The sequence below is a fragment of the Myxocyprinus asiaticus genome, chromosome 29, assembly GCF_019703515.2.
Source record: "Myxocyprinus asiaticus isolate MX2 ecotype Aquarium Trade chromosome 29, UBuf_Myxa_2, whole genome shotgun sequence".
In the NCBI taxonomy this organism is placed as follows: domain Eukaryota; kingdom Metazoa; phylum Chordata; class Actinopteri; order Cypriniformes; family Catostomidae; genus Myxocyprinus; species Myxocyprinus asiaticus.
The window spans coordinates 19,945,904-20,067,799 of NC_059372.1; the positions used below are offsets into that span (position 1 = coordinate 19,945,904).

Below are 121,896 nucleotides of genomic sequence, written 5' to 3' on the forward strand. Positions count from 1 at the left end.
GTCTTTGGTTATGTGGAATCAAGGATAACTCCTCTCGTTTTTCACTGATCTGGCACTTTGGATGTGAATAGGAGTGCAGTGTTGGCTATTTTTGATTGAACTATTGACTTTTGAGGTATGTTATATCAATGTCAAAGAGACAAAAGACTTTCGTATGCACGCTCTCTCCCTCACTCTCACGGACACACGAACGCACGCACACACACACACACACACACCTTCCCGTACATTTCCAACTTTCATGTGTAATACAAACAGACTTACCTGCAATTATTTTTAGAAACTGGTGTCTGCAACACTAGTGAACTAGTGTTGGTTTTACTGTAATTCAATAAGGTAAAAGTTAGTTAATGGTGCCCTCTGGTGAACATATAGAAACAATGCAACCGTTGCATTTGCTATGGTAGGGTTGGTAGTAATAAATAATTTATTTTTGATGGATTAGTTAAATAGAGGACCATACATGATTTAATTAGCCTATTATTGTTTGTTTTATATATATATATATATATATATATATATATATATATATATATATATATATATATATATATATATATATATATATAGTGCCTTGCAAAAGTATTCAGACCCCTGACCAATTCTCTCATATTACCAAATTACAAATGGTACACTGAAATTTCATTCTGACTGATATTTTATTTTGAAACACTGAAACTCAAAATCAATTATTGAAAGGTGACGTTGTTTTTTTTGTTTTTTTTTGTTTTTTTTGTGGGATGCATTTTTATGAAACATTTAAAACTTAAATATCTTGCTTGCATAAGTATTCAACCCCCACACATTATATTTGGTTGAGCCACCTTTTGCTCCAATAACTGCTTTAAGTCTTTTGGAGTACATATCTACCAACTTTGCACACAGTGATGAAGTGATTTTGGCCCATTCTTCTTGGCAGATTTTCTCCAGGTTGTTCAGGTTGGATGGGTGATGCTTGTGGCCTGACATTTTCAAATAGTGCCACAGATTCTCAATAGGATTGAGATCAGTACTTTGACTGGGCCACTGTAGGACATTCATCTTTTTGTTCTTGAGCCACTCCAGTGTTGCTTTGGCCTTGTGCTTGGGATCATTGTCCTGCTGAAAGGTGAATTTCCTCCCAAGCTTCAGTTTTTTAGCGGACTGAAGCAGGTTCTCTTGCAGTATTTCCCTATCTTTTGCTCCATCCATTCTTCCTTCAATTCTAACAAGATGCCCAGTACCCGCTGATGAGAAGCATCCCCACAGCATGATGCTGCCACCACCATAATTCACTGTAGGGATGGTGTATCTTGAGACATAGGAAGTGTTAGGTTTGCGCCACACATAGCGCTTTAAGTTTTGGCCAAAAAGCTCTATCTTGGTCTCATCTGACCACAAAACCTTCTCCCACATTGCAGCTGGGTCACACATGCTTTCTGGCAAACTACAGAAGTGCTTTCAGATGGTACTTTTTGAGTAACGGCTTCTTTCTTGCCACCCTCCCATACAGGCCAGCGTTATGTAGTGCTCTTGATATTACTCCACTCCCAGCCACCGAACTCTGTAGCTCCTTCAAAGTTATTGTTGGCCTCTCTGTGGCTTCTCTCACAAGTCTCCTTTTTGTTAGAGCACTGAGTTTTGAGGGACGGCCTTTTCTTGGCAGTGCCTGGGTGGTGTGGTGCAGTTTCCACTTCCTGATTATTGAAACAACTGTGCTCACTGGGATATCCAAACATTTGGATATTATTTTGTACCCTTTCCCTAATCTATGCATTTTTATTACTTTATCTCTAACCTCTGTGGAATGCTCTTTGGTCTTCATTTTCCTTCAGATTCACAGCCTGACCAACCATCAACAATGTATTTTTTTTTTTTTTTTTAGGATTACGGTGACGCCATGCGAAGGGCAGATGTGTGAGAGACAGCTCTGTGCACTTTGCTAATTTTTTTTAATTACTTTCATGATATAATCTGGTGAAATTCGATACATCCAGTTACACATTCACTGTTTGAGGTAAACATGGCAAAGAAGTCAAAATCCTCGGGCTCTGGAGACATTAAAAGACACTTACGGGTTCAAGATGAAAGCCCAGACAGGCCTGTGGACCGGGGACTTGATTTGGAAGGAATCCAGCATCAACTGTCCAACATGTCAGTGATGTTGACGAAGGTACTTGCGGACTTGGAGGATCTCGCTGTAATACGTCCATCGATTATGGCGATGGAAAAAAAATTCTCTGAGCTAGTCACAAGAGTGACAGATGTTGAAAAACGAATCGATTTTTTGGAGTCATCAGAGAGGGAATTAGCCGCTAATCTGCCCGCGACCAAAGTTGATTTGGAACGTGTTCTTGAAAATATTGAAGATCTTGAGAATAGAAGCTGCAGGAATAACATTTGAATTGTTGGAATTCCTGAGCATGAGGAGGGCAGAGATATGGTGAAATTCCTAGAGAAGCTTTTCCCGAGTCTGCACGACATAACAGGCCACAAGCTGGAAATCGAGCGAGCGCACAGAGTCCCGGCTCGCAGATCTGCTGAGGGAGACAGACCTCGATCGATTCTGGCCAAATTTTTGAAATCATCCAATAAAGATCTTGTGTTGCGCCAGGCGAGGAGCAAAGGAAAGCTTTCTTGGAAGAATTACAATATTTTCTTGTTCCCGGACTTTGCGAACTCGACAAGAGAGAAACGCGATAATTTAAGGAATGCAAGAAACTCTTACATCAGCGGAAGATCACTCTGATGTTTCCAGCCACACTAAAAATAAACACCAAGGACGGCAGCAAAGTATTTACATGTCCCAATCAGGAAATGTCTTTTATTGAAACAATGGGTGAGTAACCACTGGGTGTTTTTCTTGTGAGTGGACTGACTCACTGTACGTACTCAGGCTTTCGGAGGAAGCTGGGCACCATTTTTGTTTCCTTTTGCATTGGCTCCGCCGAGTGCGCGGGGTTAATGCGCATGTTTTTCTTTTTTCTGTTTGTTTTGTTTGGGGGGAAGTTCGGGGTTTTATTGTTGCATTAATGTTGAAATGTGGTCTTCATAATTGTATTTTTGGCACCTCCCTGGTTTCTTATTGAACAAGAAGTTCTTGCCCCTATTTCGCCATTGCAAAGCCTTTCGATCAAACTAACCGGAGAAGTTAAGTCACACCCCGTTATTTTGCATTTGCTTGTGGTTTGGACTAAAGTGTCCAGAGTGTTTAACTCAGACATTTATTTAAATGTTGCCTCAAGCATATGGCTGAACCCTAAATTACATATTAATAAGTCCCCTTTCTGCTTGTCAGAGTGGATTGGGAGGGGGGTTACTACACTCGGTGACCTATATGAGAGTGGAGTGCTGAGATCTTTTGATAATTTGGTTCAACATTTTAAGATACCTAGATCCTAGTTCTTTAGGTTTTTACAGCTGCGCAACCTGCTCTGTACTGTTTTTGGGAGTGGTGTACACCCCCTAAAGTGGCAGATACTTTGGAAATGGTGATTACTGCGTATGGGAAAGGTCATGAAGCTTTTGTGTATTACTCCCTGTCAGAGTCTGGGGGATGGAGCTTCATCTTCTCTCAAGAGATTATGGGAGAAAGATTTAAACTTGGTATTGGAGGAGGGAGTGTGTGCTAGGATCCTAAAAAGCATCAGGTCTGCATCTAGAGATGCAAGGATCCGTCTGATGCAATGTAAGATTTTGCATCGGTTCTACTGGACCCCCTCTAGATTGTATAGGCTTGGTCTTAAAGACTCACCCACCTGCTGGCGATGCCAGTCAGAAGACGGGGACACAACCCCTGTTTTTTGGGGCTGAATTAAGATTCAGGAATTTTGGTTGAGGATCCAGTGTTTTGTGTGTGACGTACTGGACACTCAGTTTTCATTTTGCCCCAGACTTTGTATTTTGGGTGATGGAGGGGTCCTGAATATAGGAGATAAATATATGAAAAGCTGGGTCCTAACCAGCGTGATGATTGGCAAACAGCTAATCCTTTGGGGTTGGAAGTCAACTGATGCACCCTCATTTCGTGAGTGGTGCACCAAGTTGGGTAAAGTGGCAGCTTTCGAGGAGATGACTTACAGATGGCTGGGGAACCTGTCGAATTATGGCAGAAATTGGGGCAGTCATTTGTCTCATTTGGAGAGGTCCTAGTGTGGGGCAGTGGAGGGAGACAATTTGTTTTCTTTTTTTTTTTCTATATGTTGAACTTTGTCTTTTTTTATGTACTTATGTATTTCTATTTGTGTGTCTGTTTATATGGGGGGTTATAAAGAGTTATAAGTTGATTCCTAATGCATAATTTTGTGGATGAATTTTATTTTGGAATAAAAAATATTTGTAATAAAAGATAAATTAATTTTTTTTTAAAAAATATTGGTTTTTTATCCACAAAATGTGATTGCAACTTTAATGATTCACAGGTGGATGCCAATGGTAAAGTAATTGTGTCCTTGTTAGGGCAATTTCTTTCATCGGTGTAACCTGGCAGCTTCCGCAGCACAGGGGTTGAATACTTCTGCAAGATATTTCAGTTTACACACACATATATATATATATATATATTTCCCAACATAAAAACCAATGTCACCTTACAATAATGGATTTTGAGTTCCAGTGTTTTAAAATAAAATATCAAACAGAATGAAATTTCAATGCACCATTTGTAATTCAGTAATATGAAATAATTGGTCAGGGGTCTGAATACATTTGCAAGGCACTGTATATATATATATATATATATATATATATATATATATATATATATATATATACACATACATATGTTTTTTCCTCACTAGCGTCAATAACCAGGGCTGTAATGAAGGCCAAAACAAAACTCTGTTCTCTACATTGCTTGTGCTTTTCAAAGACAGGCTTCATGAAACTTGTGTGTGAAGAACGAAACAAAGGCCTATCACAATTTTATTGTTCATGAAACCTGTATTCAAAGAGGAAGTTGTAAAGAGTTCATGCTGATCACATATTTATTGATTACAAAGAATTTTTACATGTCTGAATCATCTCATTATTTACTACAGTAAATCTAAGTAAGGATGAAGCAATTGTAAAATGTACAACGTGTACTGTTTTTTTATTTATTTTTTGCCTGAATGTAACAAACCCTAGATGGCAGTAATAGGCAACAAAAGGCTTTGTCTGTTTCAATTTATAAATATTAAAACAAGAAGTTCAAATAAAACATACTGCAAAAAAATCATGATAATTGTACTTCTTCAGTTGGTAAAAAAAAAAAAAAAAAAATTATGCCATCTGAGTGTAACGATGCTGGAAACAGGCAGACGAAGAGATGGTGAAGTGATGAACCCAAGTGCAGTTTATTTCCAAACGTGAGATCCAAAAACCCTGACTACTAACGTGAACAAAACAAAAATGAACGACTAGACTAAAGACTTGACATAAACAAAACATGACTTGACTTAAACTTAACTTGGCTTGACTTCAAGATACAACAAAGTTACATACAAAATACCTGACACTAGACAACGGCAAACATAAGGGCTTAAATACAAGCACATGGGTAACAGGTAAACAAGACAAACAATCACAAGACTAAACTATAAACAAGATAACAAGACTAAATTAACTTAAACCAATGAAAAGACAAGACTAATAACAAAGTAATCAAACAATGAACCAAAGAAAACAAAGACATATGAACGGGAAACACATGACAAGATCACATGAGGGAACAGGAAATCACATGACAGGAACTAAACTTGAAAATAAGACATGAAAACAAGAACAAAACACCTAAACATGACATATCCCCCCCTCTAGAGGTGGCTCCTGACACCCCAAAACATAATAAAGTTAATTAGGGAGCTGGGGGGGGGGGGGGGGGGTGCTTGAGACGTGAGCGAGTGGCCTGGTGAGACAGGGCGTGGGGCATGGGAACAGGACAAAGCCAATGGAAAGTGGGGCCCTGAGAGGCTTGAGGGGTGGAGCCGATGGGGATGAGGACCAAGGCGGAGCTGCAGGGATAGAGGTCCCTGGTGGAGCAGAGGTGGGTCTGGGCTGTGGAGCAGAGGCGGGCCTGGGCCTTGGAGCAGAGGCTTGGCTCTGGCGTGGCCTGGAGCTGACTCTGCCGCGGCCTGGAGCCGACTCTGCCGCGGCTGTGGCCTGGCCTGGAGCCGACTCTGCCGCGGCTGTGGCCTGGCCTGGAGCCGACTCTGCCGCGGCTGTGGCATGGCGTGGAACTCGGGCTTGGCGGCCATGATCTGGAGCAAAGTCGTGGAAGGTGGAGCCATGGGAGGCTCAAGGGACAAATCCGTGGCAGGCAGAGCTGTGGTAGGCTCGAGACTAAGATTCCTGGATGACTGGGAAAAGACCTCAGTGGTCGTGAACATGAGCCGAGTCTTGGGAGCGACCTCAGTGTTAATAGGCATAGACAGCGACTTGGAAACGACCTCCGTGGTCGTGTACATGGGCAGAGACTCGGAAACGACCTCCATGGTCGTGTACATGGGTAGAGACTCGGAAACAACCTCCGTGGTCGTGAACACGGGTAGAGACTCGGAAACAGAAGCCCTTCTCCTCCTCCTCCGGGAGGCCGAGGCTGTCAACGCAGGCTCTGGGACGGACGAGGCTTCCAGGTTGTTGGCCGTGGCAGGTGTGGGTGTTGGCTCGTTGGCCGTCTCCCCTACGGTGACTGGTGAAACACCCATCAGTAGGGCAAGGTCGATATACCGAGCAAGGCCGTCGGCACAACGATCGTCAGGCATCAAAGAGGAAATCAGCTCATTAAGCCCAAAACGGAAACAGTCGTTGAGGGCCACCTCATTAAAATCCACCCTGCAGGCCAGAGCGCAGAATTCCTCCACATACTCCTCCAGGGGATGACTCCCCTGGCGTAGACGAAGGAGCTGAAATACTGGGTTCATTATGGGCGGTCAGGTATTCTGTAACGATGCTGGAAACAGGCAGACGAAGAGACGATGGTGAAGTGATGAACCCAAGTGCAGTTTATTTCCAAACGTGAGATCCAAAAATCCTGACTACTAACGTGAATAAAACATGAACGACACGACACGACACGACACGACACGACACGACACGACACGACACGACACGACTTGACTTGACTTGACTTGACTTGACTTGACTTGAAGATACAACAAAGTTACATACACAATACCGGACACTAGACAATGGCAAACATAAGGGCTTAAATACAAGGACATGGGTAACAGGTAAACAAGACAAACAATCACAAGACTAAACTATAAACAAGATAACAAGACTAAATTAACTTAAACCAATGAAAAGACAAGATTAATAACAAAGTAATCAAACATTGAACCAATGAAAACAAGACACATGAACAGGGGAAACACATGACAAGCTCACATGAGAGAACAGGAAATCACATGACATGACAGGAACAGGAACTAAACTTGAAAATAAAAGACATGAAGACAAGAACAAAACACATAAACATGACACTGAGCTTCTTTCAGAAATAGTTTTCTGTTGTTGTTGTTACCCTCAGAGAATCATTGTACTTATTTCATTGGTTCTTATTTGCACCTAATCTTATCTTATTAGTGTTTAAAAAAACAGACTGCACTTTCAGGAATTCAGGTCACCTCATCTAATTGTGCTCATTATTGTTTAGCACTCATAACTACTGTAGACAATTGCCTTTCATGTGGTGCATTTTTCAGAAGGAAGATTAATGATGAGTGTGTTGGAGGATGTCATCACAGCATAACATACTGTATAAAAATTATTAGAAAAGAGGAATCATCTGTTAAAGACAAATGGGTGAGGAGGTACAGAAGGAGACAGGATGTGTAGTGTTTGTCGGGCAAATCCATTAAATGCCTATTTGACTAGCAACATTAGGGCAAAAGAGGCAAAAGAATGAGAAAAAAGAAAAGATTTGGATAGATTGTTATGAGGCCAGTGAAGATATTGGTTTGCCATGGGTGGAACCTGTTGGAAGACAAGTGTAGTTTTGCTTCTGACCCCCCATTCCATGCTTTGCTTGGGGTTGTTGAAGGTTTAGGACAGGAAATTAAAGCTCTTCAGACCACAGTGCAGAGTCGTCAGTCTGCAGTCTGCACAGAAGGTTACAGAAGGTAATCTCCTGCAGGGAGGAGTAAGGGGACGGTGGGGGCTAGTTTAGTAGGGCACAGTAAAATGTTGTGTGCTGAGAATGTAGACACTAGAAACTACTAGAAAATAGACACTTAAAAAGATACTTTTATGTGAAACTATAGGGGTTGTGAAGGCCATATCCCAGCCCATGTAACTCAAAGTTCAGATCTTAAAATGGCTCCCTCTTATAGAAAAAGTGGGATAGGGGTTTATTTGAATGTTAAAGTATGTGTAAGTGGCAGTTATGGATTTGGGTGGGAGTGTATTTAGTGTGTTTATTTAAAGTGACACTCAAAACATGGTGGGGAATACTGTTGGGAATGTTTTGTGTTTTGATGATTTATTATTTTACATATTGTGGACTTTTAGACACTTTGGATTTATACACTGTCTATGTCTATTTTATTTACACTCACTGAGCAGTCTATTAGGAACACTTGCACACCTACTTATTCATGCAATTATCTAATCAGCCAGTCATGTGGCAACAGTTACAGTAAACGTTCACATCAACAATCAGAATGTGGGAAAAATGTGATCTCAGTGATTTGGACCGTGGCATGATTGTTGGTGCCAGACGGGCTGGTTTGAGTATTTCTGTAACTGCTGATCTCCTGGGATTTCCACGCACATCAGTCTCTCAAGTTTACTCAGAATGGTGCTAAAAACACAAAACATCCAGTGAGCAGCGGTTCTATGGACAGAAACAACTTGTTAATGAGAGAGGTCAACAGAGAATGCCCAGACTGGTTTGAGCTGATAGAAAGGCTACGGTAAATCAGATAATCGCGCTGTACAACTGCAGTGAGCAGAATAGCATCTCATAATGCACAACACAACGAACGTTGAGGCAGGAGGGATACAACAGCAGGAGACCACATCAGACACATTATTAAGACCATAGTGTTCCTAATAAAGTGCTCAATTAGTTTTTTTTATCAATGAGTTTATTTTGTACAGTGTTGTTCCTATTCATAGGAATTGCACAGAAGGTTTTTTTATATCTCCAACTTGTGTGTGTTTATGGTAACCATACCCTCTTACAAAGGTGGTTGCCGTTGACATTGTGAAACTCAGTTTTTTTAATGTCTCTCACAGGGTAGTGTTCAGGGTTTTTATCACAGTGTTTTTCAACACCTCTTAAATTAGAAAGTTTCGGTCAGCCCACAGTTTGCTTCAAAGCATGAAGGTCATTCAATCTGTGCAATTTTCTGTTCAACCAGGAAAAAGATGGGCTTAAGTTTGCCCATAGTCTGTTTACTGTAAGAGCCTGTTTCAAATAAATCAATTTATGTTTGTAAAATTAAACAATTGTTAACTTGAAAGTAGGATGATCTGTGAAATCTGGCTATAGGGAAAACAGACACAAACCACAGAGAAAACTAGTCAAAGCTCTGACAAACTGCTCTCAAAGGTTATGTGTTCTGTTGTAAGCAGAACAAATAAAGCTGTATTTGCATATAGTGGGTCCACCACACACACACACACACACACACGCAGTATTGGGCAAGCTACTCAAAAAATGTAGCTAGCTAAGCTACCAACTACTCAACAGAAAAATTTGTTAAGCTAAGCTAAAAGCTCCACTTCAGAGAAAGTAGCAAGTTACACTACAAGCTATATGCCAAAAGTAGCTTGCTACATTTAAGCTAAAAATTCTACATTTTTTTCCAAACGCAGATGCACAGAGAATACTGTCATAGACAAAGCATCTAAAAGATGTATTTGCATGACGTTTATCAAAGCCATGGTACAGTATATTACAGTTTAGTGCAATACAGTATACAAGTATACAATAGGTGCGATATGTATGTGCATGTAAAAGAAAAAATACAAAAAAACATGTAAATTCATATTTAGACATGCTATCTATAAAACCCATGTGTTCAACATGAAAAATCACTTTTTACATTTTATTTTTCATATTTATACTACTACCTCTACAAACACGTGTTCAATATGAAAATTCACTATTTTACATTTTATTTTTTATATTTATACTACTACCTCTACAAACTCATACCCATTTAAACATAATTTCATTTGCACATTTCTGTATAAAATCTCTGCATACATACAATATACTATTCATCTTATTCTGTAATTCTGTGTCTAGCTGTTGTATCTCTGTATGTACTGGAAGCTTTTGATAAGAGACCAAATTCCATGTGTGTACGTGTGTGTGCGTGTGTGTTGTGTGTGAGTGTGTGTGTGTGTCTGTGTGTGTGTGTGTGTGTGTGTGTCTGTGTGTGTGTGTGTGTGTGTGTGTGTGTGAGAGAGAGAGAGAGAGAGAGAGAGAGAGAGAGAGAGAGAGAAGAGAGAGAGAGAACACACATCTGGGCAATAACAATGTGATGGGATCAGATGGTAATATCATAGTACTTTGATATTCAATTACCATATTTATGTAACATTCTGTAGTTGCAAGGTGCTTCAAAGTACTTCAAAGAATACCATGTTACTACCATGGTCATTTGATATATGATTACTATATTCATATACTATTGTATATACATGGTGCTTCAAGGTAATAAAAAAAAATACCATGGTACTTCGCTATATTACCACATTCATATACCATTGTATTAACATGGTGCTCCCAGGTAATGGGACAAAACATGTCCAAAAAACATGGTAATGTCATGGTACTTTTTTAAGTGTTTTCCTGTAGGCTAATTAGTGTTTTGATACTGTTTTGGTTGGAACATTTCTATACCTGCAGAAGTCGTTTACAAGCTGCACACGTATTGAAATTATTAAAGACTTTCTTCATCACTGGCAAACGATAGGATGTATTTGCAGGTTTGGTTTCCATTGATTGACTGTAGATCCACTGCAACCAGCATTATCTGTATTTGCCATGTTAAAAATATTTCATGAGCTTGTTGACAAGTGAGAGTGCACGCAAAATGATTCAGCAGCGCAAGCGCAAACGCAAGCTTTCTGAGTCATTCAGATTGAATCGCGAACCGATTCAGACTGCTTTCCTATCACGTGTGACCAATTCATTGTAAAGAACCAACTCAAATGAGCGATTCATTTGTGATCGGACATCTTTAGTTTCTGATGCAAATCTGCCATTAGTAAACACCGGGTACAAGGCGTGATGTAGCGGTGTAGCTTTTGCCAGCTCTACTCCGCTACCTTGTTAAAAAATATAGCTTCGCCACTAAAACGCTACTTGATTTAAAAACTAAATAAGCAACTGTCTCGCTACTCAGAAATGTAGTTAAGCTAATTCGCCATCACTACACACACACACACACACACACACACACACACACACACACACACATTGTTTTTGGTAAGCCTCACAATGTAACTCCAAAAACCAAAACAAGACGAAAACATTGTCCAGATCTAAAACCACTTTAAAAGGTAGTGAAGCCACAAACCTGTTAGTAATGTGCTGTCATGTAATTATTCTAATGAAAAACACGTTTACACAACACAGAACTATTTAAAGCTCTTTAATATTGGAGGGGCCAATATTCTCTGCATTTTACATGCCGTTCCCTTCAACGTATACATACACAAACACACGTTTATTTCACGGTTAGTGAGGACATCTGGTTTTCATACAGAGGTAATCTGTATATGGTATCTGCTGTATTCTAACCCTACCCCTTAACACACCCAGAATTGTTCATGTCAGTAGATTTATGAACTTTTAACTAGTGGGGTTCAGTGTTGGGTGTAATCTGATTACAAAGTATTTAGTTACTGTAATCTAATTGCTTTTACGAAAATGATTGAGGAAATGTAGAAATATAAATATTTTTCATTTGCTGAGTAAATAAACAAAAACTTTTCTGTGAAAATTATTTTAGGAAATAATTTAAAAGAAAAGTAATAAGGACTGTGATAACCTTTTCAAATAAGTAATCAGTAAAGTAATCTGATTACAATTTCAGAGAAGTAATTTGCAGTCTATTTTTGCTTTTGGTAAATTACCCAACACTGCTGAAAAACACTTCAAATGTCCTCACTAGAAAATGTGTTTCACTCTCTAATTGTCATGAAGCCTGTAATGAAAATTTCCTGGTCCTATTTTAATCCAAATCAAAAGAAACAAATGAGATATTATATTTTGCATGCAGAAAAAAGCCTATTTTTAGGGTCATTAAGAAAGTTTTTACATTGTGACATTATTTTCATGATAATTACGCACATTTTACATCCCAATTCTCATTACCGCAATGTGAAAAAAATTATATATTATTTACATTGTAAAAAATAATTTATACATCATAGTATTACATCCTTGGTAGGCTACTGACTTTTATTTTAGCTGATTTTTACTATAAAATTACTGTACAACAGCATACTATTACATATATTACTGTAATAGTAAAAAGTGAGTATGTTACGGTAGTGAGAATCATTATTGAAAAAATGGGAATAGTAAAAGTAAAACGTCTGGACGCATTACGAAATAAGAATCATTGTTGAAAACAATGGAAAAAGTAAAACCCGGACATTTTAGTTTAACTTTTCTCATCGTTTTCAACAATGATTCTTATTTTGTAATGCGTCCAGATGTTTTACTTTACACATTACGATAATTATAATAATCAATGAAAACAATGGAAATCATAAAAGTAAAACATCCGGAGGTGTTACGGTAATGAAAATCATTACTGAAAATAATGTTAATAGTAAAAGTAAAATTTCCGGATGCTTTAGGTTAATGAGAATCATAATTGGAAACAATGGGAATTGTAAAAGTAAAACATGCGTAAGTGTCCTGAAAATAATGTCACATTTCAAAAAGCCCTAAATGTAAGTTTTGTGCAAAATCTAATTTCATATTTTTGTATGAAATTTTGTATGCCGTTTTCAAAAAATTGGCCCTCACTAGGTATAGCCAAACCCGTGTACACACACACACACACACACACACACACACACCGGTTCCACCTCTAGGGGGACTCCCCACTTCAGTGAGTTGTAGCAGCGTGTGAAGGGAGCATGAAGACGAACGTGTCTGTATCGCCAAGCGTGTGCAAGAATGTAACCATCGCCCAGTCACTTGCTGTACACACGCGCTGCCGGACAAGGGACAGTTTCACTCCGCGCTTTTGCCAATAAGACACGAAGCGCATTTCGCTGCTGATTCATGGGGGGTTTTGGTGAGTGCTGGTTGCCCTATGGATGTGCTTTCGCTTACTCTTGAAACGTGTGCTTGCTGTTTTACAGTGTGTTGAAGGGCTTGTTAGCAACAGCAGCAGCATATACGAATCTCAGCCAACATGTTAGAGTTGCATCGGTCATTCAGTCTTTAAAATTACGCTGATGAAGACAAAAAGCTGTAGAACAAGCACTTGAACATAGAAAATGTAGCTGCATTTGGTCTCTCAGGATGAATCGCTTCTCGATCAGGTATGAGCTTGTATTCAGCAACTGTAACCCCACTGCAAGTGGCTCTAAAGTGTAATGCAATAGAAACTAGCCAGGTTTGGATTTATGGTGTTTACTTGTTTAACAACAATGCAACATTGAGATTTGACCTCTCTAAAACTCTCTAAAATGTCATTGCACTGGACAGGTCTTTGGGTGTTATGCCAGTGGACCCTTAAATGTTCTCACTCAGGTTGTTGTCTTTGACACAGGAAACTTAGGTTACTATTTTCACAATACTGGTGTCCTATGTGTTATTCTGTGCATTTTTCGTGGATGCCATTTGAAGTGTCTAACTTATAGGATCTTTGCATTAGATGTCCTGTCATGTAGGTATTGCTTCTCATTTTAATAGCATTACTGCAACAAAGTTAAAGGTTTAACGTTCATATAATCTATTATGTTCCCTTACATTTTTCAATCACAAACAAGCTGTGATGACACTTACCCAGAAAAAAAAAACCTCAGTAAAGTTCTCACTCTCTGCATGAGAAGTGATTTTCAAAAAATAAATAAAATAAAATAATAATATATATATATTTTTTTTGGATGTACAGTATTTTACTTCTGCTGCCTAAAGTTTGATACCTTTGAATTGAAACTTATTTTATCGCCGTGTATATACATTGTAAGTGCAATGTATGACTGAATTTAAAGATTGAAAATCTATATAAAGTGTTATGAATATTATTTCCTTTAAGTATTTAGTTGGAAATTGAGTTTTTTTTTTTTTTTTAACTAATATAATTATTATTATTATTATTATTCAATTAATTATAGGTACGACTTAGGGTACCACTTATACATTTGCTTAACAAACACATTATTTCTGACAGCTAAAAGAATTAATTTACCATCTAAAGGTGAAAACATATTTTTATTACTTTTATGTGCTCTTATTAGAAGTACAGTGGGTTAGTATCATTTTTTTCAAGTTTTTCCCAACCCTGTGATGGTGACTTCTTGTGTTAAATTTAATATTATGCTCAAGTCTTTTTTACTGTAAACATTTTAATGGTGCTTTTACTGTTGGTACATTTGTTTGTTTCTTATTCCAAAAACATTGCAGGTAGATTTGTTGTACTCTGTGAGTTATGGAGAAATTTACAATGGCCCCTGGTCTCCCATACTGAATGAATGGTTCAATCTTCCTGCCAAGTTAAATTAGTGCTTGCAATATAATGTAAAGCCACAATGTCATTAGAGTGGGATTCATGGAGAAAAAATACCCAAGTGTCCCACAGACCACTATTACTTTATTTAGGTAGCTGTGCTTGATTTTGATCAGTAATGCACATGTTGTTGTCAACTGTTGTCATTGTGGTAAAATCAGTGATTTATAGCCGAATTGGAGTTGGTTACATCTTATTTCATTTCCAGACAGTAAGTCATTAAAAAAATCGTTTGAAGTTGCTAATGCCCCTGACATAAGGAAAAGTGGTGACTCATCTGAGTAAATGTGGGGAAGCATGCACAATTTAATCTGAATTACGGACTGTTGATTTATGATGGCACACAGGCATTAAGTCCTTTGTTGTCAGACAGCAAGCTAAAAACTGGCTTGTGTTTACATTTTGGGGAAAATCTCCATCTTTAAAAGCACTGTTTTTGTGGTTAGCTCTTTGCAAGTCAGATCCGAGTCAGTTGGACAGAGACGGTTTAACCCGATTCTCTTCAAACGTTTGTATTCGTGCTGTTTTTCTCTCACACATATGTCAAGAGCACACTTTCTTCTGGCAAATCTAATCATAGCAGAGTATTCCTGCTCTTATTTCATTTTCAGCTCTTTTCTTTCTTTAACAAGAATTGACAGTTTTTAAAGGTGAAATGTAATTTTTGTCTAACTAGCATCACCAAACAACATGGCAAAAATTATGACTGTTTTCAAACAGCTTTCCCAACACTCCTCCCATCTGTGACTGGTCAGAAAATAATGGTCCCGCCCCAAATTCACTTCCTTGGTTGAGCCAGTGTTGCTATGTCATGTTGGTCAGAATGCTCAAACTTTTCAAAGCACCACACTGTTTTCACTTTTTGGGGAAATCAACCTGTGAATGGCAAACGTATTAAGCTGTGAGAGGAGGACATATTTTAATATTGAAAAATTACACGCACTCCAAGTAGATCTAAGATTTTAGGCACAAAATGAACAGAAAAAAGGGAAGGGCAAAGTACAAAAACTAGCAGAATAGCTGGTTCATTATTGCTTTAATTCAGGTTAATATTTAATATTGACTTACTTAAATTTGTTACTTACCTAATGTAAAATATACTGTACATGAATAAACACTTCATAGAAGTTCAGCAACAGCTGTTAGTGAAAGTTATTTGCAGTAATCAGACACTGATAATCTCAGCGAGGTTTGTCATGTGGTTTTTTTCTTCTTCATTTTCACGCTCCACTCATGCTCCATGTGCTTTATTTGTTTTGTACAAACAGACTCGGGTGGTTGGGAGATGCAGAGGTCTTGACGCTGTACAAGAATTTTCTATTGACCCTGTGCTTTAAGTGGGTGTCCCGGAACTCAGAGACAAACCCTGTGAATGTGTTCAGAAGAAAGCTGGTAATATTATCTCTCTATATTAGAGTAAATGCAGTGCCTTGCTAAAGAGAGCAGTGTCGCCACACAAAGGGGAAGCCACACAGGTAAGCTGACCTCACCAAACAGCTTGGCAACAATTACTCTATAAATATGTTAGTCGCTTGGATTATACAATTACATCCGCTCCTGGAATGTTGTGTTATGAGGAAAATACCTAGTTTTGATTTTATTTCTATTGTATTTTCAATATGTCTTTTCAATTTAGTTGTTAAGTCGTTTGTTTTCATTTTAGGATTGTTACTTTCAGTTTAGATTTAGTTTTTTTAGTGTTTTCTAGTTTCAGTTTAGTTGTAGTTTTTTAGTGTAGTTAGTTTTTATTTTACTTTTACAATTTTGGGCTGTTGATTTCAGTGTTATAATTGATACCATGTGAATAGGTGCAATGCTGTTAAATTTTGCAGGGCCGTCTAGTGTTAGCCTATTGTTATCTAATTTTAGAATATACTTTAAGTTATATACTAGTTAACAAGTTAGTCTATTTCATTTTTGGTCATTTTTATTTTATTTTAGTAAGGTTTGGAGTCATGGAAATATATTGTTTAGTGTCTGTTTTATTTTTCCAATTTTGTTAGATTGTATTTCAGTTAGTTTGTTCATTATAACTAGATAGGTAAAGTTTGCCAAGACAAATTTTGATGTTGGCTTGAACATCAAAGCCTTGTCTGAAAGTTTAAACTTGCTTTAAAAGATTGACAGTTTTACAAGTCCTACAGTCAGAAAGACAGACAGAAAGAACGTCTGATACATCGATAGATAGACAGAAAGGTAGTTAGATTGAAAGAAAGAGAAAGAGAGAGTAGCACTTAAAGCAAATTAACGGCCTTTTGTGTGTTTGTTTGCAATTAAATTTTTTGACAGTTGAATTGTCTTGGCTCGTTTGAACATTCCCTTAGTCTAAGACTATGGGATTTTTCAGCGTTTTGATTGTCCGCTGTGTGAAAACCTTATCTCCGACCAGTTAGAAAGGATATAGCACACTAGATCTGAACAGTCTGAAGGTCTGTGCCAAGTTTGGTGGATGTAGCTTGAACTCTCTATGAGCTACAGTTGATTATTTTCGTCTTTGTTTAGGGATTTAAAAAAAGACCTGAACCATATCTGTAGAATAACATTATGTTGGCTAATAATACTGAACTGTATTGTGTCCTTTTTTACTCTAGGATGTCTTGGGTCAACGGCTTTAAATCTGCAAGAGTGGAACACCAGAAGACAGCATGGGGTGAACGCAATGGCAGGAAGTCGAGGCGCAAGAGGGACTCGTCACTGTGCAACCCACGCTACATGAGCTGTCTTCGGGACACAGAGGCCATAGAGTCTCCATCACAACACTACTCTCGTGCAGCAGGGGGCGCCACTAGCAGCAACTTCAGCACACGCTGTGTCTGGCAGGAAGACCACTATGGCAGAAAGGGCGATGTGGGGCTGAGAGCTGTGGACCTGGCCTTTGAAGATGTTGAATTGAAGCAAACAAAAGATGGAGAGGACCAGGATGATGGTGGAGAAGAGAGGAAGGGTCCCAGTATGAATTTTTTGGCTTGCTTGATACGTTTGGCTCACATCTTTGAGTCTAAGAAGTTCCAATCGGCCAAGCTTGAGCGATTATATCAGCGATACTTCTTCAGGCTAAACCAGAGCTCTCTTACAATGCTGATGGGAGTGCTGGTTGTGGTTTGTGGGGTCATGATGGCTTTCCACTGCATCCAAGGTCCACCTGACATTGCATACGCCTCTGTGCTCTCTGTAGCCATGGGCCTGTTCTTGGCCTTGATGGTGTTGTGTAACAGAAATGGCTTCCACCAGGAATATATGTGGATAGTGAGCTACCTGGTAATGGGGGTGTTAGTGGTGGTGCAGGTGTTTGGAGTGTTGATGGTGGCTCCCCGCAGTGCATCTGAAGGGATCTGGTGGACAGTATTCTTTATCTACATCATCTACACATTGTTGCCTGTGCGTATGAGAGCGGCTGTGATTACCGGGGCTGTGCTCTCCACAATTCATATTATTACAGCATGGAGACTTAACCTTGATGACAGCTTCCTCTGGAAACAGGTATGTATGTACACATCATTTTCAACATTTTAAAGCTTGAGTGTGTAATTTTATTATGATAAAACACTTTATTCTATACAGCTTAATATGCTGAGACAACTGTAAGTAAACCATTCATAGGTTGATTCCCTCTAAAATAGAAATCACTGTGACTCTGTGGTGCTATCAAAATATTGCTATGTTTGACAAAGCAACATTGGCTCAACAAATAGTGTGAATCTGTGGTGGGGCTAACTTTTTGGCCAACCAATGGCAGATGGGGGAAATGTTTGGGAAAACCTAATTATTTTTGCAATTCCAAATAGTGGCACAGAAATTGCACACTTCAGCTTTAAACAATTAATCTATACTGGAAAACGCACAGAATTTGCAAATAATTTTTTGGTTCTATTAGCACTAACTCTTTTGAAATGAAAGAAACTTAAAGAGGCCCTATTATGCTTTTGGGGATTTTACCTTTCCTTTAGTGTGTAACAGCTCTTTGTGCATGTAAAAGGTCGGCAGAGTTATAAAGCACAAAGTCCATATAAAAGGGAGTTATTCCCTCCCACAGACAACACTGCTCAAGAACTACAAGAAACGGGCTGTTTGTAGTCCAGCCATTTCTTTCGTAAAGTATCTACATCACTATGTAACACATTTGCATAATGCCCGCCTAAGGGCTACTTTGGCCCACCCTCAAACAAACGTAGTTATAGCTGAGGCCAGGACGAGTTGGGTTAGTGTTGTCGCCATGTCGAGAAGATGCTGTTTTCTTCACTGCAAAAGCAAAACCTCTTTGTTTGGACTTCCAAAAGCAGACGTATTAAAGAATCAGTTGTTAAACTTTATTTTAATTATTTAGCAGTACAACCACAACCAATGCTGGATTTTCAAGTCAGTTACCCCTGAAAGATGGTGCAGGTCCCAATTTGTTGGGACAATCTGGCGCTTCAGGATCACAACCTGTAAGTAGGCTTGATTATTTGTGGATTTATCTGCTACAGAGAGTTCAAATGCGGAGTTTTGTGTTGTAGCTATGGTGTACACCCAGTGCACAGCTGTAGGCCTCTGCTAACCTGATAGCTGATGTTACTGTGTTGAAATAGTTTTGCTAATCAGCTGCGGGCCCACTTTTACCTACAGTTGTGTAGAATTATGCAGTTTTTGTGTCATTCTTACTATCATGAATAGTGATCAAATGTGGAAATTGATTTATATTTACAAATGGTAATTTTACGTCTGCATTCCACGATAGTGCTCGGCTAACTTGCTTTGTAACGTTATTGTTTTGGTAAGGATTTACTATTCAGTTGTGGGCCGGCTTTTACCTAAAACTGTGTAACAAAGTGGTCGATCACAAGAGTCTTATATAATTTTATAATTACAAGCTATAATGTTACGGCCGCATTCGGTAGTCCACGGCTATCTTGCTCACTAACTGGGAGTAAGCTTCTGTTCTCCATTCATATCTCAGGCGAAAAAGGTTTGGCTACACCCATTCCAGCAAAAGATGACTAACTTAGATGCACTACATGTCTTACTTGAAGCTTTTATAGGTTCATAATTATCAACAGTGTACTTGTAAGAAAGCTGCAAAATTAAAACTTACCACTGTGAAACATCCTGCTCAAGTCATGCTTGCGAAGGTGATTCAGGTCGATCAGCTTTTTCTTCCAAACTTTCATTAATTCTTTCATTATCGGACTCGGGCTCGAACTGGTACGGCAAAAACCGACGGCACTGTTACCATAGAAACAATAGTGTTTACAGCTGCTCAGGAAGACTCGGGAGTTGAAACTCAGTTATGGTAAGGGGGCGTTACATTTCCGACACACGCTCTACGTGGTTGACCAATCACAACAGACTAGGCCAGCTGACCAATCAGAGCAGACTGGGCTTTTGGGAAAGTGGGGGCTTTAAAGAGACAGGAGGTGAATCAGAGCATTTCGGCCAGAGTATGAAGAACGGGGAAAAGAAATGTACAATTAATGTTTTTTGAACATTAAAGCATTTAAACCTATTCTAGTAGACCCCAAAATAAAATTATGAACCTGTAAATTAGCATATTATGGGCTCTTTAAAACATTGCACACTGTTATTTATACCACAAGGTCACAGTTGTATCTTATCACAGTGATGAATGAATACATGCCAAGGAATTGATCAGTTGAAGCCAGAATCTGTTTTGGAGTCTGAGAGTTCTGTAAATAATTATTTTTTTTTAAAAGCTTTGATTATTTCAGTACCTTTAAAGGCCTGCCAGGCAAGACAGTTTCAGTTAGGCCTTTTGGATCATGGTTTCCAAAATTCTCTCGCCTTGTAAATTTTGAACGTGTTTTGTCCTTCATGGCCTTGAACTTGCTTTACTGTTCGGAAACGAATGCAAAATTTAACATGCAATCTTTCCATGCCTTCATCTTCTATAAAATATCTCTTGTGAGTCAGCCTCATCCTAAATGTGAACTAATCTGACATTGTCCAGGTTATTGCTGGTTGAATGAGCTTGTGCTTTCATGTTGTTTGCTCCTTGGACAGCTGGGCTGTGGGCTCTCCACTTGGCACTCAGCATGATAGAAATGGATTGGAGTAATGGCTGCTTATTGACTGAGGCCATGCCCTGGAGCATGTACTTGTAGATTCTCGTCATAGACATTTGGGATTGGTTCCAGCCCTGTGGGCAATCAATGCAGGACAAAACTCCATTGGTTGTGTGGCTGATTATTGCCTTATATAAATGCTCTCTGGAAAGCACGGGGCAAGCAATGTATGCTGCCCATATTTGTTTCACGATCTTTCAAACTCTAATTCTAAACTGTATTGATGAGAAAAGTTATGGTTCAGGGTGGAACTCTGAATGATTTGAAGTTTGAGGTCACTGGATTGCAAACAGTGGCGTAACTACAGGCAGTACAATGTGTTCAGTTGCACTGGTGCCTGAAAAAAAAAAACTACCAAACAACCAACCAAAAGTGAAAGTTGGAAACAACTGTGGGCCAGACGGGTGATGAAAACGACAGAGGGGGACCCCACCCCCCAGAAGACAAACATGCCCTAGGGGGACATTGGGTTTAGTTTGCATTGGCTTTAACATTTCTGCTTGATATTGGACCAGTAGCTCTCTTGTACATCATTAACTTGTAAACGTCACTGGCTAAAAATATTTAAAAAAATCTAAATCTGTTAATATAGCTAAACTCGAATATACAACAAGACTTAATATTAGTAAACAGCTGGACAGCAGTAAATGGTTCAGTCCTACCTTGGCTGAAAGCTGTCAAATTTTTAAATTTTTTTCGACAGAAGCAAAACCACATTGTCCGGTTTTAGAGAGGATTTCATTGGGGTGATGATGTTTCCAGCCACACTGAACAAAAGTTCAGTCAATGAAATTACTGACAAAATATACAAGGTGTTTTTTTTATTCCGATAACAAAGACTAATAAACGTATTTAGCATTAACAATCGGCAACACAGTAACTAAGGATCCAATACTTGACTATACTCATATACTATTATTTCTATTTATTTCAGACTTTCGCAAGGTCTTATAAGATAATACATACATTTACATGCATATCACCACCGGTGGCACTCCACCACTGGGGTAGGGCAGTTGTCACAGTGATTCTAGCAACCCTAAATGCATATAAAATATAAATATAAAAGTCCATATCAATGAAAATCCTTAGATCTCACTTTCACTTGTGTTCATTTAGTGAAAAAAGTCTTCATTACTTTTAACTAGATTTTTATTCAATGCTTTAAAAATATTGAATCTACTTGGCTACAGTGGCCGTTTTGGATAGAATGATGGTTCCTCTGATTAAAAAAAAAAGAACAAACTTTTGAGCCATTTCAGAGCAAAAAAAATAATTATCGAGATATATATTGAATATCGTCAATATGCTGAAAAATATCGAGAGAGAATTTTTGTAGCCGTATTGCCCAGCCCTACATGAAATATAATTTTTTTTGTTCAAACATACCATCAGATGGTAACTGTTGCAGAAATCTACCTCTGTTCAGTCTTTTTTTGTATACACATTAATCTTGGGATCGATGCCTTTATCACGCATTAATAATTGGAAGATTTTCCCGATGATAAGCGATATATACTAATATCGATTCTTTTTTTCAGATATAAATAGGACTGCTCATTGCACAATAGTCTTATTCTCTTCAGACATATTTCTCAACACAACTTTGGTAAACTGTGAGTGGCAGGGTAAATTAAAGGGGGTTGCACACCAGACGCGTCTGGCAGACGACATGGCGCATTCTAAAATTCGAAACAATTATTTATTTTCTACAAAGGTACACATACACTGCCAACGTTCAGCATCAACATTCTGAAGTGGTGCGTTAAGTCGCATAGTTTTCCATTAAATTCGACCCAAATCAATATCAAAGGACAACGATTATTTACTCTAGTATAACTGAATGATATATTGTGTATATGTATCTTTCATAGAGCCTACACAATGTATTTTCAGTAACAAGTATGTCTTTTTGTGGTTTGACAGCTTGAATGAAAGACCTATTCAATGCTACATACAGAGAAATTGAATAATAAACATCACACAGTTACACCAGTTTCACTAACCTCATCAACGTCACTTTAAATGCTTCTAATTTAAATGTCGGCTAATTTTAATATATCGATGCCTCAAAAATATACCGATAAAATAACGTGCCGATCAATAAATGATATGTTGATATTTTATGACATCCCTAATGCACATACAGTATATAGTGTAACGTGTCATCCAACTGAATTGCCAAACCCAGCACCTACAAGTTATTTTGTTTTCTTTCCTTAGAAAATAAACTGAATGTGTTAACATGTTAACTACAAAAAGCATGAGATTAATCATGAACCATTTACATTTAATAATTGAATCTATTGAGTATTGACATTCTAGTTTGATTACATCAGTTGCCCGCAGCTGTAATTTTGTTGCCTGAGGTATTGATTTAGTAATATCAATGTCATATTTCGGTATCTATCCAACCTTTGTCGACACATAGAGAACATGAGGGTCAGGTGCCTAAGCTAGCATTCTATAGCCTGATCCATAATTTGGTGAATATAAAGCCCTATTCACATGGTCAGTGATTTTGTCACTGGATGCGACAGGAGACCATTCATTTTCAATGAGAGCTAGCGACTTCCGGCGACACGAGCGTCAGCGATCAAGAGACGTGACAAAGTTGAGAAAAGTTTAACTTTATGCAAATTCAGAGCGATATAACGCATGATTGCTAATGAGAGAAGAAAGTGGAGCACACGTCATCTGTCTCTTATGAGATAATGGAGCTGAGTGCAGGAAAGACAGAGTTGTTGTTTTCATCGATTTCACTGTTCTACAGTTGAAGTCAGAAGTTTACATACACCTTAGCCAAATACATTTAAACTCAGTTTTTCACAATTCCCGACATTTAATCATAGAAAGCATTCCCTGTCTTAGGTTAGTTAGGGTCACTACTTTATTTTAAGAATGTGAAATGTCAGAATAATAATAGAAAGAATTATCTATTTAAGCTTTTCTTTCTTTCATCACATTCCCAGTGGGTCAGAAGTTTACATACACTTTGTTAGTATTTGGTAGCATTGCCTTTAAATTTTTTAGCTTGGGTCAAACGTTTTGGGTAGCGTTCCACAAGCTTCTTACAATAAGTTGCTGGAATTTTGGCCCATTCCTCCAGACAGAACTGGTGTAACTGAGTCAGGTTTGAAGGTCTCCTTGCTAGCACACGCTTTTTCAGTTTTGCCCAGAACTTTTATATCGGATTGAGGTCAGGGCTTTGTGATGGCCACTCCAATACCTTGACTTTGTTGTCCTTAAGCAATTTTGCCACAACATTGGAGGCATGCTTGTGGTCATTATCCATTTGCGACCGAGCTTTAACTTCATGGCTGATGTCTTGAGATGTTGCTTCAATATATCCACATCATTTTCCTTTCACATGATGCCATCTATTTTGTGAAGTGCACCAGTCCCTCCTGCAGCAAAGCACACCCACAACATGATGCTGCCACTCCCATGCTTCAACGTTGGGATTGTGTTCTTCGGCTTCCAAGCCTCACCCTTTTTCTTCCAAACATAACGATGGTCATTATGGACAAACAGTAACATTTTTGTTTCATCAGTCCTGAGGACATTTCTCCAAAAAGTAAGATCTTTGTCCCCATGTGCACTTACAAACTGTAGTCTGGCTTCTTTATGGATGTTTTGGAGCAGTGGCTTCTTCCTTGCTGAGCAGCCTTTCAGGTTATGTCGATATAGGAATCGTTTTACTGTGGATATAGATACTTGTCTACCTGTTTCCTCCAGCATCTACACAAGGGCTTTTGCTGTTGTTCTGGGATTGATTTGCACTTTTCGCACCAAACTACATTCATCTCTAGGAGACAGAATGCGTCTACTTCCTGAGTGGTATGATGGCTGTGTGGTCCCATGGTGTTTATACTTGCGTACTGTTGTTTGTACAGATGAACGTGGTACCTTCAGGCATTTGGAAATTGCTCCCAAGGATGAACCTGACTTATGGAGGTCCAAAATTTTTTTTCTGAGGTCAAGCAAAGAGGCACTGAGTTTGAAGGTAAGCCTTAAAATACATCCACAGGTACACCTATAATTGATTCCAATTAGCCTACCAGAAGCTAATAGTCAAATTGCCTAAAGGCTTGACATCATTTTCTGGAATTTTCCAAGCTGCTTAAAGGCACAGTTAACTTGGTGTATGTAAAATTCTGACCCAGTGGAATTGTGGTATAGTCAATTAAAAGTGAAACAATCTGTCTGTAAACAATTATTGGAAAAATTACTTGTGTCATGCCAAACTTGCCAAAAATATGAAATCTGTGGAGTGGTTAAATTTTTTTTTTAATGACTTAAAAAATCACATTCATGGATGTAATAAAAAAATGATGTGTGGAAAAGCATGTCAGAAATTGATGGCATTCTGAGTGAGTTTGACTGATACATTGAAAGATTGTTTATTGATATGACTGAGCACTTTCCCCTCCAGAATGCTAATTCCAAGGGGCAAGTAAACTGATTAGAGTGACAGCAGTAGGCACACCCACTACCGACACAGAGTACAGAGACTAGTGATATCTAGCGACAAAATCGCTGTCAGTATAAACAGGGTTTGAGTCGAGAAGGATATAGGTGCAGGCATTGCTCCATAAAGGGGTGGGAGCTCCAAACCGCCATTAAAGATATAGGGACCCCTTACCTAACTCTTTCCCTACCTTTAACCCCACCTTTTTTTGGAGATTCCGCCCCATTTGGAATTCTTCGGCCTGCAGCTATACCTACTTGCTTAAGTCTGCGTTAATCCCTGAAAAGAAAGTCTTTGAAATAGTCCATATTTGTGTGTACAAACACAGGCGCAACCATTATGTGGCCAGTAGGGTTGTACAACTACTGATTATTGAGAGTCGAATAGTCAAGTCTAATTCAACTAGTCGTGACATCATCCTTTTTCACTATAAATATTGATATCTGCAGTCTCCTTGGCAATCATGATTTCAAGCTCGATTACACGTCCTATAGTGTCATCTAGCCCTCTGCGCATGTGTCAAGCACTAGGAAGTGTAATCGAGCTTCAAATCATGATTGTGCCTAGAGACTGCAATGGCACAAAGTACAGTAAAAAATGTGTTACATTTTGGTCTGTTGTCACCCAAAATCGATTGCTTCAGAAGACATGGATGGAAGTGTTGGACCCCATTCACATGCATTGTATGGACCTATTCTTAAAATCTTGGTTTGTGTTCTGCAAAAGAAAGAAAGTCATACTCATCTGGGATGGCATGAGGGTGAGTAAATGAGAGCCTTTTAATTTTCTGATGAACTATTCCTTTAAAAAAAAAAATAGCAACAGAGTTATATGTCATCAAGCATTAGATAGCCAGCCAGTTAAGCTGTGCCTGAGGTCCTACAGGTTGCCAAGGAAAAGCACTTATGGAGGTTGACACCTGATGGGAAAATGATCTGCGATGGTCTGAGTGTTGTTTTGTATGTGAATGGAATGTTTTGGATAGGATAAACAAACCATTGTTATCTCCTCGTAAACACCATTTTATTAGAAATGAGCAACAATAGGTAGGCATTTGTCGAGCTTTAACTTAGCTAAAAGTTAACATAAGTGTCTGAACATATTTTAGTGTAGCCTGGACTACCTGTAGCTGCTGGCGGTTCCAACTCTTACAGCCACAGGTACAGATGATTACGGGCAGAGATGGGATCTAGTGTGCAAGATGGGTATACATTCCGGCATCGTTCTCCAACTTGAAGTGCTTTTATTGAACGAGCGAACAGCAACCAGGTCAGATGTCCAAACACAAAGTTGTACTGATCACGTTAAAAATCACTAACGAGCGCTAGTCGTGGTTGCCTTTTTTAAATTTTAATTCATAGCACTAGTATTTCTGTTATATTTGAAAGCCACTTTGCATATATTGGAAGTTACTGTAGCATCTTGTCATCTTTAACAAAGTACATTTGAGCCACTTTTCTCTTTGAGTGCAGAACCATTGACTTTTACACCCGCTGGAGAGTTTCCGAAACGTAGGCTGGCAGGGGTCATATATATTCATGAGTAAAGCCATAACTGATTGAAGAGTTCAATAATATTTATCAGGAAAGAGCTACCTGAATGATCCGAGAAACTAGAATTCAACCCCTAAACGTAACCCTAACAAATCAGGTAGAGCTTTCCTCATTAATATGAATTAGTCTTTCCTTGCCATCCTACGTTTCAGAAATCCGCCACCCGCTGTATTTCCTACAGACATGTTTTGTAAAACACGTGAAAAGTGACCTGTTTATTTCAGACTAACACTGTTGACTATTAGGGATGCACCAATACCACTTTTTCTCTTCCGATTCCGATATTGGAAATCTTAGTATCGGCCGATTCCCAAGCCGATACCAATGTTGTTTTTTTGCATAATCAGTTTAGAATATCTTTATTGTGTGGAACTAATTGGGAGTACTCTTTAATATGAAAAGAAACACAAACCTCTAACTACACATTATTTCAATATAAATGTATAGCTTGTTAAGAAACACTTTATTATTCAATAGGATACTGGGTAATGTAGCAGCAAAATGAACAGTAATTCCAGTGTAAGTCATCAGTAGAAAAGAAACCAGTGTTTTATTTTTGCCTTTTTTCTTTTTTTTTTTTTTTTTTTCCAAAAATGTTTCAACTTGCATCTGGACTTTAAAGGATTCAGATCTGTTTTTTGTTTAATTTAGTTGTAAGACATCAGTCCACTTTTCATTCACAGTTATTTTTTGGAACCCATTCAACTTAAATATTGTTAAAATTGTAAAAATTGTAATAATAATAATAATAATAATAATAATAATAAATTATTAATATTATTATTATTATTGACTTTTAATTTTAATTTTAAATACAACAGTAATATATTTAAATCGTGCACTTTTTAAACCCTCACACTTTTATTTTTACATTCTGAACTCTCCAGGAATTCCTGTATGTATCTGTTTGTAGGCAAGTTCACAGAAGTTTAATTCGCTTCTTATTCAAATTCTAGTAAAATGCACCTCCGGTGCCGTTCTAAATGCATATTATAAGTGAACCGAACTATTGAGCATCTACATCTGAGATGCTGTTCTTGAGTAGCGCTCAAATATTGCGCACCGCTGTGAAGGCTAAAATTAGCCGCGAGTGCATCACCAGCCTGTGCGTGATTTGTGTCAACAGAGCAGCACCATTCACTAATGCGCTGGCACTGCGCATACTATATATTTACTTATTAAACACAGCCTTTTGTGATTCACAGAGCTATCGCACGTCTTCAAGTGGCTTTGAGTAAAATGCACGAGTCATATGAACTGCTTTAATGGTGTTTTTATGGTTCTTTTGTGTCATTGTTGGAGCTTGACATTAACGAATGTGACTAACACACCGTATCGGATTTGGATTGGGCTCGTTGGACCGATACCTAATCCGTCTAAAAGCTTCAGTATCGGAGCCGATACCGATCCAGGTATCGGATCGGTGCATCCCTATTGACTATATTAGTTATAGTCAACTAGTCTATGCAACCCCTAGTGGCCAGACTGCCTAATCTAAGAAATGCAGGTATACCTTAGCAAACTCATCTACTGCTTTCTTGTTCCCTTTATCTTTCTCTTTCCTTCCCCCACCATCCTGCTCTCACACCCCTGCAGTGCTTCTCACTGTGCTGTTTGTATTTCCCTCTGAGATGGCCAACAGTGCAGGGCAGATAGAGCAGGTCAGTGGGCGATCACCAGAGGGACAATAGCTGTCTTTGTGAATATACACACTGATGGGGTGGTGTGGGGTGGAATGTGTTGACAGGAATGACCAGGGATCGACAGTATGACATAGTGCCAGAGTGATGTGCAGGGCTGAAAAAAGACAGCCAGCCTTTTCTTTTGCATGTTCTCTTTTTCTCTCTGTATCTCTATCTCTCTGTCATAGTCACAAATTCCCCTTCCACAACAGGGCCAAAGAGATGGCCCATGGTTTTGAGACTGGTGAGAATTCCCTGCAACCCGTGAAGGCTTTATGTTCACTGCTGTGTGGTTGCAAATCTCCATGTTGCTGCTCTCTTAAAGCTCAGGGTTGGTGGCAGGGAGGGAATCTAATTTATTGATTTATTTGTGTAGACCTGCAGCCGTGTATGGTTAAAAATGCAAACCCTTACCCCTAACAGGCTTGTCTTTTAACAGGAAATAAAGCAGTAAAATAGATCAGTGTTGTAGAGAAACATTGAAAGGGATAGTTCACCTAAATCTGAAAATTAATTAATAAATTACTCACCTTTATGCTGTTCCAAACACATATGACTTTCTTTCTAATGCGGAACACTAAATATGAATATTTTGTTTCCCCTATGTGTGTGTATGGACACTTTGTGTGAAAGATGAATTTTCATTGACAAGCATTTCAATGCTTCTTTACTGTCCCACGAGGTAAAGGTTGTATGTTTTTATATGGCAAGGTGGCAGACACTATGATTTCACTGGCACTTTCTGACTCATGTCAGAAATTGCAATCAGTATATGATCGCACCTGTTCTGTGGCTTTTGTTCCAACATTGTCTCATGGGGTTAAACTTGGCTCATGAAGAGACCAGCAAATTAGAAACATAAGTGTAACACCTATTTCAGAGAAACCATGACGAAAACGTTATTTTTAGCTGAAGACCTGGTTACACGCTTGTGTATAGTAGCTAAATTAGCCGGTGCAAGGCTAAATACACTGAATATATCAAACATCAATTAATGAAGTTCCAAGGAGTCTCTAAATTTCCTTTCCAGCAAAGGTCCAAATGCATTTCAGCAATGTGCATTTCAGGAATATTCAGTGCTTTTATGAGCGAATTCTTTCACTGATTAAAGGGAATACAGTAGCCTATACATGGGCTGAGATGAAAGACAGGGTCTGAGACCCCCTTAAGTAGAGTCTAGAATTGTACATGATTCACTGTAAATTTTTAGGTTGGCAGCCAGAATGTAAAAGTTATAAATCCTCTATCCTAAATGGATAAAATAGTCTTTCAAATACGGCTGCTTTATCCAGTAAAGAATGTGTACAGCATATAAAGAATGCTAAACTGACATTAGATTTGAGCAGAAGTTAGATATTTTATGTGATTCTTTGCTAATTAAATGCTACATCAAAGCTTAACCCCTTTAACAAACAAAAAAAAAAAAAAGGTGGTGCGAAAAAAGTTTATGCTTAAATGTTAAAGTCTCCGTATACATAAGTCAGGCAAACGAGGTATCGTTTGAAAGATTAGAATCTGAAATTTTCACTTCTACATTTGTTACTAAAAATAACAAAATAAAAAATTAGCGCTCCCCCAGATGTAATGGGGTAGAAATATGTATATAAAAATAAAAGTCCTTCACATATCACATAAATGGACAAGTCATATATCAAATGAAAGCTCTCACCCTAAGGAATGTGACTGTATAGTAATTTTGTTGCCATGTACAACAGTTTGAAAGATTTTCAAAAGAATCACAAAGTGAAATATGATTTCTGTAAGTAATCAAATACAAATATCTCAGTTATGCTCCAATAACTGCTGCTGTAAGCCCCAAATAACTAAAATGGTTATACCTGCTTTTACCTTAGGAAGTTCTCTAAAACATGAGCCATTGTTTACTTGTCTGTGAGCTTGCTTGGCTGAAGCAAGCTCACAATGTCCAGAACAAAATATGCCATCCAGAAGGAAAAGCATGCAAAACAAATCATCAGGAAATATGTTTTCTACTATTGATGATAAAATGTTTTATTTCATCACAAAGGGTAGGATCTCGGTAAAGACACATAGATTTAGCTTCTAGTCCACTCGGTGTCTAAGATTTACAATGAAACAACAAGGGTGGTGCTTGAACTGAATATTAGACTGAATGTCTAGGGACGAGCACATCTGTGAGGGCTAAAATGCGTTAAAGCGCCACCTACATTTCAGATCTGTATATTTTGATGGGATGTGATAGAGAGAAAAAATATTTTTTCTACTGCTTTTTGCCACCTAGTGGAATAAAATGAGACTTTTCAAAGTGAGGTTGATTGAACAGAACCAGAATTACATGTTTACAGATTTAGGACAACAAGTAAGATTATAAATACATACAATATTATTTATGAATAATTGGAGTCTTTTTTTATTCATTTGGGGGGGTTTATCTGAAAAATTTGACCAATTTTTTGCTATTTCTTCAAAGTATGTGTGAATGAAAAATTCATTAAAATATGAGAGTGAAAAACTGCGAGCGGTATCCCAAAAATGCACCAGAGTTTACTAGCCATTGTCATGACAGATCATAGGGGTGTGCTTTTTCTGTCAGCTGTGCACAAGAATCAATTAGCGGCAGACACGTTGACCTAAATTGTTTGCTGTGATTGGTGTACATATATATACATTTTTATACATTAAGAAGTGTGGCAACGGAGCTTGTTATGGTATACATGTAGCTTCTGATGCAGATTTACGTGCAGTGTAAAAGAGAGCTGTTCCATGTGGTGATAAAAAACTTATGTTTATAATTAATATAAACTGCGATATGATTCACAGTTTAAATGGAACTAATCCGGGGTCCAGATATGAGCTGCGGATCACTAATTGTTGGCCAATTATACAGACAGACAGACTGTATTGATCCCTGAAATTGATTTAAGGGAAATTCCAGGGAAATTTGTAGTGGTAAGAGCACACATTGTTTTTATAACCGAGGATTTGTTCTGAACATTTTACTGAAGCAGAAATCAACTTCAGTCAGCAGAAGTCAGACTCCCATTTTTTGTTAAACTGTAGTCTTCAGACACCTATGATTGACATTTTAGCCAGATGCCTGTACTCTAGCTAGCTCAGGGAGAAAAACCAGTTTCTGCAGCACTGTGGGTTGATTTGAATCTGCTAGCAGAGATGTACTGACAGTCATTCCTCTGCAGCAAAGAATGAGATAACTGCACGAGTTTGAGCTGTACATCAAACACTTGGAACACTGTGCTGCTTTCATGTATTAGCTCAGCATAGGTGTCATGCTTGTTCATAGGGGTATTTTGCCATGAGAAGGTAAAATGTAGTAGGTACACGTTCTGTCGAAATTGACTTTGATCTATCCTTTGACAGATAGGTTTAGCTCAACTATGCTCAGATTCAGAGAAAACTGAGTGTTAAAAATGCAGTAACTATAAAATCTACTAGTGTCTTTTTTACTTTTTTCTCAGTTGCAGTGTTCATGTAGTTACTGTGTTTTGCCTTTGTTGGGTAATGTAGTAAATGGTAAAAACAAAGTACCACTTTTAAGAGTCCAGTTAATTGTCAGTATTTGTAAATTAGAGTGGTTTAGATTCACCACTTTTTACTATTCCAGTGTTTGTAGGGTGTAGCGATTTGGGCCCTTTCCCTCTGCTAAACCCCATTTTAGGTACTTTTCTCTGGGACTAGTACTTTTCATTGCTTTCGAACCTAAGGAACTATAGTTCCTCTGAACCATTTTAGGGGGATTTTTAGCTCCTACTCTGGAGTAGGTACTTTGCGGGCATGTAGGTACTGTGGTTTACCGTGGGAGGTGCTGCAGCCTGTGATTGGTTAAAAACCTATGACACACAAAGTATTGAGAAATGAGAGGAGTCCACAGCCGCCATTTGTAAACAAATAGCCGCTAGCCAGCTACTCGGAGGAATTTGCTAATTTTACAGTTCCCTTTTCAGAAATAACGTAAAACCAACAAAGTATCCAAAGAGGATCACACATGTGTGTGTGTTTGTATCTTTATTGAGGGACATGCTTTGAGTTTTCATTGCATCTGTACTGTTTGACTATACAGAAAATAGTGATTTCTGGACTACTACATCTTATTTTTCCTGGTATCACAGATAAAAATAATCAGTTGTTTATCGAGAGTGGGTAATTGAACTCTATTATACACTAAACTGTCATGAAATCTAGTTTACATGAGGGAAGTATTGTGTGCCTGTTACTGTGTGGTAAATTGTATCAAGACATATTTAAGTCAATGAGTGAGAGTTTCAGTACAGTAATTTATGTTGAGTCATAAAAGCCTTTATTGTAAAAGATTGTGTTGATAAATAGGTTTATAGTGCATTTTCAACCTGTTGCCAATGTCCACTAAATTCAGGGCATGCTGCGTGGTAGTCTGACTGCCTTCCCTCTCCTCTCACTCCGGCTGCTGCAGCACGGAGCTCCACACGTACAGCTCTCACACCCAGTTTGAACTGTAACCTGAAGACTCAGTACTGCATCTGAAAATGGGAAAATGCTGCCTTCGGGGGCTGTAAAAGGAGGTAGGATGAAATAAGATACTGTTTAAATGGTTCAGAGACCAGTTTCCTTTAGAGTTCCATTCATCCAAAAACGCTGTCTTAAAAACCATTTACTGATTAGGCAGCTGCCTACATTTTCGGATGCAGCCAAAGCTTGTGTAAAACAGCCCTAACAAAAGTGTAATTCCAATCGCGGCGTCCTCCATCTGTGTTGTTGATTTCAGTGATGTTGTTGCTATTGAATCGCGCATACCAACCATGGAGCTCTAAAATACCGGTTCCAACCATGTCAGCAGAAAAATGGTCGATACTAGATGACGTCACTACGGTGGTAACTTTTGGGAATGCAAATGCAACAGTAAAACTCCTTGGGTGTTCCATGCCTCGTAAGAGTTCTCGTCTAGAAAGTTACTAAAGGAAAAGTACCAGGACTGTAGGTGGGAAAAGACCTAATCATTCTAACCCTAACCAGATGGGACTTGTGATAGAAATGAAGTATTTTTCAGCCTATGACCCCATTTACATCTGGTATTACGATGCGTCTCGGGTGATCAAGTCACACGTGGTCAGGTGAGACAAATCGCTGTTTACACTTGGTCGCTTAAATGCGTCTCCTGTGACCACTTATGTTCTGATTTGAAGGGGAGGGTCTTTGTTTCACGACGACATACATAAATCACTATGCCAGTATGCTGCATGATAATAAAGTGCAACAAAGTCAGAAAGACAAAAAGCGCGAAAAAACAGCGTGCTGTTTCTCCCAGATGCGGCACAAATGCAACATGTCAAGCAGAATTGTATGTTATTTTAGTGGATTACTGCAAAGTTTAAACTCTTGTTTTAGCACAGTGGTTGATTGACAGGTGAGGGGTGGCGCTTCAATGCTGCCAGGACACATACAGGACGGATTAGTGTTTACCCCTCAAATCTGATGTTGTCACGTGAGTTTTTGAAGTAATTTGTATGTGGTTTTTGTGATCTGCTCACAAAAAATTTAGACCCTGTTTAGACCTGTATTTAGGGCTGAGCACCTGTGATCGGATCACCCAAAATGCATCTTAATACTAGTTGGAAATGGGGTCTATGTAAGGCGCATTTTAATTACCACAGAAGCACGTCAAGTCTTAACTATCACCAACACGCAGAATAAGATGTTTTAGTTTGCAAGAGTTTTTCATGTGGAGTTCAAAGCGGTGCTTAAAGCTGGCATTGACGCGAATCATGAACGCAGTAAAGCGTATGGCCACAGTCTGCCACCTGATTAATTTTGTGGAGGATGAGATTTTAAAAGATTTAATGCCCACTGCAATGAAAATGTAACCTATGGGGCGACTAGTTCTTTCAATTAGTCAACCTCCTAATTATACTTTGGGAAAAGTTTAATGTTACTTGAATTGAGTTTGTAGTTATTTACATGATCTGCTTCCATATTATTTGAACTTTAATAAAACTATAATGCTTTGAATATAACTGCATTAAAGATGTAACGCCAGGGTGTTTCCTTTAAAGAAGCTCGACACGCAAGTTTTGCTTCAGCGGAGCGGCAATGAGAGTGCTTCTGTATTTACTTATTTTGTATTTTTGCATTATAATCCCCTCATACTTCGTGATCTACATCACCTGAATCTGTTTGGAAAGTTTAGAGTGCATCCGGACTGTGAGCTGTGTAATTCTTCCTCTCCTCAGTCAGGCGTGAGCTGCAGTGCTGCTCTTGTGCGTCATCATTAGAGTTTAATGTGATCTCATGTTACGTTAAATGAGATCAAACAACTATTCCACAATGAAAATTTTTGTCGACAATTTTTGTCGACGTTGTCAATAACGTCAACTAATCGTTTCAGCCCTTATTACCACACAGTAGAAGGCTAACAAACATTGTCCTAAAATTGTAATGCAGATGTAATTGTTTTGCATGCTGGGCCATCGATCAACAAATTGTTTTGACCTCAGTTCAGCCTCAAGATTAGCGCTTACTTTGCCAGAAGCGGTGTGACCACCGTTACTTGACTAATCAGCACAGGAGGTGTCGTAAATTAATAATGATAAGTGGAATATTGCACTCAACATGAGCGATATTCACAGTAACAATGCATCGTCCCTGTCAAATTAAAAACTAAAATGCAAATTATTTTTTGACATTGCATTTTCACTACAGTCTTGAGGCAGGATATTAATATGAAAATATAGTGACAGAATTAAAATTAAAATGCAAAGTTCAGATTTTATTGTATTTTTCATTTTATCTTTTATTTTTTAGTTTTCATTTTCAAAGCCAACCTGTAAATTCTGTGTTAATGAGTGAGTGGTGCTCATGAGAGGATACTTTAATACAGAGTTCGCACACTAGGGGGCGCAGAGAGGTTGACATGGAGAAATATATGTATATTAGGGTTGTTATTGATTAATCAATCAAGTATTTGCCGTTATTAATTTAATCGATCAATAATAGTAATGTAACAAAAGAAATGTGGAAGATCTATAGCATTTACCATCCTAAGGATCTTATTTCAGTGAGAGGAACACAACATGTGTTCCAAGGAGTTTACTAGACCATAACAAAAATAGTTTACTTGTTTCAGCTGAGCTTTCATGCTGGAGATGCTAATGCTTGAAATAGTTTCACTGTTGCCTCACCATATCGCGGTATCCGCGAAGACACTGGACTGTCTACCCCATTTTGAATCGAATCATTACAACAGACACATGACTTTGACTCAAAAATATCCCTCAATATAATACCAAATCAGCCTAATATTGTGTAGGTCCCCCTTGTGCTGCCAAAACAGCACCAACCAGCATCTTTGTCAGTTTGAACCAGTCTGGCCATTCTCTGTTGACCTCTCTCATCAACAAGGCATTTCCATCCACAGAACTGCCACTCACTGGATGTTTTTTGTTTTTGGCACCATTCTGATGAGAGAGGCCAACAGAGAATGGCCAGACTGGTTCAAACTGACAAAGTCTACGGTAACTCAGATAACCACTCTGTACAATTGTGGTGAGAAGAATATTATCTCAGAATGCTATTCTGAGATGCGGTTTGGTGCTGTTTTGGCGGCTATACAATATTAGGCTGGTGGTTTTAATGTTGTGACTGATCAGTGTACACTTAACTATTCTCTCATTACTTTTCACATATCTGTCTGTATATGGCTATCCTGCATAAGTTATCCAGTTTGTTTCCTATTTTTATAAATGGTAAATGGTCTGCACTTATATAGCGCCTTTTTTAACCTTAGTGTTTCTACAAAGCGCTTTACACTGTGTCTCATTCACCCATTCACACACACACACACACACACCAATGACAGCCTGTTTTAAAGTTTGGGGTCACTTGCCTGAAATGTTTCTCGTGATCTTAAAAACCTTTTGATCTGAAGGCGTATGCTTAAATGTTTGAAATTAGGTTTGTAGACAAAAATATAATTGTGCCAACATAATAATAAATAAATATATATATATATATATAAATTTTTTTTTTTTTTTTTTTTTTTTTCATTTTTCACCCAATTTGGAATGCCCAATTCCCAGTACGCTTTTAAGTCCTCGTGGTCGCGTAGTGATTCACCTCAATCCGGGTGGCGGAGGACGAATCCCAGTTGCCTCCACGTCTGAGACCATCAGCCCGCACATCTTATCACGTGGCTTGTTGAGCACGCTGCCACGGAGACATAGCACGTGTGGAGGCTTCACGCCATCCACCACGGCATCTGCGCTCAACTCACAACGCGCCCCACCGAGAACGAACCACATTATAGCGACGACAAGGAGGTTACCCCATGTGAATCTACCCTATCCCTAGCAACAGGACTAATTTGGTTGCTTAGGAGACGTGGCTGGAGTCACTCAGCATGCCCTGGGATTCGAACTAGCGAACTCCAGGGGTGGTAGCCAGCGTCTTTTACCACTGAGCTACCCAGGCCCCCAAAACTAAAATCTTATTAAATATTTATTTTTTTTTAATGGATGACCGAATAATTAAGAAAAGCAGCCACTAAATGCCCAGCATGTAGATGGGAACTCCTTCAATACTGTTTAAATGCATCCCAGGGTGATACCTCAAGAAGTTGGTCGAGAAAATGCCAAGAGTACATTTCTGCAGAATCTAGGCAGTGTGGCCACTTTGAAGATGCTAAAATATAACACAGTTTTGATTTATTTTGGATTTTTTTTTTAGTCACAACATAATTCCCATATTTCCATTTCTATTATTCCATAGTTGTGATGACTTTACTATTATTCTAAAATGTGAAAAAAATAAAGAATGAGTAAGTGACCCTAAACTTTTGAACAGTAGTGTGTGTGTGTGTGTGTGTGTGTGTGTGTGTGTGTGTGTGTGTGTGTGATATATATATATATATATATATATATATATATATATATATATATATATATATATATATATATATATATATATATATATATATGAGTCACTCAGCACACCCTGAATTCGAACTTGCGACTCCAGGGGTGGTAGTCAGCGTCTTTACTCGCTGAGCTACCCAGGCCCCCAACAAATTTGTTTTTAATGTTTTTCACATGTTCAACTGCCAGAAGTCTACTTGGGTAATCGCACTTGAGTCTGCTGCTGCATTTTGAACCAATTGAAGTTTATTTATTGAACTTGCAGGACATCCTCCCAGTAATGCATTACAATAATCTAGTCTTGAGGTCATCAATGCATTAATTAGATTTTCGGCATCAGCAACAGAGAGCATGTGTCATAAATTAGCAATATTTCTGAGGTGGAGGAATGCAGTTCTACAGACATTGGAAATTTATTTTTCAAAGGACAGATTGGTATCAAATATAACACCTAAGTTCTTCACTGTAGAAGACGATGTAACTACATCCATCGAGAGTCAAATTATATTTTAGCTGCTTATTTTTTTAGAGATTTTTGGTCCAATAATTAGTACCTCTGTTTTGTCAGAATTGAGTAGAAGGAAATTTCTGGCTATCCAATCTTTAATTTCATTGATACACTCTGCTAATTTGAAGAATTGTGAAATTTTGTCGGTTTTCGAAGAAATATAAAGTTGGGTATTGTCGGCATAACAGTGGAAACTTATTCCATGATTCCTGATAATATCTCCCAGGGGAAGCATATATAAGGAGAAAAGCAGAGGCCCTAAAACTGATCCCTGTGGCACTCCATACTTAACTTTTGTTTGATTTTACAATTCCTCATTTACACAGACAAAGTGATAGTAGTCTGCTAAATAGGACCTAATTCATGCTAATGCAAGTCCACAAATGCCAACATAATTCTCAGGCCTATTCAAGAGAATGTCATGATCTATGGTGTCGAAGGCAGCACTAAGCACTAGAAGTGAAATGCAGCCACGATCAGATGATAAGAGCAAGTAATTTGTAACTCTGTAAAGTGCAGTCTCTGTATAGTGATGGGACCTAAATCCTGACTGAAATTGTTCATATATACTATTTCTCTGTAGAAATGAACATAGTTGGGAGGACACTACCTTTTCTTGTATTTTCGACATAAATGGGAGATTTGAAATCAGTCTATAATTAGCCAGTTCTCCAGGCTTCTTAATAAGTGGTTTGATAACTGCCATTTTAAAGTTTCTTGTGACATGTCCTAAGGATAGCGAGGAGTTAATAATATTAAGAAGAGGTTCTGAGATTACAGGGAATATCTCTTTTAAGAGCTTAGTTGGTATTGGATCTAACATACATGTTGTGGCTTTTGATGTTTCGATAAGTTTTGTTAACTCTTCATGACCTATGACAGTGAAGGATTGAAGCTGCACGTGAGGAAAATTATGAGATACTGTTTTCTGTGGTACTGTGACAGACGATTGTATAATTCCAGTTTTATTTCTGATTATTTCAATTTGATCAGTAAATAAATTCATGAAGTCATAACTATTGTGCTGCGACGGAATATCTGGTTCATTCGATGCTTTATTCCTAACAATTTAGCCACAGTACTGAATAAACACCTAGGATTGTTGTGGTTATTTTTATGAGTTTGCTAAAATATGCTGACCTGGCAGCTTTTATTGCCTGTCTGTAGCTACAGACACTATCCTTCCATGCAACACAAAATACCTCTAATCTTGTATTCTTCCATTTGCGCTCCATTTTCTGAGCTGCTCTCTTGAGAGCATGAGTGTGATCATTGTACCATGGTGCGGGGCTTTTTTCTTTAATTTTCTTTCATCGAATGGCAGCGACACTTTCAAGAGTGCTAGAGAAGACAGTATTTATATTTTCTAATAATACTTCAAGTTCTTCTAGACTTTTGGCTTACTGAGTATATGAAATAAATCTGGAAGTTTATTAGTGAAACTGTTTTTAGTGGTCGAAAGAATAGTTCTACCTGAACGATAGCGTGGTGTAGATTGAGTAACATTAGCTGATTGCAGCATACAAGAAACGAGGTAATGTTCTGAGATGTCACCGCTCTGCGACAGAATTTCTATAGTATCAATATCAACTCCATATGACAGAATTAAATCTAGCGTATGATTATGGCGATGAGTTGGTCCTGTCACATTTTGTCTGACTCCAAGAGAGTTTAGAATATCGGTAAATGCTAATCCCAATGTGTCATTTTCATTATCTATGTGAATGTTGAAGTCACCAACAATTAAAGCTCTATCCACAGTAACTACTAGATCTGATAGAAAATTTGCAAATTCACCAAGGAAATCAGAATACGACCCGGGCAAGGGCATACTGTAGCAAGGGCAAAAGATGACAGAGATTTTTTTAATTGTATCTGACGGTGTCACATTAAGCATTATTAGTTCAAAAGACTTAAACTTCCATCCTGTCCTCTGAGTAACACCAAAAATTTCACTCAACCCTTCAGGCGAAGCTCATGTTTATAACAATAACCTGGGGGAGTTGATTAATTTAAACTAATATATTCATCCGGTTTAAGCCAGGTTTCAGTCAAACAGAGCACATCCAAACTATGATAATTTCATATTACAGAACATATTACAGTGTCTGACATCATTTTTGCAAGTTCACTCACCTCTTTAACATTATCCCTAGTGATCTACGACTGGCGAATCCGGACATTGTTACTGCCGACATGAATAACAATTTCTTAACAAAACAAAAGATACATAAAACATAAAAGTCTCAGGCTCTCCACATGCGGCATTTCAATGTTTCAATTTAAATTTATGAGTTTTTCATTTTACTTTGTTTTTATGGTATGTGATCTGGTTTATAGCTATAGGGTAACTGGCTCCCCCAACTGAGCCTGGTTTTCCCAAAGGTTATTTTTCTCCATAAACTAAAATCTTTTGGAGTTTTGTGTTTTTGTGTTTGCTCACTGGGGAGCTAAATACAATAATTTTTTAATGCATGATTTTCAGTCATGTTATTATTTTAAACCACACATTGAGGACTTTAAAACATTTCAGCACAATTTTATTTTTTTTTTAATTTTTTTTACAGCATCATTTTCTGTAAAGCTGAAACGATGTGTGTTGTGAAATACAAATAAAAATGAATTGATTTGTTCACTGACTTTTTTTTTTCATTATATCTAGATTTTATCATCTAAGATTATTCAAGTATTGATATACCTTTGTAGTGCTCCTCATTGTTTTTTTTTTTGTCTGAGGAGACTATTGATCCTCACTGTTCTTCGTCTCCTGCACCTTTGTACCTCCAGGTCTCTCTCTCTCAGCGCACTGTATGTTTCATTGCACAGGGATCAATTGATGTTCTGTGTCGATTTGAGACCATTTTTTTTATTCAGGCCATTGTGGAGACCAGACCTGTGTGCTTTTTGCTGCGCATTGAAGAATGGAGGACTTTTAAAGATTTAAGTGGATGGCAGAGTAACATGGCATTGCATTGGCTACAATAATAAAACATGTGTAATAATAATAATAATACATTATCTTAAATGGTACATGACAAGCATTTTCATAACACTTAAGAATGAATTACTCTCACTTAAGTATGAATGGCTATTGCATAAAAAGTAAAAAACAGCACAATAATATATTAAGTTTATTTACTCACAAACAGATGTTTCTGTTTAACATACATTGCCATAATGCAGTTGTTGGGTGCTATTCTTCAGAGACCCACAATTTAGCAATTAGCATTTATTGGTAGACCCGATATTAAACCTGCACTACGTAATTTTGTGCTCTATAAGGACATCTGGGGCTGAAACTTAAAATTGCAAGCAATTTCCAAAAGAAAACTTTGCGTCATTCGTGTTTCAGCACTGTTCTTCTGGCGGATGAATCTCATGATTTGAGCTTACCTGTACAGTGCCTGTGTTTGATCATGACTGGGAGATAAAAAAAAATCACTCCTGTTTACATATTTTATAATTATTAATTTTACAATATGCTTTTCTGACACTACACTCAAAGCGCTTTTACATAGACATCAAGGGACTCAATCACCTCAATTACTACCAGTATATTTTAATATGATTATTCAAGTGGTTTTTATCTACGATTAATGTTTGTATTGTACTACACTTATCAATTTAAGATGTGAAACTCGTAATATGGCTGATTAGAGTTTAATGGAGGACTTTTATTATTATTATTATTATTATTATTATTATGTTGTATAGCCTCAGTTAATAATGCAAGTGAACCGTAATACTACAGTCCATGCAATACACACAATAACACTGTACTGTAACTAAAACATAAAACAAGGATTCAGTAATGTTGGGGATAAAATATATTTTATTAAACATGAAAATTATATGCTTAAATATGCAATATAACAGTTACAAGAAGTCAATTTCAGAAGTCTTAAATATTAGTAAACATGTCACAGTAGCTTCCCCCAACAACATAGCCGCCTTCGCCAGTATTGCCATGGCAATACTAGTTTTATTTTGAGTATTGCCCGGCAACACTACTTTTCTCCGTTTATACAGCTCCATTAACTTGCATTTTTAGCTCTGGTAAAGCAGTGCCTACCGCTTCTCTCTCTCTCTCGTGCATTATTACGCAGCTCATTGGATGCTTGTCAAGGTAAGTGTGAGTGCACAGTGAGCAAAGGAAATTGCACATTTGCAAAATACGATGTGATAAAACAATCACTCCTATTTATACAGTGCAAGCACAGGATTTTGGCAATCTAGTTTTGCCTCATCACATCACGGCGCTCCCTTATAAAACAGCACCTTTGACAAGAAAGGCAGAAACAACAAAAAATGCTTTGTGTGTAATGCTACCAGAACTACTCATAGTGAAGAGAAACGCTTAAAACAGAATTCCTCACCCTTCTAAACACCTGTTACATTGCTCATCTCCATCATCTGACGTAGGCTAAACAGGTAATCTCTCTGCCTTGTGAATTAGTTAAGTTTAATAATATACACTGCGTGCCCAATTATTAGGCATGTGAGTATTCTGATCTTATCATTATTTCCATGCACATTTTCCAACTCCAAACCATATAAACTTGAATGCTTATTGGATGCAATCATTTTCAGGTGATATGTATTTGTGTAATGAGGGAGGGTGTGCTGAAAGTGACTAACACCTTATATCAAGGTGTGCATAATTATTAGGCAGCTTCATTACCTCAGGTAAAATGGGCCAAAAAAGAGATTTAACTGACACTGAAAAGTCAAATATTGTAAAATGCCTCTCAGATGGATGCAACACTCTTGAAATAGCTAAACTATTGAGGCGTGACCACCGGACAATCAAACGTTTTGTTGCGAATAGTCAACTGGGGCGCAAAAAAACGCATGGAGAAGAAAAGGCGCAAATTAACAGCAAAAGGCTTGAGAAGAATTAAACGTGAAGCTACCAGGAACACATTATCCTCCAATGCTAACATATTCCAGAACTGCAACCTACATGGAGTGTCCAGAAGTACAAGGTGTCAAGTGCTCAGAGACATGGCCAAGATCAAGAAGGCTGAAACACGACCACCACTGAATAAGATTCACAAGTTTAAGCATCGAGATGGGGCAAAGAAGTACCTGAAGATAGATTTTTCAAAGGTTTTATGGACAGATGAAATGAGAGTGACTCTTGATGGACCAGATGGATGGGCCCATGGCTGGATCACTAATGGACACAGGGCACCACTTCGAGTCAGGTGCCAGCAAGGTGGAGGTGGGGTACTGGTATGGGCTACTATCATTATGGATGAGGTAGTTGGACCTTTTCAGGTTGAAGATGGACTGAAACTCAACTCTCAAACCTACTGCCAGTTTCTGGAAAGTACTTTCTTCAAGCAGTGGTACAGGAAGAAGTCCTCAGCATTCAAGAAGGCCATGATCTTTATGCAGGACAATGCTCCATCACTTGCATCCAAGTACTCCACTGCTTGGCTAGCCAGCATGGGCCTCAAAAATGCCCAAATAATGACTTCAGCGAAAGTTGTTCGTGAACAGATCAAGAAACTGACAGACTCCATGGATGGAAGTCTCATTCCAGTTATTGAAAAGAAGGGTGGCTATATTGGTCACTGAATATTTTTGAAAGGCCAAAAATGTTATTTAATTGTCATTTTGTGTTACTTATTTGTTGCACCTACTGTAAAAATTGAGAATAAATAGAGTTGGGAGAAATTCTTTTTGTAATTTAGTTGCCTAATAATTGTGCACACTTATATTCCCCTGAGAAAGATAAAACTCACCTTTTCTTTGTTAAACAGTCAGGTTTGAGGTTCAATAACATTTTGGATTGACTGAGAGCATTGTGTTTGTTCAACAGTAAAATTAATCCTGAGGAATACAATTTGCCTAATAATTGGGCACGCAATGTAAGTAGGCCATATGTACCGGTAATAGTATACATAATAATAATATAAATACTATAATATTAATACTTGTAATATACAGTTAATATACAATATAGTTTTTATCTTTCAGTAAACTTCATAACTGATTTAGCAACAAGGTCCCCTCCTTTAGGATTTCATCTGTTAACAGTGTGTTTTGTCTACTTTAAACTTGTGAGCATTGACTGTTAAATTCTGTCATCCCTTCACATTTTCCTTTTTTGCAAACCCATGACTTTTGTTCTTCATTGAAACTCAAAAGGAGATGTTAGGCAGAATGTTATTCTCAGTATTCACTTTCACTGTATGAAAAAAAAAAAAGATGCAGTGAAAGTGAATGGTGACTTAGACTGACATTCTGCCTAACATCTTTTGCACTACACAGAAGAGATACATTTTTGTGGGGAACCACACAAGTTTGAGTAACAATGACAGAAATGATATTTTTGGGTGAACTATCTTTTTAATGACCTGTTTAAGTTTTTGTTAAAGGTATCTGCCAAGAACAACAATATAAATGTAAGTCAGCACATGGTGGCAATACGTCTTGCTGGGAATTAAGAAGGGCCAAAATGTAGGCTATATACTTCAAAAATAATTCCATCTAAATAAAGCTAGAGGTAAGAATTGAGAAAAATAGCCCCCTGTGAGATTTAGGTGAGATTGTTTCTCATGCAGTAAAACAGTTTCTGGATAATTTAGAACACAGAGAACAAACAGAGCACTGGATAAAGTGGATATTTATCTAAAATCATTTGAGAGGTAACTTCAGCTAGTGGTGTGTCACATGAACAAGTATTTTAGAAATGCTTTGTAGCTACAATAGTTACATAAATGTAAGGTACTGAAGAAAATATAAAGATGCTTCTCTCAAAGTCACCAGAATTGAATGCTTTGGTGTTGTTTTTGAAAAGAAAATTCTCCCGAGAGTTCATGTCCCTGTGTCCCCCTAAACAAAAAGGGTACACTTCTTTACTTGGTCAGGTTCCTGTGTACCCTGAGATGAAACCCTGCAGGTGCCCTTGATAACATGTATATGCAAAGTAAGAGATCTAAGTAACACAGTAAATTCATAAAAATATCCTTATGATAATATGCTTACGTACAGTGAATCAAAACAAAATTGAAAAACATGCTTTTATAGCAGGTAGCAATTCCATGTATTTTAGCATTATATGCCTTGGTGTGAAAATTTGGCTATACTACATTGACACATGTGATAGCACCCTTGCCCGACAATGTAGATGCATCGTAATTAACACACGAGTAATGTTCAGTTCATACAAACATGACAAGCAATATTAGCTTCAACAACCCTACTTATCCAAGCATTATAGCAGGTAAACAACTTTGCCAAACGGATAATAGATAAACATCCATCCAGACTGCAGTGATGCTGTCCTGAACTGTGTGAGTGTTACTGACTGAACTGAACATAGTCTCACCAGTCAGAACAAGAGACAACCGGTTCTTCTTTCCTGCATTTACGGAAGTGACATAATGACGCAAGGATGTAGGCTACGTCAAAGCCAGCAATTTTACGCCAAATCCGACCCGACAGCTCAAAATACAAATCATTTTTATAGGCTTACCGTAGTGAATCTGGGTATGATAAAGACATAGTTTATGTACTCAATCAATAATGCAATTTGTAAATATGTAACCAAAAAATTGTATGTCGTGCAGCTTTAAAGGACCAATAAATGATTAAATAGAAAAGTGTTTATCTGTAAAAAATGTTGGTCAAACTTATTATCATATATCTCTAAGTGGGATTGTTATGTCTTCTGTATTGTTTTTGTTTTTGTGTCATTTTACACATGGAGCGCAGCTGTGTTTGCTGTTGCTGAATGTGTTTAACACTGCCCAGTGTCATTTCACCCTTTTCAAGTTCATCATAATGATAAAAAATTCCTGACAGGGATTCTCTAAGGAACATGGCAGATCCCTGTGAGAACTCCAGCTTAAGCCTGTTTCTCTGTGTATTTATGTAAACAATACATTATGTCCAGGAGGAGGAGGAGGTGGTCACGTGACTGTCACATGTGTCACTGTGCTTGACTGACCTTGTGTGCTTGTGACAGGCTCGGTTTAGTCCTGTAGCACATTAATATAGTGCTCAGAATAGAAATGAGTGGAACACATTTGCTTTATGGAAGTGATGGAACTTTATTAATTAATATACTTATCTCTTTTGATCTGTATTTTCATCATCACTCCATGTGCAACCAGATGTAAAATGCTAAAACAACCACCTTTTTTTCTTCAGTGTACTGTAAATCATGCGTTTTTGTCCAAACCAACCGTGAAAGTGATGAACAAAATCTTTTTTTGTTTGATCGCTTGGATTCTACCAGAGACAGGAAAAGATGGGCAAGTCTTGAAATAATTATTGGGAGAAGTTGCAAAGCTCAATTTGGCGGCTGTAGGAATGGAAGTCCTGCCTTTCATTTACTGTAAAAGAGGCAATTGTCTTTTTGGTAGAGTTTGTTTACTCTAGAACGCACATGCACATTAGCTAGACCAGCCTGAAAAAGTTATTTTTAAGCATCATTTGAGCTAAAAAAAAGATAATGACAAAATCTTGACACACAGTTTTGAACATTTTGGTCTTTCCCTATTTAAGTAGATATAGAGGCTGCACTTGTATGCATGGAGCTGGGGCTTGGTAAAAATATTGATTTTTACGATGCATTGCAATCTTTTAAATGATCTCAATATTGATTCTTAAATTTTGCGCTATGTGGCAAAAAATGTCTGTGATTAGTAGGCTTGGGATCGATGCATTTTTTGCACATCGATAATCAGAAAATTTTCCATATGATTATCGATATATATCGCATTTTTTCAGATATAATTAGTGCTGCTTGTTGAACAGTAGTATTTTTCTCTTTTATACATATTTCTCAACACAACTTTGGTAAAGAATGAGCTCAAATTTCTGCAGCGCCACAGAGTGGAACTCACATAGATTTAATTGGACCCAAATCATTATCAAAGGACTTAGATTATTAACTCTAGCCATCATTGGATGATGTATTGTGTATCTTTCATATAGCCTTCACAATGTATTTTCAGTTGTTTGAAAGCTTGAATGAATCCTATTTATAGCTACAGTTTAAGTCAGAAGTTTACATACACTTAGGTTGAAGTCATTAAAACTCTCATTTTTTAACCACTCCACAGATTTCATATTAGCAAACTATAGTTTTGGCAAGTTGTTTAGGACATCTACTTTGTGCATGACACGAGTAATTTTTTCAAAAATTGTTTACAGATGGATTGTTTCACTTTTAATTGACTATATCACAATTCCAGTGGGTCAGAAGTTTACAGACACTAAGTTAACTGTGCCTTTAAGCAGCTTGGAAAATTCCAGAAAATGATGTCAAGCCTTTAGACAATTAGCCAATTAGCTTCTGATAGGAGGTGTACTGAACTTGCGGTGTGCCTGTGGATGTATTTTAAGGCCTACCTTCAAACTCAGTGCCTCTTTGCTTGACATCATGGGAAAATGAAAAGAAATCAGTCAAGAGCTCAGAAAAAAAAATTGTGGACCTCCACTAGTCTGGTTCATCCTTGGGAATAATTTCAAAACGCCTGAATGTACCACGTTCATCTGTACAAACAATAGTACCCAAGTATAAACACCATGGGACCACGCAGCCATCATACCACACAGTAAGGAGTCAGAGATGAACGTAGTTTGGTGCGAAAAGTGCAAATCAATCCCAGAACAACAGCAAAGGACCTTGTGAAGATGCTGGAGGAAACAAGTAGACAAGTATCTATATCCACAGTAAAATGAGTACTATATCGACATAACCTGAAAGGTTTTTTCACTGATAAGTACTGTATATCAATAAATTTACATTTACATAGCAATTAATCTTAAGGAGACTGTGGTACGAAACGTGCTGCATTACAAAGTTTCGCTAGCATCAGAATAGTAGTATCCAAGACAGATTAGAGTGCAACAAGAATAAATATAATATTTATTTTTAAGTGCACATGAATGTTGAAATGTAAATGCATAAGAGCTGCTAAAGATAATGAGTTATTACATTTGAAATAGATTAAATATGTGTAGTGTGGTTAATTATATTTTAGCGCTGTTATTTATTTATTTAAATTGATAATACAACTGCTTCATTCTGTTCTGAGTGACTTTAAAGCATGGTCAGAGTAAGATAACAGCTTATTTATAAAATATATGATTTATTGATTTAATCAACTGACAGCCCTAAAAAAATAATAATCTGCCTTCCAATGATTAAATCCCTACACGTAGGTGCACTGAACACTGTAACCGGAAACGCCTGAGCCGCACTACTTAGAACGTGGAAGCAGTTGTGCAAGTAGTCCATACACAGTGCGCGTTATATTTTTATTATTTTAAACCGATTTTTTTCCCACACCCATATTCCGGCAACTCCCGCAATTGATTTATTTAGACGTCAAATGATTGGACGAAAGTTGTCTGTATGTCACCAGCTTGACGACACCTTCTGATTGGATGGTTATCGATTCAATAACTTATGACACTTTGTTGTTCCGACAGTAGAAAACTATTTGTGTTTTTCTTTTTATTAAAAGTAAATGGCTGAATAAATGTACTGGAAATAAAGTAGTTAGTTATATGTGACATATCACTTTGTCCTGAACAATAATGAATGATATGAATCCGATTTATTATTATTTTTTTGACAAACTGATTTTGCCTGGTTCCCACATCTATCGTTTTATTGTATGCCAAATATAAGAATGTAAAATATCAAGGTAACCGCCATTTCCCATGAGAGAATATGTATATTTTGTAATGAATTATTTCAGACTTTTCTGAGAATGCTGTGGAAAAGAAATACATTATTGCATAGAGATGGAATGTGAAGAAATTCAGTTTTAGATAGAAGACCGTATGGAAATTTTTATTTTTATACTGAATTTTTTTTTTTTTTTAAATCAGGTCAAGTGCCTATAACTACAGACAAATTGTGTCACTAAAAAATTTGCTGCATTTCGCCTGGTGAGGAACAGGTGTTAGATGAACAAATAAAAAAACAACTTCAATCTTCAGTCTCACACAGCGGAGTGTATGGTGTCAAAGCTAATTTGCATTTTTGTTTGCATCCCTAGTTCTTTTTTCTTTTGTTTCATTTGTGGTCATTTGGACACAGTTCTCATGTGACCTGAACCCAATGTAAGCGAGCCTCAAAGGACTATTGCAGAATATGTCTAATTCACAGCTGTTTGTTTTGATACCCTAGATAATTATTCTGCTATAAAAGAGCAATGTATTATTTTGCCCTGCTGAGGGCACTTTCATAGTCTAGAATCAGATGACTGACTCAGTAGCCTATTTGTAAATTTGCTCTTTTCTTCAAGCTGACATGGATATTTATCAGGGGCCTGGGGCCTAAAACTGTTGTGAATGATAAAGAAATAAACCTTCCCATGGTAGAAAATAGGAAGTGAGAGCTGGAGATGAATGCACACTACTATGATTCTAAATGACCTGGAAAGTGAGCTTCATGTTCTTGCCCATAATTTCTCTCAAAGAGGAGCAAACTTTGGCCTCAATTAAAGTCAATGATCTCTGTTTGTGTTCCACAAAAGAAAGTCATACAGGTTTTGAATGATATAAGGGTGATTAAATGAGTACAGAATTTTTGTTTTTGGATAAACTATACCTTTAAACTCATCACCCCTCTACATCAAATGGTTTTTCCCATGTTTATGAGTGGACTTTTAATCTTCATAAACTAAAATGTATTTGCCATAAATCATAGATAAAATTGCATGGCATTGAGCAAGATGTTTCAGATGCTTGCTTTTAACTCTAGTCAGTGGTGTAGGGATGCGACCTCAGTTGATGTGGCAAGTTCATTTGATGTCATAAATGTTTTAATGGGTTTATTCTTCTAGGAATTCATCTTTGTATGGCAGCTCATGGACCACCCTTAAAACTTAAAAGGTTTCTCATTCATGAGGAGGACACTCCAGCTGTATCTGGCATTCCCTTTGACTAAATATCATGATTAAGTGCTGGCTATAGTCCTCAGTGGACTCTTAAATAAATCCAATTGTAAGGCCCTATATGACTATATGACTATATAATGTTACGTTTCTGGGCAGGGCTCCAATGCGATCTTGGGCTTTGGTTCCCTTATGTAACAGCCCTATGAAACCAGAGCTTTCATTCAACTGCGACTTCCTAGAAACTGACTGTTTTGCCTGCTTATCTATTCATTTTGATGATCAGTCTCCTCTCTTTTTTTCGTATTCACTCATTCTCCACCACTCCTCTTGCTCTAATTCTCTCTGATCTTGTTTGTTTGCTCAGTGCAGTGGCTCCAGAGGCTTGTTTGAAAGATAAAAGACTGAAAGTCTGGGCTTGATTTGGATTTTGACCCTTCTTTTATGAAATAGTTTGAATCTTGATTTTGAAGTTATTCTGTAAGTTCATTTTTAAAGGGATTCATCCAAAAATATAAGTACTGTCATCATTTACTTAAACCTCATGTTGTTTCAAACCCGTGTGACTTTCTTCCATGGAACACCAAGGATGCGTTCTTTCATGCACCATGTTCAGCACTGTGGCACATGAGCAAGGGAAAAATGTACAGATTTCCGTCCTTTTTTTAAAATGACAGCTCAGTTGTGATCTCTTGGCATCTTGCAGACTCTTGCATAATTACTAACGCAACTGATGTAGATATCCTGGATATTGACTACACTGTCCAAAAATTAGATCTGATTTCATCACATGCAAAATAACAGTGCGGACAGTCAGTCCTAAGTATCGGAAAATCCAAATCGGATTTGTGTGCAGTGTGAACAAGTCTTTGACCCAACTCTGAATGAGGAAAGTCGAGAAGAAGACGGCAACATATAAACCCCATGCAAAACAGACAGCTTGTGACCCCATGTGGGAAACTTCTATGAGTTGTGGCATTTCAGTTTTAAGTGTAACCAAGGCATTTATTGCACTGCTACTGATAAGTAGCTGCAATTAGTGTTTCTGTCTCTGAGAAGATGTTAGGGGGCTGTTAGCCTGTTGAGGGGTTGTAGTCCTTGTAGCTTGAGGGGTTTCAGAATGCCGTAGCTCAGAGCAATGAAAGTAAACAAAACATGTTCTTCCATTAGGATGCTCTGTGTTAGTGTGCCAGGACTGAGATGATGTATGGGTGGGGTTCCTGGGGAAAAATACGTAATCACCCCATGATTGTTTTCCAGATTATCCTAATAAAGGAGATGGTTGATGAATGGGGCTGTTAGCGTCAAGCTTTATTTTGAAAATCCCCCTTTTCTGGGAGGTTTACCACATATTTTGAAATCGGCAATACATAATTCTTTTTTTTTGTATCTTTTACATGGCTTTAGTCCAGATCTGCTGAGCCCATGGTGTTTGGTGCCATTTTTCTCAAAGATCACTCTATAGCAGGGGTCGGCATCCTTTTTGAAATGAAGTGGCATTTTTTTATTTTCCTGGATTCGAACTCATGACGCCAGGGGTGGTAGTCAACGTTAATACTCGCTGAGCTACCCAAGCCCCCCGTATTTTACGTATTTTAATTAAGAAATGTCGCACAACCAATAGTGCTGTTGCACTGAATAATAGCATGGTTGTGAAATGACATTAACATGACATTCATTTTCCCCCTCTAAAATCAGTATCGGTATCGGTCTCAAAAATCCCATATCGGTCAGGCTCTATTCAAGACTTTCTGCCCTGTCACTATACAAGAACTGTAATACTGTGATTTTCTGCATATTTCATTTTATTCTGGAAAGGAGCCGTTCATTTAGGAACAAGGGAACCGTCTGAACACGTTTAACCACCGATCAAACTTCACTTGTTTTTAAGGTAGGCAATGTTTTAACTGTCAAATATTAACACGATGTAGTTTGGCATACTGTAAATGTGGGGATATCTTGTTTACTTGCTACTATATGTCTAAAACAAACTTTTTAAATTTTAAATTTTTAGAACACAAAGACATTTTTGTTCTTGAAAGAAACTGATGCTTCCTTTTACCAAGGATGCATTCAATTGATCAAAATTACTGCCAAAATCATTAATTGCTAATTATTATTACAGTTTGAAATAATTGTTCTAAGTGGTATTTATTCCATTTTTTCTTTACCCGTGATGGCAAACATATACTGTCACCTATTCCTTACAAAAGCATTCTAAAGTGCCAATTTGGTAGTTTCACACCTGCATTCCAATCTACATCTTGATGTAATCCTTCCTCATGATCACACAGCGTGTTTTCATCAGCTGAATGGGAGGCTAAACACTATTAAAGTGTGATGAGACTCGCACTGCGCGTGCGAGCCATTCACGCATCACAAGCCAATCAACTATTTAGCCCTTTTTGGTGAATCGCACCTGCAAAATCTAAAAACCATATTTCCAGGTATAATTTATATTTTGAATAGACTTGAAAAGATGTTTGAGCCCCATGATGTAGGTTTATGTTTTCTCATTTCATCGTTTAATGTAATTTTGAGTGTGACCATGGTTTCAGGACAGTGTACCTGTATGCTGGATTGGAAATCTCAAGGATTAATAGTGGTGTTTTTCTTATTACATGACGTGTTGTTCTGGAAGCAAAAAGAAATAAATGAAACATGGAATGTAGGCTGTCATCCGCACAGCCTGACCGAAGCAAAGCGGTTGCGTTTATTCGCCCGATTAACCGAAAGTGAAGCGCTGCCGGCTCGTGATGTGTGAATGGCTTGCATGCGCTGTACGAGTCTGTTGGGTATACTGCAGTCTCGTCACATTTTAACTTTTTGTTTAGCCTTCCATTCAGCTCGAGAAAACACGCTGCGTGATCACAAGGAAGGATTATGCAGGTACGGAATTTATATAAATAAAATAGTCTACTCTCTCACTGTTGCTGGTGTGCCAGTGATTACCCGTGCCATAGGTTGCTGACCCCTGCTCTATATATCCTTACTGCTCAGCTGAGACAAATTTTGGTTTGGCCCAAACCATGACTTTGTTTGCTGAAAATAAAGCCAAAATCCAGGTTTGTCTTTCTTTCTTTCTTTCTTTTGCTTTTTCTTTCACTTTCAATCTTGCTCTCTTTCGCTTTTCCTTTCATTTGGTCTTTTACTCTTTCTTTTGCTCTCTTTCACTTTTTCTTAGGCTGTCATTCACTCTTTTGCTTTCTTTCACTTTTCCTTTCACACTCTTTCTTTCTTTTACTCTTCGTTATTTTTCTTTCTTATTTGCTCTCTTTTGTTCATTCGTTCTTTATTCCGATATTGCTTTGTTTCTTTGCTCTCTCTGGCTCTTTTTCTCACTTCTCTTCAGGGCCAGATTAAGACTCCTTAGTGCCCCTGAGCATGCACTGTTGATGTGCAGCCCTAAACGACACTGTAGTTACTAATAAAGTACTAATAGTTACAAAAAATGGTCCCACTTTATATTAGGCGTCTTTAACTAGTATGTACTGATACAGTGTACTTATTATGTACATACGTGTTGTTGCATTGTACTTGCGTTTAAAGTACCTGCGTTTAATTAAATTTGTAGTTACACTGTTAACCTTACCCCTAATCCTAAACCTAACCCTAACCTAAACACTAACCCTACCCCCTAAACCTACCCGTACCTCAACCTCAGTAGCAGCAAATTGAATCTTGTGAGAATTTTGCAGAACAACATGTAGATACACAGTAAATACATTGTATTATATGTATTTTATTGTTAGTACATACTTAAAGACACCTAATATAAAGTTTGACACAAAAAATATCCTATAACAGTATAACCATCTTTTTACAGGGTGAGATATAAACAAAGTGCACAATAAAATATGAACTAGGATTGTTCATGCAAAATTATTTATTCACCTTCATTCCAAACTCCATATGACTCATGTGATATATTCCATGGTTTTAAAACTCGTACGATAGTTTTATGTGAGGAACAGACCGAAATTGCAAATGTTGTCAGCCATTGACTGTGACTAAAAACGGACCTAAGAAGATTTTAAAAATGCTGTAGCATAGAGGTCGACCGATAGTGGATTTTACTGATAAGTTGGGCAGTACCTGCCGATAACCGATTAATCAACAGATAGTTTTTAAAATTGACACTGAATGAAAAAATTACATTTAAAGTAAAATAGTGCTGAATTTTATTACAGAAATAAACAGTACTGACTGAACCTGAAAATGTGTTGTAATTTTTTAAATGAAATAAATATCTAAATATTAATATATATTAACTAATATTTGAATTTTAAAGTCAGCTGATTTTTAAATTGACATTGTTTTCTTAGTCCACAAGAGGGCGCAATAAATACATAAACCATTCAGCATTGTTATATTATTGCATAGAACATTTCTATCTTGGCTGTTAAAAAAGAGCATTTCATTTCAACTAATGTGCATAAAATAAATAAATAACTTTTTGTCGGTCCATATTCTCATATGTTAAGTCAAAAGTAAAATGAGGAGGGAAAATGCTTCAATAGACAGTTCACATGGTGTTACACTTGCACTAATTTCTACTACTCCAGACTCAAGCTTCATAATAACAGCGAAATACCACATTGTTTTTTATTCACTACAGCTGTATATAGAGTAGCAATATTCACAGATAGCAGTGGTATTCGGCTGAACTCTGTGGTGAAGCGGCTCAGATTATGAGCCCAGGCCAGGGGCTGTTCAAACAGACGGAACACAACAGACTGGAACTGAACATGAGGATCTCGAGAGACACATTTCCAAGTTGAACATCTTTCCTGACAAAGCATTTAAACAACTCATTGCTTAATCTGAGAAGTGCTTATAAAAGAGCAAGACGCTATGGTCAAAGACCTCCACCAACAGTAAGGGGCTGTTCACACCAAAGGCTTTTGCAACCATCCATTTGTTTTTCTATGTAAACACGTGCTTGATGAACGTCTTTGTTTCCCTTTGTTTTTGTTTATTCAGCATCTCGTGCAGAGGCACTGTTTTTTAGATGATGTGTCTAATTAAAAAGAACTTTAAAAGTATATTGAGACACCTGCTTTCTGTTAAACTGTATTTGTTGCGCTGTGTCTAGTCTTTTTTAGCGCAAGAATGGGATCGATCTGAAGTGAGGATAAAATGTTTTAATTGAAACCAGATGCATTTCTGATTTGTTTATACGTTTCTCTTGGCTGCATGAAGATATTAATTTGCTTTCTCACGTCACTAGCTTTAAATATGCAACTTAGCTGGCTAACGAATGCATAAACGTGACCAGCTGGATATAAACTATTGCAAACAGATGGTAATAGATAGTTACAATCGTGACATTTAAACTTTTGGGTAGGACTTGCGTGTATTTTTGTCACATTGTTCTAACCGCTTGAGGTTAGCTTTAATGTTAGCGTCCTCTCAGCCTTGTCGGCAAACATACTGCTGTTCTCTACTAATGCAGCATCTAGTCAACAAATTAATTACTTTATAATGATATGACAACGTGTACTGTATACATACCTTTTCGTTGTTGATGTTTGAATCCGCATCTGAAGTTTTCCGCTCCATGCAGAGTGTAGTCTCACGTGTCAGAACAAACACATCAATGAAGTTTTTATTTCGCCTCTAGAGACTCTACTTGATATTCATTTGAGAGGCTATAAAGTGATATATCAACATAATTCAGAGGAGCTGAAAAATGTTGAGACCTGGTTTTGATAAAACACACGTGCGACTGAATTTTCTTTCTCTTTCTCAGCCTTTCTTGTCTCTCCCTCACATTAGCTACTTTTGTGGCGTAGCTGCATTTTACTACAACCAAATAAAGCTTCAGTTAAGCCAATATTTACACTCTTTTTAAAGAAGGGCCCTGTAAAAGTGGAAGGCACGAAGTCTTTCTCTGAATAAAATGTCATGATCCTACTCTCTTCACTCTTCTCACACCAGCCCTGCTCCATGCAATGCATGTCAGCAACATTACGAGTGAAAAATGGTGGAAAAATGCAGAAATGGTTTGTACCGTATACAGAATACTGTTTCTCACAAGCAGAGAAGTTTTCACTTGGAAGTACAGTACAGAAGCAGTGAAGTATCCCAGTACTGTTTTAATAAATATTAGCACTCTTGGAACACTGCTTGTCCAGTCAGATTAAAGGACCGGAACTAACTGCTATATAATCAGGTGTTTAAAACGAATGAGTGATACCAATACAGTACTGCTTTGCAAGCAATGTAATAAAATAACAGTGCCTTTATGCGCTGACATTTGTAAAAACTAAGGCTGTCGATTTAATGCGCTCAGTGTGACTAATTATCTAAAAAATAATGTGTTACAAATATGAATGCAGTTAATCATGTTGCACGCCTCAGCTCAGCTGTACAGGCAACAAACCTCACTTACCGAGAGCAAGCAGCACAAAAGCAGTAGCATCAGCAGGATTTGTTCTTGAGTTCAAAGATAGCTGGATGGAGGAAAACTCTGAATGCAGTGGTCTCGAGGCCTGGTTTTCAAAGTTTCAAACTGCTTTTAAATTGTTTTTGTTTGTTTGGATTTTCTCCTCATTTTGGCATGCCCAATTCCTAATGCTCAATAGAGTCCTTGTGGTAGCGCAGTTTCTCACCTCAATCCGGGTAGCGGAGCACAAATCTCAGTTGCCTCTGCTTCTGAGACAGTCATCTTATCACGTGGCTTGCTGGGCGTTTTACCTTGGAGACTTGGAGCGTGTTGAGGCTCACACTGTTCCCCGCGATCTCTGTGCACAACTTACCGTGGATCGGACTTGTTGGACCAGCTCATCTCACAAATGCTCAGTCAGATTGAGATCTGGGGAATTTGGAGGCCAGGGCAACACCTTGAACTCTTCATCATGTTCCTCAAACCATTCCTGAACAATGTGTGCAAAGTGGCAGTGCACATATCCTGCACAAAGAGGCCACTGCCGTCAGGGAATACCATTGCCATGATGGGGTGTGCCTGCTCTGCGACCATGTTTAGGTACACTAGGTGACACGTACACATGAATGTCCAGACCCAGGGTTTCCCAGCAGATCATTGCCCAGAGCATCACACTCCCTCCACTGGCTTGTTGTCTTCCCACAGTGCACCCTGGTGCCATCACTTCCCCAGGTAAACGGCACACACATACATGGCTGTCCATGTGATGTAAAAGAAAACGGGACTCATCGTACCAGGTGACCTTCTTCCACTGCTCCAAGGTCCATTTGGTCCACACGGTGGACAGGGGTCATCTTGGGCATCTGACCGGTCTGTGGCTATGCAGCCCCACACTGTGTATTGTGACACATTCCTCCATAGCAATCATTAAAATTTTCTGTGACTTGTGCCACAGTGGACCTTCTGTCAGTTCGGACCAGACGGGATAGCCTTCGTTGCCCTCGTGCATCGATGAGCCTTGGGCACCCAACACCCTGTCGCCGGTTTGTGGTTTATCCCTCCTTGGACCACTGTCGGTAGGTACTCACGACTGCTGACTGGGAGCACCCCACAATCCTTGCAGTTTCAGAGATGCTCTGACCCAGTTGTCTGGCCATAACAATTTGGTTCTTGTCAGAGTGGCTCAGGTTTCTACTCCTGCCCATTTCTCCTGCATTCAATATGTTGACTATGAGAACTGATTGTTCACTTACCATCTAATCTACCCAGACCGTGGCATGTGGCCTTGTTAGGAGATGATTCACCTGTGAGTGGTCATAATGTTTTGGCTCATTATTGTATGTATTAATATGATTATTTTATAATTGGGCTGTCAGTTGATTAAAATGTTTAATCAAATTAATTACATGATGTGCTGATTAATTAATCACTATAAACACAATTAACCACATACCAATATTTACTCAGAGAAGCCCCGAAATATAGGTTATTTAGATTATATTATATAATATATAGGCCTAATAAATATTATAAATCAGATTATTTAAAAACATTACATCATATTGCATAATTAAGCATTTAGACAATACAAAAAGTGGTCTCAAAAGTGAAAATATTGTTTGTTTTATTTCCATATCACTGAACATAACACTATCATTGGCCTACTTCTCTCTGCTCTTGTTGGTCTATGTACATGTACATCAGATGGACGCTTTTGAAGCATCTCACTTTGGTTGTGTCGTATCTCACTTGTTTGTAGCATCTCTAGTCATAAGTGCTGTGTTTTTAGGACACTGTGATAAGTTAAACATCGTTTGAAAAGTTGAAAAACTGGTCTCGAGATACCTGCATTCTGTTGTGCGATTTTAGCCGTTCTGGAACTTCCACGAGACTAAGCCGTTGAATTAGACAGGCCCCCTCTTTCCAAAACAATACCCACCAAAGATAGCATTGAGACCGTCACCTTCTCATGGTTGTCAGACACAAAAGTAGCAAAATAGCGCCCTCAGCTGACAACTGATATGAATCTGAAGATGGCATTAAACCTGAATGATCAGCTTTATGCTACACTATGAAAAAGTGCAAAATGATTGACAGGCAGAAAGCACATTAAATTCTTCTTACTGGCTCAAAGAATGTGTCCGTTGCCAGTGGCCAATTTTTTGTTTGCCTTTTACACAGTCTAGTACTGTCACAGAGACTGGTGCGTTATCTCAGGACACTTATTTCAGTGATCTCTTTCAGGTAGAAAGAACATTTTCTGCATACGATTCTATAAAAATTTGTAAAAAATCACTTACAGCACCTTTAATGTGTTAATTCGCTAGCTCTAGTATTGAATTATACTTATTTAGGGGCCTTTCACAGCAAATATTGATATATGTGATTAATTGCGATTATTTCATTTATTAATTGACATGTTCTGAGGCAGGTTTTTGTTCTGAGGTAAAAGCATGTGACATTTGCACTGTTAGATCAGTCATCTCAAACGTCAACAACTTTTTAAAGTTTCACTGATATTATACACTCTCATTTAATGTGATACAGATGAACTGATGGGGCCTGCTCTACATTTAGGTTAAATGAATACAGGTGCATTCATCAGCAGTTTTACTGATTTCGATTGCAGGTCGCTGTACTGTTGGTCGCTAGTTGGCGTTCCTTCCGCTAGATGCTATAACATTATTGTAGGGAGGCACAACTGACCATAGTTTTTGAAAATCTGATCACAAATGAGATGCATTGGTGGTAAAAATAAGCAGGGTTGGAGGGTTACTTTAAAAATGCAATCCATTACAAATGCTTATTATTTAGTAAAAATGTAATCAATAACATAATACCATGTGGGTCTTGGAAATTTACAGCATCTTCACAGCTGGAAGACATAAATTGCACGGAACTTTAATGTTTTTCCCTTTTCTCCTTTAAAATGACAATAATGGTGAGATTTCCACTAAAATAATGCATTTTCTTCCATGGCCATCACAATGAAACAGCCCTTGACCTTGTTTGCCTTGTGAGTAGAGTGGTGATGTAAGACAGGTGTTATTTGCTCATGCAACTGAGTCACAAGAGAGATCTAGAAGAGATGTCGAGCGCGCATGTGATCATATGTGCCACTCTAAAGCAAGCAGCAGTCTATATCACTTTATTTCAGGAGATCTTTTTATAAAATTAAAATTGTAATCCTGCTAGTAATCCCAATTTTTACTAAATGTATCTGTAATCATATTACATAGATTTTTTTATATATAACTATTGGACAACACATTTTTTGTATTCTGATTACGTAACATCGTTACAAGTATTCCGTTACTCCCTATGCTTGAAAATAAGTCATTCTTTTTTTATTTTTTGAGGAATTCATTTTCTTACTGCAAAAATTTACATTCTGGAGAAAAGAGTTTGCTTATGAATTGCAGCAGAGCATAATGCATCTTATCATGAACAAGATGAACATTATCAATGGATGAATCAAACACCCAGTTTTCCACGCATAATTTTTTTCTCACAGTAATTTAAATGAAACACCATGAAGTCATGGCGTTTGGTCACAAGATGCATTGAGAAACAGTGAGGTATGTGTTATCGACATAGCTGTCATATTTGATTTGAGTACTTGATTAATGATTTGATTAGATTTGAGACTGAATAATGACTTGAATTTAATTTGCACAAAGGGATAGGATCTATTACTTTTGCGGTGGTTTTATTAGGAGTGGGTAAAGTATTGATTTTCCGTTGCATCGCAATCTTTTTTTGAACGATCTCGATATCAATTCTTAAATCCCAAGATTGATTGTTTTACTCTATGCGCAACCCTCTTCTACAATGAGAGGAAATCACTCGCAACCAAATTTCGCACTATGCAACTAAAATTTATATATTTGGCAACAGGCTGGTAAGTGTTTACATTTAACTCACCAGTGATTGTGTAATATAATGGTGGAGTATTCAGCAGCGAGTTCCTTTCACTTTGTGTTGAGAGTAAAAGTGAAAAGTTGTTCCGTATAATGTGTGTCCAAAGACGAGATCCACGCAACCCATTTGTCATTGAATACTGCCTCTTTTAATACCCTTTCTGTTCTTTACAGTCAGTTATTGATCAAAAACAAAAAAAAACAAAAATTTAATTCTAATCATGCATGGCACAGATGTGAAAAAGCCATTTGAGTCTCTTTCGTTAACATGCGCTCATTTACAGATGGTCATTACAGAAATGCCTTTTGTTAGAGACAGTACCGGTTTTAGCACATGTTCAACAAATCAGTGTAAATACTTGTAAACACTATGAAATTAAACAAACATGTAACAAAAAATAATATAGAAATATAATATCTTATTTATTGATTGAAAACATGGATTTGTTAATTTAAAAAAAAAAGCCAAAATGTGACCAAAACAAAATAAAATTAGTAAAATTAATATTTTCCTAATGTAGCTAGTTAGAAGGTCCCCTGTGTAATTTGCAGCATTAGCTGGGAGAGATTTTATTTCATATGTAAGCAAAAGGGACATTATAACTGAAAAATACCCATGTGAATCGATATTGAATCGAACCGAGAGCTTGTGAATCAGAATCAAATTAAATAGGGAAATCTGTATCAATACCCAGCCCTAGGTTTTATGATGTTTCCTTGTCTTTTTTCGAGCTTGACAGACCAGAGTCACTATTCACTTACAGTATGGTAAATAAACCCTATGAAGTCTTTTTAAAAAGTTACCTTTTGTGTTCCAGAAAGGTAAGAAAGTCATACAGGTTTGAAGCAACATTAGGGTGAGTAAATAATGACAGAATTTGCATTTTTGGTAAAGTATCTATCCGTTCAACTTCTCTACTGTCTTGACTACAGTATCTTACTGGACTCATGACAGATCTGTTGGACTGGGTTTTACTTTTTACAGCATGTTGCAGTGTTTTTTTCTTTGTTTTGTTTTGTTTGTTTTTTAGCCACAAATCAAGAATCGTCAGTCTGTGGTTTCCACATCCACATAATTTTCCCATGTTTCATCAGGTTTTTTGTCTATTGGCTTTAGTGAGGGTCCCTGGAATAGAACTACTTTTTTGGTTCTGGAAAAGTTCTGCAAGTTGACCACACAACCCACCTTATAGCTAAAATAATTCAAAGCAATAACGTCATCTGAGCAAATGGATGCCTGATGCTCTTGGCTCTTCTTCCTGGACTCTGAAATCTGAAGATATTTGTACACTCACTCTAGGGGACACTTGAAAGTGGGAGTGGAGCTGTTTTTCTGAAGCCATGCTGTGTCATTTCTTGTCAAGCAGATACCGTAAATTAAGACTGTTCCTCTTCAACAACAAAAAACAAAACACTTGTTGCTGTGAAATGAAACCAGAATGTGTGCATTTCACCTTTGGGCCACAGAAAATTCTGGCAGATTGGTGGTTTCTGACTTTCTGGAATGGTTTATCAATATTATAACCCGAAAGGAATCGTTCTCCCAAAATTGAAAATTCTGCAATCATTTACTCTTCCTCAGATTTTTGGTTAAACTATTCATTTTACCCAGAACTTTCCTTTAAGATTGTGTCTGCATAATATATTTTTGTTTTGGTATTTATATCTGTCTGACAGCCTGTGTGTCATCACATAAATCATATTTAATTTACTCTGCAAGCTTGCACATCTCTTAAAAACTATTTTCACAAAGACAGTATGACTGCAAAACCATCATGTTATGTTCTCTTTAGCACACTGGTTTGGCTGCATACCATTTGAACCTCGGGTACTATTACTGATGTTGAGATAAAAGAAGACCTGAAACTGGATGCTTTTCATTTTGCTTAGTAGGACTAACTTTTTACACCTTGAAAGGAATAGGCCATCAGGTGTTTTATGCTTTTTCTCACTATAATGACCTCATACTGCAACTGTGCTTTCTGCTCCTTTGTTATTGCCTTTAAACTGTGTGCATAGTTTGTGTGAACTGCTAAGAGGAGAACATTAAAATGCTGAATAATAAATGGCAGAGCAGATACAGAATGGAAATAACCAGCTTAAGAGAAGCCTGTGATTGCCTCATGAGAATCAATATTTCTTTATGTGGCATGGTAAGCAACAGTAAACTGATTGCAGTTGGAGAATGAGGTTGCTGGTATTTCTGGTTAAAAAGAAAATAGTTTTTATTTAGTAGTCAAAATTTTAATCACACACTAAGAGATATGGACTGTCCCAGCAGATCAAGGTTTGGCTGGTTAGCATTGGCATTGGGCTGGTGTCTGCCATCCCTGCTGGTATAAGGCATAAATAAGCAGTTTTGCATGTAAAAAAGATAATCTTTCATTATATTAATTTTGGTCCCACTTTATATTAGGTGTCTTTAACTACTATGTACTAACATGTAATACATACAGTACAATACAGATGTACTTACTGTCTAACTACATGTTGTTCTGCAAAATTCTTACAAGTTCCAGATTTGCAGCTACTGAAGTTGGGTTTAGGAGTAGGCATAATGGTAGGGTTTAGGGTAAGGGTTGGTTTAGCATTAGGGGTAAGGTTAAAAGTGTAACTACAGATGTAATTAAATGCAAGTACAATGCAACAACAAATATGTACATAATAAGTACATTGTATCACATTTTTAAGTACTTAGTACACTTAATATATAGTGGGTCCTTCATTTTTTTATCTGTGCTTGAAATTTCTTTGAAGGGCTTATAAAAACATCAAATGGACTTATATAAAGGTGTGTGTATATATAATAAAAAATATATACGTATATAACATAATTAAGATGAATAGGAATGCTAATGGTTAGCTTTCTCCATGTAGTATAGACTTCCTTTGACTATCCTAGAATCTATGTTCAGTTTTTGGAAGCAGCTTGATTCATGCTGTATGACTTTTTGATCCAAACTCTCGCCACACTCCATTGGAGTTCCCATTTCCTCACTCTAAAGTCTTACATGATTGATTTCAGCCAAATGATGTAATACAGGCAGTAAGTCATAAAGTGAGACAGTCTGAGAGACCCCACCCTACCTTTGCAGAGTTTATGGCTGTTACATTAAGTTGTTCTGCTCTTTGTGTTCTGTTTTCTTTATTGATGATATGATGATCTGAGGAAATGGTAGCTGCTCTTCTCAGGAGATCATGAGTTTTCTCAGGTGGGACTGAGGGTGAGAATGAGTAGCTAACATTTAGGGCTGTATATAAGGGGCATATGTTTGCAATAAGTTAAAAATATATATATCATGATATGTAGCTGGAAAAGGTTGCATCAGAAGGACTATCTATCTTTCTCAGTCTCCCTGTAGATTTTTATTTTGCGGACTGGAAAAGATTGATTAGCCCTTTTGGCTGGCTGACTGTTTATATTACATTTAAAATCAGACGTGAGGGGAGTGAGTTTTGAGCAGCAATCTTTTTGAATCACTCTGTTAGGTCCTGTTTACACATAGTATTAATAAACCCTTTCAGCCCTGGTATTAAATGTGTTGCCTATGACCACAATGTGATCAGATTAAGAGGGAAGGAGGCCTAATTTTCAGACGAATTACATCACTCACTATGTCATTGAACACGTTTACATGCAGTCTTACATTGATTATGCCTAATAAGCCATCAAAATGTTTAGTCATGTAAATGCCTTGAACAGCTTTTCTTTATTAGGGTAAGGTCCTAAATGGTTTAAGTAAAATCTAATTGGCACATGTAGATTTTTGGTCATTACACTGATTTTGCTCTCCATGTAAATACCTTTACCATTACCGGCTTATCCAAAGTGTGCAAGTGTTGTGCACATGCCTATTTACATTTTGACAGCAAAAGCAGAAAATAATCTGATGATTTCAAGCATTATGTAAATGCAGTTTTCTTGTAAGAGTTTTGAATAAGCAGATTTGTGACAATTATTAGTGTAATAATGTGCATTTAAGCACACTCAGTGTGATTATTGTGAGGCCACCTCCACACTCTTCCATTAAGTCTGAAAACTCAGTTTTCTGTTGCCTAAAGTCATCTTTTTCCAAAGTATGCAGTAATAGCGAGTGTTTTAGAAAAACACAGCATTCTAGTGTGGAAAATAGGTATAAACGCAGCGAAATCGATGTGTTTTCAAACAAAATCATTAGTGCTTATGTGACCTTAAGTCTAACACCATGTCCTAGAAGGGCTGGGTATTGGAGAATGGGTATTGTTTTAATGTTACGGATTGGGCCCATTTACTTCCATTGTAAATGCCTCACATTTTTTTATTTTTAAAGGAAAGGAGGGACATGTCAAAATAAATTTTTGTGGTAATCAGTATTATGCCGAAGATATTCTGTTAAGTATGCATGTAGGTCCTTGATGTGTGGGCTTTTCGAAAGTGTTTGATCGGATGGTTATTTTCGTTTAACCCTTAAAACCTCAATTTAATGCAATGTGATATTCAAATGAAATTTCATATAAACCTTGATAAAAAAAAATATATATATATATATATATCTTCATCACACTTGTTTAGCTGTAGTTAATGTATATTTTGAAATGTTAAAGAATATCAAAACATTTTGTAACAAAAAAACTGACATCGTACATAGCATTTATATTTTTCAGTTAACATGCCAAAAATATAGATGTCTTTACATGTATGAACAGCTAAGAAGTTAACAATTAGCTGCAATATGGTTTTTGATTAAAGAAAATGGATTATGGATGTTTTATAAGCTTAAAACTCCACCGGGTCAAAACTGACCCGCAAATGCAAAAGGTGTATGCAGATTTTGAATGCAATAGGAGGGCTAAAGCCACAAGTAACGGCAAAGTTTAAAACCCTTGTTTTAGTGCTGTGGTTGATTGACAGGTGAGTGGGCGATCCTTTGTTGTACAGGACACATCAGGACAGATTAGTGTTTACACTACAAATATGATGTGGTCACAAGCATTTTTGACTACTTCCAAATGTGGATAGGATCACAAAATGGTTCGGATCCCATTTACACCTGTATTTACTTGTGGTCGGATTGCCCCAAACAGATGTTAGCACCAGGTGTAAATAGGGATCTTGCAGACAGCAAGCAGTCAGACCGTTTAAGTTTCTCTTGAATTTCATGAATTTCATTCCTCTTCTCTCTCTCTGTGCAGTTATGTGCCAATGCACTGATATTCCTGTGCACCAACATCATTGGCATCTGCACACACTACCCAGCTGAAGTATCTCAGAGACAGGCCTTCAAAGAGACTAGAGGATACATCCAGGCCAGAATTCACCTTCAGAGAGAGAACCAGCAGCAGGTTGGCCAACACTTGAGCACACAAACACACCTACCATTTGCTTACCTTTTATAAATGTGCACGAAGCACCTCATAAACTCAGGTCATGTTTCATTGTTGTGCATTATGTTGCATGTTGTGGTTTCACCATTCTGGCTTGATTTAAACCAGTTCTTCTTGAGATCAGTAACCACCTGTTTACTAAAAAGGAGTTTCTGTTATTTTTCTTGCTGTTTGAGACAATTTTTGGTATAACTTTGTAGTCACCATTACCCACTACGTACATGCATCCATTACCAGTCAAAAATGTGAACACGCCGATTTATACATTATTATTATTATTGTTATCCACCTTTTATAATTACTGCCATCCACCTTTTTTATAATACTGTATTCATCAAAACTATGAAATACAAAGTAATTGAAAAATGGGAATTATAAAGTGACCAGAAAACATTTTAATTCAAAACTGTTATATTTTAGTTTCTTGACCCGTTGCCACTTTTGAACTACAGAAAGCAATAAAAATAAAAAAAATAAACTGGCAGCCAAAAGTTTGGAATAATGTACAGATTTTGCTGTTTCGGAAGGAAATTGGTACTTTAATTCACCAAAGTGGCATTCAACTGATCACAAAGTATAGTCAGGACATTACTGATGTAAAAAACAGCACCATCACTATTTGAAAAAAGTCATTTTTGATCAAATCTAGACAGGCCCCATTTCCAGCAGCCATCACTCCAACACCTTATCCTTGTGTAATCATGCTAAATTGCTAATTTGGTACTAGAAAATCACTTGCCATTATATCAAACACAGCTGAAAGTTATTTGGTTCATTAAATGAAGCTTAACATTGTCTGTGTGTTTGTTTTTGAGTTGCCACAGTATCCAATAGACTGGCATGTATTGCTTGAAATTGCCAAAAAAACTGAAGATTTCATACAAATGTGTACACTACAGTCTTCAAAGACAAAGGACAACTGGCTCTAACAAGGACAGAAAGAGATGTTGAAGGCCAGATGTACAACTAAACAAGTACAAAAGAGCCTCTAGTTTGAGAAATAGACACCTCACATGTCCTCCGCTGACAGATTCATTGAATTCTACCCGCTCAACACCAGTTTCATTTATAACGGTTAAGAGAAGACTCAGGGGTGAAGGCCTTATGGGAAGAATTGCAAGAAAAAGCCCCTTTTGAAACAGAAAAACAAAAAGAAAAGTTTAGAGTGGGCAAATAACATGGACAACAGATAATTGGAAAAGAGTGTTATGGATCTTCACCCCATTGAGCTTTTGTGGGATTAGCTAGGTGCGTGAGAAGTGCCCGACAAGACAGCCACATCTATGGCAAGTGCTACAGGAAGCGAGGGGTGAACAGTCACCTGAGTATCTGGACAAACTGACAGCTAGAATGCCAATGATCTGCAAAGCTGTCATAGCTGCACGTGGAGGATTTTTTGATGAGAACTCTTTGAAGTAGATTAAGAAGTTCTGAAATTCTTTTTTTATTATTTATTTTTTATTTTTTTCAATTGTAATAGTAATTTTTCACGTTATTAATGTCCTGACTATACATTGTGATCAGCTGAATGCCACTTTGGTGAATAAAAGAACCAATTTCTTTCCATAAGAGCAAAATCTGTACATTATTCCAAACTTTTGGCCGCCAGTGGATCTTAACCCCATTACCCCCATATACTACCGGTCAAAAGTTTTGAAACACTTACTCATTCTTTATTATAATTTTTTTTTTTTTTTTTTTTTTTCACATTTTAGAATAATAGTAAAGTCATTAAAACTATGGAATAACATAAATGGAATTATGTTGTGACTAAACAAAATCCAAAATAAATCAAAACTGTGTTATATTTTAGCATCTTCAAAGTAGTCTCCCTTTGCCTAGATTTTGCAGACATTTACTCTTGACATTTTCTCAACCAACTTCTTGAGGTATCACCCTGGGATGATTTTTAAACAGTATTGAAGGAGTTCCCATTTATGTTGGGCACTTATTGGCTGCTTTTCTTTATTATTTGGTCCAAGTCATCAATTTCAAAAACATTTTTATTTATTTTTTTATTAAAGTTTAGTTTTATAATGAAATAAATTAATATGGTGGCACAATTATATTTTTGTCTACAAAACTAATTTCAAACATTTACGCATACGCCTTCAGATCAAAAGATTTTTAAGATCATGAGAAACATTTCAATCAAGTGTTTCAAAACTTTTGACCGGTAGTGTATATATATATATACAGTTGTGCTCTAAAGTTTGCATACCCTTGGAGAATTGGTAAAATATGTACCATTTTTAAAGAAAACATGAGTGAGCAGGCAAAACCAACCATATGTCTTATGGGATTCATATTCAACTGTAGGTTATAACAGAATGGCACAATCATAAAACAAAATATGGCAACAAAGAAAAAAATGAAATGACTCCTGTTCAAAAGTCTGCATACCCTTAGTTCTTAATACTGTGTATTGCCCCCTTTAGCATCAATGACAGCGTGCAGTCTTTTGTAATAGTTGTCTATGAGGCCCCAAATTCTTGCAGGTGGTATAGCTGCCCATTCGTCTTGGCAAAATGCCTCCAGGTAATGTAAAGTCTTTGGTCGTCTTGCATGAATTGCACGTTTGAGATCTCCCCAGAGTGGCTCGATGATATTAAGGTCAGGAGACTGTGATGGCCACTCCAGAACCTTCACCTTTTTCTGCTGTAACCACTGGAGGGTCAACTTGGCCTTGTGCTTAGGGTCATTGTCGTGCTGGAAAGTCCAAGAGCGTCCCATGCGCAGCTTTCGTGCAGAAGAATGCAAATTGTCTGCCAGTATTTTCTGATAACATGCTGCATTCATCTTGCCATCAATTTTCACAAGATTCCCCGTGCCTTTTAGAGCTCACACACCCCCAAAACATCAGTGAGCTACCACCATGCTTCACAGTGGGGATGGTATTCTTTTCACTTGTTGACCCCTCTCCAAACATAGCGCTTATGGTTGTGACCATAAAGCTCTATTTTGGTCTCTTCACTCCAAATTACAGTGTGCCAGAAGCTGTGAGGCGTGTTATGGTGTTGTTGGGCTTTTTTGTGGCATTGGCGCAGTAAAGGCTTCTTTCTGGCAACTCGACCATGCAGCTCATTTTTGTTCAAGTATCGTTGTATTGTGCTCCTTGAAACAACCACAGCCTTTTTCCAGAGCAGCCTGTATTTCTCCTGAGGTTACCTGTGGGTTTTTCTTTGTATCCTGAACAATTCTTCTGGCAGTTGTGGCTGAAATCTTTCTTGGTCTACCTGACCTTGGCTTGGTCTCGAGATCCCTGAATTTTCCACTTCTTAATAAGTGATTGAACAATAATGACTGGCATTTTCAAGGCTTTGTATATATTTTTATGTCCTTTTCCATCTTTATAAAGTTCCATTACCTTGTTACGCAGGTCTTTTGACAGTTCTTTTCTGCTCCCCATGGCTCAGTATCTAGCCTGCTTAGTGCATCCACGTGAGAGCTAACAAACTCATTGACAATTTATACACAGACACTAACTTCAATTTAAAATAACAAGGCCAAACATTCAGAGGGTATGTAAACTTTTGATCAGGGCCATTTGGGAGATTTCTGTTATCATTATGATTTAAAAAGGAGCCAAACAACTATGTGATAATAAATGGCTTCATATGATCACTATCCTTAAATAAAAGACACTTTTTTTTTTTGCATGATCAGTCATATTTTCACAATCAATGCCAAAATTTCATAATTTCTGCCAGGGTATGCAAACTTTTGAGCACAACTGTATATATATATATATATATATATATATATATATATATATATATATATATATATATATATATATATAATTTTTTTTAATGGGGAACAGTGAGTTACAGCACCTAAAATATACACAAATACATTCCATATAGTAAATAGTAGTGTATAGTATTCACTTATGCAGTCCATGAAGTATATATAAATGTTTATCTAAATTCTTAATGTTAAAACAAAAAGCTCATGTAATTTTTTTAACTACATGTGTACACCTCACTGTTGTCATGTCATAAACCCAATCCAGGAGCGCCTGCTGCTCTCAGTGTTGCCAAGGCATGTTGCCATGGAGATGAAGGCAGACATCAATGTCAAGAAAGAGGATACGATGTTCCACAAGATCTACATCCAGAAACATGACAACGTCAGGTACACAAATGCCAAGAACAACACATGGTGTTGTACTGGTATGATTGCCAGTGTTGACATAACACCTCCTGAATGAGAAACAACACCATTATAACTATGTGGTTAAAACATATTAGACACTGATGCTGCTTAAGGTAATTTTTTTCCAAGGATGAATCTATGTTGAATGTTTTAACATAGATTAGTTTATTCGTAGTCCTTGAAATGTGAAAGTTTCTTATTGGAGTGAAGGTCAAGTTGGTATACGACCACTGGTTATGATATACTAAAAGTTACACAGCCAAATAACAGAGAGCTGTGTGAAATAACAGTAAGCCATTTTGTTAACGTAGCTTCAGGTCCCAAGTGCTGCCCGTTCAAGAACCAGCAGATTGCACATTCCATAAATATGGTACAATTTTGTGTTCCAGTAGTTTTTAAATCATTTGAGGTCTTTAGAAGTCTGATATCTAGTGAGGTATGTTAGATAAACTATGATCTAAAACAAAATAAACCTATGATGAAAAATAGCTATTAAAATACAACGTCATGTCATCTGATTAATTGATATTCAATACAATGTTGTAAAAAAACATTTTAAATGAAGTAATAGTAATTTAATTAACTATTTCTAATTAAATCATTTGAATGACCAAATACAAGATATTTTTCTGTGTCCCACATTTTGCACACAACCTTGTTACTGCATGATTTTCCACACCTATTGCAAAAAATGTAGCTTTCCTGAAAATTGTGACACTCAAGAAGAAACATAATTTGGACCCTTTCTACAGTATGGTGGGAATACAAGTATTTTATCTCATTTCATTTTCTCTATTTATACACATTTTTGACTGCATTCATCAGGCTCAACCATTCCAATCCTGTTACCAAAGTTACCAGAATGATCAAATGATCTTTAATTTATGGGAAATGTATCAATAACTACAAACCAACATTTGGCCCTAAACTAGTAAACACCTACTGAGTGATAGCTTAAAGGAATATCTTGGGTTCAATACAAGTTAAGCTCAGTTAACAGCATTTTTTGGCATAATGTAATGTTCGACCCGCCCCTTCTTTAAAAAAAAAAAAAAGCAGCTACAAATGTTGAGGTTACAGTGAGGCACATACAATGGAAGTGAATGGGGCCAATTTTTGGAGAGTTTAAAGGCAGAAATGTGAAAATTATAATTTTATTATAGCACTTACATTAAATCTTCTGTTAAAATTTGTGTATCATTTGAGCTGTAAAGTTGCTTAAATCACCGGTTTTACTATCTTTTTAGGGTTTTATGGTTTAAGGTGTTGTTAAGGCAACGAAGTTGTAAAATTGTATATATTACGCAGACAATGTTAGTAAGCGATTTTATCACACTAAAATCATGTTACTGCATATAATGTTTACGTTTTGTGGCTATACATTTGAAACAGTAAGTATTTTAATGTTTACAGATTGGCCCCATTGCTTTTATAAAAAGAAAAATGGGTCGAAAGTAATTTTTGTGTTAATCAACATTATGCCACAAATGCTGTCGATTGATCTTAACTTGTATTAATGCCGAAATATTGCTTAAATTTAGTTTGCAACCCTGTTGGTGGTCCTGCTGTTTTTAACATTAATAATATATATATATATATATATATATATATCTTTTATTTTATCAAAAAATTTACATTTTATAAATTTTACAAATTTAATTTTGATGAAGACAGTCAACATTTTCTGTAGGTTAAGCACCTCCTTCCACTGACCATTTGTTGAAAAAGAAAAGAAAAACTTACTTTCACTGTTTTAGGCCAATTCATGGAGAATGTAAGTTATTTTAACATAAACCAAGCCAGCTTGAAGCAGCTGTGCCACATTTGTTAGGTAAATTTGGATGTGTGAAAATGCTAAGTATAACTGACTGGGTAGAGATCTGGCTTTCCAAAAGTTTTAAATTTGCCATCGTCAGGCATTTATGAAGGAAACAGTGCCATCTGTTGTCAGATAGTAATGTGTCCTCACTGTGTCCATTCTGTCATGTCTTAGATTGTAGTTGATGACCATCCATCCTCCTTGTGGCTATGAGGACTTTAAGGACACCAGCCGGGTCCTGGTTTTTCTAATTGAATGATAGATTGAAGTACTGAGTGTGGCCACCCACCATTCAGAAAGTGAACAATGTTTTTCTCCATTTGCCCATGAAACCAACTGCAGTGACCCAGACTAGAGGCCTCAGTGATTATTGATCTAATTTTCTCTGTCTGTCTTGCTGTCTGTCTCTTTTTGTCTTCTATCTGTCCTCTCAACAGTATCCTGTTTGCAGACATAGAGGGCTTCACCAGTTTGGCATCGCAATGCACAGCCCAGGAGCTGGTGATGACACTTAATGAGCTTTTTGCTCGCTTTGATAAATTGGCTTGGGTACGAAAGCAAACATTAACTCAGTTGTAGACTTATGATGACTATTATTGACTACTATTAGGGTGAATTGCACAAATAAATGTACAGGTCATATTTTACTCCAAAAAAAACATCTTTTCACATAATTGTTTACAAATTAAGCCTATTTTTAGGACCATTAATATTTGTTGCCGGGTGACATATTCATGACTATTAATTAACTTTTTCCCCATTACATTTTGTTTCTGTAATTATAGATTTTGGTGATACTCTGCGAATAATACTTAATGTGTGTGTGTGGTGTGTTACGTTTGTATTCTCAGGAAAACCACTGTCTACGAATCAAGATTCTGGGGGACTGTTATTACTGTGTGTCTGGGCTTCCGGAAGCGAGGGCAGATCATGCTCACTGCTGTGTGGAGATGGGGGTGGACATGATCGAGGCCATCTCGTATGCTTTACATTTATCAGTCTCCCTTTCCATATAATTTGACCAGTATCACATTTTTCATTTAATGTTTTATGCATGTCGTTACATGTGGCTGCTTGCAGATTGGTGCGTGAGGTCACAGGAGTGAATGTGAACATGCGTGTGGGCATACACAGTGGCCGTGTGCACTGCGGGGTGCTCGGGCTGCGCAAATGGCAGTTTGATGTCTGGTCCAACGATGTCACACTGGCCAATCAGATGGAGGCTGGAGGCCAAGCAGGGTAAGAGTGAACACCAAACATCAGCAGCAAACACATTGGTGATAATGTGATGTGTTGATCTATTTAAATTTGACTGAAAAAGATTTTGGTTAATAAAGCAATGACTATACACAAGGTTCCAATGGGCATACAGGTCTTGAAAAACCTGAAAATATCAAATATGTTTTTAATTGTTTTTTCCAGACCTGGAAAAGTCATGAAAATTGCTATAATGAATATACATTTTTGTAGTTTTGCTCTGCTCTAATATATTTCATCAGCTATATATTGCTCTTGTGTAGAGTAAACTTGCTTGCAGACTTTAGTGATCTCCGATTTGTGAGCAAATCATTCTTAGGCATAGGTTATTTTCGAACTGGTTCACAAATTGGTCTAAATGATTCATTAGTGAATCAGTCTGAATTTGAATGATTTTTAAAAATGCTTATCCAGTAATCACAAACAAATGGAATGGTCATTTAAAAGTCATGGTTCATTGGTCAAAAAATGTGGGAACACTGGTCATAGGAATGCTGGAAATCAGGGAGTTTCCAGGCCTAGAAAAGTCAATTAAAATTAAAAGATCATGGAAAGGTCATTGGGAAAATATTTTTTGAAACACTTACCCAGTCATTCTGAATGGCTCAAAAGGTGTGGGAACTCATTATATGTAACTGTACTAAAACTGTCACACTATGAATGTTATCAGGCGGATCCACATCACTAAAGCCACGCTGCAGTATTTAAATGGAGACTATGAGGTGGAACCAGGTTTTGGAGGAGACAGAAACACATACCTGAAAGACAACAACATCGAGACTTTTTTTGTGCTTGGCTGTACTCAGAAAAGGGTAAGTTACATGAAGATAAATGGATGTTACTTATTGCAGTACACACAGATGCTAAATGGCTTGGGAGTCTTGAGAAACCATGCTGTGGGCAAAATCATTACACCTTAATTGGGGAATCTTGATTGTATAATGTTTTGGTGGTGGTGGACTGCAATTGTATTCCCTTTTTGTGGATCAAAAAAGTATCTACAGTACTGTATCTTTCTGAGTTTGCTGGAATATGGTCTAATATCCTGTGTTTGTGTGCCAAATTCACCCTGCAGAAAGAAGAAAAAGCCATGATGGCTAAGATGCAGCGTGCCAGAGCCAACTCTTCAGAGGCGCTGATAGCGCGCTGGGTTCCTGACAGATCTTTCTCCAGAACGAAAGATTCCAAAGTCTTCAGACAGATGGTGAGCTCGGCTCTGTCCACTAACACTCTGCCTCTGACAGCTTGCGGCATCTGATCTCCCCTGCACTTCCTTATGAGTGTAGCAACAAGTCATAATTGAAGCAATTTTCTCTAGAGCTTGGCAGTGCCTATGTGTGAATTGCATTTTCCCCTTTTCAGGCAATTTTTCTAGTTTCAATCAGTGTCAAAATAAAAAGCAGAGACAGTAAAAGTGTGGCGCATAAATATTGTCTCGGAGAGTATTAATGGAGAGTGGAAAACAAATGTAAACAAAGGACAACAATTCAGAATGATGGTTTAGCTTATTTTTTTAATAACATTTCCGAATAAATAAATTGTAATTAATACATATATGTATGAATTAAAGTAATAGGTCACCCAAAAATAAAAATTCTTTCATCATTTACTCACCCCTCATGTCATCCCATATGTGTATGACTTACTTTCTTCTGCAGAACATAAACAAAGATTTTTAGAAGAATATTTAAGCTCTGTAGGTCCATTCATTGCAAGTGAATGTTGGCCAGAACTTTGAAGCTCCAAAATGCACATAAATGCAGCATAAAAGTAATCCATATGCAAGTGAATGGTTGTCAGAACTTTGAAGGTTCGAAAAGCATATAAAGGCAGAGGTTAAATCCATATCTTCAGACGTGATATAAAAGATCAATATTTAAGTCCTTTTTTACTATAAATTCTCATCCCTGCCCAGTAGATGGCGATATGCACGAAGAATGCAAATCGCCAAAAACAAAGAATCTGAAAGTGGAGATTTATAGTAAAAAAGGACTTAAATATTTATCTGTTTCTCACCCACACCTATCATTTCGCTTCTGAAGATATGGATTTATCCACTGCCTTTATATGCTTTTTGAACCTTCAAAGTTCTGACAACCATTCACTTGCATTGTATGGACCTAAAGATCTGAGATATTCTTCTAAAAATCTTGGTTTGTGTTCAGCAAAAAAAAAGAAAGAAAAGAAAATCATACACATCTGGGATGGCATGAGGGTGAGTTGATGATGAGAGAATTTTCATTTTTGGGTGAACTAGCCCTATCAGCTTCACAATCGTTGAATGACAAGTAAAACATAAGATGAGGGTAAAACATTTTAAAAGTGATGTGTGTAATTTCTGCACCAATAGCATCACCAAACTGAATTGCAAAAATATTGACTCTTTTCAAACAGGTTTCCTGAACACTCCACCTTTCTGGTCGAAAAACAATACTCCCATCCCAAACTTATGCCATAGGTTCAGCCAGTGTTGTGTTTCAGGCTGCTCAAACAAACAAAGTAATGTTTTTAGAGCGCCACAATTTAACACTTTTCAGGGGAATTAACCTAGAAATGACTGACTTATAGTTGTCTCTGCATATTAAATTGTGATGTAAGAAAATCACCCACTTTTTTACCTTTAAGTTTGATTGCTTGACTCCAATTCTTTGGCTCTGTTTCTGTCAAGTATTCTCTCTCGCTCTTTCTCTGGGTGTAATTTGAAGTCTCTTGAGTGTTAATTAAAGTGGCAGTGGCTCTGTGGGCTTGGCTTTGGAGCTGGCTAAAATGAGATATGTTTTTCTTTTTCACTGTGTCTACTGCCCACTGTAACAAATCTACCTGTCTGTTTTCAGGGCATAGATGAAGCCTCCACCAAAGATAAGTGAGTTCCATTTTTATTAAGGCACAAATCTATTCTCTCTGGCTCTGTAGGGCTTATGGCTTACATTTCACAGGCTGTTTGTTTCTCTAGGAAAGAGAAAATCTAAAATGATTATTCTAGAACAGCCCTGCAAAAAAAAAAAAAAGACCAGCTTAAACCAGAATAAACTTGGTCTCCCAGCATGGCCAAGTTGATCTCAATTGGTATTCAGCTGGTTTAGCTGGTCGACCAGCTGGTCTCCCAGCTTGATCAGTGGACAAAAGCTCAAAACCCCTCTATAACCGGGGGCCTGGGTAGCTCAGCGAGTAAAGATGCTGACTACCACCCCTGGAGTCACGAGTTCGAATCCAGGGCGTGCTGAGTGACTCCAGCCGGGTCTCCTAAGCAACCAAATTGGCCTGGTTTCTAGGGAGGGTAGAGTCACATGGGGTAACCTCCTCATGGTTGCTATAATGTGGTTCGCTCTCGGTGGGGCACGTGGTGAGTTGTGCGTAGATGCAGCGGAGAATTGCGTGAAGCCTCCAAACGCGCTATGTCTCTGCGGTAACGCACTCAAGAGGCGGAGGCAAATGAGATTCGTCCTCTGCCACCCGGATTGAGGCGAGTCACTACGCCACCACGAGGACTTAGAGGGCATTGGGAATTGGGCATTCCGAATTGGAGAGAAAAAGAAAAAAGAAAAATCTAAAACCAGTGAACCAGACCAGTGAAGACCAGCAAACCCTTTTAGCCTGGTTCAAGATGGTCTTTTCAGATATTGTGGTGGGTCAAAAATAATGCGTTTTGAGGATAGAGATGGTGAAGTTTTTATGCTTCTCATGCATTCATGTAAAAATGTTTGCCCTCATTTGGTTGTTCTCCTCCAGCCGATGTGCACAAGAGACTCTGAATCCAGAAGATGAGGTCGATGAGTTTTTAGGTCGTGCCATTGATGCTCGCAGCATCGACCAGCTGCGAAAAGACCACGTCAAGAAATTCCTGCTCACATTCCAAACACCTATTCTGGAGAAAAAGGTTCATAGACAGCCTGTAAAATACACTGTCCTTCACTGAGACAACATATTTACCAACGCTGACTTCTGAGTAAATTTTCCAACACGTAATACAACACCAATTGTTGTACTTTCAGTACTCCAAAAAGGTGGATGATCGTTTTGGCAGTTATGTGGCTTGTACCCTCCTCGTCTTTTGCTTCATTGTTTTTATTCAAATCATCGTCTTACCACAGTAAGTAACATTGTAACAATAGCAAGTATTATTTATAATAATGGATGTGGATTTGTGGTGAGACCTGAATTTATGGTATATTTGCTTGCAGTACACCCTTAATGCTGGGCATGTTCATCAGCATATTTGTTATCCTCGCCCACGTCCTCTTTATATGTGCCATTTACTCCTGCATTAAGGTCAGTCACTATTACTTCACTCAAGCTTACGGATTTATAAATGTGATATCTGTATATGTGATTTACAATAAATTACTACTCAACTTTGGCTGAACCTACTATCTAAAACCAACTATCATACTATCAAAGAGCATCATTATGGTCATACATGGTATGAAAAATTGCTTATGTCTTTTTGTAAGTTAATTTATGTCTCTCTTCTAAATTTTATGTCTTGCAGCTTTTTCCAGTTACCTTACAGACAGTGTCAAAGAGGATAGTTCAATCCCATATTAATAGCACGCTAGTTGGAGTCTTTACCATTCTGCTTCTCTTCATCTCTGCCTTTGTTAATATGGTGAGAATGTGTTCTGCCTCAGTGATTTCACTTCAGTGGGTAATGCAGAGAATATTGTCAGTTTTTCGACTTTGTTAGGTTCTGTTTACCACAAGTGAATATTTGTATTCGTTAAATGCCGGTTGAAACAAAGGTAGAAAACCTGATTATATTTAGCACAAAGTTGAGCATAAAAAAGAAATAATTGGAATTAAAGACCCATTAAATCAAAATGAAAGTTTGTGCCTTTTAGTCCATCTGTATTTGCATACTCCTAAACACTGAATAAATTTACTTCGAGCAGATATACACATTTAAAATGAACACATGCTTTTTCTTCTGAGAAAGATTACTCATCTTGCACCACACAGATTTTTGTCCAATCAAATGCCCTCCAGAACGAGAATACCCCACCCCTTAATTCTGTAACTAAATTAATATCATACATAAATAAATCCTATTGGCTCTGCCTAAACATCTGAATCAATAGAAAGAAAATTGAAATTTTTGTCCCTAATTTACTAGAAATACTAGCCATTTTTAACTAGAACAAACAATGTACGTTTTAGAGGTACACCAATAAATAAGTTCTACTGATTAGTCGGTGTCAATAGTTACTTTTTGGAACTATGCCGATAGTTGCCAATAGTTTTTTTTTTTTTTTTTTAATTCCACTGTTTCTCTGTGGCCGGCGTTGGAGGATTATACAGTTTGAATGGCTTGTTTGCATGTTTATTATAATAGTGGCCTCTAGAAGTGAAATAAACAATCTTTGACACCTTGTGGGGATTTGCTATATCTAAATCTGTCATTATTGACAAAGTTCATCCATCTTTTTATCCTTACTTGAATGAATATTTTGTTATTTTGATTAGATAATCAAGTGTTCAAAATTGAAGCAAGGGCATACAAAGAAAAATGTGTCTGTATAGACAAATGCCCTTTCAGCAAATAAAGTGTTTCCAACTTTATATCTTGTGAATAATAATAAACCTTATGACTCATTAAACCAAATTAAATCTGGTTTTATATATATATATACACAGTGCATCCGGAAAGTATTCACAGCGCTTCACTTTTTCCACATTTTGTTATGTTACAGCCTTATTCCAAAATGGATTAAATTCATTCTTTTCCTCAATTCTACAAACAATACCCCATAATGACAACGTGAAAGAAGTTTGTTTGAAATCTTTGCAAATTTATTAAAAATAAAAACAGAAAAAAAAAATCACATGTACATAAGTATTCACAGCCTTTGCTCAATACTTTGTTGAAGCACCTTTGGCACCAATTACAGCCTCAAGTCTTTTTGAGTATGATGCTACAAGCTTGGCACACCTATTTTTGGGCAGTTTCTCCCATTCTTCTTTGCAGGACCTCTCAAGCTCCATCCGGTTGGATGGGGAGCGTCGGTGCACAGCCATTTTCAGATCTCTCCAGAGATGTTCAATCGGGTTCAAGTCTGGGCTCTGGCTGGGCCACTCAAGGACATTCACAGAGTTGTCCCGTAGCCACTCCTTTGTTATCTTGGCTGTGTGCTTAGGGTCATTGTCCTGTTGGAAGATGAACCTTCGCCCCAGTCTGAGGTCCAGAGCGCTCTGGAGCATGTTTTCATCAAGGATGTCTCTGTACATTGCTGCATTCATCTTTCCCTCGATCCTGACTAGTCTCCCAGTTCCTGCCACTGAAATATATCCCCACAGCATGATGCTGCCACCACCATGCTTCACTGTAGGGATGGTATTGGCTAGTTGATGAGCGGTGCCTGGTTTCCTCCAGACATGACGCTTGCCATTCAGGCCAAAGAGTTCAATCTTTGTTTCTCATGGTCTGAGAGTCCATCAGGTCCCTTTTGGCAATTTCCAGGCGGGCTGTCATGTGCCTTTTACTGAGGAGTGGCTTCCATCTGGCCACTCTACCATACAGGCCTGATTGGTGGAGTGCTGCAGAGATGGTTGTTCTTCTGGAAGGTTCACCTCTCTCCACAGAGAAATGCTGGAGCTCTGTCAGAGTGACCATCAGGTTCTTGGTCACCTCCCTGACTAAGGCCCTTCTCCCCTGATCGCTCAGTTTGGCCAGGCGGCCAGCTCTAGGAAGAGTCCTGGTGGTTCCAAACTTCTTCCATTTACGGATGATGGAGGCCACTGTGCTCATTGGGACCTTCAATGCTGCAGACATTTTTCTGTACCCTTCCCCAGATCTGTGCCTCGAATACAATCCTGTCTCGGAGGTCTACAGACAATTCCTTGCACTTCATGGCTTGGTTTGTGCTCTGACATGCACTGTTAACTGTGGGACCTTATATAGACAGGTGTGTGCCTTTCCAAATCATGTCCAATCAACTGAATTTACCACAAGTGGACCCCAATCAAGTTGTAGAAACATCTCAAGGATGATCAGTGGAAACAGGATGCACCTGAGCTCAATTTTGAATGTCATGGCAAAGACTGTGAATACTTATGTTCATGTGATTTTTTTCTTTTTTTCTTTTTAATAAATTTGCAAAGATTTCAAACAAACTTCTTTCACATTGTCATCATGGGGTATTGTTTGTAGAATTTTGAGGAAAATAATTAATTTAATCCATTTTGGAATAAGGCTGTAACATAACAAAATGTGGAAAAAGTGAAGCGCTGTGAATACTTTCCGGATGCACTGTATATACACATATATATATATACACACACACACACACTCAATCACCGGCCACTTTATTAGGTACACCTGTACATCTACTTACTTAAGCGATTATCTAATCAGCCAATCGTGTGACAGCAGTATAATGTATAAAGTCATGCAGATATGGGTCAAGAGCTTCAGTTAATGTTCACATCAACCATCAGAATGGGGAAAAAATGTGATCTCAGTGATTTCGACCATGGCATGATTGTTGGTGCCAGACGGGCTGGTTTGAGTATTTCTGTAACTGCTGACCTCCTGGGATTTTCATGCACAAATACCATAGTATTTTCAACATTCCATAAATCGATTTTAAAAACTATCGGCCGATTAATAGGTTATTGCCCTTTTCCACCACTAATGTTATCAGTATCTGCAAAATCCAATATCGGACAACCTCTAGTACATTTTACTTATACGAATATATTTGGAACATTTTAACAGATTTTTTTCCCTCTTTTTATTTTTATTTTATTTTGTTTTTGTTTTGTTTTGTTTTTGTTTCAGTTTACCTGTGACCAAGACAAACTGCTAGAATGTGTGGCCAAACATCTTAATATTTCTGCTTCAGTTACTGTGTGTCTGCTGCATAATTTGACTCAGACAGCAGAGGACCCCCTCAGCATGTGTCCTGACCAGACTTCACCATGTCCTTTTCCTGAGGTCAGTGTGTGTGATGATCCGTACATGCATGCTTTGTGTACACTTTGCATATATGCTCTCACGTATATCTACAGTATGCATATAACTTCTGTTTTCTGACAATTTTTTTGTTGATATTTGTTTATAAATGCTCCAGAGCATATGCAAAAAGGAAATACTTTTTAGGGTTTTGCCTTTTTGCTATGATGATTTTGTCATGGTAGCAGTATTAAGTGCAACACTAGTGTTCCATTTTCATCATAGAGAAAATTGTATTTTTAACGATACCGTAGAATCTATTCAAGACAGAGACCTACCATGAGCTACAAGGTTGTTAATCTTTGGTACTGTATATGCTTCTGGTATATATTTTCATGCTTATAAACAATTATAAATCAAAAGTTTTATATTGTACCAGCATTTTTTTATTCCATTATGTTTTCATGAAATCAGTTTATTCACTCATAAAAGACAGACAGTTAAGTAAACAGTCTTGTATAAGGGTCTTTAGAGACCCAGCACTTATATATATCACAAATGGATATACAAAATGCCAAGATAGTGTCAAATTTTCTAAATATTTTCAAGACAATTAGAACATAATAGAATAAAATATATTTTGATGTTTTTTTTTTCATATGTCAGAGAAATGAAACAAATCAGGAGAAATCTAAAACAGGATTCATTACTTTCACTGAAATTTCATGAGATGCAACTCACTGTCAAAAACCTATTGAGCTACACAAAACATAAGATACACATAAGCTACACATATTTTTCTCATGCACTTATTGAGTGTAAATAAATGCACAACATAATTTCAGTAGTAGACCCAAATGACAATAGTCATATCATATTGTTCATTTGTTGTACTTGCTATATTTTACTTCCAAGTTGTTTCTTCATCAAGCAATGTCAAATGTAACTGAAGTCAATCTTTTTTTTTTCGATTAACACTTTTTATTGACTCCAAAATATGAAACAGAAAAACAAAACATATATGTACAGAATCAACTTTTAACCCCCATTATTCCCTTTCCCCCTCCCAATCACCAATCCCACCCTGACCTCCAACAAACATCCCTGTAGTCAAAGCTAAAATACACACACACACAAAAAAAAAAAAAATATTATATATATATATATATATTTGTTTTTTTTTTTTTGTTTCTTTGTGTGTGTATTTTAGCTTTGACTACAGGGATGTTTGTACACTGTATATATGTATATATACACTGCGTGCACAATAAATAGGTAAATTGTATTTCTCAGGATTATTTTTATTGTTGAACAAACACAATGCTCTCAGTCAATCTAAAATGTTATTGAACCTCAAACCTGAATGTTTAACAAAGGAAAAGTGAGTTTTGTCTTTCTCAGGGGAATATATAAGTGTGCACAATTATTAGGCAACTAAATTACAAAAATAATTTCTCCCAACTCAATTGTGTATTGTTAAGTGCAACAAATAAGTAACACAAAATGACAATTAACATTTTTGGCCTTTCAAAAATATTCGGTGACCAATATAGCCACCCTTCTTTTCAATAACTGGAATGAGACTTCCATCCATGGAGTCTGTCAGTTTCTTGATCTGTTCATGATCAACTTTCGCTGAAGCAGCAACCACAGACTTCCAAATGCTGTTCAAAGAGGTGTATTGTCTTCCCTCACTGTAAATCTCATGTTTGAGAAGGGCCCACAAGTTCTCAGTAGGATTTAAGTCAGGTGAGGAAGGGGGCCAAGTCATTATTTGGGCATCTTTGAGGCCCATGCTGGCTAGCCAAGCAGTGGAGTACTTGGATGCATGTGATTGAGCATTGTCCTGCATAAAGATCATGGCCTTCTTGAATGCTGAGGACTTCTTCCTGTACCACTGCTTGAAGAAAGTATTTTCCAGAAACTGGCAGTAGGTTTGAACTACCTCATCCTTGATGATAGCAGCCCATACCAGTACGCCGCCTCCACCTTGCTGGCACCTGACTCGAAGTGGTGCCCTGTGTCCATTAGTGATCCAGCCACGGGCCCATCCATCTGGTCCATCAAGAGTCACTCTCATTTCATCTGTCCATAAAACCTTTGAAAAATCTGTCTTCAGGTATTTCTTTGTCCAATCTTGATGCTTAAAAATGTGAATCTTATTCAGTGGTGGTCGTGTTTCAGCCTTCTTGATCTTGGCCATGTCTCTGAGCACTTGGCACCTTGTACTTCTGGACACTCCATGTAGGTTGCAGTTCTGGAATATGTTAGCATTGGAGGATAATGGGTTCCTGGTAGCTTCACGTTTAATTCTTCTCAAGCCTTTTGCTGTTAATTTGCGCCTTTTCTTCTCCATGCGTTTTTTTTTGCGCCCCAGTTGACTATTCGCAACAAAACGTTTGATTGTCCGGTGGTCACACCTCAATAGTTTAGCTATTTCAGGAGTGTTGCGTCTGTCTGAGAGGCATTTTAAAATGTTTGACTTTTCATTGTCGGTTAAATCTCTTTTTTGGCCCATTTTATGGTAATGAAGCTGCCTAATAATTATGTATACATTGATATAAGGTGTTAGTCACTTTCGCCACACCCTCCCTCATTACACAAATACATGCCACCAGAAAATGATTGCATCTAATATGCATTCAAGTTTATATGGTTTAGAGTTGGAAAATGTGCATGGAAATAATGATAAGATCAGAATACTCACTTGCCTAATAATTGTGCACGCAGTGTGTGTGTGTGTGTGTGTGTGTATATATATATATAATAAAAAATAATATACTATATATCCCTCTCCACTGCCCCTCCCCGAGAGCCTTCCAAAAAGGTCAAATACTCAAGTCAATCATTGAAAGCAACAGTGCCACCTTGAATAAGAAATAACATGTATAATATGTATGTGTACACTCATATGGAATAATGATAATTCACCATTGTTGATAATTCATTGTTGTACAGAAAATCAACGTTAGATAGTAATTATTTGTATGAATATAGTACTAATTTCTCTTGTAATAAACAAAGAAATAGATATCCTGTGATAGTAAACTTGTATACACCGATCAGCCACAACATTAAAACCACCTGCCTAATATTGTGTAGATCCCCCTCATGCCGCCAAAACAGCACCAACCCCCACCTCAGAATAGCAGTCTGAGATGCTATTTTTCTCACCACAATTGTACAGAGCGGTTATCGGAGTTACCGTAGACTTTGTCAGTTTGAACCAGTCTGGCCATTTTCTGTTGACCTCTCTCATCAACAAGGCATTTCCATCCACAGAACTGCCCCTCACTGGATGTTTTTTGTTTTTGGCACCATTCGGAGTAAATTCTAGAGACTGTTGTGTGTGAATATCCCAGGTGATCAGCAGTTACAGAAATACTCAAACCAGCCCGTCAGGCACAAACAATCATCCATGCAATTATCTAATCAGCCAATCATGTGGCAAGAGTGCAGTGCATAAAATCATGCAGACACGGGTCAGGAGCTTCAGTTATTGTTCACATCAACTATCAGAATGGGGAAAAATGTTATCTCAGTGATTTGGACCATGGCATGATTGTTGGTGCCAGATGGGCTGGTTTGAGTATTTCTGTAACTGCTGATCTCCTGGGATTTTCACGCACAACAGTCTAGAATTTACTCCGAATGGTGCCAAAAACAAAAAACATCCAGTGAGGGGCAGTTCTGTGGATGGAAACGCCTTGTTGATGAGTGAGGTCAACAGAGAATGGCCAGACTGATTCGAATTGACAAAGTCTACGGTAACTCCAATATCCGCTCGTACAATTGTGGTGAGAAGAATACTATTCTGAGATGCAGGTTGGTGCTGATTTGGCGGCACGAGGGGGAGCTACACAATATTAGGCAGGTGGTTTTAATGTTGTGGCTGATTGGTGTAGATATGAAATAATCATAAAAATATAATTTATGGAAGTGGGAAAAAAAATGACACTTCCAAAAACATTTTTTTTTTAATTTTTTTAATTATTATTATTTTTTTTATCCCATTTTCTGCCCAATTTGGAATGCCCAATTCCCAGTGTGCTCTAAGTCCTCGTGGTGGCATAGTGACTCGCCTCAATCCGGGTGGCGGAGGACAAATCTCAGTTGCCTCCGCATCTGAGACCGTCAATCCGCACATCTTATCACGTGGCTTGTTGAGCGCATTACCACTGAGACGTAGCGCGTGTGGAGGCTTCACACTATTCTCTGCGGTATCCACATATAACTCACCAGTCAGCATCTTTACTTGCTGAGCTTCCCAGGCCCCCTATACATTTTTTATTTTTTTTTTTGTGTTACACTATTTATAAAAGAGAGATTGAAGAATACCAAAGAGGTGTGGGTACAACTAAAAAAAGGTATGAGGTACAGGGGGTGAAATGAGGTCCTGGGTCACTGAAGACCCGTTGGTATGCGTTTAAGGGTGAAAAAATGCCCCAAAATTCAAGAATAAAATACTTCTGTAACTAATGCTGCTGAAAAAGTGGGTCACTGTTGTGCTTAATTGTGGCTGGTTGTATTTCTGTTGTAAGATGATCTTGACGGGTTGCGTTGCCTGTGCTCTCAGTACTTCACTTACAGTGTGCTGCTGACTCTGCTGTGCTGCTCAGTGTTCCTGCATATCAGCAGTATAGGCAAACTGATCCTCACAATCTTCATCCAGATCTGCTTCCTTCTGCTGGTGGAGTGGCCCCTGGTCAGTCTGTTAGACAACGCCGACCTGTTTGTCACCGCCAATGCACTGTGAGTTTCAATTAGGACGTGTTCCTGGATGAACATCCATGTTGACCCAGGATCAACATACTTGTTGGTCCTGCAACAACATTCCTGTCAACCAGTCAGATTTTAGGGTTAGATTTGGGGCTGGGGTTGAGGCTTTAGCACCAATCTTATCAACCTATCATTTCCCTCTAATTTTGAGGGATTGTTAATGGTTAGGGTTAGATATAGGAATAAAGTTAGGAGTATGTTTGTTTGACAGTTATGTTGTTCCAGGACCAACAAAAGATGTTAATCCAGGAACATGACGTACTTGGCAAAATTATAATAACCATTACCAAACATGCAATTGGTAAGCCATGTTTTGAGGAAGATCACAATGTGGTTCTCCAAGTAGGTATAGAAGTACAGAAATTGAAAGGGCAAGTTTTCCCAAAAATGCAAATTCTCATAATTTACTCACCCTCATGCCATCCCAGATGTGAATGACTTTTTTCTGTTGAACACAATAGTTTAGGTTAGGGATAGTTCACAGAAAATTGAAACTTCTCTCATCATACACTCACCCTCATGCCATCCCAGATGTGTATGACTTTCATTCTTCTGCTGAACACAAATGAAGATTTTTAAAAGAATATCTCAGCTCTGTAGGTCCATAAAAGGCAAGTGAATGATTACCAAAATTTTTAAGCTCCAAAAAGCACATAAAGGCAGCATATAAGTAATCCATAAGACTCCGGTGGTTAAATCCATGTCTTAAGAAGTGATGTGATAGGTGTTGTTGAGAAACAAATCAGTATTTATGTCCTTTTTTAATATCAATTCTCCTCCCTGCGATATGCATAAAGAATGTGAATCGCCACATTCATGAAAATGAAAGTGGAGATTTATGGTACAAAAATGACATAAATATTGATCTGTTTCTCAACCACACTTATCATATCACTTCTTAAGACATGGATTTAACCACCGGAGTCTTATGGATTACTTATATGCTGCCTTTATGTGCTTTTTGGAGCTTCAATATTTTGGTAATCATTCACTTGCCTTTTATGGACCTACAGAGCTGAGATATTCTTTTAAAAATCTTCATTTGTGTTCAGCAGAAGAATGAAAGTCATACACATGGGATGGCATGAGGGTGAGTGTATGATGAGAGAATTTTCAATTTTCTGTGAACTATCCCTAACCTAAACTATGGACCCTAAACATTTCGCAGAATTATACTACAGCCAGGATAATCTTCTATAGCATTGAATTGGAGACCATAGCAAATATTATTTTTGCTTTCCCATTTGCTCCAACAGCAAAAGAAAAAAATGCTTTACATTTTTTTTTAATTTTTTTTTTATGACTTTCCAAGAGAGAAAAAGAGAGAGCTGTACATTACGGCAGTCAGAAGAGAGAAAGATACCAAATTTACTGTCACTCCCTCAGCAGCTGTAATTGAAACGCTATCGCACCAATGTTTTTTTAATGCCAGGGTAATATAACACAAAGAATGAAGTTATACAAAATAATAAAAAAAAAAGTAAATTAATGTAAGAAAGATTGCTAGATTTACGCTGCTAAATAATGTGGAAACACTTCATCACATCTGAGAAGTGTAAAAATAGTTTTTATGCTGATTTGTCCTTTCTCTTCAACAGTTCTTTTTTCCTGAAAGGCTTTCGAATGACTGCATTGCAGTGTTGAGCTTTGCATTTAATAGAATGTGTGTATATGTTTAGTGGGTCATGTTGGTCGCTAATGGGAAAATGTCTATTTTTATGCAGGTCTACTTTCAATGGAACCGAGCCTTGGTGAGTTAATGGCATGCTTTATTGTTTAATGATTGTAAGAGAGATGGTTCGAAGATAGAACTTCAGAACTATGAAATAAGAGAAGAAATTAGGTTGAGCTCTTTGCAATTTGCATGTATTTATATTCTTTTTTCAATTCTTTTTGTCTGAGATGTTTTATATGACAGTTCATACCACAACAACAAATCCTGTAATAAATGTGTAGACTGTTGTAGTTTGAGCTACAACAGTCCAAATCCTGGAAATTACATCAAATTTTTTAAGTGTGGTTTCCAGGCCAGGAAAAGTCATGGAAATAATAAAAAATTTAAAAGTCATATAAATGTATATTGAATATGATGCTCAAGTCTAAAATATTTGATTGGCTAGATATTGGTCATTGTGAATGTATAGAGCAAAACTTGTGTGCAAGCCAGCGTTAAACATCAGTTTGTCTAATGAGGATCTTGTTGGATACATTTGTACACTAATAATTTTAATAATTTAAAATACAATATTTCATTTATTATTATTATCTAGTAAATTATTTTGTAGTAATCACAAACGACGGTTTGTTTGTCATGTTATGATTGCATCATGCAGCTCAGTTTTGCTTTCTGAGAATCTGTTGTCTATGTGACTTTGTTCTTCTTTCCACTTAGCCCGGAAAGGGTGACTAAAGTGTCTCTGAGGGTGATGATTCCAGTCATCCTCACTGTGTTTGTACTAGCTCTCTACCTGCACGCACAGCAGGTCGAGTCCACTGCTCGCCTTGACTTCCTGTGGAAGCTACAAGTGGGTCTCTACTGACTTTTCTCTTAAGTTATCATCTGGTCAAGTTGATGTTAGCCAGTGTTATTAAAAGTCACTGCCTAAAACATGATACAGAAAACTGACAATTTTCCAATGTGTCATTCCTCACCAGGCCACTGAGGAGAAAGAAGAGATGGAGGAGCTTCAGGCCTACAATCGTCGTCTCCTTCACAACATCCTGCCCAAAGATGTGGCTGCCCACTTCCTTGCGAGAGAGCGTCGAAACGATGAGCTTTACTACCAGTCATGTGAATGTGTGGCCGTTATGTTTGCCTCCATCAGCAACTTCTCTGAGTTCTATACTGAGCTGGAAGCCAACAATGAGGGTGTAGAATGTCTGAGACTACTCAATGAGATCATTGCTGACTTTGATGATGTAAGAAGGTCATAGCGGAAATATAAGAAGATAAACTGAATGTATGCCACTTGCATCTGAAACTGCAGTGGCATTTTGTAATGAGATTTTAGGTGAAACAAGTAATTTTTTTCTATGTTTTGCTGTTCAATATGACTTTATAGATCTTGGAATTTATACTGACTCCTATTGGTGTGGATACAGCATTGAGTAAAAATAAAAGTTTTTTTGCTGTAGAAATACCCTACTCTCAGGTATATTTGTCACTACCAAGATAAATCAAGTAGTGTTCTGCTGGTCATTTGATTTCAACATGGTTGCCACCACAAGAGGGGACCACCATTATCTCGAATAAAATAGCTTTGAGCCACTCATATATGACATGTTTGTCAAAAGCATCAGTTTCTTTTGGTGGAAAACTTTGATTGGAAAAATTACTTACTGCACATTTAAAGGGATAGTTCACCCAAAAATGAAAATTCTCTCATCATTTACTTACCATACATCCCAGATGTTGACTTACTTTCTTCTGCTGAACACAAACAAAGATTTTTAGAAGAATATCTCAGCTCTGTAGGTCCATACAATGTAAGTGATTTGTGATCAGGCCTTTGAAGCTCCAAAAAGGAGATAAAGTCAGCATAAAAGTAACCCATAAGACTCCAGTGGTTAAATCAGTGTTTTCTGAAGCGATCCAGTTTGTTTTGGGTGAGAACAGACCAAAATATAACTCCTTTTTCCACTGTACATCTTGGCATTGTAGTCTCTAGGCATGATCATGATTTCAAGCTCGATTAGATTTCCTAGTGCTTGACTTGTGCGCAGAACGCTATAAGAAGTGTAAACCAGCTTGAAATCTTGATCACCAATTAGACTGCTTTCAAGATGTATTGTGAGAGAGGAGTTATATGTATTTTTATTTTATTTATTAATTTTTTTGTGCTTTTATATGCTTTTTGGACCTTCAAAGTTCTGGCCACCATTCACTTGTATTGTATGGACCTACAGAGCTGAGATATTCTTCTAAAAATCTTCTTTTGTGTTCAGCAGAAGAAAGAAAGTCAAACACATCGGGGATGGTATGAGGATGAGTAAATGATGAGAGAATTTTCACTTTTGGTTGAACTAACCCTTTAACGCTGATCGAAAGTAAACATAAGTAATAATAAACTGTCTCCAAGTATTTATTTGATATTTTTCTAACTTTTGTTATTATTCTGTTGAGTCATTGACTGCATCATTATAATATTATAAATACCTGTTATTTTTACTGTTCATAGATAATTTCTGAGGAGAAATATAAACAATTAGAGAAGATCAAAACTATCGGTAGTACGTACATGGCAGCATCTGGACTGAACGACTCGACGTACGACAAAGAAGGCCGCACACATATTCTAGCCTTGGCTGACTATGCCATGAGACTACGTGAACAGATGAAGTACATCAATGAGCACTCCTTCAACAACTTTCAGATGAAGATCGGTAAGATGGGTCTTTGCCATTGACTCCTGAAGACACCATACAGTCGAAGTCAGAAGTTTACATACACTTAGATTGAAGTCATTAAAACAAATTTTTTTAAGCACTCAACAGATTTCATATTAGCACACTATAGTTTTGGCAAGTCGTTTAGGATATCTACTCTGTGCATGACATGAGTAATTTTTCCAACAATCTTTTACAGACAGGTTGTTTCACTTTAAATTGACTATATCACAAGTTTACATACACTAAGTTAACTGTGCCTTTAAGCAGCTTGGAAAATTCCAAAAAATGATGTCAAGCCTAATTTAGCTTCTGATTGGCTAATTAGAGTCAATTTTACCTTCAAACTCGGTGCCTCTTTGCTTGACATAATGAGAAAATCAAAAGAAACCAGCCAAGACCTCAGAAAAAAAAATTGAGGACCTCCACAAGTCTGGTTCATCCTTGGGAGCAATTTCCAAATGCCTGAAGGTACCATGTTCATCTGTACAAACAATAGTATGCAAGTAGAAACACTATGGGACCACGCAGCCATCCTACCGCTCAGGAAGGAGACGCATTTTGTCTCCTAGAGATGAATGTAGTTTGGTGTGAAAAGTGCAAATCAATCCCAAAACAACAGCAAAGTACCTTGTGAAAATGCTTGAGGAAACAGGTAAACAAGTATCTATATCCACAGTAAAACAAGTCTTATACCGATATAACCTGAAAGGCTGCTCAGCAAGGAAGAAGCCACTGCTCCAAAACATCCATAAAGAAGACAGACTACAGTTTGCAAGTGCACATGGGGACAAAGATCTTACTTTTTGGAGAAATGTCCTCTGGTCTGATGAAACAAAAATTGAACTGTTTGGCCATAATGACCATTGTTATGTTTGATGGAAAAAGGGTGAGGCTTGAAGCCGAAGAACACCATCCCAACCTGAAGCATGGGGTTGGCAGCATCATATTGTGGGGGTGCTTTGCTGCAGGAGGCACTGGTGCACTTCACAAAATAGATGGCATCATGAGGAAGGAAAATTATGTGCATATATTAAAGCAACATCTCAAAACGTCAGCCAGGAATTTAAAGCTTGGTCGCAAATGGCTTCCAAATGGACAATGACCCCAAGCATTCCTCCAAAGTTGTGGCAAAATGGCTTAAGGACAATAAAGTCAAGGTATTGGAGTGGCCATCACAAAGCCCTGACCTCAATACGATAGAAAATTTGTGGGCAGAACTGAAAAAGCATGTGTGAGCAAGGAGGCCTACAAACTTGACTAAGTTACACCAGTTCTGTCTGGAGGAATGGGCCAAAATTCCAGCAACTTATTGTGAGAAGCTTGTGGAAGGCTACCCAAAACATTTGTCCCAAGTTAAACAATTTAAAGGCAATGCTACCAAATACTAACAAAGTGTTTGCAAACTTCTGACCCACTGGGAATGTGATAAAAGGAATAAAAGCTGAAATAAATCATTCTCTCTACTATTATTCTGATATTTCACATTCTTAAAATAGTGATCCTAACTGACCTAAAACAGGGAATGTTTTCTACGATTAAATATCAGGAATTGTATAAAACTGAGTTTAAATGTATTTGGCTAAGGTGTATGTAAACTTCTGACTTCAACTGTATATGTTTTCTTGAGGTTGATGTTGTTGAAGTAAGTGTACACATTTATTGTTATCACAGGTCTGAACATTGGGCCAGTGGTTGCTGGTGTGATTGGAGCCAGAAAGCCTCAGTATGACATATGGGGAAACACAGTGAATGTATCCAGTCGCATGGACAGCACAGGTGTACCCGATCGTATCCAGGTAACCACAAGATAAAAAAAAAAAAAACTTTGCCTATGTCATGCTTATACAAGACTAGTTTTGGCAAAACACAGTGCAGAAATTCCCATTCCATCAGTAAAGGTCAAGTCATTTTTATTTGTATAGCACTTTTCACCACACATAGTTTCAAAGCAGCTTTACAGAAAATCATGCATTAAAAAAAAAAAAAAAAAAATGAAACTAGTATTTATGAAGTCGTAGTGTGATCATTATGTAGTTTGATTAAATATGATTGTAAATTGTGTATAAAAATTAAATAATAATTGTGAGCAAGCTGAAGGCAACTGTGGCAAGGAACACAAAACTCCATAAGATGTTGGTTAATGGAGAAAAATAACCTTGGGAGAAACCAGACTCAATGTGGGGGCCAGTTCCGCTCTGGCTAAACAACATGAATATAATGCCAATATTACTTATTTGTGTGCAGTGCAAGTCATGGTTTTAAACTGGTAAATTATGTAAGCGATACGGTCCAGTGTTTTAAAAAAAATAAAAGATAAAAAAATAAACATTTATGAACTTTAAGATTAATAACTAATGTCTTTTGAAGTCCATCCTGGATTAACTGCAGAGGTTCACATAGATGCATTGTCCTTTGTTAGTTATCTGATAAAGGCTTTTGTTGGCAATAAAAATGATAGTCTTTGTATTTCATTTCATTCCATAAAGGTCAACTCAGATCATTCTTTTTTAATTAATCCATGAAAATATAATAAGAATTGATTGAATTTATAAAGATGGTGCTGCCATCTATCGTTATGTGACTGCAATTGCAGTTTAATATTGCAGGACTTTCTGACAGTATAGTTTTTAGCTACTTAGTAACACCTGAAATATTTATAAATTATAATAGGATTTTGTGGTTTTCTCTAAAAATTCAAATATAGCCATTTTAATTCATTTAATTTATGTAATATATTATTATTCTTATAGGTGACAACTGACCTGTACCACGTACTAGAAAGTAAGGGCTACCAGCTGGAGTGCCGTGGACTTGTAAAAGTGAAGGGGAAAGGAGATATGACCACTTACTTCCTCAACAGTGGTCCAGTCTGCAGTTAACACTGACCAAATGCCTTTCAATGCACTGAAATGCAGGAAGGACAACAGAAGGCTCTGAATGGGATTTGGACTTTACCTTAAGCAGATCCAAATACAACCACTCATAAGCTCTGTCTCATGTGAGCATTAATGGGCATAGGTAGTATTTAATATGTGCACATCTTGCGAATAATTCACATTCTGAACTATGCTCACAGGCTACCTGAAGGATTTGATGAACCAAAAACTGTTGCCTTAGATGGAGTTGACTGTGGAGAAGGCCTTGTTTTCTTTTTATTTTGTGGGAAAGACTTCTTCCATACCAAAATTTGAACTCTTTATTTATTTTGACAGATTTTTAAACCATGTAAATAAAGAGACATGACCATGATTATATATATGCAAGAAGCAAGAAGAAACTGGTCAAAGAACAAAGTCTTTGATATAGAAACACTACACACACACACACACACATACACCCTGGCCACTTGAGATATCTGAACAAGTGCCAGCAACTGTTATTCAATTGTCTGGTTTTCCCTTTTTTGTCCTTATGTCACTCTTTACCGTAAATGCCAAGTTCTATGACAAGACACTAAAGCAAAAAAAAAATAAAAAAACAGGTCTTCATTAAAGTCCTTAGAGACAGAGGAATCCTAAATTCCAGTTACTTGTATTTACAATTGCTATGATTTATGATTGATACAAATGTTTTTCTGTTTTAGTGTTTGTGTACAATTGAAGTAACTTAAATGAAGAACAAGAAATTGTATTGGACAAATATATTTTGCTTTCTCATTTGTTCATTTACATGTGTGGCTGCGGAGAGTGAGTGAGTGAGTTTGCGCTTGAACGCAGGGGCTAATGTCTGCATAAATACAGTGTATTATCTTTAAAGGGCGTAACAGCTCACTGTGAGGTTTATATGATTCATTTAATTACTTTTTTGCCAAATTAAGTGCTGAAGGGTGTGTCTAATATAAATGCTTCATATGTCTTTGTCCATCCTCTGTTAACACATCATTTCCCTCTCATTAGAGTTCAGTATTGTGTTCCACAAATTGCAGCTCTTTATTTATTCCTACAGAAATTACTGAAAATGCACACATATGACCAAGACCTCCACATAGCTGTATAATTTTAGTATGATATAGTCTGTTTAAGACCCTTGTAAATAGGTGTAAATGTGCAGACAGTGGCCATAAGGGTTAGTGGATCCTTTAAAAAGTAACTGGACTGCAAAGTTGTCCATTTTACAGTGTTTGGCAAAAGTCCATTTTAGCATTTCCTCACGAGTGCCCTTATTCATGCTAAAAAACAAATTATGCAATTACCTGTCAAAAACAAAGGTTAGCACTGCTGTAGAGTATTTTTGTCATGTATTTGAACATTGCCACTGTATAGACAGGCACATCTATGACTGTATTTCTGAAAAACATTCTTCCCCTTCTTTAAGCATTTCACGATAAACATATAAGCTGTTTAACATTCTTACGTATTCATGGATACAAAAACACTTTTTTTTTTTTTTTTTTTTTTTTTTTTGTTAAAATATGTTTGTGGTACATGGACCTTTCAAGACCTTTTCATTGGAAAGGTGACAAAAAATAAATAAATTGGGTGTTTTATTAAAGCATGTTGTGTGTCAATATCTTATCCGCCTACCACATTTTACATTGTACAGATTTGTGCAATTTGTCTTTCATATCTGCATGTTTTATCTGCTCATTTTAAAGTTCACTCTAAAATTAAAATTCTGCCATCATTTACTCACCCTCATCCTGTTCTGAATTCTCATCCTGTACTTTATTCCATTGAACATAAATGGAAATGTTAGGCAGAATGACAATCACAGTCACTATTCTCTATCATTTTATGAAAAAAAATATGCTGTGAAAGTAAATGGTAACAGGTTGTCGGTCATTATTCTGTCTTACATCTTTTGTGTTCCACAGAAGAAATTCATTGATAGTGCTGAAAAAGGTGATGTAAACGGTATTAGGTATATCATCATCAAAAAAAAAAAAAAAAAAAAGAACAGATGTTTCCTGTCATTTTCCCATCTTTTATAAATCAAGCAAATTTAAAGGGATAGTTCACCCAAAAATGAAAATGATCTCATCATTTACTCACCCTCATGCCATCCTAGATGTGTATGACTTTCTTTCTTCAGCAGAACACAAACTAAGATTTTTAGAAGAATATTTCAGCTTTTTAGGTCCATACAATGCAAGTAAATGGTGACCAGAGCTTTGAGGCTCCAAAAAGCACATAAAGGAAACATAAAAGTAATCCATAAGACTCCGGTGGTTAAAACTATATCTTCAGAAGTGATATGATAGATGTGGGTTAGAAACAGATCAAAATGTAAGTAATTTTTAATCTCTAAATCTCCACTTTCACTTTTACATCTGAAAGTCACATGTGGTGCCTGTTTAGTTTCACTTTCACATATGAAAGTGAAAAGTGGAGATTTAGAGTAAATACACTGATCAGCCACAACATTAAAACCACCTGCCTAATATTGTGTAGGTCCCCCTCGTGCCACCAAAACAACGCCAACCCGCATCTCAGAATAGCATTCTGAGAGTTACCGTAGACTTTGTCAGTTCGAACCAGTTTGGCCATCCTCTGTTGACCACTCTCATCAACAAGGCATTTCTGTCCACAGAACTGCCGCTCACTGGATATTTTTTGTTTTTGGCACCATTCAGAGTAAATTCTAGAGACTGTTGTGCGTGAAAATCACAGGAGATCAGCAGTTACAGAAATACTCAAACCAGCATTATTAGTAAAAAAAGAAAAAAGAAAAAAAAAAGGATTTAAATATTGATCTGTTTCTCACCCACACTTATCATATCCCTTCTGAAGACATAGATTGAACCAGTGTCATTTAAATTCCTTTAATGCTGCCTTTATGTGCATTCTAAGCTTCAAAGTTTTGGTGCCCATTATTTGCATTCTAGTATAAACTAACAGAGCTGACATATTCTTCTAAAAATCTTTGTGTTCAGCAGAAGAAAAAAAGCACACATCTGGGATGGCATGAGGGTAAGTAAATGATGTGAGTATTTTCAATTTTGGAAAAATGATTCCTCTAAGGAGATGTTATACAGAATGCTAACCTTAATCATCATTTACTTTCACTGCATGTTTTTTTCCCCCTCCATATTTTGAAAGGGAATGGTGACTGAGACTGTCAGTCCCTAACATTCTGTCTAACATCTTTTGGGTTCCACAGAATACAGAAAGTTTCACAGGTTTGGAAGACAAGTTTGGAAACCTTTTTCTAGTATTCATTACGGTGAAAAAACATGAACAATGTCACACAGTCCCAAGTTATATATATAATGTTTAATTATACACTGAAGCAAGATCATGCTTTATTCATGCCTTCTGTCGTTATTTCACAGATTTTTACGTACTGTGTGAATTTAGTTTAGTGACGGTCCAGCATTGTCAGTGTCGAAAGTATTTAGATAATTAGTTCTGGACACTAAGGGTAAATTGCACCTTATCTCTGTGTTTGGAAGCATGTTGTCCATAAGACAAAGCCACCTGCATCTATCAAACGCTGTGCACGTGCCAACCTTGCACATGTAGCACATGTAGAACTGCTCACAATCACGATAGGCAGGGCAAAACATTTGCACTTAACGCAGATGTTTACAAGGATTTATACAGTAGACACTGATATGCTGCAGCGCTGATATAAAAATGCAAAATACGATGACACAGACAAGCCCACATTGTCACAATCTCTAAAATTTACCTCACCGTGTTTTCTTAAGTTGGAGCTGCAATTTTAATCTTGAAATATATCCTTGTCTTGGTGTAAAATGAAAGCATTGTGTGGAGTGAAGAAATTTTTATTTTGCATGCTTGCTGCTGTAGTGTTGAACGCGACTCCAGTGACAGCGTGCAGCTGTGAAGTTCCTCTGTCTTTAGAGTCCCATTTAAAAATCTCAATAAATTAGGCATTTATTAACACTTATTAAATTAAAACCAGTAATGTAATGACAGGAGTGCTACCATTACATCAGAAATTTACTTGAGTAAGAGTGAAAAGTACCCACCATAAAACATACTCATAAAGTACATTTTTTTCCAAAAAGTTACTCAAGTAAATGTAACGGAGTAAATGTAGCACGTTACTACCCACCTTTGACTCTCTCATCACAAGTCCACTCTGTCTAGAGCGCTTGCTATTTCAATGGCCAAACATACATTTATGCCCCTATTTTCAGATTAACATTTTTATTGGTTGCTCCTCAAGCATAACACATAACAAAACAAAACATTCATGAACAGTCAACCATTATCCCCCTTAAACCCCATTATTTCCCTTCCCCCCTCCCAATCCCCAACAACACCCTGACGCCCAACAAACATCCCTGTGGCCAAGCCCAAGTACACATGCAGACAAAAAAATAAATAAATAAATTATATATATATACAAAAATGGCAAATAGCTGCCCAACTTTTTTCAAACAACTCCCGGTTCCCTAACCTTCTATACACCACCTCCTCATATGCCGCCATCCTGCCCATCTCTGTGCACCACTCCTGAAATGAGGGCACTCCAACCGACTTCCATCCCCTAAGGATGACCTGTCTGCCAATCATAACACTGGCTAGGACCCAATTTTGTATGTACTCATCCCCTATATTAATGACTGCCCCATCGCCTAAAATACAGAGTCTGGGGCAAAATGAAATTTGAGTGCCCAATATGTCACACATAAAACTCTGAACCCTCAACCAAAATTCTTGGATCTTAACACACCTCTAAAAACATGGGTTGTGTCCCCATCTCTGATTGGCATCGCCAGCAGGTGGGTGTGTCTTTAAGACCAAGCCTATACAATCTATAGGGGGTCCAATAGAATCGATGTAAAATCTTAAATTGCATAAGGCACACCCTTGCATTTCTAGATGTAGACTTGATGTTTTTTAGAATCCTAGGTCATACTCCTTCCTCCAATACCAAGTATAAATCTTTCTCCCATAATCTCTTGAGAGAAGTTGAAGCTCCACACTCTGAATTAGCAGGGAGTAATACACTGATGCCTCATGACCTTTCCCAAAAGCAGTAATCACCACTCCCAGAGTATCTGCCACTTTAGGGGGATGTATGCTACTCCCAAAAACAGTACAGAGCAGGTGGCGCAGCTGTAAATACCTGAAGAATTGAGACCTGGGAATCCCAAAACGTTGAACCATATTTTCAAAGGATCTCAACACTCCACTCTCATGTAGGTCACCGAGTGTTTTAACCTCCCTCACAATCTGCTCTGTCCAGCAGTAAGGGGACTTATTAATATATAATTTTGGGTTCAGCCATATGCTCGAGGCAACATTTCAATAAATGTCCGAATTAAACACTCTTACACTTTTGTCCATACTCAGTGCAAACACGAGATAACAGGTTGTAACTTAACTTCTCTGGTTAGTTTGATAGAAAGGCTTTGCAATGGCGAAATAGGGGCAAGAACTTCCTGTTCAATACAAAACCAGGGAGGGGCTCTCTCAGGTGGAAGCGACCAATGAGCCAAATGTCTGAGACCGAACGCATAATAATAATAATCTAGGACATTTACCATTCCAAAGGAAGGACTTCGCTATGCTATCAAATTGCTTGAAATAAGAGAGGGGGACATCTATAGGGAGAGACTGTAGCAGGTAGTTACATTTTGGAATACAATTTATTTTAATAACATTAACCTTCCCAGTCATTGATGAATGTAATGAAGCCCACCTGCCCACATCACTCGAAAACCTTTTTATTAAAGGATCAAAATGAACTCACACAAATCACACAAATTTGCTGGGAATAAAATACCCAAATACTTAATGCCCTGTTTGGGCCACTGGAATGTGCCCAGCTGAAAAGCCGTTACAGGGCAGTACGCTGTCAGAGTCAAAGCTTCAGATTTAGACTAATTAACTCTGTATCCTGAGAATTTAGAAAAGGAATTAATAATCCTGTGGAGGCAAGGCATAGAACTAGTAGGGTCGGAGATTAATAATAAAATATCATCTGCGTAAAGCAAAAGCTTATGCACCACACCTCCCGCCACTACCCCTGGAAAATCATCCTTTTTTCTTATCGCGGCTGCTAATGGTTCCAGGGCAAGACAGAACAATAATGGGGAAAGAGGGCAACCCTGCCGGGTGCCCCTATCCAGAGTAAAATAATCTGAGATTAATCAATTTGTTTGTACCTCCGCTACCGGGTGTCTATAAAGTAACTTAATCCATCCAATAAGACAATCCCATTCTACCATATCAAATACCTTTTCGGCGTCAAATGAGATGGCTGTGACCAGAGTCTGATCGTTCACCACTGCCCGCATGACATTAATGAAACGCCTAATGTTATCAGAAGAGCTGTGGCCCCGAATAAACCCCACCTGATCTATATGTATAAGAGATGTCATAACTTTACTTAATCATTTTGCCAAAAGTTTTGACAATATTTGAACGTCTAGCTGGATCAGGGAAATTGGATAGTAATTCTTACACTCACTTGGATCTTTGTCCTTTTTAAGAATCAAATTGATCCAGACTTGTGTCATGGTTGGCGAATTCATACTATATGACCATATTTCATATGTATATTCTGAGTGTTTTCCTCCTGGCTCACCATGAGGGTCATTCACTTGTGGCATACTCATGTCGGTCGCCATCCTGTGGGACTGCAGCATCCTGTTTCCTCTCTGGGAAGGTTATTGTTATGTAGTGCGGTGTGATGGGAATCTGTTCCCAATAGCGTCAGCTTAGTGACGCAATGTCAAGTGTACTGAATCGTAACGGATCGTCTCTGTTACGTATGTAACCTCAGTTCCCTGAGGTGAAGGGAACGAGACATTGTGTAAGCTGGCCGCGGTACGGACTCAGGGTTTTTTGAGGTGCGAGCGATGTGCTCTTTGTCCCTCAGTCAGAAAATTCTGAGGAATGGTGTTTGCACGCCCGCTTTTATACCGGATAGCTTACCTAAAAGGGCGGGGCTTAAACACCATTACCAATCCTGGCGTTATTGTAGAAAGGTTTCATCTAGGTCCTGTAGAAGGACACTCCCCAGAACGTCAGCTTAGTGATGCATTGTCTCGTTCCCTTCATCTCAGGGAACCGAGGTTACACACATAACCCAGACGATTTCTGGCCACCATTCACTTGCATTGAAAAGACCAACAGAGCTGAGATATTCTGCTTAAAGTGATGTCTTGTAAATATAGGGACAACAGTTATAGGGTAAAATTTGTCAACTTTTGAGACAGCAAGATGTTTTTTTGAGTAACAAATTAAGACAATACTTATTCAAAATAACCACTTCAGAAAAGGTTTAACCAATGTCTCCTCATTTCAATCACATCTCAACTATTCTATAAACAAATTAATCTCCATTGTGATTGGATCAGTCAATGCGAGCTGACTGTGAACGTTTTTCATAACAAATATATTCGCCCCACTTAAGAAAAACAATGTGTTTTATGGGGGCCTTTAGCCCCTTCAACAGGGGGGCTTTTTTTTTTTACCCCAAATACTATCCTTTTACTTATTGGAAATTAACAATAAAAACAAATTATATATATATATCACATTGAACAAAACTGAAAATGATAAATAAGTATTGTGTCTAAAACAAATATGTGACAGTTTCAATGATTCTCATTAACTAGCTACATAAATTTGCAACATTTAAAAAAATATTAAATATTAGATTTTTTGCCTCAAATTCAAACTTTGCAGTGTAATAGTGACAAAAGAAATGTACTGTCCCCCTCAAATATTGTGGTTACTGCTCTGCTTATTACGCTTATGAGGCAGTGGCATTGGAAGATCAAATTTACTCTGCATTTTATTTATAATGTACATGCAATAGTAAAGGCAAAATGATGAACCCAGAATACAAACGCAACCTGCAATGTGTTTCCCCCACAGAAAACCATTGCAGAGGAAACGCTTAGCGTCTTGCACCGATGGAAGTCCGGGGCTTTAGGACCCTGCGGACTCACAATCATTGGAACGAATGGCACCTGTTGCGTTCAAAGGGAAGCCGGGAGGCCAATGCGGCTGGTCGCGTGAAACCACTGCGCGCTTGGTTGACCCAATACCTCAAGAAACTCGAAGTTACAGAGTAACGACATCCGTCCATCGACTCAGCACAGCTCAAAACAAACAGTTTCAGGTATTTTTCTACCTTCTGGAAGCAGTAGCCTATCTGATTAATTTACCTCATTAGAGGTAAACGTTGAAGATTAAATTAAATACGTGCTTTATTCATTTCGACTTAAAATGTTTCCAGTACATGTGAGACATGTTTCGGGTTTTGTCCATCATGTCTGTTGTCACTGATATCTAACCTCCTTGACTTGGTTTATCTTCCTTGACTTGAGCGCGTTTTATATTATTGTATTTTTAAAGACTCGTGTTATGGTTATTAGCCAGAATATTTGGCTTATGAGGCTCTTTATAGACTACACATGGGAGGTTGTGAGGCTTTAAATCCTTATAGTACTGTAAAGATTTTAATTTATAATCTATGCGTTACACTTCCTTATTTATTCAGATAAGTTTCGTTTGGTTGTCATGATGCGTGTCATCAACACATTTATTTCCCCTTTTTGAGGTAGTGCTTGTCGTTTCAGGTCAACGATTTACGAAAGCTTGTCAAAGTATTCACTGGGGGAAAATGCAATTTAAACAAGTACTTGTACATCACAATGTGTTAATGTAACAACAGAATGTCCGGTTAAACGCATTACCTTCCTGTATTCATGTAGAAGAACCCGTTTTGGGTTGAGTGGTTGTGAAAGTCTGGACACCTACGCAGATGAACAGCACAAGTTGTCTGACTGTTACTGTTGGCCAATGCAGGTCTTGTGATTTGTGCTACAGATGTTTTTAATAGACTGGTGCCATGAGCACTGTGGAAGTCAATGCTGTGAAGCATCAATTACAACTGATTTATTTAAAACCCATTGTGGAATTTTTTTTCATCACATTTCCCTGTCTGAAAATAGTAAATAACTTTGAAGTTAAGAGATATAATAATGCTTTGTTATTCTTACATACACCAGTCCTCTCTCAACGGATGACCCACTATGGCATGAATGTGATTCTCATGCCCCTTGTCCGAATTGAGATGCGAACCATGTCATGTTCAGTTAGTTAGATCGGAGGCGACGTGTCATTGTTGTGAAGTTTGTTTATGCAAAGCCTGCAACGTCACCCATTAAACGTAGTGGGAGTGTGCAGTGAGCCACCTGCTGCCACGTGGATCCAGCAGGTTGAAGGAAGATCAGGTGCATAAAGGTGTTTGTTGTCAGGTGAGGTTTGTTTGCTTTGTTGCCATGCTCCACGTGAGAGTCCACAGTGTAGACTTTACCTGCTAATTAGAAGTGAGGCATGGCCTGTCTTGTTGGGGAGCATGTGACGTTGGTGAACACAACAGATTTGTGCCGCAGTGGATATTTAAAGGTCGTTAAAAGGGATTGTTCACCCAAAAATGAACATTCTGTGATCGTTTACTCATGTCATTCACATTAATGTCAATCCAGACAGTTATGGCTTTCTTCTGTGAAACACCAAAGAAAAAGCTTTGAAGAATGTTTCCATAAAACAGAAGTGAATGGTGACTAGGAGCTGTAAAGCCCCTAAAAAATAAACAAATAAATAAATAAAAAAGAGAACCTTATAAAAGCATAATAAAAGTAGTCTTTATGACTTATGCACTATATTCAAAGTCTTTGGAAGCCATATGGTGATGATGTGTGAGGAACAGAATGAATTTTAAGTTATTAACTGACAATATTGCCTTAAAATTCTTGCTTTACAGCTATGATCACTGTTCACTTTCAATATATGGAAATGAGCAGCATGACCATTCTGCTAGACACTGGCAAGAAAAAATATGTGAACCCTTTGGAAGTAGCTCTTTTTCTGCGATGTGTGCCCTTTAAGTCATCTTGGCTGGATGGCCACTTCTACTAGGAGTACTAAATCATTTACATTTATAGACAGTGTGTCTAACTGTGGACAGATAAATATCTAAGCTCTTCAAGATAACTTTGTAACCCTTTCCAGCTTTATGCAAAGGAACCATTCTTGATCATAGATCTTTTTGAGAAGATTTTGCGAGGCATGGTCCATGTCAGCAGATGCTTCTTGTGAATAACAAACTCAAAACATTTGAGTTCTTTTTATAAGTCAGAGTAGCTCTAACCCACACTTACAATCTTGTTTCATTAGTTGGATGCCAGTTTAACCAACTCTTGACTCTATTTAGCTTTTGTTGATGTCTTAAGCCTAGGGGTTCACATACTTTTTCCAGCCTACACTGTGAATGTTTGAATGATCTATTCAATATGTACAAGAACAAAACAATTTGTGTGTTATTAGTTAAAACAGATTGTGTATGTTCATTATTGTAACTTAGATCAATTGATAGATTTAACAAACCAGAATTTTCATACCATTCCTCTGCGAGTAATGTTTGATCTTTAATTTCACAGGTGTTTAGTTCAACCAACAAAATGCGTCTGAGGCGACGAATGTCCCCCCTGAAGCTTGCTGTTCTGGGGGGAACGCTTTTCATGGTGGTTCTGGTGGTGCTCCAGAGGGATGTTGGCAGTGCTTCACTTCAGGATCCCTGGCTGCGAGATCTCTCTGACAAAAAGGAGAAAGTTTTTGAGATTGTTCGGGGGGCAGTCAATAATTTTGCTTTCCAAATTGGAGCCCCTCAGCCCCTATCGGTGGAGCTACAACCCACCATTAACCAAAACTGCCCCTCGGGCTTCTACACGCAAGTAGAACTGAAACCATGGATGGAGAGACCTCCACAGGACCCTCAGAGCCTCGGAGCTGATGGCAAAGCTTTCCAAAAAGACAGCATGTCTCCAGAGGAGGAGAAGGAAAAAGAGGAGGGCATGACCAGGCACTGCTTTAACCAGTTTGCCAGTGACCGGATCTCCCTGCACCGCAGTCTTGGAGATGACACCCGCCCGCCTGAGTAAGAATGGGCTTATTGTTTGGCACCATGAGAAAATGCAGAATACGAACAATTAGTTCAATTCAACAACCTATCCAGCATAATAATGATTCCCTTCACAGAATTAAAGGGATTGTTTATGCAAAATGAAAATTCTCTCATTATTTACTCACCCTCATGCCATCCCAGATATGTATGACTTTCCTCCTTCTGCTGAACTCAAAGATTTTTAGAAGAATATTTCAGCTCAGTTGGTCCATACAATGCAAGTGAATGGTGACCAGACCTTCTAAACTCCAAAAATCACATAAATGCCATGTAAAAGTAATCCATATAACTCCAGTGGTTTAATCCATATCTCCAAAAGCAATATGATTGGTGTGGTTGAGAAACAGATCAATATAAAAGTCTTTTTTGGCCTTAATGTGATTTTTGGACCTTCTAAGGTCTGGTCACCATTCACTTGCATTGTAAGGACAAAGATAGCTGTGATTATTCTTCAAAAAATCTTTGTATATCCTTTAAAGAGAGTTCACTCACAAATTGAAATTCTATCATCATTTACTCACTCACATGTTGTTCCAAACACTCTTTCTTGCTCTCTTTCATGGAATGCAAAAGATGTTTACCATTGATTATTTTTTCCATACAATGAAAGTGAATGGTGACTTGAGGCTAATATTTTGCCTAAACATCTCCTTGGTTTTCCTAAAAAGAAAGAAAATCATCTGGGTTTGGAACAACATGAGTGAGTTAATGATGTAGTTTTCATTTTCGGGTCTTATGTCTTATGGGCAGCACTCATTGCCTGCTTTCTAATGTTTGCTGGCAGTTTACATAACTCTAATTTATGATGATCCATTTTATTTGTCAATACAAGTTCTAAGGATTGGACTTGTTGATTTAAGGGCATGGACTGAGGCTGTATAAATGCTGGCCAAACATTCATTGTAGATTAGAATTTTTACTGTTCTGCGGCTCAAGCAATTTTCTAATCAGACCTTCACCTGTTGCATTTCAGATGCTTCTAAAGTAGGTGGAGGCATTATGTTTCCAGTTTTATCTAATCATATTTGTATTCTGTTCTGAATAACAGGCAATAAGAAACTCATTTTTATACTTCTGCAAAATACTTGGCAACATGTTTAAACTTGTTGGGTTTAGGAATTGTGTTTTAAGAGTATTACTTTCCACATTTTGATCAAACTTTTAATGGATTTTATTTATACAGCACCTTTCCAAAGCTCAAGGTTGTGGGATAAGATTTAAGCTGAAGTGTGTAATTTGTTCACCCCTTGGGGTGCAGAATTGCAAAAATAATGACTATTGATTTCCCAAACACGAGCATCCCAACTGGCCCAACATCGTAATATTGACTCAACCACTGGCTTAAGTTTGGGCTGAGATTGAAAAAGTATTTTAACAAATATTACACACTTCACCTTCTATTTTAAGTAATTGAGAGTACAGTGTATTTTCGATATGATTTCAGTATTTCACCATACATCTCTTACAGGTGTGTCGAGCGAAAGTTTCGCCGCTGTCCTCCTCTTCCGACCACAAGTGTGATCATTGTTTTCCACAACGAGGCGTGGTCAACACTTTTACGTACCGTGTACAGTGTGCTGCACACCTCCCCGGCAGTTTTCCTTAAGGAAATCATAATGGTGGATGATGCCAGCACAGCAGGTGGGCACGGCTTTATCACTTTATGTCCTGTAAAAATTAACCATGCTCTTGAGGTGAGAGGCATCAATGCTAACCCCCTGTTAACACTGTACAAAGTTGTGCTACATTTTAAGCCTGGCCTATAAGTACAATGTATTTTACATACATTTATGACACTTGCATGGCAAAGCATTTAAAATAATCATTATTGGTGTGCAAATATCATATGCTTGAAAATTACATTTTATTTGATATATTTTATTGTGTAAGGGTCATGAAACTTTTAGCTGAATTTTAGTTTCTTGACTAAGTTTTTTTTGGTTGACGTTAACTTAAGATTGTTTTTATGTTTAAAGTAATATTCCGGGTTCAGTACAAGTTAAGGTCAATCGACAGCATTTGTGGCATAATGGTATCACAAAAAATTATTTAGACTCATTCTTATTTAGACTTTAAACTCGATGTAATATGAACTAACAATTAACAATTGTGTTTTTATCCACTAACATTAACCAAGATTAATAAATTCTGTTAAAAAATATTGTTCATTCGTGATAGCTAATGCATTAAATAATGTTAACAAACTGAACCTTATTGGAAAGTGTTACCAAATTTTCTGAGGTAATGAGATATTCATCAGAATTTTCTGATCATATGTTTAATGGAAACAAAGTAAATAGATGTCAAATTTAGCGCTAGTGATAAGATAAAGGAAATGTGTCAGCTCGCTTGAACTGTCTCACCACAGGAAATGTTAGAGTGCAACGTGCACTGAAGTTCAGTTTTTATTTTTAGATACAGAAATATGTCACGTTGAGCAATTGTCAATAAAAGTTACGGTTGACTTGAGACAGAATTTTTAACAACTGTTATGTATCCTTAAAGCTGAAGTGTGTAATTTTTTTTCAATTTTGTTAAAATACTTTCTCTTATCCCAGCTCAATATGCAGAGACAACTATAAGTAAGCCAAGTGTGGACAGTGTGGCTCTGTCGCCATCAAAACATTGCTCAGTTTGTTTCAGGATCCTGACCAGCCTGACATGGTAACTGTCAGTATGTTTACATACACCTTCAAAGTTCGATTTCAGTCAGACTTAAGGTCTTTGCACACCAGAGGCAACGCGATAATGCGAAACGCGTTGCGGACAAATGGCTTTTCACATTAAAAGCGAGGTGAATGATTGCTGTTAACACATTCACGCCTTTACAATAGGTGGCGCTAATCGACAAGCAATTTTACTACGGTACGGTAGTTGGAGCAAAGCACCTTTCAGCTGGTCTGCTGTTCGCCCATCACAAGTGACGAGCTACTTAAGTTTGCAAAACCACCATGATATCGCAATCCAAAAGACAAGCAAATTCTCTAACGTGCAGATTGAAAAAAGAAAACCCGTTTCTCTACAAGCTGTAGTATTGGTGATGAGTTTGTTGTTGATTAGTTTGTCTAGAAAGAAAATATTCAAGACACTTCACAAGCTATTTCAGTTCAACTGCTGGACAAGTTGACTGACTGTTTTATCATGTGTACACTGTCTGAGGGGTGATTAGAATGATTCAAATGCGAAGAATAATATTAACGCTTAAAACAGTGTAAATTGGAACAATACTAATTATATGCCACTGCCACACATACTGTATATACCTGTTATGTACATTTGTTTAAAATCACTGTGTGATGCACATGTAATGACTGTAAAAAACAAAACAAAAACATCCAAATGTTATCAATTGGAACAGTGCTGATTGTGTCTTATTGCCATGTTACATCTACTTGTTGCTCAAAACCCTGCATGTTACGATTAATAGTGACGACATTTAAACGCTTCAACGGTCTGTATAATGCAAGCAAAAGGTTTTCTTCCTTGAGTTCCTTCAGTGTTTTAATGTCAAAACAGCTTTCTGTGCTTTAGCGCCACTGGTTGCGCTGAATCTGGGAACCACAGTGGCTCCTCCTGACATCCAAAGCCTATGTTTTACCGGACCGAGTATTTAATTGCCAGGCAAAAAAACAAAAAAAAAACCTTGCTTTGTCGGCACATGAATGTTCGTTCCACCTGTGAATGACTTTGTTGGAATCCATTGTTTTTATTCAAAATGTTAATCTTAAAGGGTTCACCCAAAAATGATAATTCTCTCACTTACTCACATTCCCAGGTGTGTATGACTGACTTTTCTTTCCTGAACACAAAGATTTTTAGAAGAATATTTCAGCTCTGTAGGTCCATACAATGCAAGTGAATGGGTACCAAAATTTAAAAGCGCCAAAAAGCACATAAAGGCCCAGTAGAAGTAATTCATAAGACTCCAGTGATTAAATCCATGTTTTCAGAAGTGATATGATAGGTCTGGGTGAGAAACAGATCAGTATTTATTTTCACAATAAATTCTCCTCCCTGCCCAATAGGTGGTGATCTGCAAAAAGAATGTGAATTGCCAAAAACCAAAGAAGAAAGTGAAAGTGGAGATTGATAGTAAAAAAAAAAAGAGGAGAAAAAAAAGGACTTGAATATTAATCTGTTTCTCACCCACAATAATCATATATCTTTTGATAGATATGGATTAAACCACTGGAGTCATATGGATTACTTTAATGGTGACTTCATGTGCTTTTGGAGCTTCAAAAATGTTGTTCATTTTTTTCCTTTTAAGCCAGTTTGTCTTTTAAATGTCATGTAAACGCTTTATTTGTCTTCGGTGGCTAAACCAATGCCGGGACCATCTGTTTTCCGACCAATGGCAGACAAGGCGAATGTTTGGAAAAACCTGTTTAAATTAATTTTAGCAATTCCTTTTGGTGATGGTAGTGGCACAGAAATGACACTTTAAACAATCATCCCCCTATAAAAGGTCTATATTCTTAGGTGATCTAAAAAGCATTTTCACAGTCTGAAACTCTGGTTTTTGTAGTTTGAGAAGCTCTTTGGTGGTTTAGACATGATCTTCTTTATTCTTGTGTGTTCCTGCAGACCACCTACAAGGTAAACTGGATGAGTACGTGAAGTCACTGAAGATCGTGAAGGTTGTGCGTCAGCCAGAGAGGAAGGGTCTCATCACGGCGAGGCTCCTTGGGGCCAGCAAAGCTCAGGGGGAAATCCTCACCTTCCTGGATGCCCACTGTACGCATTGCATCACACTTAAGAATGGCCCTGCCCAGTTTTTACAATTGCATTTTCACAAGACATTCCAGTTTCTGTTTGCACATAATTTAACAACTCAGTCTTGTTCTATGTGTGGCTGAATAGATTAGTGTGCATAAGTGGTTTTTCAGGAACACAGGAATGCACAGATTCACAGGCGCACAAGAATGATCTGGGAGCGGTTCTTGTCATTTGTAAAATTATGAGGGTGTGACAAAGAGGCTAGTATGTGATCACACTGAGCCTTGTATGCAACATGCATGACTTAAGCATTGAGGCCAAGAAATGTGACGCCTGATGCTTTGTTTCTAATATTTTACCTTCCGTGAAATATGGTGCATCAAGCCAGCGTAAATGAAAATATGCAACTCAAAGCCTTAAGTCATTTTTTTTTCCTGCTAATGATCTCTCTTGTTGTTAAAGGTGAGTGCTTCCATGGCTGGCTTGAGCCGCTCCTTGCTCGTATTGTTGAGGAACCTACTGCGGTGGTGAGCCCCGAAATCACATCCATTGATTTAAACACCTTCCAGTTCCACAAGCCCGTGGCAACTGCGCGTGCCCACAACAGAGGAAATTTCGACTGGAGTCTCACATTTGGCTGGGAGGGAATTCCAGACTATGAAAATGCTAAACGCAAAGATGAGACCTACCCAGTAAAGTGAGTTATGCATTCTTTTTAACCCTCAATTTAAAGGAGTCATGACATGCCTTCTTATTTTAATTAGAGCTGTCTGAATTAACGCGTTAACGCATTAAGTTTTCTTAATTGCAATTAACGTATTTACCGTTAATCAGGGTTGGGGAGTAATGGAATACATGTAACGGGATTACGTATTTAAAATACAAAATATAAGTAACCGTATTCCACTACAGTTACAATTGTAATCATTGGTAATTAGAATACAGTTACATTCAAAAAGTATTTTGATTACTGAAGAGATTACTTTGCATTTTATTGTCATTTGTTTCATTTAATATTTAGTCCTTTCAGATGGAAAACATTTATACATATAAATGATGCGATTCAAAGTGCATTTGAACAGCGGTGAAACACTTTCTTATGATGTGTTACATTCATACGAGCAGACAGAGAAGTACGTTTGAAGCAGAAGAAATAGAAATAAACCTTGTGTAAATTGTCAGCTTTACGCTAAGCTAAAATGCTATTTCTAGCCATTTTACATGCACATGTTACCAGGCACGATCATATTTTATCAAGAAAATTCACGTTGGATAATTTCTTTTTTTCTAGTAAGACCTTTGATATTAGGGCAAAAATCGTATTCTTGATGACAATTTTTGTATTGTTTTCCTGTAAAAATATCTAAAATCCTTAACTAGATCAGTTAGATTGATCTTGTTTTAGAAACAACACTGCGTAAGATATTTAGGTTTTTCAGAGAATGTATTTTTAACATGTATTTTGTCTTACTGTATTGGCAGAGTTTTTATAGTCAAAACAAGTGAACAAATCTACTAGTGCTGAAAAAGTAATCTAAAGTATTTAGAATACGTTACTGACCTTGAATAATCTAACGGAATTACATTTTACAACATGTATTCTGTAATCTGTAGTGGAATACATTTCAGAAGTAACCCTCCCAACCCTGCCGTTAATACAGCAAAACCAGCATAACCACTTGTTGAGAAGGGCGGAATTTTTGCGATGTTTCCACCCAGAGTCATTACGCTGATGCACATTTCGCTAGTAGAGCGTACAAGCTTAGCATAAAATAGCATAATGAAGTGGTCCCATAGATATTCTATGGACGGTACTGTCATAACTGGTGTTTTAGGGCTACTTGGTTGTAACACACTAGTTGACGGTAACACTCTCTCCTTTGATAGAGGTTCTTATTGAAGTAAATAATATAATCTCTGCACAAACAAACAGTGCTTCTGTGATAAAATGGAGAAAGGACCTCTTATTGCTATTTGATGAACAAAACCAGCTCAGATGGGTGATAGGCTGAAAAATACTTTATTTCTATGTAAGGCGCATTTTAATTACCACAGAAGCATGTCAAGTCTTAACCATCACCAAAACACAGAATGAGATGTTTTTGTTTTTGGCTTCACAATCGCTGTAACAAAGAGGATGGCCACAGTCTACCGGCAGATTAATATTTTGTAGGATTTGAGTTTAATCCTACCATTACAATGAAAATGCAACAAGTGGGGACTAGTTTTTTCAATTAGTCAACCTTCCATTTAGACTTTGGGAAAAGTTTAATATTACTTGAATTGGTGCTATTTTAGTGCATTTCTATCTTTTATACTGTGGAAGGCTTTATTTGGAAAATGTTAATAAAGCATTATATTGTTATATTTTGTTGTGTTCTTTCCTAAGAAGGAAATAAATGCATTTTGATAAGTATTATATAGTGTCAAATTTAAAGGAAATAAATGCATTTTGACAAAAGTGTATATATAGTGTCAAATTTCAGCACTTTCCATATTTGCAATTTAATCGCGATTACAAAAAATTATGTGATTAATTGCTATTAAAAAAAATGTTTTGTGACTGGTTAAGTGCTCATGAAAAAGATGTTTTTAGCCGTTTTTTGAAGACAGAAAGTGAGTCAGCTTCACGGATGGAGTTGGGAAGGTCATTCCACCAACGTGGTATGATGAAGCCAAAGGTCCGGGAAAGTATTTTGGTGCCTCTTGTGTTGGTACAACAAGGCGGCATTCCTTAGCCATGTTGTGTGGCCTGTTCAGAGAGGAAGAGTCTTATCTTCCTGATATTGTAGAGTGTAAATCTACATAATCTTGCGGTCTTTGAGATGTGGTCTGAAATTTAGTTTATCGATGGTTACCCCTAGATTTATGACCATTTTGAAAGGCGTTACTGTAGTTGCACCCAGCTGCATGGTGGTGATGTGTTCAACAGTAAGGTTGGCTGGAAAGACAAGGAGTTCAGTCTTGGCTGGGTTAAGTTGCAGGTGGTGTTCCTTCATCCAGGCCGAGATGTCTGCCAGGCAGGCAGAGATTCGAGCAGTCACTGTGGTGTTGTTGGGCTTGAAAGACAAATAGTTGCGTGTTATCAGCGTAGCAGTGGTAAGAGAAACCGTGTGCCTGAATGATGGGTCCCAGTGATGTTGTGTATATAGAGAAGAGAAGTGGCACAAGCAATGAACCCTGAGGTACCCCAGTAAGTAGCTGATGTGGCTTGGACACCTCACCTCTCCAGGCCACCTTGAAGGACCTACCTGAGAGATAGGAATTAAACCAATCAAGCACAGTTCCTGTGATGCCCAGTGAACAGAGGGTGGAGAGTAAGATCTGATGGTTGACTTTGTCGAAGGCTGCAGAAAGGTCCAGTAGAATCGGGATGGATGATCTGGATTCAGCTTTCGCCTGTCTCAGTGACAGACAGCAGGGTAGTCTCGGTGGATTGTCCACTTTTGAAGCCTGACTGATTGTCATCCAGCAGCTTGTTCTGTGAGAGATAGGCAGATATTTGATTGAAAACTGGCCTTTCAAGTATTTGTGCCATGAATGGGATGAGAGAGACTGGTCTGTAGTGTTCCATTTGTGTGGGGTTAAATGCGGGTTTCTTCAGCAGCGGGGTTACTCGAGCCTGCTTAAATGTAGTGGGAAAAGTGCCAGTAAGTAGAGATGTGTTAATTATGTGTGTGGGTGCAGGTAGGACGGATGGAGAGATGGCCTGGAGAAGGTGGGAAGGAATGGAGTCTAGGGAACAGGTGGTGGGGTGGTTGGAGAGGAGGAGTTTAGAGACCTCAGTGTCAGTCATAGAACATAGAGGCGTTGCATACAGGAGATGGGTGTTTGACAGGGTGAGGTGCTGATGGTTGTAACCTTATTAGTAAAAAAATGTGGCGAAGAAATCTGCTGTCAGTGATGTGTCAGGTGGTGGAGGAAGAGGACAGAGAAGTGTGTTGAATGTTCTAAACAAGCTGCAAGTGTCTGGTGCTGTTGATCTTGTTCTGGTAGTAGGAAGTTTTTGCAGATTTAACGTTATCTGAATAAGTTGCAAGCAGAGACTTATACTTGCCTAGATCTGCTTGATCTTTAGATTTCAGTCCGATGTTCACGAAGGACGTCAGAAAGCCTGGGGTTGGGTAGTGTAGTATGTGCTGGCCTTGAGGAGAGAGGACAGATGTCATCTAGACAGGTTGTTAACGTAGAGCTTAGTGTATCTGTAGCAGTGTTTACATCAAGGGTGGAAAATACATTTTGTGTGGGAAGAGAGGTAGAGACAGCAGTGAAAAGGCATGTGGGTGAAAGAGAACGGAGGTTACGGCAAAAGGAAACCAAAGGTGGAGTCTGTTTTAATGTAGATGGGAGAGTCATGTTGAATTGAACAAAGTAGTGATCAGAGACATGTAAAGGAGTAATGAGAATATATTGGTCCTTGCTATAGGTTAAATAAAAATTCTAAACGAATAAACAATGTTTGAAAATGTTATGCTTAAATTTCACTGACAGCAGTTACACTCAATAACTTAAAGCTACACTATGTATCTAAAAAAAAAAAAATGTTATTAATGAGAGAGTGCAACAAAAATCCATCTTCCAAACCATGTATTTACCCAAATACACTTTGATAAACCTATAATAATGATTTATGTTTACAGCTGAACGAGAAAAATTGACCATGGATCATTCAAAACGGCAAACCTCCAGGGAATCACTGGTTGTAAAAACAAAGAAACCCTGAACAGAGCAGAGTCTGCAAGCAAAAAGGGAAAGCGGCAGTCCGTAATAAAACCCGAATCAACATTGGCTTGGCTTTTCAGATGTGGCGATAACTCGGAGATCTGAAAGGATTTAAAAGCGACCCAGAGATTTTTTTTTTTTGTGTGTGTGTAGTGAAATACAATAATTATACTGTAATCGGTGCAGAACTTTTCACTGGCTAGCACACTTTTCACTTTTTCTTTGTAACAGTAATCATTTATATAAATAAATCCTTTAGTCCTAGGCTTGCTAAGGACATGTGAGTCTTGAAATTATGTTGACCACTGTTTGGTAACTATGACAATCTATATATTAGTTATTACCGTGGTCTAATTGGCCAGAATATCCTGCAATTATAAAAACTTTACAACGTTTGACCTCATCAGATTTGCAATCGTTATGTCTAATGTTAACGAACATTGCCTAACTTTTGTAACGTCATTTAATTTCAAAACATCAATGTTTCCAATAAGTCAAAACAACAGCATATATGGCACTTATCTGCTCAGATGACATGTTTTCAAATATCCGTCTTTTCCTTTCTTTCGTTATTTATTTGTCCATTCGCTCTGATAAGATGTCCTGTATCCGTGTGTACAGCGGTGCCTCGAACCACATTCATCCATGCAGAGGAGCAGAGCTGAACCACAACCAAAACAATGTTCTTCCACAAGATGCATGCAGACTTATTTTTTAACCGCTAGAGGGCCAAAAGTTACATAGTGTAGCTTTAATATTAGAATTCTTCATCCCATAATTTATTACATTAGCCATTTATTTTGAACTGATTTATGCTTTTTCTTTCTATTTAACAAATGTTTATTTTGTCTGGGAGAAGCAGATATATGATCTGATGATATAACACTGGTTGATTAATTTACAAAGTTATCGATACTTTAGTGTAGGCTACATGTTGTGTACACACACTGTGTTTTTGATGGAACTTGCTGTAAATATTAGAATGTTACATTGTTGAGAATTGATAGTTATTGTTACTTTACCTTGATATTAGGTGGTTTGGTATGGGAATGCTTGGAATTTTCACCTTTGTGTTCCTAAGACCTGGACTTTTATGAATGGGATTCTTATGAATGAGATTACTTGATTGGTTGTATCAAGTTTCTTTTGAGTATTAAATGAACAGCTTTAATTTCTTAGATTGCCATGACCACATATTTAAAATGATTACTGATATTTTATTTCTCCTAGGCTAATTTAAGGTAAACTAGTGTAATTCACTAATAAAGGATTATTCTGGGTTCAATACAGTTTAATCTCAATCAGCAGCAATTGTGGCATAATGTTGATTACCACAACATTGTCTCTCTTCTTTAAAAATGAAGCAAAGATTTAGGTTACAGTGAAGCACCTAAATTTGAAGTGAATGGGGCAAATGTTTCGAGGGTTTCACAGCAGAAGTGTGACACTTATAATTTTATAAAAGTTACACATTTATTCTTCTGTTAAAACGTGTGTATAACTTATCTTCACAAGTATTAACTATAGACAAACAACAATGTGCTTTAAGCTAACAACACATTATAATCTGTCATGTCTTTTTCGAACACATCCCATTTAAACCTTCACAGTGCTGTGGAAAAGTAAGTTAACCCTTGGATTTAATTACTAGTAAATCTTTCTTTGGCAGCAGTAATCTCAACTAAGCATTTCTGGTAGCTGCGGATTAGACCTGCACACGTTCAGAAGGAATTTTGGACCATTCTTCCCCACAGAATTGCTTCAGCTCAGCTATATTCTTAGAATGTCTGGTGTGAACGGCTCTCTTGAGGTCATTCCACAGCATCTCTATTGGGTTAAGGTCTGGGCTCTGATTGGGCCACTCCAAAAGGTGGATTATCTTTTTTTTTTTTTTTTTTTTTTTAAGCCATTCTGTAGTGGGTTTACTTCGATGTTTAGAGTCATTGTCTGTTGCATCACCCAGCTTCTACTCCGCTTCAGCTGGCGCACAGCCACCCTGACATTATTCTGTCATTATTATTATATGTTGATAAACTTGCTAATTCATTTTTCCCTCGATGCTTCTTTGGGGCCTGGAACGCTTGCCATCAAAGCAGCCCCAAATCATGATGCTCCCTCCACCGTATTTCACCGTTGGGATGATTTTTTTCATGTTCGTATACGGTGCCCTTTTTACGCTACACATGGTGCTGTGTGTTCTTCCCAAACAATTCAACCTTAGTTTCATCAGTTCATAAACAAAAATTCCCAGTAGCGTTGTGGAGTGTCAAGGTAGTCAAGGCAAACTTCAGGCATGCAGCAATGTTTTTGTTGGAAAGCAAAACATTCCTTTGTGGTATCCTGCCATAGCCACCATGCCTGTTTAATGTTTTCTGTATATTAGACTCATGAACAGAGATGTTAACCAGTTCCAATTATTACTTCATGTCTTTAGCTGTCACTCTAGGATTCTTTTTTACTTCATTTAGCATTCTGTGTGTGTCCTTTGAGTCATCTTGGCTGAACGGCTACTTCTAGGGAGAGTAGCCACAGTAGCTATTAAATCATTTCCATTTATAGACCGTTTGTATAACTGTGGACAGATGAATATTTAAGCTTTTCAAGATAACTTTGTTACCCTTTCAGCTTTATGCAAAGCAACAATTCTTGATCGCAGCTCTTCTGAGATCTTTTTTTTTTTTTTTGCGAGGCATGGTCCACATCAGCAGATGCTTCTTGTGAATAGCAAACTCAAAATATTTGAGTGCTTTTTATAAGTCAAAGTAGCTCTAACCCACACCTTCAATCTCGTTTCAATTGGATGACAGGTTTGCCAACTCCTGACTCTAATTTGCTTTTGTTGATGTCATTAGCCTTGAGGTTCACATATTTTTTCCAACCTATGCTGTTTTTTGTTTTTTTACCCAATTTGGAATGCCCAATTCCCTATGCGCTTTTAAGTCCTCATGGTTGTGTAGTGATTCGCCTCAATCCGGGTGGTGGAGGAAGAATCTCAGTTGCCTCCATGTCTGAGACTGCCAACCCATGCATCTTATCACATGGCTTGTTGAGCACGTTGCCATGGAGACATAGCGCGTGTGGAGGCTTCATGCCATCCGCAGCATCCATGCTTAACTCGCCACGTGCACCACAAAGAACGAACCACATTATAGCGACCACGAGAAGGTTACCCCACGTGACTCTACCCTCCCTAGCAACCGGGCCAATTTGGTTGCTTAGGAGACCTGGCTGGAGTCACTCAGCACGCCCTGGGATTCGAACTGGCGAACTCCAGGGGTGGTAGCCAGTGTATTTTACCATCAAGCTACCCAGGCCCCCCAATGCTCTGAATGTTTGAATGATGTATTCAATATCTACAAGAACAATACAATTTGTATGTTATTAGTTAAAACATTTTACATCTACATCTGGCAGATGCTTTTATCCAAAGCGACTTACAGTGCCCTTATTACAGGGACAATCCACCTGGAGCAACCTGGATTTAAGTGCCTTGCTCAAGGACACAATGGTGGTGGCTGTGGAGATTGAACCAACAACCTTCTGCTTACCAGTTCAGTGCTTTAGTCCACTACACCACCACCACTCCTCAAAACAGATTGTTTGTTCATAATTGTAATTTAGATGATCAATCTAGGTTAAAACAAATTTATACATAAATGCAGATAATTCCAAAGGGTTCACATACTTTATCTTGCTGCTGTATTTGAGCTGTAAAGTTGTTTAAATTGTCATTATTTACAGTTGTTTTAGGGTTTGTGGGCATAACATCATGGCAATAAAGTTATAAAATTGGATATAAATTTACACAGAAAAGGTAAGCGATTTTATCACACTAAATCATGTTAACACGCATATAGTTTACGTCTTGTGGCTATACTTTTGAAAACGGTGAGTATATTAATGTTTACGGATTTTCACCTCCATTAAGTGTCTCGCTGTAACCCAGATTTTTGCTTTTTTAATGAAAAATGACAAGTCGAAATTAAGTTTTATGGTAATCAACATTATGCAACAAATGCTGTCTTTTGCGCTTAACTTGTATTGAATCCGGAATATTCCTTTTAAGAGGCTACAGTTCCAGCTCTTTCATTCTATGTGTTTCTGTTTTCCCTTTCAGAACTCCCACATTTGCCGGTGGTTTATTCTCCATATCCAAGGCCTACTTTGAGAAAATTGGAACCTATGATGACAAGATGGAGATATGGGGTGGTGAAAATGTGGAGATGTCCTTCAGGGTTAGTTCTTGCTCTCCAGTCTTCAACTTTCTCCCATCCATCTTGTCACTTTGCATCTGTATTAATGAACCATCAATACAAGATTGCCTATTTTGCTTAAAGGGATATTCCACCCAAAAATTACAATTCTGTAATTTACTTAACCTCATATTGTTCTGAACCCAGATGACTTTCTTCCATGAAACAAGAAAATTAGATATTAGGCAGAATGACTGCCTCAGTCACCATTCACTTTCATTGTATGGAAAAAAGATGTAATGAAAGTGAATGGTGACTGAGGGTAACATTCTCAGGGGTCCCACGTGTCCTGGAAAACCTGGAATATTGCAATGCAGTTTTCCAGTCATGGGATAACTCATGAAAAATTTGAAATACTTAAATGTCCTGGGAAATAATTATTTGTCCTGAAAAATGTTTTTGTATAATAGAACTGCTAAAAAGGTTTTTGTTACATGCACAAAAACATGGTAATGATGGGTACTTGGAATAGCAGTCAAATACACACAATCGTATTGTTTTGTCACTGCCGGCAGCTGCACATTGTGAAACGTCAGTGGGTAACTGTGATGAATGAATCCCTGTCACATACTTTCTCTGCTCATCTGCTGTCATCTCTGCTTTGCTTCGACAAAATAGTTTGTATTGATATAGTACAAAAGAAAAAAAATTTCATTACAGCATTGCTGTTGTGTTAACCACAGTTAGAAACTTTAGACAAGGATGATGGTCGGATCACTTTTTTTTATATATATTTTCCACCTGAGTTGGTAGTGTGATGATTCAGCCTTCACACCTCGGGATGTGAATTAATTTTCAATAATTCAATGAACGGAGGTTGCTTGTACCGTGTTTATCACATGTAGTATGCGGAAGACACGGACAAAATCACAGAATCTGCTACATAAAAATGGCATTAGCTATTAAACACAGAATGTCATGGAATGACACATTTGAACAAATTAATGTTTGAATGCAAAATTAATCAAATTAAAACTGTGATATTTCCTAGTGTGGTAAATCACAAACTTTTGCAGTTTAATTGAATAAAGATATAATCTGTAAGTGATGCACGCTTCAGAATGAATGCATGAAAACAGCCGCACATACACTGAAAACACCTCATCATGATCATCGTGTGTGCTCGTGTTTGTGTGTGAGAGATGACAGAGCAGAGCAGTCTGAAGTGCACAGCACATACAGACTATGTATTTATTTACTTAAATCACAGTTTTATGGGGATTAATAATCACACTGGGCCATGTAGCGAGCTGCTTATCTGGAGGTGAGAAACTACCATTCAAAACACTCCATAACGCCAAAATAAAAGTTTTTTTTTATCTATTTTTTTATTTTTTATTTTTTTTAATGGACGCATGCTTTTTTCCTTAAATATTACACTTGTTAGGCACATAAAATGTCCTGGAAAATTGTGCCTTGAAAAGAGTGGGAATACTGAATTCTGTCTAACTTTTGTGTTCCATGAAAGGAAAAAAAAAATCAAATTGGTTTGAAACAACATTAGGGACAGAATTTTCATTTTAAGGTGAACTATCCCTTCAAGTTTGTATGTGTGTTTTGAAATGTCAGGTGTGGCAGTGTGGTGGACAATTGGAGATAATCCCCTGCTCAGTTGTGGGTCATGTCTTCCGCACAAAGAGTCCTCACACCTTTCCTAAAGGTACAGAGGTCATAACACGTAACCAGGTGCGCCTGGCTGAGGTGTGGATGGATGAATACAAGCATATTTACTACCGACGCAGCCAAAGTGCAGCTAAAATGGCTAAAGATGTAAGAACAACATTCACTTTGTAGACCGTTGAAATTAGCCCAGAATATAAAGCATTAACCTTTTGTTTGTGGTTATGAATCTGAGGCTATTTGCAAAGGCCTAAGAACAATTGCTGACTTTGTTTCCTGCATGGTTATTTAGAAAAACTATGGTGATATATCTGACCGTCTGAATCTCAGAGAAAGCTTACAGTGCAAGAATTTTTCTTGGTACCTCACCAATGTCTACCCGGAGGCCTTTGTACCTGATCTGACCCCTGTCAAGTTTGGAGCAGTAAGTCATTGTTGACACACAACATTCATGATAATATTACATTATTAAAGCCTAGCCTGGAGCTAATCATTCATTTTAATCGGATGTTTTCATGTGTAGCTCAAAAACCTAGGATCACAGCATTGTCTGGATGTTGGAGAGAATAACAGTGGTGGAAAGCCTGTGATTATGTACATATGTCACAACATGGGTGGCAATCAGGTATGGCAAGTGTTGTCATAATGACATTGATATTGTAAGTGGATTTGTATACATGAGTTACATGTATTTTTGTTTGCCTGTGGATGTTCTTTAACAATGGTCCAATAGAACAGAGATTCATATCGATGTGTCTTTTTCCCCAGTACTTTGAATATACATCACATAATGAGCTGCGGCATAATATAGGAAAGCAACTCTGCCTGCATGCAACTCCATATCCAGAGCAAGTGAAGATTGATCTCTGTACATTAAAGGGCAAAGGCAGTAGTTTGAGTCCTGAACAAGAGTGGGTGTTTACAGAAGTGAGTGTCCTGTCACAGCACATCAGCTACTGAACTATTTTTTTTCTTCATTTCTTCTGTTTGCGTTCTATTTTCAGTTTCTGCTTTTTTTTTTTTTTTTTTTTAATTTCTTTTTTTATTAGTACTTCCTGTGTTGGTTTGGAGAGAAATCCCTTACAGTCCTTTTTTTTTTTTTTTTTTTTTTTTCAAAAAAAGTATTTGGACAATGTTTGAATTTGCATTTATAGAACAAAATATCAAACCAAGTGGAATTTATTTTAAACAAATATAGCACAAACACCATTTTCAACATTAAACAGAGAAAAGTTTGTTAGGTTTCAAAGTGATGTTCAAAATTAAGACATTTTTACTTTGGGGTGAACTATCCATTTAACCTTCTACTATTTACTCTTTGCTCTTACCTCTTACTACTTTTAGGACCAACTATTGAAGAATCCCTCCTCTGAAAAGTGTCTCCACCTCAAGGGAGACCAAGTTGTAATGAGCCCTTGCAATCCAATAGACTTTCACCAGCACTGGGCTTTCAGTTGATATCTCACTCCAACCAATGGACAAGGACGTTCATTCCCATGATGAAGCACAGCAGCCATAGCTCAGGCTGATTTAAAAAAAAACTAAAAGTTGTCAGACTCACTGTAAGCCTGATCGGATGCATTGGGAGTGGATTGCATTGTTCATATTTGTTGCCTTCCAAAGACATTGTGATCGAACTTGGTTGCTCAAGATGCTCAGGAAAAGACTGTGTGGAAATCATGCACATCCACTGGATCGTTGAAGAGTGAACAATCCAGCAGCAAGATTATTTACTGAAAGCTATATATTTTGTCTTATCTGACGATGTTTACTGTTGATTTTAAAATGGTGTAGGTTTTATTTATTTTTAAAAGAACTATTTTTGGAATATTGTTAGTGTTAAAGCCAATGAGTTGCTATTCTTGCCAACGGCAGTGTGATGTTTGTATGAAGTAAATAATTTGTACATGTTGCAGGGGAATGAGGGGTTTATTTCAGAGGTAGTAATTGCCGTAAGGCTGGACTAGTTTTCAGGTCCTCAAAGCCATCAGTGTGTATGTGTTAGCAACATGTGACTACTTTCACTTGATTCTTTCAGTGTGCTGAGCTCTTTTGGGGGGAGATCTTTCTCTAAAATACATAAGCTGAACTAAAATTGTTTCCTTTTATTTCAGTTACACTTTAGATTATTATTCATCATGGATCTTGGATACATTGATTTTTAAAGAACATTTCTTTGAAAAGCTATATTAGTAATTGTAACATTTATATTCACAAATATTAGATTTTTCAATAATTAGATTTTCAAAACATGTTTTGGTTTGATTGTACTGAATGACCAGGCTATCCCATCAATGGATTTTTTTTTCTTCCTTGATGGCACGGGCATATTCCAGGATGACAATGCCAAGATTCATCTGGCTCAAATTGTGACAGAGGTTCAGGGAGCATGAGGAATCATTTTCACACATGAATTGGCCACCACAGAGTCCTGACCTTAACCCCATTGAAAGTCTTTGGGATGTGCTGGAGAAGATTTTACGGAGTGGTTCGACTTGCCCATCATCAATACAAGATCACGGACAAAAATCAGTGCAACTCTGGATGGAAATAAACATTGTGACGTTGCATAAGGTCGTTGAAACAATGCTAATGCATGCCGTAATCAAAGCTAAAGGCTGTCCAATTAAAAATTAGAGTATGCAACTTTTGCAACTTTTTTTTTTTTTTTTTTTGGTCAAGCAGTGTAATCAACTTGGTATTAACCACCACTGTCATCAAGAAACTAACTCTTCAGGTCATTTATGGTTTTACAGCATTGAGAATTATATTGAGAATTACTGTATAGTAACTACATACAGGTGCATCTCAATAAATTAGAATGTCGTGGAAAAGTTCATTTATTTCAGTAATTCAACTCAAATTGTGAAACTCGTGTATTAAATAAATTCAATGCACACAGACTGAAGTAGTTTAAGTCTTTGGTTCTTTTAATTGTGATGATTTTGGCTCACATTTAACAAAAACCCACCAATTCACTATCTCAAAAAATTAGAATATTTTGACATGCCAATCAGCTAATCAACT

At 37.6% G+C, this 121,896-nt stretch overlaps 2 protein-coding genes across 2 annotated transcripts; both read left to right on the forward strand.

Annotated features, from left to right (window-relative positions):
• The first annotated feature begins 13,071 nt into the window (after positions 1-13,071).
• LOC127419596 (adenylate cyclase type 6-like) lies at positions 13,072-94,258 on the forward strand. The gene is made up of 23 exons (XM_051661113.1): positions 13,072-13,232; positions 15,941-16,147; positions 17,264-18,152; positions 65,175-65,324; positions 69,382-69,503; positions 71,781-71,892; positions 72,195-72,322; positions 72,424-72,582; positions 73,271-73,412; positions 73,676-73,804; positions 75,435-75,463; positions 76,330-76,477; positions 76,593-76,690; positions 76,782-76,869; positions 77,090-77,206; positions 80,375-80,530; positions 85,065-85,240; positions 86,992-87,018; positions 87,660-87,792; positions 87,923-88,186; positions 89,446-89,650; positions 91,328-91,452; positions 92,407-94,258. The coding sequence occupies exons 3-23, from the start codon at positions 17,265-17,267 to the stop codon at positions 92,533-92,535; spliced, it is 3,525 nt and encodes a 1,174-aa protein (XP_051517073.1). The 5' UTR covers positions 13,072-13,232; positions 15,941-16,147; position 17,264; the 3' UTR covers positions 92,536-94,258.
• A 6,294-nt stretch (positions 94,259-100,552) lies between these two features.
• Positions 100,553-121,624, forward strand: LOC127419604 (polypeptide N-acetylgalactosaminyltransferase 6-like). The gene is made up of 11 exons (XM_051661131.1): positions 100,553-100,705; positions 103,032-103,528; positions 105,024-105,196; positions 108,143-108,292; positions 108,737-108,971; positions 117,114-117,231; positions 118,819-119,019; positions 119,162-119,293; positions 119,393-119,494; positions 119,638-119,796; positions 120,214-121,624. The coding sequence occupies exons 2-11, from the start codon at positions 103,053-103,055 to the stop codon at positions 120,325-120,327; spliced, it is 1,860 nt and encodes a 619-aa protein (XP_051517091.1). The 5' UTR covers positions 100,553-100,705; positions 103,032-103,052; the 3' UTR covers positions 120,328-121,624.
• Positions 121,625-121,896: the final 272 nt, after the last annotated feature.

Coding starts and splice junctions, on each gene's coding strand:
- LOC127419596 (XM_051661113.1), top strand. CDS start 17,265: ATGTCTTGGGTCAACGGCTTTAAATCTGCAAGAGTGGAACACCAGAAG. Junction 18,153..65,174: donor ACAGCTTCCTCTGGAAACAG/GTATGTATGTAC, acceptor CTCTCTGTGCAG/TTATGTGCCAATGCACTGAT. Junction 71,893..72,194: donor GCTTTGATAAATTGGCTTGG/GTACGAAAGCAA, acceptor TTGTATTCTCAG/GAAAACCACTGTCTACGAAT.
- LOC127419604 (XM_051661131.1), top strand. CDS start 103,053: ATGCGTCTGAGGCGACGAATGTCCCCCCTGAAGCTTGCTGTTCTGGGG. Junction 105,197..108,142: donor GGATGATGCCAGCACAGCAG/GTGGGCACGGCT, acceptor GTGTTCCTGCAG/ACCACCTACAAGGTAAACTG. Junction 119,797..120,213: donor AAGAGTGGGTGTTTACAGAA/GTGAGTGTCCTG, acceptor TACTACTTTTAG/GACCAACTATTGAAGAATCC.